Source organism: Pan troglodytes, chromosome 12 (genome assembly GCF_028858775.2).
Source record: "Pan troglodytes isolate AG18354 chromosome 12, NHGRI_mPanTro3-v2.0_pri, whole genome shotgun sequence".
Taxonomy (NCBI): Eukaryota; Metazoa; Chordata; class Mammalia; order Primates; family Hominidae; genus Pan; species Pan troglodytes.
The window spans coordinates 43,800,509-43,922,639 of record NC_072410.2 but is presented as its reverse complement, the minus strand read 5'-3'; the positions used below and the strand labels follow the sequence as shown (position 1 = coordinate 43,922,639).

Genomic DNA, 122,131 nt, shown 5'->3' with positions numbered 1-122,131 from the left:
GGACAGGCTGGTCTCTAACTCCTGACCTCATGATCCACCCGTCTTAGCCTCCCAAAGTGCTGGAATTACAAGCGTGAGCCACCATGCCCGGCCCTCAATCATTTAAATGTAGGAAGAATAAAGGAAGGGAGGAAAGAAAAAGGAAGAAAAAGGGAAGAAAAGAAGGGAGAAAAAAAGGAGAGAAAAGTAGGGAAGGAGGAAGATAAGAAAGTAAGCAAAGAAGGGAAGGAGGGAGGGAGGGAAGGGAAGGCACATAAGACATTTTTATACAATCTTTACAAATCTGCGTTAGGAGACCCGTAAGAAGCAAGTAGCCTAACTATTGACGGTAGCCCACTGAACCCTCAAAGCAAAGCTGTCTGGGAAGGGGCTGCTCAGTGTTACTGTTACAATTCCTGCAGCAAAGGAGAGGCTCTGGCTGATAATTCTTGGGCACGATCAGCAAGATCACACCCGGCTGCGGTGGACATTACTGTTAGGTTGTTTTCCTTCCTGATTTCAAATCAGTGAAATTCTGACTTCAAGCTGTTAGGTTGAAGTCAGTGAAATCCTGACTTCAACTGTTAGGTTGTTTTCCTTCCTGATTTCAAGCCAGGACAGTGTAATAACACCTGCTCACTCAGTGTCTCTTTATTATCTTTGTCTTCTCCACAGCCACAGTGACAGCATCACTACTCAGGAACAGGTCTCCAGTGGTCTCCTCAGTTTAACAGGGCCAGGTGCAAATAATTCGTACCAATTACCCTGATTTGGTTGTTACACCATGTATATATGTATCAAAATATGACACGTATGCCCAAAATTTGTACAACTAATATATAACAATTTTTAAAATTTTCATTTTTAAAAATAAAAATAATTCATACCAGTGACACCATTTCTCACACTAAACTCCTTTTCTCTGAAGAATGAGGAAGGATAAAGAGCATGGTAGTTCTGATGGGAATGTGGAGTGGCCAGATTTAGCAAACACCCCCCAACCTTCAACCTCCCTGACTCCAAATTCTATACTCCAGCCTGTGTCATAGCTCATTTACAGTCTGTATGCTTTTAAGTGACTTGAGACCAAAGTAATGTTTTCTTTTCCAAATCTAAAGGGTTTATTCATAAATGAAGAAGCTGTGGTTGAAAATTGGTAATTATTTAAAACATACAGGTTACAAAACCTGTATGCACTCCCTAATAGGCTTGATAACTTATTTTAATTGGTGAACTTCAACATTTAATCTTTTATAAGCTAAAAAGTTTTGTATGTTTATTATACACTATGTAAGCTTGCTGATTTTCTTTCCATTTGCTTAACTTTTGTCAATTAGCACTCATTTACGACTAACTTTACAACATATGTTATACTCAAAGTTAAGAAATTCATTTTTCAAATTATTTAATAATTTAAAATATTTTCTAATTGAGATTTGCATATGCCTAGTGGTTCTGATTTTCTCTAAAATCATTATATTTTCATGTGGAGAGGAACTATGTTGGAAATTTAATTTGTATTGCATATTGACTATTGAATAACATGCTTATCAAATGCTTACTGACTAATATTTTTGAAAACAAGAGAAGTGATTTTGTCACTTTTTTCCTTTCTTGTTGTATATAAAAAAGAATAAGATCTGTTAAAACTATTCAAAACTTGTCATTTGCTCAAAGCACCCATGTACACATAGTCTACAGGTGAAATGGATGCCAATAGAATATAAGTTAGGATATATAGTCTGTGTAAGTCTAATATATACTTCCTCCGGATACACATTGCATGTTGGTTCTGCCAGAATACTGTCTAATTCATAATCCTACACAAATATACACCCACAAAACACAACTGCATTATGTTTGGCTTGAACATTTTCCAATGTTTTGCGGTGTGTGTGTGTGTTTCTAAATTTTCCTAAACTCTTTATTGATGAACTATGCTACAGTCTCATTTCCCCCATCTCACATAATATATGCAAGAGAAGTGCCAAATCATGGCACCTGGAGTTTTATTGATTGCCTGTATTCACAATTGGCTCAATCAACCGGATGTTGAGGGTGAAAAATGACGAAAGGAGTGATAAACAATCAAACAGCCAGAAACCATCATTAGCCTAATCTCTTCCTTTTGACTAAAGATCTTACTTTAGTTAACGAGGATACAGATTAATGATACACAAACAGCTCATCCTTTGTCATTTTTTCAACTAAGCTTGAAGGGAAAAAAGCCAACCTAACTGTAAACACTTTTGGAAATACAGAAGTATTTGGCCAATTATTCTAAGCATCTTTTAAAAACCTCAGTTGTCTGGAGCCCAGATGAAATAGGAGCAGGAACAAAATTACATATCACAGAGCATACTAAGCCACCTTAGTTTTAATGAGGACCTGAAATATATGGGCATCTCTGATCAACAGGAGCTGTGATGTAAGAAACAGAAAACTGATATCTGCTTTGATATTAGACTTCCTAGTCTGTTATGCGTTCTCTAGGGATCTCAAAGTCTATAAAGCAGCAATACTTCGCATTTTTGTATGGTTATGAACTTGCTTAAAAGCCCCACTATGAAAACCCTGCTAGTAAACTATTTATTGTCCTAATCCACCAAATTTCTCTCCTGGTCAGTAACTTTTTTTAAAATTAAAATTTTTTTAGTAGTTGTAGCACTTGCTTCTACTTTACTTTTTAAAATAATATTAAAAACCTTCATTTTATTCTGGTCATAGTAAAGCTGTTCTGAAAAATTTTTCTTTATGCAAATGAGAAGGGAACACACAAACACCTGCAAACACAGGCATACATGCATGTGCATGCCTACACACATGCACAGAGTCTCTCTGCAGAAACCCTAATGTAACAAGGGAAAAAGCTAAAGAAAAAACCACATTTTCTTTGGTCTGCCAATGTCTTCTTATCTCTACTAAATGAAGTGAGATGAGAACCCAAAGATCTTCCCAACCTGGTTTCATTTACTGGGACCCAACCAATAGCACCTTTTCTATGCATCCCGCCCTACAGGTACTAAATATATGTTCCATTTTTGCCCTTTTTGTCTTTCCTTGTTTACCAAGAGGCTGCTTCTACAGAACACATCACCCTGCCCTGTTTTCTAGATGGCAACAGCCAATGAGAGGTAGCAACACCAATTTGGAAGGCATGAAGTGAGAAAGATTAGGGTATTTATTCTGCGTACCACCACCTCACCCAGAACTACAGTTTTGGCAGTGCTATGTTTCTCTTGTTCTTCTACCCACAGTCTCAAGTGCCCTGACAGCTCTTTTCCAATGGCTACAGTGTTTGTGAGTTCTAGTAATGTTGTTCTCCTTTTAGCTCTTCAGGCCCTTGGGCTTCCACTGTTGCTAGTACCTGGCTACTTTGCTATTCAAGTTTGTTTCCCAAATCCAACCCATGCTTCTGTAAGTAGTCACTCCACTAAGCTCTTATTAGTAAATTCTTTGAATGTAGCCTGTTTCTTAGTAGGAATTGGACCACAGATTGCTTTTAGAAGTGTGCTGCCTCTGTCCTCTCACAACACTTTGTCCATTTCTCTTATGACACTTTTTACAGCCTACTTCAATAATTTTTCTACACATTTTTCCACCCAGTTAGGCCCTGATTTCCTTGATGGCTGAGATTTTGCTTTAAACATCAATGTGCCATTAGGAACTTACAAAATGCCTGATAAATAAATGTGTGTGAATGGATGGATAAATGCACATAGTTGCAACTGCATTCCTTGTCAGCTAAAAATTTAAGTGATGTCAAAAGCCTCCTTTATCTGAGACCGTTGCTTCATTTAAAATAACAGGCTCATCATTGTGTTATATAAGTGGTGTTAAGTCTGGAGGAAGGCAACTTGATTCCTGCATCTGCTAACATTAAAACAGAAATCCTTGCCCCAGATATCCAGGCCAATGCCCAGGAAGGGCTCACAAAAGAAAGTGATTAATGCCAGCATGTAATGATACTCCACATGCTGAGAGCTGGGTTTATCCAGAGCTATGTTCCAGTAAACTCCAAATTAATTAACATTTATCTTCTGCTTGTCATCTTCATGGTAAAGGAATTTAGAGGACATCTTCTGTATCATTCATGGCTTCCTGAGGATCAGAGGACTTCTTTACACTGAAATGAGGGATGTAGCCAAAGATTTGGAAGGCAGCATGGTAAGTTCTGCTATCGGGCATTTCAACAGATAGATGCATACGAGGTCAGGTCCATTCAAGTGCCACCAAGTGAGACAATTTGTTCAAAAGATGCTCAGTTTACCCCAAGGTTCCACAACTCACAGCAGATGTTGTGAAAATCCTGCAACTCCTGACAAATCTCACATGCTAACAGTGATGTGCTAATGTACTTAATTGAGCACTGCTTCTTCTGTCCAGGCAGTAGAAGCTGTAGGACTGTGGTCTCTTTGAGCAGCCATGGCAAAGGACAGACAAGAGATATTTTCACAGAAGCAAGGCCTCCTTCTTTTTATTCAGTCCATTCTCCTTATTGAAATTCCCCTTCCATAGCCAGTCAGAATGGATAGCAAACTAACTGAGGAGTGTCAGGCTTATCCTGGATTGATCATCAGCAATATTAAAACAGGAGTTGATTTAACCATGTAATTTACACTGTTGATTAGCCACACATCACCATTGTCCTCTAATTAATTGTTCAAAGAAACTTTTGTTGTTGTTATTAATAGAGTAGCCACCTCTGTCGTATGGAGCTGGGTACCACAAGCTCACCTTTACCCTGAGGGATTAACTTTATTGGTCTAAAGCTGCAGTTCTGGGGACAATTTTGCCCTGGAGGACATTTGATAACGCTAACAGACATTTTGGGTTGTCACATAGCGAAGGAGACTTGGCGTTCAGTAGATAGCATCCAAGGATGGTGCTAAACCTCCTACCATGTACGAGAAAGCTCTGCATAAAGGAATTATCTGGCCACAGAAGTAAATACCACCAAGATTTGGCAACTCTAATCTAAGGATAGTGCCATCTTTCTTATCAGACATTAGTTCAGAAACGAGCACATGACAGATTCTGGCCATTGACTTAAAAGAAGACATTGGATGTCATTTTCAGAAACAGTTCTTCCTCACTTTTTTTTTTTTTTTTTTTTTTCCGAGACAGAGTCTCGCTCTGTCGCCCAGGCTGGAGTGCAGTGGCATGATCTCGGCTCACTGCAACCTTCGCCTCCCGGGTTCATGCCATTCTCCTGCCTCAGCCTCCCAAGTTCTTCTTCACTCTTAAACAACAACCATAAGAAGCAGACAACAGAGTGGAGTGACACCAAAGACCTGAGTCCTTTAAGATGTGCTTCAGTTCATGATCCACCCAATTGTAAAACCTGCCTGATCTCTCAGCATCGGCTTATGTGAACTAACACTCTGTTTTGTGTTTGGGTTTCAGTTATTTGCATCTGCAAACACCTAACTGACACATGTGTGATGGGTCGATAAGGTTTAAGTTGGCTCTGGGAAGATGAGTGAACACTGAGAAGCATGAATAGCTGAGAAGACCAGAGAAAGACATTAAGAAAGAAAGATATAAAAATTCCAATGTTCTTTGGGTTAGCTAGGAGAATAAGGCAATGTTATAAGGGAAGGGAGAAGCTGGAGGAGAAAAATGGAAAAGAATGGGCACCAATTATTCATTCTGGCAATGAGGGTCTCTAGAAAAAGCCCATTTTATTGATAAAGGGGGTAAGAAGTGGCTCCAGCACAACCTCAATATGAAATATATTTTGTAATTATTCAAAAAAGAGACTGCCTATTTCTGGGCTCCAACTTCAATTATGTTTGTAGGGTAAATTCCCAAAGAATCCTCAGAACAAGCAGCATAAATACTATAGGAGCCCTGACCTATGACCCGGCTTCAGGCCCCTCACCATGAGTTCTTCTCTTCTTTCTGTCTAAAGCTGGGGCCTGCTTCCCACTGACACTTTTCCTCCCAGCTTATTTCCAAAAGATGCTATTTCCTGTTGTCTCAATCACTTCCAAGATTGTTGCATTAGAGCCGTGGGCTTACGTGTCCTTGCCCAAATGCTTCAATCAAGTTTAGCTCAGGAAATTCTATCAATATTAGACATTATCACTATTTCAATGCTAGATGTTTCTTAAAAATGTGGGATTACTTTAGTCAATATGTTTTTTGTAGTAAGCAGATGTATCTAAGGGTGGATTTATTTTCTTATCTCCTATAGTGATATAATATTAAGCATGAATCTGATTTTTAAAACCGTGCACTAAGTTTCACAGCCCTGGAAAATAACACCAACTTTCCTCCTCTACGTACTAGATCTCTGCCATAGGACAATTGGAAACAGAGGAGTATGACTATATGACCATGTGGATGAAACAAATAAATATATAATACAACCTGAAAATGGCAGCACTAAAAGTGTTGGAACAGTAATTCACTCATGTGTTTTAAAGACAGTGTTATTAGTTATTAATAGTTACTATAAGAAGCAGCAAATTCTATTGTGAGAAGAGCACTACCCTGAGAAGGATCATCACAGGTCCTGGTCCAAGTTTTTCACTAATTGGAAAACAAATTTGGGGAGGTCAGGCAAGTTCCTGGGCCTTAAGTTACTTGAGCTTAAGGGTTTGGAGTGGTTATTCTCAATGGCTATATTAGTAATACTGTAATGTCTCCATTAAATTTGCAGTCATATCAATTGGGTGTGTAAATGTGTGTAATAAATATATTATAATTGTATATATATTCATATAGACATATAATATTTCTTACTTCTGAAATAAGAAATTTGGAGAAATGTACCACTAAGAAGGAGGAAACTGGCTTCTGAAAAAACAAGGTAAGAAATATGCATATATATGTATACATGTCTATGTGTGTGTATGTGTGTGTGTATAATATATATATATATATACATTTATAACAGAATTTGGGGGACAATGCCTTTTCTCCACATATGAATATTCCCCTTTTCAGTAGACAAATGCAATCTGTGTTCTTGGTGCCTTTAATCTATCCCATTACTCTTTTTATCCCAGAGAAATGTGGTGATTTCTCTGATTGGACTATTTGGTACAGTTAAATGGAAATGGCTGGGTTGGCTTTTTCCTCTTCCTCTTAGGAGTAAGCTGCCTATGGAAGATTATTTTCTAATCTGCTTTTCCATAGATCGGCTCTGCTGCTTCTATGAAGGGTGCTTCTATAGTCCAATGTTGTTTGTGCTTGGGTCATTAATTCTACTTAATTTTGACATTCAGTTAGAAGATGCAATTGATGCTGTTACTAAGTGATTTTTCTCAAAATTAACCTTTATCAGTAGTAATAATAAATGAGGAACTTCTCAGAGAGAAGGATGCAAAGCTCTTCCCTTGATGTCTCCTATTTACTTCTATAATGAAGTAAGAAACACCTCTCAAAATGCAAGGTATACAGTCTGAGTATACATTCCTAATATCAATAAAAATGCTTAGAATATAAACTGACAGTTGATTCCAAAGGCTTGATTATTGTAAAAACTGTGGCTAGAAAACTGGTAGTGTGAAAAATCTTATCATCTTTTTAATCCTCTGTAGCAATGGAAAAGTGGGCACATAGAAATTTGGGATTAAAGTAGTCACAATTTGGATGTTCCAGAGAGGTTAAATTAGTATCAGAAGAATAAATGTATATTTTTTATTTTTTTAAACATTTTATTTTATTAATTAATTAATTTATATTTACATTCTATTTGTTTATTTTTTAGAGACAGGGTCTTGCTCAATTGCCCAGGCCAGAGGATAGTGTCACAATCCTAGCTAACTATAACCTGGAACTCCTGAGCTCAAGAGATCTTTCTGCCTCACCTTCCCCACTAGCTAGCACTACAGACATGCCCCACCATACCCTGCTAATTTTTATATTTATACTTTTATTTTTGGTAGAGGTGGGTTCTTGCTATATTGCTCAGGCTGGTTTCCAACTCCTGGCCTCAAGTGATCCTCCTACCTCAGCCTCCCAAACTGCTGGGATTATAGATGTGAACTACTACCATGCCCAGTCAGAAAAAGACATTTCAAGCTGAACCTGCAAAACCAGGACTTAAATTAAAATAGCATACCTAAGTGAGACATGTTAAGAATCAGTTAGGAGTGAAAGCTGAAATAGAATAGGGGCTGTCTATTATTTAAGGCAGTTTCTCATTAGAAGAGTGGACATTAAAGAAAATATATTTTCTCAGAGACACCAGCAGCTATAATTTGTCCAAATGGTTGCTCTCTATTGTTACTCGTTAATAGAACTCTTATCGCTCCCAGACCCGGGGTTAATCTAACCAGTCATGGGGGATACATTCCCTTCTCCAGGAACTTTTTCCCCTAATCTCCATTATAGTTAGTTAAGAGTGACCATGTGACCCAGTTTGGACCAATGAGAAAAAAAGAGGGGTTTTTTCTAAATACCTCCTTTTTTTCTGCTTGAGATACTGATGTGAGAACACATTGCATGGAACTACAGCATACACCCTGGACAGCATGGTGGCATGCACAAGTACAAAAGCCTGAAAGCAGTAGTACAAAAAGATGTTAATGAACAGTCTGACTCTGGGTCTTTGGTTATACAGTGGAACTACCTATTTTAAAACTTCTAAAGTAAGCAAGAGAGATTGTTCTTTTTCATGGTTTGTTACCTGGACCTGATTGTATTCAACTTAATGCAGAATACTTTGGAAATCACATCAGAGAAATTCACTAAAACCCAAACCATTAGTCTAAGATGAATGCAGCAACAGAGATTGAAGGATACATGGACAGAAAGAGGGGAACCACAGACACAGGGCCTACCTGAGGGAGGAGGCTGGAAGGAGAGAGAGGTTTAAAAAAGAACCCCCAAAACTGTATGCTTACAGTTGTTAAACTATGCTTAGTAGCTGGGTGACAAAATAATCTGTACACCAAACCTCTGAGTCACTAGTTTACCTGTATAACAAACCTGCACATGTACCCCTCATCTAAACAAAAAGTTAAAATATTCAAAAAAAGAGATATAGGGTGAAGTCAGCTATGCCCAAACTACAGGGAGAGGAATCGGAAGTGTTTCCTTCATAAAACATTAGGACAGGAGGGACTGGAGCTCATCAAACAAAATAGGTAAGTTCCTTCACACCTGTGAAAGAGAGCAGAGAGAATGCTGTGCCAAAGACTCAAAATATGTGAATTGAGGAAAACACACATATTAATCTTCCCAAAATTAATATTTAATGAGGAAAAACAAGATATCTATACTAAATTTTCTTAAACCTTGCTCCATAACTTTAAAATTCACTTGGGAAGAATAAACATACTCTCTAAAATAATCAAGCAAAATTTTTTAAGACTAATAATTTGGCTTTGCTTTACAGATGTTAAAATAATGTATGAATTAACAACAATGAAAACATTGCAGTGCTGACATGGGAATAGACAGACATATAAAAGAGAATGAAAAGTATTCAGATGGAACCAAAGAAACCGAACAAAGTTTATAATTTAGTGAATAACATTAGACAATGTTAATTTTTTAAATTTTGTCAAATGAACTATGGTTGAATTAGATGTTAACACTAACAGAAACTGGATAAGGGATATAATAAGAACTCTCCATGCTACTTTTGTAACTTTTCTATGCATCTAAAATAACTCCAAAATAGAAAGTTTCTCTTAAGATTTTATGGTATGATAAAAATTATACTTCATGTCAGTTAGATCCCAACTCATAATTTACTACAGACAGATTATAAACTTTTTAATAAAAATGAAACAAAAAATGTTCCAGTAGTAAATATGGGTTAATGCCATAAAGGAAACATAAATAGAATTTCTGTAAACCTTAAAATACATGTATGCTTTTTAAGAAAATACTATAAAAAGAAAGACAAAGTATAAACTGTGAAACGTGATTTCAGTATATATGAGAATAATTAATGATAACTTTAGCAGACAAATTCTTCTCCCAAATTAAAGAAACGATGAAATCCACAAGGGGAAAAAAAGACTAAGAATATAAACAGTAAATGTTCTAGAGAAAAAATGTAAGTAGCTAATTTTGCATACAAAAATATGCCAGTTTCCAACATATCAGAGAAATGAATGTAGTTAAAATTTTTTTTAACTATAATATTAGCATGATTTAAAAGTATAATACTAGTTAATGTTTGGAAAAGGTATGGAGGAAAGACACTCTCATATACCAGTAGAAAGAATCTAAATTAGAATAGTGCCGCAATAAACATACGTGTGCATGTGTCTATATAGCAGCATGATTTATAGTCCTTTGGGTATATACCCAGTAATGGGATGGCTGGGTCAAATGGTATTTCTAGTTCTAGATCCCTGAGGAATCGCCACACTGACTTCCACAATGGTTGAACTAGTTTACAGTCCCACCAACAGTGTAAAATTGTTCCTATTTCTCCACCTCCTCTCCAGCACCTGTTGTTTCCTGACTTTTTAATGATTGCCATTCTAACTGGTGTGAGATGGTACCAACCCAAATGTCCATCAATGATAGACTGGATTAAGAAAATGTGGCACATATACACCATGGAATACTATGCAGCCATAAAAAATGATGAGTTCATGTCCTTTGTAGGGACATGGATGAAATTGGAAATCATCATTCTCAGTAAACTATCGCAAGGACAAAAAACCAAACACTGCATGTTCTCACTCATAGATGGGAATTGAACAATGAGAACACATGGACACAGGAAGGGGAACATCACACTCTGGGGACTGTTGTGGGGTGGGGGGAGGGGGGAGGGATAGCATTAGGAGATATATACCTAATGCTAAATGACGAGTTAATGGGTGCAGCACACCAGCATGGCACATGTATACATATGTAACTAACCTGCACATTGTGCACATGTACCCTAAAACTTAAAGTATAATAATAATAAAAAAGAATCTAAATTAGAATATAATATGGCACAAAATATCCTAAATAGTACATTTAATTCACTTCTATGAATCAATTTCATTTTTGGAAAAGCTCTCATCAAAAGGAAATAATTTAAAAAGTAGGTAAAGACATATATATATATGTGTGCATGTGTGTGTGTAAACACACACATAAATGCATACATATATACACAAACATACATATATGTATATATATGCACAAACATATATCTGTATAGTTTGATAAGAGTAATGAAGGTAATTGGTTTTATCACATTGTTTACTCTGACAAATAATTATAAACAATATAAATGACTCAGAATTAAAGGTGGTTTTTAAAAATTTTGCTGTATCTATGAAACACCATAAATAATGATAATAAAGTAATAAATAACATCTATATGGTAGGTACTATTATTAACTTCATTACATAATTGAGGAAACTGAAGCTTAAAGACAGTAAGTTGCCCAGTGACCGAAAACTTGTAAATGACGGAGCTGGACTAGAACTCAGATGGTCTTTTAGATAGTCAGCTATAGAACCATGCAGTTCTAAAGTGACTCAGTTGAAAATAAGATACCAAGGGCTTACATTTTCTTTCATTTCTTTCATTTTTTTCCCTAAGAGTTCATGGAACGGAAAAGTTCCATGTAACAAGAAAGCAGAGATGAGAATAAGTGTATTTTGAGGGGTACAGCTTTGATCAGATTACAAAGACCCATGAGCCCCAAAAGGTTAAGAGCCACTGGTCTAAATGGGTAACCTCATTGTTTACCAGGCTGATCTCAATGGACCACCAGCTGATACCCTTGTCTCTGGCCCTTCTCCTTTTCTATTCACCCCACTGTTGCCATCTGAAGCAAATATCCTCAAATAGTCCCAGATTCCCCTCGGGCTCTCCAGGACCACATCAGAACGGTTATTTCTCCGTGGCCAGGGCTAACTGTTGTCACACAAAATATACGATGACAAAGAAAGAAAATCTTCTCTTTGAATTTGGGAAGGAACTTAGTTGCAGTTTCGTTCTCATTTGCCATCAAGAAGTCTCATTTAGATGTTTTGTTTATACTAAAAATATTTCAAACTGACTCAGAGAGTATGAAATTTTAAAAATAAAAATCACACTATCACATATAAAGTCCATTCTCCTACAACGCATCATAAAACCTAATGCCTTTTCTGGGTTTAATACACGATGAAAGGGTACCAAATCAGAGGTTCACAAAGGTAAAGGTCTTGCTGTAGAATGTAAATATGACAAACATGACCCAGTACAAGTAATTGATTCAAACATTCTCATTTCTATAAAAGCGGAGCTTTTGTGTACTTTCTTTAGGTTAAAACCACACTCCCTCATTTAGCTGGCATTAAACTTAAAATGAACTATAAAATAAACTATGTTCCATTCCATGAAAGCTTATTGATTAACAGGGAAATTAAATATGTTAGATATGTTAGGTGGCTTGGGGAGAGAGTTAGGAAGAGAGGGCGATGCTATTGCAACAATTATGCAAATGTATTTTTATAAAATAATATTGTTAAGGTCATTTTGTTAAGACCCTGAATATTGTTAATTCAAAATACGTATTACATTTTAATCAAACTACCTACTTCCCACTCTGTCCTGAGAAATTTACATTCTGACTACATTTTGAGGGCAGTTAGGATCCAACTAAGCTCTCAAATATAATAACTATCAGGAAATTGTCCTGAATTATTCATGTTAATTATGCTGAACCAAACATTGTAGATAGGAAAATGTACTTCCCACTGAAATATGTTTGCCTTAGAGAGATTTATAAATTGATCACAGTCTCCTTTTTTTATGATAAGACCTAAGGGCCCTAGGATGGTCAGGAACGCATGTAATTAATGGAATTCCAACCAACATCATGCTTTTTCAGCACAATCAGCATCATCTAAATCAATTCCGCATTTTCCCCTCAGTTTCATAAATAATCATAACTAAATCCCCAGTCCAAAGCAATTATCAATCATTGTAGTGCATATCTATTTAAATTATATAGGAAAAAAATGCTCCTTAGTTGCATTTTATATTTGTACCTACTTCTTATTCCATATAATAAAGTTATAGCACATTAAACATATATTATTCACTCTTTTTAAATTTGCTCATTCACAAATTTATCTATTTATTCGTTTGTTCAGGAAGCAGTTATTGAGCAACTACTTTGTGTCAGATACTGTGCTGACTTTTCTCCTTACTTCTGATTACCCTTTGTGGCTTGCTTTTTGTTGTCCTTTGCTTAAGGATTCCAGAGACTGAGAATTGTGCTAATGATTATCCTTATTTAATAAGTCACTATCATTATTTTATCAGTGTTTCTCATTTATCCTGCACCTGCAGGTCCATTTCTAACATCACCAGTTTTCTTACAGACCCATACTCTGTATTGAATACTCATACTTTAGTAATTGGGATTGTGCTATATGTCTCCTTTTGTTGCCTACTTTTCATATTTATAATGTTTAACAAGATTTATTTAAAGTTACTTCAGGAAAAACTCTGTCATATTCAAGGACAGGCACATTCTTCTTTTCATTTGGTGGACAAGACGGATTTCAACTTTGCTAGAACAAACAAATCCTTAATGAACACTCTTGTGAATATCTCCATGCGTCAGTGTATGAGTTTCTTAAGGTTACACATGTAGGATAGATTTGACAGCACTGGACTTCATTGTCTAGGAAATGCCACATTCCTTATAAATTGAACACACTCATTAACATCCCACTAGCATAACAAGAGAACTTCCATTACTCTACTACCTCTCAATAGTTGACAATACATTTTTTTCCCAATCTGAGTTTGAAGTGGTATTTCAGGGTTGATGTAATTTTGATTTCTCTGATTTATCAATAAGGTAGACATCTCTTTAATTGATTTTAGCTCTCCTGGTATTTCCTTTATGGTGAATTAATTACCGACATTGATTACAATTTCAATCCTATCAGATCTTTTGTATTTTTATTGGTGATTTCCTTAAGTTTATTTTCCACAATGCAAATATCTACACAGTCCATCATCCAACTTGTTTAATTCTTTTCAGAGAATTAAAGACTAGGGAGAGAATCCCCTGGAATGTGGAGATGAGGCAGACACACTGATCCGTTTCTCAGACTTCCTGGTTTTAACCCCACTTTTATCATCATTTCCAAAGGTGTCTGGTCCTTCCAAATTATGACACTTTGGGAGGTCTATTCCACCCATAGATATTCTATTGCTTGATAGCTTTCCATACTTCAAGCTTAGGATTTAATTTTGCCATGTCTGCTAAGTCATTACCAATATGCATTTGTTTTTGTTTTCTAGCTTCTGAACATTTCATTGTTGAGTTGTCTTCTCTCTCTTTGCACTTCAGAATGATGTCTTTTTAAAAATCCTTTGTCATAGTGAATATCAGAGGGGAGAGGAGTTAAATGTATGTTTGCAATCTGCCATCTCTAACTAGAACTCCCATTCTGTTATAGCAGTTTTAAATGATGTGTGTCCTCTGCCTGAAAGTTTTCTGATTTATTACCTATTAAGAGGTTTACTTCTTCCATGGTATTATACAGAAAGTAGCTCTATAACAAAAGCTTTCATTTAAAAATATAAGGAGCCATGTTCTAATCTTTGCCCCACCAAGTTCTAACTTTTCACTGTGTAGCAGAGACTTTTCTAAGGATGTCAATGAATGCAAATAAGGTGATAAAGAAAATTCTTTTACATAACTCTATAATAATAAAATATGCCCAAATAACAAAAATACAAACAAAATAGGATACTGCACACACCCTGAGAAATTCGGTAAGTTATTCACTTCCGTCCATATCACGGGGATATGTACAATGAAAATAGGTTTAGTTATATAATTGCAAGACCCTTTATTGTATCAGGTACATGGTAGACTAAAAAATATTTTTTGTTTATTGAACATATTAGTATAAAAACATATGCAGAAATTAAAACATGTAAAAATTATATGCAATTATTTAAAGAAGAGCCAGCTCGATCTACTTTGTCCCAAATGAGTCTGAACTTTTATAATATTAGTGAGTCTGACAAAACCTCTGACTTTTCTTTACAGGAAGTTCCAAAACTCAAAAAAAAAAAATCTCTCCCCAAAACAATTTTAACGTTCAAAAACAGAAGTGTCCTGATTCTCAGGTTTCCTGATGTTCCCTCTTTACATTCTCTCATCCCAAGGACTTAGATTCAAATAAGTGTTACACTAAATAATTTAAATATTAGGAGCCAACACTCCTTCAAGACATTTCAAAGAGATAGTAAAGAAATAAGTCTGGCAGACTAACACACATCCAGTTCCAAAAGCCCAACTGTTTTCCCCTTCTTGCTAATCCATCAACATTTGATCAAATAAGAATGATACTTCAGCAGGGAAAATGTCAGCTAATTCATGTCCCATTTTGCTCTACAGATTCCCAACAACTCACTAGAATCCCATTATGACCATATCCTTGAGATTGTCTGACATAAAAGCAAATTACTACCACTGTAGGAAGGAACCTGAACATAAGTACTGCCAGATTTATAGTTCTGCTGCAAACCCTGTCATTTTGATTTAGTTGGAATTTCTGTCACTAAAACAGATTGATATTTTGAGAAATCTTAACCCAATGAACACAAGGAATACCAATTAAAATGTCCAATTCTTATTTCTAATCTCAAAACATATAGTTTCCACATGTTATCCGATGAATGTTTTAGACAAATCAGTTCACTTATATTTCCACCTCCAAAGTGTAATTATTTTCTTTGATATTCTGAGAATTTAGGCCACTAAAATTGACCTAAGGTCCCAGAGGAGTTCTTTATAATTATTTAGTGCACAATATTTAGACAAACTTGTGCAACTGATCCCTCTGTGAAAACAAATTTAAAAACGGGTTTAGTATTTTTTAAAAAAGAAAGAAAACTCCAATATTTGAGTTCAAAATAAGGCTAAAGGGGCAGGGGCATTACTGAGATATTTGGATATGGAGGATGTGATCTCTTGTATTTGAGGATGTGTAAGTATTTTTCTCTACTGAGGCTCCCATTGCCAATCTCTACCTCCAAAATGAAAAACGGCTAATTTGATAAAAATCCTCTGAGCTGGTAAGCCAGACAAGAAAGTTGAGATCTTTCTCAGGTGGCAGATGCATTATAAAGGTGACCTTTTAGAGGAAGTCACTGAATTTATTACTTAGATTTGGGAAGTAGCCATGATGAGAAGATTTTACTTAGGATTATTAGTCCTATGTAGATGAGAAAGTGTCATGGAATGAATACCAGGCCTAGGAATTCTGTTCTAATCTTTGCCCCACCAAGTTCTAACATTTCACTATGTAGCAGAGACTCTTCTAAGAATGATAACAGAAACAAATAACAAGATTAAGAAAATTCTCTTACATAACTATATAATGATAATATATGTATAAATAATGAGTTAGGATAGATGGACTCTCTTGGGACCCTAGAAATCACACTATGGCAGGTGCTGTCTACTTCTCTTCATCATAGAGCCAGTTCTGATGCCCAACACCACAGGCTAAAGCAACTCAGTACAACACGGGGGCTCTACCACGAGGCCCCATTCTTATTGATCCATCCCTGAAGGTGATGAACAGAGGTGGGCCCACCAGGTATAAAGATGGTTTTCTAAACAAAACCTGATTACTGGAGAGCAAGTTGAAGGCCAGATAACTTCAGGTTCATTGGTTACTATTCATCATTATTATTATTCACATGGAAAATGGTGGCATGATTCTACACAACTGAGCAGAAGACCAGAATAATGTTCTCAAAGGACCAGCCTGAAGCCTGGGGCGGGAGGTCTAAAGTAAGAGAATAATGAGTTGCCAGGAAGCCAGACTTTACCCATTTTTCATCACAGAGGGGAAGAGCTTCTACAAGAGCATGCCAGTACCCTTAAGTACCAGCTTTTTTTCTCTTACATTGAAACCAAAAGATTAGACAAAATAATTGTCTGAGTACATTATTAATGAATAAATTCACTTATTTCATTGCCATAACAAACATGTATTAAACTAACACAAGTCTTCAAGCACTGAGCTGGATACTAGGCATACAAATAAGACTAAAATAATGTCCTGTCCTGAAATATCACCATTTTGTTAGGGATATTGATACATTATATAAAGCAATACTTTTCCTTATAATGTATAAAAATTAAAACATAATATTAATAGAAATTTTGAGTTTATTGATATAATAAATATATATAAATATAAAAATTAGGGGAAATCCCCAAATGAATAATAGGAAATCAAAGATTACAAGACGTTTAATGCATCTGGTGGTGCTAGCTGGATTATATATTAATCCCACATGGAACACATTAAGGCAATGCTACCTGCAAATCTGGTGCATTGTGGAGCCTGTTTGTTGTTTCTTTCTTAATTTTTAATGGAATGAAAGCTTACATATCCACTTTAGTCTATCTAAATATATTGTGTGTATAGTAATAATAGCAATGCGTTTCAATACATTGTATTATACTCCACCGGTTCCATTCCATTATTTTCTATTCCATTGTCTTCTATTTCATTTTGTTAAATTCTGCTCATGGCACAATAAGTCAATGTAATGACCCAATGACCTGTCACAACCTCCACTGCACTAGAACTTATTACCTGTATCTTCTATTTGATAACATATCATTCTCCTGTCGCAGGGTCTTTTATACAATTTTAAGAATCTCTGCAAAATGTGATTTATTTCACAGGAAAGGCACAAGAAGATTGGAGAGGATCAGATTTTGAGAGATGCTCGGATCCCTCATTAAGAGTTCCTTCTAAAATTGTCCTAGCACTAAAATTCCCTAAGTGTCATGAACAGAGGTTATATTGCAGAGACTGGGAGGGGAGTAAAAACCTAAAAGCATCATCTAGGTTTTATCAACTATCAAACACAAACACACTATTGCAAATAATATCATGTCATTATGACAATTTATCTAACCATAAATCAGCTCTGAACAGGTGCTCTGAATTCTTATTATATAACAGGTTTATCACTGAACACCTGTGCATGTACACGGTAACACAGCTATGTCCTCAGATGTCTCATTGGAATTTGGCTTCTTCTCCACATAGTAGGCTATCCTAGGCCTCCTTGCAACTCCAAAGCACTACAATACAATGTTGTCTTAATTGTTATAATTTATTCGTTTCTTAACATTCTGTGTTCCCATTGATGCTGTCCTAACTACACAGTAACTTCTTCAAGGGAAGAAATATATCTGTAATGCCTCTCCTGCTATACCTGCATTCACAGAGTAGTTGCTCAAAAAATATTTGATGGCTCATTGAGTACCATCTGAATCATGCACTCCTACCATAACCAATTTAGGTGATATAATACAATGTAAGATGATTCAATTTCTCTTCTCCATAACCATATAATTAATGTCTCCTTTTGGATGTTTCAAAGTTATCCCAAATTTACTATTCTCAAAATAAACTCATTATCCTCCTCTCTTGTCTTATTCCTAGCTCTATTCCTAATCTCAGAAAAGGGCTCTATTATCCACCCAACTGTATAAACCAAACAATCTGAAACTTATTCTTGTCACCTCTCTTCCTCTCATCTTTCTTACCTAATTCATCACCAAGTACCCTGACTTAACCTCCAGAATATTTCTCAAAGTTATTCACTTTTCATCAACTCTACCAATACCACTCTGGTCCCAGCTAGTGATAATTCTTACCTGGACTGCTTTATTAAACACTCAGCTTGTTCACTTGGCTACACTTCAGTTCCTCTCTAATCTGTTCCTTATTCCATAACCAATGTTCTTGGGATAAAAGTAATGACTCCTTAACATCTGCCATGTGTGGTTCTTCAACATGGCCACAAACTCTCTGGCTATCCTTCCATCAAGAGCTGGACTCTATATTCCCTCCCCTTGAACCTAGCTGAGCTTGTGACTGCTTCACCCAATAAAGCACAGTAGACATGACACTACATAGCTTCCAAGACTGGACTACATAAGGTCATGCAACCTTCTTGTTTGTAGAACATTTGCTTCTGGAATGCTAAGCTTCTATGTGAGAAGCTGGACAACCCTAAGACTGACATGCTGGAGAGGCCACAGGTAGACATTTTGTTTGACAGTATCAGCTGAGTTATTTTTCAGCCATATACACTTGGTTGCTAGATAAGGAAATGAAACCATTTTGTAAGTTGATCCTCTTGGCCCAGTTGTTTCCTCCTCTATTCATTTGAGTAATTCCAGCTGAAGCTCCAGATCTAGTGTAGCAGGGGAGGGCCATCCTCACTGTGCTATTTCTGAATTACTGATATACAAGTATTGATATCCATAAGCACAAAATAAAATAGTTATTGACTTGTGCCACTAAGTTATAGAATGGTTTGTTATGCTGCAATATATAGCAGAAACAACCTGAAAGTTCCTATAAGGTATAGACCATATCAAACTTTCCTGCTTCATCTAGGACCATGACTCTTCGTTCTCTCTCTGTAGACACAATGACCACTTCTTTGGTTCTTAAACTTAGAATGCCCCCTTGCATAATAAGGTCATTGAACATGCTGCTATTTCTGCTTTTTTCTTTACCATTCACCTAGATAAACTTTCACAACACTCAAATCATGTCAAAATCATATTCTTGTAAAAACTTTCCCTGACCTATATTGCAAGTCATATCCGAAAAGTATAGTCTTCATAAGCTTTGAACCTCCTTCTTTTAACACCTGTCAAAATTATAGTTTTATATTTGTGCATATGATTTCTGAATTAATGTCCATTTCCCCCATTCAACCAAGCTTAACTTCGAGAATGGAGAGACCATGTTTACGTATGTTAAGGGTTGGATATTCAGCTGGGCACAGTGGCTTACTCCTGTAATCCCAGCCCTTTAGGAAGCTGACGTGGGCAGATCACAGGAGGCCAGGAGCTCAAGACCAGCCTGGACAATATAACGAAACCCCATCTCTACCAGAAATACAAAAATTAGCCAGGTGTGGTGGTGCACGCCTGTAATCCCAGCTACTTGGGAGGCTGAGGCGGGAGAATCACAAACCTGGGAGGTGGAGGTTGCAGTGAGCCGAGATTGCACCACTGCATTCCAGCCTGGGCGACAGAGGAGACTGTTTCAAAAAAAAAAAAAAAAAGATTGGATATTTATTGTTCAATATAATATGCCATGCAATGATTACAGATCTAGATCCATATTAGGTATTCAGTAAATAGTTCATGAATGGGAATATTATTTATGGAAAAAATAGTTTTCCTGTGTAAAACATGTAACTATATTAATCAGTTGTAACAGATAGTTGGAATTACAAAGTATTTTCCCTCTGGAAAGATTTCTGATCCATAGTTGGACTATTTCTGATTTGTACAGCCCTAAATAAGAGTTTTTAGATGACGGATAGCCAGAATTATTATTGAGTAGACTGCATTCGGAAACATACACACATACACTAACTTAAATTCTATTTATTCCAATGGATTTCAGAGAAAATGAAATCAAATATTCATGACACATCAAGTATTAAGTAATTTTCTGAGGAAATTATATATTTACCAGTTCTAGGAGGAAAATTTGGAAAGGAAAAAAGAACGGGATCAAGCATATATAAAACTGCAGGGGAGAAGAGCAGCTCTTACCTTAATTTTTACATGTTTGAGTTATTGCCCCTATTTATCAGATTTACTTTTCCAATCTCTTTAGAAAGCAAACATACTAAGGTTGGAGAATAAAGGAAAATTAATGATTGCTCTTTTAAAATTTTAGTTATTTTCATCTTTTGAAAACAATTAGCTGTTTCAGATATTCAAGGAATCAAAAATAAAAATATTTATTGGCTTCTTACTTGATGGCATCTCAAGCAGTCCTTTTAGCAGAGTCCCCCAAAGGGATTTCCTTTATTTTACAGGTGACTAAGCAGTCTCAGAATAGTGAGATAGCCTGCACATTGCAGGCCAAGCAAACAGTGCAGCTAAAAAATTTTCCAATAGCCAGTTTCATTCTGCTCTACTATACTGGCTCCAAATCAAGGGTCAAGCAAAGAAGAACAAAGGAAGAGTATTTTCGTACAATTAGGAGAAAGAGATATAGGACTTGTGCTCCAGAACTAATGTACCATTCTCTTCTTGTCTCTCTGTAACAAACTAAGTAATTTTGGGAGAAAATGAAGTTTATCATAGTATTCACATATAAAATGAACAAGATTATTGAAAGCTGGTATTTCCATGTCACCAAGTACTTCCTCAGATAAATCTAAACGGATCACCATTCTGTGAACACAACTATGTTACAGAATGAGTCTCCTTAAATTTGAGTGCTGTTTAATGAAAAATGGCACCACCCAACACATGGACATCAAATTAGAAATCATTTACAAGTTAATTGTAACTGAAATGTAGTTACAAAGAGTAAAAACAAAAACAACTCCTATAAATAAGTTACAGTTAATTAAAGAAAATCCCCGTTTAAGCTGGCTGGTAAGTAATAATGCAGAATTTCTCAAAGTCGAATTGAAATACATAGAAAACAGACAAAGAAGAAGATGCCAGTTTAGATAAAAAATACAAATAACAGTGGACTTGTTATCAGAATCCAAGAAGAATATCATTAACCTGAAGGCCAAAGGAATTAGTTGGATAACTCAGTGCCTGGCTACCTCATCAGAGAGAAAGCAAAATCAGCAATTAGAATGTACGTAGTAAGAATTTTGGTGATTCCTTCTATGTGTAAATTCTGATTCAAATACCCCAGGTATCCCACTATTCCACACTGTGTTGCTGTTCATTGTTGAGGCAAAAATCATGTCTTTTAAGTCATCCATATATCTTTCTATGAACAAGTGTACAGAAAACAAGGAAGACTGAGAGTGGTAGAGTCCTCACAACACAAGTTCTGCAGGCAATAGAGAAAAAAGAATACCCTGGCAGCACTGCAGGAGTGAAACTAAGTTTTTGTGGGTTATGTGCTTTTGTTATTGTACTTTAACAGCTAAGAGTTCCAGACGACAAGGGAGTGAGGAACAGAGATTTCATCTTGGGTCAGTAAGACTATATTAAACAAAGGTGAAACAGACTCTGCTATTTCCTGGAAACTGGAAACTGGTGGAGAGATGGGCGTACATCTAGCTGTTTTCTGGCTGAAATTCTGAGAAGAGGGTTAGAAAAACACCCAAATGCACAGAAAGAGAAGGCAAGGGCAAGCCACACAATTTCTTTTGGCCACTATAGGGTCTGGATAGCTGTTTTTCTCTCCCTGCTGGAGGCTGAATAAACAGGAAAAGTCAGCATGCAGGAAGATTACATTACAAAAGAAAGGCAAAACAATCCTGAAGATTTACAGAAGGAGTAGTTGTAAATGCGATTACAGATAATTTTAGAGAACCGTTTAATACTGTCGATAGGATGTAAGGACATACAGCCTCAATGATATAGGAACAAAAAAGTAAAAAAGAAAAAAAGGATTAAAACAAAAACAGAAAAAAAAGAAAACTGGTAAAGATTTTTACATATTTGTTGACCATTTAGATTCCTCTTACTGTAAATTATCACACCAAAATACCTTTCAACTTTTTCTATACAGAGGTTTTAATTTTTTTATTATTAATAATATTCATTTATTTCTTCCTTGTCTTTATTTTAATTTAACATTAATATAAAGTATGAACAGCATTAAATGGCAATATATTATAAGCCTATTAATAAACAAAACCACTGTTAATATTTTGAATCTATCCTTCAGAGGCAGCATAGAGATAAGGTTTAGAAGCCAGTACTGGTGAGGCAGATTTTAATTGTTCAATCTTTGGCAAGTTACTGAACTGTGAGACATTTGTTTTGTTACTTGAATAAAAAGTACAGCAATAGAATCCAATTCAAAAAGTATCACATGGGATAAGTATTAAATGAGATAATGCATTTAAACATTCTCTGGAAGACAGTAAATTTGAATAACAGTGACTATTACATCAATCCAATGTTTCCTACATAAATATGTATACTTTTTATCAAGTTACTCTTGTTTTGTTTTGTTTTGCTTTGTTTTGTTTTGTTTTGTTTTGTTTTTGTGAGTCTGAGTCTCTCGCTGTCGCCCGGGCTGGAGTACAATGGTGCAATCTCAGCTCACCGCATCCTCTGCCTCCCTGTTCAAGCGATTCTCCTGTCTCAGCCTCCCGAGTAGCTGGGATTACAGGTGCCAGCCACCACACCCGGCTAATTTTTGTATCTTTAGTGGAGACGGGGTTTCACTATGTTGGCCAGGCTGGTCTCGTGCCTCTGACCTCATGATCCGCCCGACTTGGCCACCCAAAGTGCTGGTAGTAAAAGCGTGAGCCACCACGCCTGGCCTATCAAGTTACTCTTACTTAAATATTCTTCTGTTTAAAAATTAGCACTTTGTTGTTATTTTTATAAAATTAAATATTTTTCAGAAATATCACTTATGATAGTTGTTTCATATCTATTTATTTTTATTTATCTTTTTTTTTTTTTTTTTTTCGAGATGTGGTCTCGCTCTGTCGCCCAGGGTGGAGTGCAGTGGAGCCATCTTGTCTCACTGCAAGCTCCACCTCCCAGGTTCACGCCATTCTCCTGCCTCAGCCTCCTGAGTAGCTGGGACTGCAGGCGCCCGCCACCACGACCGGCTAATTTTTTGTATTTTGAGTAGAGACGGGGTTTCACCGTGTTAGCCAGGATGGTCCCGATCTCCTGACCTCGTGATCCGCCCACCTCGGCCTACCAAAGTGTTGGGATTACAGGCGTGAGCCACCGCACCCGGCCGGTTGTTTCCTATCTAATTGAGTAGACGTTCATGATCACTTTTCCAATTCATTCAAGCAGTATTTATTGAGCGATTACTATGATTCAGGCAGAGAATATAGCAAAGATCTGGGAACTAACTAAACAAAATAACCTGTCCTCATAGAGCTTACATAAAAAATGTCCTCATAAAAACCTAAAAATATAGTCTAGTTACAAGTCAAGTACTGATAAGTGCTATGGAGAACAATAATCTAGGGTAACATTAAAATATGTAGTGCCCGAAAATGTGGAATTGACATTTTATAGAAAAGAACTCACTGAGAAGATGATGCCTAAGGCAGAATCTAAAGGAAGTGATGCAATGAGCCATGCGGATATCTTAGAGGAAACAATTTCAGGCAAATTTAGATTCCTGAGCTGGAAATATTCTCAGTAATTTGTCCAAAAACACTGGAAAGGTACAAGTAACTGGATGAGTGATGGAAAATGAGTTACAGAGGTAGAAGTAAAGCTCTTGATGTTGTATTTCACTTAGAGTAAGGTAAAAGCCATTGGAGGGAATTAAGTACAAGGGTAACATGATTTGACATGTTTCAGAAGAACACTCCAACTGCTAGGTTGAAAATAGATTTGGAGAAGATAAAAGTATAAAAAGAGCCAAGTTAGGAGACTGCTGCAGTAATCCAGGTAAGAGATGATGATAATTTAGACAAAGGGAGTAGGTAATCAAAAATAGATTTTGTATTTATTTGGAAGAAAGACACAACAGAATGTACTGAAGTCTTGCATATGGGATGTGAAAAGAGTCAAGAATGAAGAAAAATGAGGCAAGACCAGGTTTTGGGGCTGTATGAATTATAGTACAGTCTACAGTGCTAGAATAAAGACCCCACAGATACAGTGATTCAACTAAGTCAGAGGCTTATTTTTATCTCATGAAACTTCCCAGGAAAATGCCATCCAGGGATGGCAAGGTGGTTTTGCTCCAGGAGTCATTTGGGGACCTAAATTTCTACCAATCCTATTGCTACAGTTTTCCAGAGAGTTGTCCTGTTGCTCATGAGGAGAACTGGCTCACTTCCATATCTCAATCCCAGTCCACAGCAGGGAGAAAAACAAATCTCAGAACAAATAGCTTCATCTTTAAGGAGATAATCTGGAGGCTGTACAAATCACTTCCCTTGACATCCTAGTGATCCTAGTTTTGTCTTATATCAACAGTTGGCTGAATGAAATGATAATGGTATAAACACCTCTAACTCTGTGGCTATGTGTTTGGTGAAAACTATGGAGTTTCTGTTAAGAAAAAAAAAAAAGCAAGGTAGATGGCTAGACATGGTGGCTTATGTCTGTAATCCCAACACTTCAAGAGGCTTATACGGGGGGCTCTCTTGAGGCCAGGAGTTTGAGACCAGCCTAGACAACATAGCAAGACCCCTCTCTACAAAATTAGAAAAAATAGCCCAGCAGGGTGGTGCACACCTGTAGTTCTAGCTACTCAAGAGGCTGAGTAGGGAGGATGGCTTCAGCCCAGAAGTCCAAAGCTACAGTGAACTGTGATTGCATCTCTGCATTCCAGCCTGGGTAAGAGAAAGATCTTGTCTCTGAAAAATAAAATAAAAGGAACACAGAGAGAATAAATACCAGTAGACAAATGGCGGTGTCTGACCTGGAAGTGAAATCCGAATTTTATTTTGGACGCATTACATTTGAGATGGCTATTTGCTGTCTGATAGGGACTTGTATGGGCAACTGAAAGAGCACTACGCTGAAGATGTAAAATTGGGAGTTATAAGTGTAGAGATGATATTTAAAGTCAGAACACTGAAATCACTTAAAAATGAGTGTTGAGAAGAGAGAAGAGATCTGAAGTCTGAGTTCCAATATTAACATGTCAGAGAAAGATTTTAAAAATGGAGAAAATAAGTAATCAATGAGAAAGGAAGGGAATAAAGAGAGAGAGATCCTCAACAGAAAGGCCTTCACTTTTGGTCCATTTGTGTACAAATCCTTCATGGCTTAATTGTGGTAGCTTTATGGTAAGTCTTCCTAGTTGGTAGAGTAAGTACTCTTACCACGCTTGCATTGTTCAAAACTGCCTTAGCTAATCTTGGTTTTTGCATGTTTACAGACAAAAAAATAATTTCTTCACAGAATTTGAGACATAGCTGATCATCAGTTGTAAGTAGTGGAATTAAGTACATTCTTTCTACCACGCCACAAGTGTCACTGCACCCTGAGCCATTTAATCTTTTTTACAGTGTCTCTAAACAAGATCATTGTTTCTGTAGCACTGCACTACTCCTGCAAGAGGGCACTGGTTTCTTCTTCAAGTGGAAAACATTGCTTTAAATGCCAGCCAGGATAATTATTTCTTTAGTGAATCAAAGATACCAATGATCAGGTCAACCAAAGGTGTCGTATTTCTTCATAACTACTTTAATAACCTTACATCTGCTAAATAAAAAGGAAGGTCAGCCAAAGTATTTAAATATAGTACTGTTGCCCGTAGTAAGAAACTGGAGCTGAACAGAGATTATTAATAATAAGCTACTAAGACATAATTAATTGCTTAACAGCCCCTATTAATTATCAGACCATAAGCATAGCTGGAATTACAACTTGAGTTTGAAATTTAATGGACAACTTTGTACATCTTATTTCAAAATTTCTGAATTACTAGCTTGAACCTTTCTTGATTGGAATACTGGCAAAATCAAAGGTCAGATAAATCAGTTTCTAAGATGTAGTATGGGAACAATTTCAAGGGAATAAGGAAACTTTTTAAAACTTTTTATGTTGAGATCATTATTTTTCTCATGCAGTTGTAAGGAACACTACAGAAAGATCCTGTGAACACCTTTCTCAGTTTCCCTCAATGGTAACGTCTTGCAAAACTCTAGTAAAAAGTCAAACCAGGATATTTACATTAATACAGTCAAGGTTTTATTATTTCTAGGACCCTGGTAGTGTCTTTTTACAGGCACACCCACTTAATTCCCCCACCCAGGTCAGATACCCTGGTAGCTACTAATATCTTCTCCATCTCTAAACTTTCCTCATTACAAGAATGTTATATACATGAAATTATACAGTATATAACTGTGTATATTATATATAGAATCATATAAATCCAATCGCATAGAATCCAAAGCCTTTTGGATCGGCTTTTTTTCAATCAGCATAATTACCTCTAGATTTATTCAAGCTATTGAATGTACTGATAGTTAATTACTTTTTATTGCTAACAAGCTATTTTCCAGAATGGCTGTACCATTTTATAATTTCACTAGCACTGTATTAGTGACTCAATTTCTCTACATCCACACCACATTCGAGGTTAGCACTAATTGTTTTTTATTTTAGCCATTTTGATAGGTGTGTAATGACATATCATTGTGGTTTTAATTCGCATTTTTCTAATAGTTAATGATGCTAAACATCTTTTCATGTGCTTATTTGCCATCTGTTTGTCCTTTTTAGTTAAATGTCTGTTCTTATCTTTTGTCCATTTTCTAATTGAATTGTTTTTGTTTTTCTGTTGAGTTTTGAAATTCTTTTTACATATTTTAGACATAAGTTTTTTGTTGAATATGTGGTTTGCAAATACTTTTATCCAATCTGTAGCTTATCACTTCATCCTCTTCATAGGGTCTTTCACAGAGCAAACATTTTTAATTTTAATGCAATCTGTAATGTCTTTTTAACTGAGGAACATGACAAGATTCTAGTTTTTGAAGATTTCCTGCCGTGTTGTGTTTATCAGGTTCTAGGAGGTTCAAGATTATTCTTCTGTTGGTGCCATTTTCCGTAAACCAAGTCTCCAAGCTGAAAGGCACAGAGTGGTTCCTGCAGTTAATCCTTCAGAAAAAGTCTGCCCCTGTTGATTATAAACTTGAGTAAATTAGATTAATCCATTATAGGGTTTTGGCCATATCAACCTAAAAAGTAGCCAAATCATAGATAAGAGCTATGAATCTAGATGTATATGATATCTGGTGATCAGCTGTTCCATTTTTGTACTATCATGATCTAGGTAATGCATTTGGAATCTGGGGAGCACACCAGAAGGTCATTTACATATTACAAAAGGGTGGCAATCTCAGGAAATTAAATATCTCTAAGGCGATGGAAGAAATGCAAGACAGCACTTCTCTAAAGCTTTGGCCAATTACTGTCCATATATTTTGTTATCTTCCCACTATGTATGTAAATTGATAGTGTGAATCTAGGTACAAGATGGTACAGTATGCTAAAGAATACTGACCACGACTGGATACTTAATTTGTGGCCCCAGTACAAATGAAAATTTGGGGCTCCTGGTTCACAAATTATTAAGAAATTCAAGATGGTGGCAGCAGCTGGAAACAAAGCACAGGGCCCTTCTAAGTGTGTAGACTTGGGCAACTGCACAGATCGCTTGCAAACGAAGTTGGCCCTAATGCTAAGAATAGATTCTATTATAAAATAAACATCTGTCTCAGGGATTGATAATAGAGTGATATTAGGGTTGGCAGCCTAATTAGGGTTGGAAGTAAAGAAGTCCACTTCTATCAATCAATAGCTCTTGTTTTGTATAGAGTGATGGCCTCCCCCATTTGCCTATTTGACAGGCAGAAGGAAGCATTGCAAGAGATAGCATGGGGGATGACAAGTCTTCTATGTGGGTGTAAAAATATGATGGGCCACCATTTATTTCAGTGAGTATGGAGCTAACTCTCATAAAGACACAACCAGTTCAATTGAGACTTTTAAGGGTTAGTATATGTGTCCCACATCTGAGTTGTCTTTGTCCCAGAGATTATGTGGGGCAGACTCAAGGTCTACCATAATAATAGGGGAAGTATTAGAAAGTGGGTAATCAATCTGTGCCATCAAATGGCTGGGGATTCTTCTTCTGGGATTTCCAGCAAGAAACCATCTTGTTCACAATTAATCAAGGCACTTAATATACGTAGTAAATATCTTCCCACAAGATTAATGGGGTCAAAAAGGCATTCTAACTAATGAGTCATCTAAGGAAACAAAACGAATGTGTCAAAGGCAGAGTTTAAAGAGTGATTGAAATTGCATTCACTGAGTTAGTAAAATTACTACAAAGAAAAGGCAACCAAATGGTGGCAGGATTATTATTCAAATTATGATTCTTTTGTGCACTAGGAAAGGAGTCTTCTGTACAGATATTTTCCCTCTGGAAGACAGTGGTAAATGTGGGCATAGAGAAAACACTACTTATTTGCACGATCCTCATTTAGGAAAAGGACCTCATCCTACTTCTTGTTTCTGCAGCATTGAGCCAATACCAGGCAATTAATTTTCCAATGCCTTTTGCCTTACAATGTTGTCAAGTGCCTTTATCTATTTTTCACTTAGCTATGGGATCACTTTTATTTCATGAGTTTTCTAATTATTTAATTAGAAGGACCATTAGTTATGCCTGAGTTTTTCCTTTCTTTGATCAATTCTAGGCTCCGACGTTCTGCTAACTCCTAGAATTCACCTAAAGAAGCAAGTGGCCACAGGGTGCTGTGGCTCATGCCTGTAATCCCAGCACTTTGGGAGGCCAAGGCGGGAGTTCAAGACCAGCCCGGCCAACATGGTGAAACCCTGTCTCTACAAAAATACAAAAATTAGCTGGTCAGGATGGTGGTGTCTGTAATCCCAACTTCTCGAGAGGCTGAGATGGGAGAATTGCTTGAACCCGGGAGGCTGAGGTTACAGTGAGGTGAGATCGCACCTTTGCACTCCAGCCTGGGTGACTGAGCGAGACTCCATCTCCAAAAAAAAAAAAAAAAAAAAAAAAAAGCAAATGGCCAGTCAGAGTTCTAAGCAAATGGCCAGCCGGAGTTCTGTTTTATTATGCTACTTATTAAAATTTATTGAATGTCTGTACAGAAATTAGGGAGGACAGTAGGAATGTCTTTACCCTCTAGTAAGTCTGAATAGTCCTTACAAGTTTGGGACAGACTAGATGGTCCCTAAAATCAAGAACAGATTCTGGTTTTCTTTGTTTATAATGTTAGATTTTAGGCCAATTAATATTCCAGTTAGAACCTTGGGGATCCCTGCAAGGAGGTCCTGTATTATTTCAGTTCTGCTTTTCATATCTTTTTTTCAGTTGATGCTAGATCAAGTTGGACTAAATCTTCTTGGATGTGTCTATTTGGCTTTGTCTACCCAAATTTTAGCTTCATGAGTTGACTTCATTTGCTTCCACCTTGTGTCATGAAGGCCAGTGCAGTCATAGCAGCATCAGCAACAGCCATCAAGGAAATGTCCATCCTCAAGGTACAAAGGGAGCAAGTTCCACTGGGCATATGGCAGTTTCATCTCAGCAGATAAACAGGAGATAGGACATCTGGAGCAGCCCTTGTAAATAACGCAAAGCTGGATTCTTTTAAATGTTGATTTGCAAATCTTAAGTTACGATAGATAATTAAAATAAAAAAGTTAAAAGTTAAATTTTATATTGAACTTGATGATTCTGAGTTCAGCTATCATGGCATAAAATCTGTGTTTCACAAACATCGCTTTCTAGATACATTTTAAAAAGTAAGGTGATAATAGTCATAGTCATGATGATTATAATTTGTAGAATAAAGTAAATATTTCAGAGCTTTTCTGAAAAACACTACAAAATGTGTTTGCCAAATATAAGTTCATTAAATCAATAACGACAATATTGTTAATCAATATTAACAAATATATAACATAAAGCCATCATGCAAATAATAGCTTGTTTGCTTGAAAAAAACTGGACAAGTATTTTATCAAAAAAGAAGTAAAGCTTTACTAATAAATTGAAGAAAACTAACCAGGTGTTCAGCTATAGAAAGACATGTTATGTTATAAATATCAATTATCTTGACATTGTTCTACAGATTCAGCGCAATTTTAGTTTTTTAGAGGCATTTTTTCATGGAATTTACAAATCATGTAAATAAACATAGAAATTCAAAGGATCAAGAAAAATTATGATACCCCTGAAGAAGAATAATAGATGGTACTTACTCTGTCAGATATGACAACATATTACACTGCTATAATATGCTATAATAATCAAGACAGTGGCAGATATAAGTAGACCAATGTAACTGAATGTTAAGCCAAAGCACCACTTGATAAGTGAGATCTGTTATCTGCAGATCACTTCATGCTCCTAGGACAAATGATTATTCATAAAAATCAGTTTCATTTCCATATTTGCTTTAACTATTTAAAGCAAAACTAAAAACTTTTAATCTGGACATATAGGAGCTTTCATATGAGAATTTCAGGACTGGCATAATGATACAATGTAATTCTTCTATCCAATATAATAACGATAGATATTCTGACTCCAATATGGAATATCCTGTATTTGGCTTTTAATGTTTATCCCAAAATTTTACAAATGGTATAGAAGAGCAACATAGGCTTTTCCAGGTAAGTTAGAGTAAGCACATTCCAATCCTATCTCTTATATGAAATGCAACTATATTAAACCTGGAGAGAATTCAGGCAACAGCTATTTGAGGATTCTAAAAAGTGAATAGGATCAGACAGAGGAAAAAAGACCAGAATTCAAATTACCACCAAATCTGTGGTGAGTTTACCATTGTTTTTTGCTCTGGCATCCCTCAGCCTTGACATATACCAGCCTTAGATTAATGGTCAGCCAATATTCTTGTATACAAACATTTTAGAAAGGTCTGTGGGTCAGGGCTAGAATTATTTTTTTCTGTGTGTGGGTGTTTTGTTTTTTGTTTGTTTGGTTTGGTGTGTTTTTGTTTGTTTGTTTTTTGAGATACAGTCTCACTCTGTTGCTCAGGCTGGAGTGCAGTGGTGCAATCTCAGCTCACTGCAGCCTCGACCTCCCAGGCTTAAAGCAATCCTACCACTCAGCCTCCCGAGTGGCTGGGACAACAGATGTACGCCACCACACCCAGCTAATTTTTGTGTTTTTTGTAGAGACAGAGTTTTGCCATGTTCCCCAAGATGGTCTGGAACTCCTGGGCTCAATGGAGACTCCTGCCTCAGCTTCCTGAGTAGTTGGGACTATAGGCACATGACACTACACCTGGCTAATTTTTTCATTTTTCATAGAGATGGGGTTCACCATGTCGCCCAGGCTGATCTTGAACTCCTGAACTCAACGATTCTCCTGCCTCAGCCTCCCAAAGTGCTGGGATTAAAGGCATGATCTACCACTCTCAGCCTAAAATTCTTAGTTACATATTTCTCCATCAGGAAACATCTTTCATCTGTATAGTAAAAATAGGACTTGGTGGAATTCTCAAAATCAAAACATACTTGAGATCAAGGTATTAGGAATTTATAAAATCTTTGATTCCCCTGTTGTGAAGATCAGAAGCTTATTAAATTTGATGTTTTTTATACGAGTATTTAAAAATACTTATATAAGAACTTTGTGTATTTTCTAGTTACTATTCAAGTTATATAACATGACTTTCAATAAAAATTATTTTTATTACCATGTGGTCCTAAGTAATTTCTTTTTCCTCTCACGTTATCTTCTTTGATAAATTGAGAAGACTGCTTTAAATATTTCTCCCAAAAATAATGTCCCCTTCACGGTTTTTGCTGCTCTTGTCCTTTAATTATGCTGTACACAACACCATGGTATGTGTGTGCATGAAACTGAACATTTGATATTTAAGAATTGTTTTTCAACCTAGAGTTTGAACATCATTTATAAGTGTTCCATATGTGTTTGGGAAAAATGCATATTCTCAAATTGTTTGGTAAAGATTTCTAAATATCTATTAAATTACTCCTAATTGTGCTGTGCAGATCTTCCGTGTGTGTGTGTGTGTGTGTGCGTGTGTGTGTGTGTGTTCTTCTGCCCAATCTCTCAATTATTGAGAAAGGAGTGTGGCTGATTGGTAGTTTTATAAATTTTTACATTATATGTTTTGAGGTTACTTTTTAAATCCCCTCATATGAAACTGTAAATTTCCTGGTGAATTAAATATTTTTCTTTTTTCTTTCTTTCTTTTTTTTTTTGAGACAGAGTCTCGCTCTGTTGCCCAGGCTGGAGTGCAGTGGTGCGATCTCGGCTCACTGCAAGCTCTGCCTCCCGGGTTCATGCCATTCTCCTGCCTCAGCCTCCCAAATAGCTGGGACTAAGGGTGCCCGCCACCACGCCCGGCTAATTTTTTGTATTTTTAGTAGAGACGAGGTTTCACTGTGTTGTTAGCCAGGATGGTCTCGATCTCCTGACCTCGTGAGCCTCCCACCTCGGCCTCCCAAAGTGCTGGGATTACAGGCGTGAGCCACCGCGCCCGGCCAAATAGTTTTCATTTTACAGTAACCCTCTTTCTTCTATGCATCATTTTATTCTAAAATCTAAATTGTCCGATATTAAAATAGCTACTCTAACTTCTGTTTGGCTTATATGAAATTTGTAACTTTTCCATTATTTTACTTCTGTCTGTGTCTGTTTTCCTTATAGAGACTATAGAGTTAGATTTTTAAAAACCTAACCTTACAGCCTTTACATTTGTATGTATTATCATTGCTGATGTGTTTGTTTTATCGATTGAGCTTTTGACTTTTCTATTAATGTCTCTCCTACTTTTTAAATACTTCATTTTTATTTCTATATAAATAAACTTCCGTTGGATTAATTGGGTCCCTATTTTCTTACTCTAAGTTTTACTTCTACAGGTTTGAAAGCTACATATATCAATATTTAGTCCTTTAGTGGATATTTTGGCATACTTAAATTTATAAAGTTTCAATTAAATGAATATTTTATGTCTTTCTCTCAGAAAATAAAAGATTATCATATTTTAACTCTACTCAACCGTTCTCAGGATATATTCTACAGATACCAATAGACATTTTCTTATGTTTACCAGTTTCTTTATATACTCTTGCATCTCAAAGCTTCCTGTTAGTTAGGAATTGCATTTGGCTCCTAGAATTAGGTTGGTGCAAAAGTAATTGCAGTTTTTGCCATTACTTTTAAATTATTGCCATTACTAAATTATGCCATTATATTTTAAATTTTAAAAGTAAATTTGCAATTACTTTTCCAGTGCCATAAAAATGTATATAATCATGTCACAGAAGACTGGCGATAAGCAGTTCAGAGACGTGCTATGACTCCACAAACTCATTAGGACTTGTAAAAGAAAAATCAGCAAGACAAGATGAACAGATGAAAAGCGATTTTATTCTGATACTATTGCCAGCCACAGGAGAGAAAGCACAGACCAAGTCTGGATTCTTACTCCACTGAAACAAAGAGCAGGGGAGCTTTTGAGGAGCCAGGGTGGGCGTTGTCATAGGCCATATATGTTTGTTGATTAGCTTTTCTCAGAGGAAAAGTAGACTTTCTTCTATCTTCATGACAAGGCTTGCAGCCAGGAAGAAGCCTGTCTAGAACTTGGTCAATTTGAGGGAAACATTAAGGACATCTTTTTCAAGATCCAGAATTTTCTCACTTTTTGCCAACCTATCTTTCGTGTGTTGTTTCCATTTTCAAAGTCACAAGAGAGCTGTAGTACTCAACCCACGGTGTTTGTGTTCCAGCTTGGAAAGAAAAGGGCAAAAAAGAAAATGGCAGCCCTTATGACTGATCAGCCATCTTAAAAAGAATTACCAAAAGCCGTACCCAGCAACTTCTCTTGACATGACCTAGTCCACTTTAACCTTCAAAAGAGACTGAAAAATGTGTGCTTTTAGCTGTGAATGAAATCAGACCAGAGTAACATAAGTAAGAATTCTGTATTAAGGAGGAAAATGAAATAGAAATTGGTGGTCCAGATAGTCTCCATGACAGCCCTATTTAACTATTCACATCTCTGCATACACTTCTTCCACTCATGAAATAGACTTATTTCCATTTCAAAAGGTAAGAAGCAGTTTCTGCATCTGTATCCAGCTCAAAGTTCACATAATGTACAGCCCTTTCAGTCATGTCTACAGGCAGCTTCTGTGGTCCAACTAACTATAAATTGAGGATATTTTGGGGATCCTCCACCCTGGGACACTTAATACAAGAGGAAAAAAGTATAAGAGGAAAATAAGTAGCTGTAGTAAAAACTTCCATATGGTAAAGAGAAAAATGGGAACCATACAACCATCAGTGTGCCAGAGCAATTAACCCAACCTGATTGGAAGGAATAGTGAGAACTCCTTTTCTTGGCAATGGAGTACATTCTATGATTAACCCATCTGACAATCTCTGGTTCTGTTTTCCATTTCCCTCCATGGCCTCTGGCCCTTCCATCTGAGAGGTACATCTGTCCGTTTTCTCTCATGCTCTCAACAAGGTGGGCATTGGCAAAGTTGCCCTTCCTGGGGGCTGCAAAGCTTTACAGATTAATTCCTATTAGTGGAGGTCTGGAGGCCTGGGATTGTTTGGGTAATTAGGCCGTGAGAAGATATTATATGCCTGGCTTGGAGAATCTTCAGAAATATTATTTTCTCAAAACTTGGTAAGTTCTCAGTGTAATTACTTCTGGTCGGGCCCATCTTCAAGTAAATACAGCCCACGGTCTTGACTAAACATGGTTTTTAAGTCTGAGCATTCATGTTTAACTCAGTGGCCTTATACTTGGCCCATTTCCTAAACTCCAAAATTAATGGTGACTACTTCAAGATCATTGAAAATAAAAGGCTGCATGAGGAAGCAATACCATTAATCTGACCATTGACTCTACGCTGTGTGAGATTATTCTACCAGAAATTTTCCCACTTGATCCATTAGACTCTGAAGTATTTATATGTTAAAATTATTCCTGTTATATTGCCAATGTCCTTGAGAAGTGTTATGGAGCCCCAGGGTCTTCATCTATGAAATGCAAATAATCCCCCAAATACTGCTGCATTTGCATACTTTGAAGCAACACACAAACAAAACAAATTATTTATTAGAAGATGCTGGAAAGTCAAGAGAGCAGTGATGAAAGAAAGAAAAAAAAACACAGAAAATAATAACTTTCTTTTAGAAATTTCTCTTGTATTTGTACTTCTCTAGGTAAGTGAAAAAGCACAACACTGAATTTAGGTGTTTTTTCCAAAAATTTATACTAATATAATGATGATGACAATGACAATAATGATGTCAATGGTGAATAAGTCTTATAGCTGGGCACCATGCTAAGATCTTCACATGAAATATATCAATTCATTTTTAGGACAATCTGCTGCATCATGTTTTGGAAGCTTGCTACCAGAGTCTCTGATGTGGTCTAGGAATAAAATATTTAAATTATTTTATGTTTGAACAGTTCCTATGCATTTACATGGAAATGAGATCTATAGTAAAGAAACAAAAGGCATGCATATATAGTTGACACATACTGAAATGGGTACGACCTCTTTTTATTTTTGTTATTTTAATTTTGGGTGTTTATGCAGCACTTTGAGACCTCATGATTCTCCAAGGACTTTTTATTAAAATCCATCTACTGTTGATCCTTTTATAATGGACAACTCTGCCTGTTCCAGCTGTCACTGTAGCAACAAGATGTGTATTAACCATGACTTTCAAGCCAGAAAGTTTCGCATTTGTTTTGACAGCCTACAGTGAATTCTCTACCAAAAGCAATTTCTTGCGAGACTATTACAAGCAAGTCCTTGCAAAGTGGAAAGTCTGGGGAACTCTGGATGTGAGGACTTGCCTTCTCTGTATGGAAAGGTATTGCATTGTTGACCAAGGCTGTTGCCTACCAAATGAACTACTTTATAAATCCAGTTGGTTTTCAAGATAATGAGCTTAGCTTTCAAAATACCTTTTTCAGGTTGAGACAGTAAAAATGTAGAAAAGATGAACAGAATTCTGTCCCTTGTAAAATGTAACCTGTGTCAATGATTTTCTTGTCACAGAATTTTTTGCAATACGAAATAAAATAGAGGCTGGTAGAAAAGAGGTATACATTACCCTCCTTATGTGGAGAAACATACTGTGATGTTGCCAAAGGTAGAAAGCACACAAAAGAAAAAATGTCAATAATTGGCTACGTAAAAAGTAAAAGAGTGAACTCCTTTGTGAGTATGTGTATGTGTGTGTGAGAAAGAGAAAATGCTAACAATAAACAGATAAAACTACATCTAACATTTGACATAAATAAAATGTTTTATGTTAATAGCAGGTAATTTTTTCAGCATTTATAGTGTGCTAAACATTGGACTAAATACTTTACACAAGCTATTTTATTGAGTCTTCCTTCACAACAGTCCAATGATATAGTGTTATGGTTGCATTTGTGTCTCCCCAAAATGTATATGTTGAAGTGCTAACCCTCAGTATATCAAAATCTGACCTTATTTGAAAATAAAGTCAATAAATATGTAATTAAACAGGAGTTAATATTAGTTAAGTTGAGGTCACACCTGAGTAGAGTGGGCCCCTAATCCAATATGACTGTGTCCTTGTAAAAAAGAAATTTGGAATCAGGGCTAGATAAACAGGGAGGACATCCTGTGAAGCTTAGAGATATCCTGCCAGGAGCCAAGGAATGCCAAAGATTGGTGGAAAACCAGCAGAAGCTAGGATAGAGGAATGGAGCAGATTCTCCCTCATAGCCCATACAAGGAACCAACCTGATTGACATCTTGATTTTGGACTTCTAGCCCCTGGAACCGTGAGACAATACATTTCTATTGTTTAAGCCACCCAGCTTGTAGTACTTTGTTATGGCAGCACTAGCAAAGCAATACAGTAGAAATCATCATTACTTCCACTTACAAAGATGAGGAAACACATGATCAAGACATTTAAATAATTGTTTTATTGTCATGCAATTATTATTAAGTGGATATTTGAACTAGGCCTTTCTAATGACAAACCAGGTGTTTTCTACAATTTTAGAATATGGAAGAGAATATTCCAGGCAGAAGGAACAGCCAGTGAAAAACATATGGAGCCAAGAAATGCACATCATTGGGTGGAAATGGAGGATAATTTCATTATAGGTAAAGATTAAAGTCCAGGATTAGGGAGGTAAATGGAGAGGGGAAAGAGCAATAGATCTACTTGACATAACTCTTCTAAATAGTATTGAAAATTGGATTATGCACTATTTTTTTGCATGGCTGGCAATGATTTCTTCCTCCTCTTCTTCTTCTTTTGTTTGTTTGTTGTGTTTTTGTTTTATAAAGGGTTTTGCCGTGTTGCTCAGGCTGGTCTTGAGATCCTGAGCTCAGATGATCCTCCCACCTTGGCCTCCCAAATGTTAGGATTATAGGCATGATCTACCATGCCCAGCCCTAATTTTCTTTACATTACTTCATGTTCTCAGGAAAATTTCCCAAGTAATTTTCTTTGTGACACATTAACAAACGGATCTGAGTGATGTTATGGACCTTGTTCACAATGTTCCATGGCCAGGGACCTCTCGTTTACCCAGTAGGGAATCTCACTATTCCATAGTGCAAATATCAAATGATGAGTGAGTATAACTATCTATTCCCAATCCCTCATCTTTGTACTCTTCATGGACACTCTCACCTCAATTTTGTCTGCTCTAATTATTACACCACTGACTTCTAGGCATGGACATTACTCTGGCATTCAGCCTTCAGTATCTGTTTTTGTTAGCCTCATTTACTAAATTTAAAAAGATGTATTTTTAATTTTTATAGTCAGTATAAAAGACATAACATTCTACTGTTTTGTGTAGAATGTTTCCAGCTTGTCTCAAATATAAATTCGTATAATTTTATATTCTTTGAAGTCAACTACCCAAGATTTTTTTCTTTCTGAACACTACCCTAAATACAGCACAATATTTCATTTCTGATATAAGCATCTCTTTGTATGTTTACCCATTTTTTCATAAACTAAAATAAATTGTAACATTTGTTTTGTGTGTATATCACATCTCTAAAAGAGTGGAGTGACAACAAGAAAAACCAGAAAGGCCTCCTTCTACATAAATAAAGGCAAATATCATGTTATAGCTAAATTATTTATGGAAGAAAATATTAAAATGTCACTAAAATGCCAAGAAAAGATCTGGGAGATAATCATTGATTTTTGGAATCTACTTAATTGCCAAAACATTTTAAATGTATAAGTGACCATTACAACACAACTTAGAATAGTAGAATCTATGCTTCAATATACTTCAAATTATTCAGAAGGTTATTTATTTAATGTAGAGATCAAGTTACTGAAAGCAATGTTTATTCACTCAATTCAGCAAATAAAGATTAGGTCTACTAGGCAGAGGGGTATAGGAAGAAAAATAAGATACTTTCTACAGAGATTTTACAATCTACTCGGGGATAAATCAACAAAAAAGCTTATTACAGATTGACATTGTGATAAGCACTATGACCACAATAAAAAGAGTGATAAAATAGTGAGTAAATGGAAGGTATCTCTTTAATTGCATGGTCAGGAACTTAAGGAATGAAACTGGCTCAGCCATCCGAAGAGTTGGAAAAAAAAAGAATTTGTAATAGTTTTCTATCTCTGCCTAACGAATTAGCATAAAATTAGTGGCTTAAACAACAACATCCATTAATTAACCTCAGTTCAGTTGGTCAGACAAGAGGCAGCCTCCACAGTGTTCTCTGCTTAAGTACCACAAATTCTTAATTAAGGTGCCGGCTGACTGGGCTTTTATTTACAGATGGTTGAAGAATCTGCTTCCAAGCTCATATTCAGATTGTTGGCAGAATCCAATTCCTTACAACAATATGTTTAAGGTCCCAGGTTTCTTGCGGGAGCAGACCTTGCCTATTCTCAACTTCAGGGATACCCCACTATCTTCAACCCATCAATAGTGCACTGAATCTTACTCATTTGTCAAACATCTTTGACTACTCCTTCCGCCTTTCTTATCTACTGCTATTAGAGAAAGTTCTCTGTTTTTACACACTCATCTGATTAGATCGCAAGTCCCAAGATAAGCTCTCTTTTTTTAAAGTCAACCATACCATATAGCATAAAACAATCACGGGAGTGATATTTCATCACTTTCTTAAGTTCTGTGAATTTGGAGGCTTGAAAGCTTTGCAGGAATTTTTAGAATTATGCCTACTACAGAATTCTAAACACTAATGGGCACACATAAAAACCTAGTTTGATTTGCAGTTATCTTTGCAGATAGACGGTTTTAAATGCAAAGCCCATGAATGGGTTAAGAGTTACCATTTATAAGATCGTAATTGTTCTCACAGTGCTGAGGATATCTGTAAACAGAGTTATGCTGTGTTGCAAAATTTTGGTCTGATTAGGCACCCTGCCTTGGACTATAAACAAGGGTCAGATATTTCATTTGGTTTCATTGTATTCCAACTTGATCAGCATAGCAGGACTCTAGTCCATTGTCACAACTACTAAGCTTCTCTCCAAGAAAAGCAAAAGGGAATTTGGTTCTGTAGATATTACAGCAGACGAAGGAATCATCTTCTCTTCAGGTACAATAAAATAAAATAAAATTGACTGGTTTATTTATGAAACCACATGTAATTACAGCATATGTATTAATGAAGAAACTTTTGCTAATTATAGAAGAGACAATATAGAGCTCCTGGGTGAACAAGAAGTTGGATCTTCTTTGTACATAATATGAAAAGCCAAACATTATTTTTTCAGTATGTTGTCCATTTTTCCACTTTCTTATCTGTAGAATAAAGTGATATCTACATATTAAGACTCTAAAACCTAACCCAGAAGACATGGGCTAATATATGTGCGTATGCATTACATCATGCCTACCACATAGTTTTTACTCCAAATGCTAAGTCCTGTTTTTTCCTCCCTGTATGAACCCAAGGCCTTCTTAACTATAGCAAAATAAAAATGAACTGCTGTCCCTTGTCCCTTTTTATCAAGCATTGTATAAATCTGCATGATTTTAATGTCAAAATGTATTTAAAAATATAGCTTGACATTTACAGGTTGTGTTATATTTTTCTGTGCAGTGCTCTCCAATTAAAGCATTCTAGGTAGGAGTCTGTAATTGACTGCCTGGTTCTTTAAATACGTTCAACACCAAGAAAAGAAGTACTGTGGGGAAAACTCATCATGAAACCAGTTCTCTCAATGCTGAGTGGCAGCTAGAGTGGCAGTTCATGTACCGTAGGGTAGAAAATGAGAAAAGCTGGCTTGTACATTGGTTTTCTGGAACCAATGCTCAGATACTGAGCATGAAATGATTAAAATGTGGCCATAACAAACAAGAAATGCTTAATTGTATTCTACCTGAGGTGTCATCATTGGGTGTAGTTTCTACCCTGAATTCAAGCTAGAAGTGACTCTTCTCACAAGCATGGAGATAAGTGACTTTTCTACCACTGCAGTTAAGCAGAGAACCTTAATAGCTGGCCAGGAAAACCAAAACCTCAGAGCGGCAGTTCCGACTTCAGTCTCTTCCTCAGCATGTCGCAAAAAGGAAAACCATTCCAGAATGTGGCTTTTAACAATCCTATGTATTATGAAACAGATACTATATAAATTAAAAGCTAATGTTAATATAAAAATTAAAATATTTTATGCATATTACATTTCTTTCTGTGTAATGATATATTTTATCAAATATTTTTATTTACTCATTGTAAATCTCTCCCCGTTTTTCACTTAAATGAAGACAGCCTATCTCACAATCTGTATAACTTATAAATTATCTGGCAAGAGAATTGAGACAGGAAGAATAAAATATTGGGATTTATGGATCTACTATTGTGATATTATAAAGCAAAATTGCAAGTATTCCCAGATCTCCCTAACAAGGATCACTCTAACTACCCCTGGATTCAGAAGAAATCAATAGTGAAGCAAAATTTGTTCCTTGGTCCATAACACATCCTTGTTCATAAGAAAATTCTATCTTAGGTCCATTATAAAAATGATTTAATGATTTAGTCCAAAATAATGCATATTTTTGGAAGCCACAATAGAAGGAAAGTCAAAAGTGATGAGGAAAATAAAACAATTAACAAAGTGAAGAGACAATACACAGGATGGGTGAAAATATTTGCAAACCGAACATCTGATAAGGAGTTAATACACAAAATATATAAGGAATTCAAACAACTAAACAGCAAGAAAACAAAAAACCCAATTAAAAATGAGCAAAGAAGCTGAACAGACATTTTTCAAATGAAGACATACAAATGGCACACAGATCTATTAAAAAATGGCTCAAAACCTCTAATCATTAGAGAAATGCAAACTAAAACCACAGTGAGATGTCACCTTACACCTGTTAGAATGGCTACTATAAAAAAGATGAACAATAACATGTATTGAGGGAGGATGTGGAGAAAATAGAACCCTTGTGTACTGCTGGTGGGAATGTAAATTTCCCCCAATTTACATTGTATTCCCATATTTATTACAGCATTATTCACAATAGCAAAGATATGGAATCAACCTAAGGGTCCATAAATGGATGAATGAATAAAGAAAATGTAGTATATGTACAAAATGGAATATTATTCAGCCTCAAAAAGGAGAGAAATTATGTCATTTGTGGTGACATGGCTGAGCCTGGAGGACATTATGCTAAATGAGATAAGCCAGGCACAGAAAGAGAAATAGTGCACAACCTCACTTAGATGTGGAATCTAATAAATTTGAACTCATAGAAGTAGTGAGTAGAATGGTGGTTACAAGGGCCTTGTTGTGGGAGGAGAGACTGAGGAGTTGTTGGTCAAAGGGTATAAAATTTCAGTTAGAAAAGAGGAATATGTTTTTGAGAACAATTGCACAGCAAAATGACCATAGTCAATAATTCCAAAGTAGCTAAGAGTACAAATTTCACAGGTTGCACTACAAAAAATGATTTTAAAAAAGTGAGAGTATGGATACGTTCATTAGCTTCATTTAATTATTTTGTATTGTCTACACGTGTATATAAAACATCATATTGTACCTCATAAACTTATAAAATTGTAATTTGTCTATTAAAATAATATTAATATAGAATGATGAGGAAATTATTAAAATACAAAGTAGAACTAATTCCAGAGATGATTAATTCTCTAACATTAGTCACAATATCCCTGATACCCAGAAATAAATCAGTGCAAGAAAGCATGAAACAAAAATAGCCAGAGAAACATGAGTCTCAGCAGAAATGAAAAAATTGAGACCCCGATCTCACCACAGTAAAGACCATTCTCCAGTTATATTTGGCTTTGTTGGCTTTGGGTCTTGACTGAAGAACAATTGATATTTCCAAAAGGTTAAAATGTAGCCATTGTCTCTGCAGGGGCCTATCACTTGCTCCTTGATACATCACCCTCCACACACACCTTCCCAGTCTTATATTGTACTCTTTTCCCTCTCACACAATCTCCTTCACTCTTGCCTATTGAGTTGTAACCCTAGTGGCTTTGCCGGCTTCCTTTTTCTCCATAGCATTGTTTACAATGTACAATAGTATGTATTTCAATTGCGGTTTGTTGACTTTTTTTTTTTTTTTTTTTTTTTTTTTGAGATGGAATCTCACTCTTGTCACCCAGGCTGGAGTGCAGTGGCAAGACCTCGGCCTACTGCAACCTCTGCCTCCCGGGTTCAAGCAATTCTCCTGCCTCAGCCTCCTGAGTAGCTGGGATTACAGGTGCCCGCCACCATGCCCGGCTAATTTTTGTACTTTTAGTAGAGACAGGGTTTCGCCTTGTTGGCCAGGCTGGTCTCGAACTCCTGACCTCAGGTGATCTACCCACCTCGGCCTCCCAAAGTGCTGGGATTACAGGCGTGAGCCACCACGCCCCGCCGTTTTGTTGACTCTTTATCTCATCCAACTAGAACATTAACTCCGTGGGAGCTGGGGATTTTATCCTAGTCCGCAGCACTAAGCACAGCGAAAACAGGGGGCCCTTCGTAATCATTTATCACATGAATGAATTAATATTAAAAAGACAGCAACGTAATCATTCTAAATTCATTATTCTTTCTCCATCTTCTTCCATAAAGATACACAGTAAACAACAACCCCAGAAATTGTTCTAGATAGAAAGATAAGCCACATCAACTTTCAACAAACCGTTGAATCAAGATTGTGGTTTCTCAGCAAGCAAACTGCATAGAAGTCACTCATTCCATGATATTTAACCAGCATTATTTCTCTCTGAGTGTCTTTCCAGGTCAATCCTTATCCCACATACCTATTTTAACTGATTTTAAATAAAAATTACGTATGTTTTTCTGAAAAAAGTTCTACAGTTCTGTTCTATTACCTTTGTATTATCTTTCATAATAACATTGTCCTTGTCTTTATTTTCAATTAAGAAATATAAAAATTATCATACATAATTTTTAAATGTATAAATTTCTGCTTGTAAATAACCCTTCATGGGACCATCATGGAGTTTGGATGTGCCTGTGTATATAACCAGGAGATAAAAAGAATGAAATTTATTTTTCTTTTCAGAGCTATTAAGCCTATTGTTCTTTTGTTCTTGTTCTCTGTTGCATCTTGCAATCTATCAGCCTACTTGGCTATGAACCATTTATATGTCCCACAGAATGCATGCTTTGGAGTTGATTATCGTGAGAAGGAAGAAGTATACAGGGTTTTATGTGTAGATTCAAAAGTGTCCAGTGTTTTATTATTTAGTTCTTACAGGTTACAAAAACTAGGAAATCCCAGGTTAAACCTGGAAGGGAAGGTAGAGAATAGGACAACATTGAACATCATTTACTTACAGCTTCACAATTACTCTAGCTCTGAAATCCTGAAATGTAATGCATGCAACAATAATTTAGTATCGTTTGATAATTACTTATCTTAGTTTTAATATCCAGATTTATTTAGTGTTTGTTTTTCCTACGAGAAAGACTCACATGGAGCGCCTAAAGTTAGGCAGTTTCCCACCATACCTACACAGAGACGCTTATGCCCCCTTGTGGTAGTTGGTTACATTACACGCAAACTCAACATTATTAATTCAGCGACCAGAGTAGCTATTGATTTCATCAATGGAATGAACTATTGCAGTATAATCCAAAATTACTGCTTAGGTTCTCTTTTTTCAGAAATCCTTATGGGCTGAGCAGACAGCATTTCATTATATACCGTCCATTTCAAGAAAGTCCTCAGTAACTTTTGGATGTGAAAGTATACTTTCAAGGATTGGAGTAAATGACTATCATGCACTTGTGAAGAGGGAAGAGAGAGAAAGAGAGACCATCATGAAGGAGCTAAATTACCAAGGCAGCATTCTGCAAAAAGTTATTCCTAGTTGGGGCCGGCGCGGTGGCTCATGCCTGTAATCCCAGCACTTCGGGAGGCCGAGGCGGGTGGATCACGAGGTCAGGAGACAGAGACCATCTTGGCTAACACGGTGAAACCCCATCTCTACTAAGAATACAAAAAATTAGCCAGGCGTGGTGGCACGCGCCTGTAGTCCCAGCCACTCGGGAGGCTGAGGTTGCAGTGAGTCAAGATCATGCCATTGCACTGCAGCTTGGGCAAAAAGAGCGAAATTCCGTCTCAAAAAAAAAAAAAAAAAAAAAGTTATTCCTAGCTGGTTTACTTGCAAAAAGAACCATAATCAGGGTTCCATAGTTAGTTGAGGGTCCATTTGGTCTTTTTAACTAGAACATTATGGGTGTTGTTGTTTACCTCATGATACTATCAACAATGAGAAAGAGAGAGAAGAATTAATTCAGAAGGATTGAGCCCACACTTTGCTGTGATTTACATACGCAATAAATATCTATTGAGGGCCTGCTATTTGCTTAGGTGAAGACATGAGTTTCTAGTAGTCACATAGAATAAGACATGACTCTCTGGCCTAGAAGTGTGAACTGCCAAACAGCAATGGGTGTTAAATCTGGAGTTTGGAGGAATCTTTCTTTCTGAAAAGAAATGGCTTAACATGTGAACTTTTTCTGCATGTAAATGGAAATATTAGTGAAAAGAGTACTTGGAGCACCTTTTGTTAAAACCAGTAACCTCGAAAGCAGAGAGATAGTCATCTTCCTCGTTTTTCAAAGTAGCCCTTCAGTATTTGCACAAATTTACATCCTGTTTTCTTCTAAGCTAGTGTTGTGCAACTGAGGGTCCCTTACCGGGTTGTAGGGTGAATGAACAATGCACCACATATGCATACAGCGAATCTTCTGGTTATAATAGTTTATAGGTTATAATTCAGCATTAGATGTTTTCATACAATAAGTAATGAAAAATCTAGACCAGACTTTGGACCACCCTTAAGTAAAAAAGAAGATTATTGACATTGTCCCTTCCATGGTTGAATTGTTGGAAAACAGTTCACTTTTACTATTGCACCAAATTAGATAAAATTAATCAAAATTGCTTGCTTGCACCACAGTTATACCAGAGTTGCTTAACTAATAACAAATAAATTCACATATAATACAGCAATAAAATAAGCACTAATTAAAGTTTTAGAGAGACCTAGGAAAATAGGTTTAAAATTGTAATATGGCTAGCAGCCCCCAGAACCATCATGATTTTGTGATGATATCTCACAAAAGCACCATCAAAAATACATAATAACAAGAAAACACAAAATATCACCAACAATACCAAGATATGGCATGGCAGAATTTTGGAGTAACTGTAGAAAATATATGACAGGTGGAATTGACATGTAAAAAAACCTATGCAATCTAGCTCTGGCTAAACTCTATGAAACATGAATCTCTTTAAAATGGCAGGCCTTGGCCAGGCGCGGTGGCTCATGCCTGTAATCCCAGCACCTTGGGAGGCCAAGGCGGGTGGATCACAAGGTCAGGAGTTCAAGAACAGCCTGACCAAGGTGGTGAAACCCTGTCTCTACTAAAAATACAAAAAAAAAAAAAAATTAGCCAGGCATGGTGGCAGGCATCTGTAATCCCAGCTACTCGGGAGGCTGAGGCAGGAGAATCGCTTGAACCCAGGGGCAGAGGTTGCAGTGAGCCGAGATCGCGCCCCTGAACCTCAACCTGGGTGACAGAGCAAGACTCCCTCTCAAAAAAAAAAAAAGAAAAAGAAAAAGAAAAAAATGTCAGGCCTTTTATTCAGGCCTGAATTCACTGTGGGCCCTTATATTCTTCATTATTGCTATGCATGTCTCCACATGGTAAATACCTCCTTATTTGAACTAACTTGATGGAATTTCTGTATTTTATAACCCAGATACTAACTAAAGCACATTTTTATTCTCTTTTTCTTTTCCTGTCTTAAATAGCTCTCACTTAATGTTATAAAAATTCTGGTTTTCTAACTTTAAGCATGTTATCTGTGCACAGTTACACACACATTCACATCAGCAAAGCTGCCGGCATGGTTCTAAAGGCCTGTCCTACTGGCTCATCCAGGAGTTAAATATTCAGAGACAAGACATTGTATAAATCCTACAGGTAGAAGTTGCATGGGAGAACTGAATGCACTAGAATGCCTTATCTCCATCTTTTTCACTTGTCAGACAGCTCTTCATTCTTCAAATCACCTTGCATATTGTATTTTCTGGGAAGATTGCTTTGACAGCCTCCTTCCTACCCCAACAAATGTGTCACACACTGATCACCTGCCGTGAGTTTGCGCCATGAGAACAGCAATGGCAGCAACAAGAGCAATAGCGAACAATTTTGAGTGCTTAACATGTGCCAAGCAATGCACTAAGTGCTTAAACACATTGCCTCACTCAGGCTTCACCAAAACCTCAAGAAATCACAGTATTTTAGAGGTGAAAAAAACTATTATTTTACAGGTAAGAAAACTTGAGTTTCAAGCACTGTGGTTAGTACTTTATATTTATTCCTTCATTTTATCATCACAGCGATAGTTTGGAGCTATTGTGAGCCCCACTCTAAAGATGAGAAAATAAATGCTCATAGCAGTTAATTGTCTAATCCCTTACTTTTATCTCCACTGTATCTATTATGCCATTTATTTAAACAGAAATGATCTGCTTATGTGTCCACTTCCCCTGTGAATCAGTAAGTTCAAGGGAAGGACTCTGCCCTACTCATCTTTGAATATCAAATTATGTGCTCAGTAAATATCCACTTGCCAATGCAGACTCCTCCCTGATGTGAGTCCTACGATTCTTAAATTTTAAATACGTTTTAGTAAACGAGTAAACACACATGTACTTTTTCTGAAAAAGGCTCTAGAGTTTTTATTTTACCACCACCACATTGCTGTCTCCCCTGGAAATGACCCCCAAGGGATCATTCTTCTAGTGGACCCAGCCAAAGCCATGGTTGGCTATTGTTGATGACCCTGTCAGGCTTAAGGACAGAAATTCTGCTCTTCTGGAGCCTAAAGTATCAGTCCTTGTTGCTCTTGAGCCTACTAAAAGACTCTACAAACTATGGCCACAAATGCTAGTTGTCCCCAACAATCCATGCACAATTCCGCACTACTGCAGTGAAAGCTGTAGCAAATAGTAAAAGGCTTGTGTTACTGACCATTTCAAACCTACCTCTACAGGACTAGGGAACACTTACCCTGAGTGCTGGACCTCCTCAGGTCTTTGCAAGCTTTACCCTTAGCCTCCTCTTCCAAGGACTCAGAATGAAAAGAAAATAAATGCAAAGGTAAGCCTCATCGGTGTCCTCAGGTAAGTTCCTTCAGAACATGAGCAGTAGGGGCACCCTTTCCCTCCAGGACAAAAAGATGCAACATTGCCCAATGATCTCCAAAAGGGAACTACAAAAATATCCACAGTCTTAAATTCTTTCATTTTATCCCTGGTCACCTTGATAATAATATAACATTAGTGAAAATGAAGGTAAAATGGCTATGTATTACCTAAAAGCGTATCATGAAAGTTAACATGAAGAACATGTCAACAGACTCCTAACGACATCGTCGTAATGAAGAAAAGCCCTTTTCTTGCAAAGCACCAATGTGGCTGATAAACCGCAGAGGCTCTGCTGTGTGGCGGAGTGATTAAATTTTGCCACCGATGCCAGACAGCATTACTCCTACTGCTTTCATGGCAGAAAACACGTCATCAAACTGTCGGAACGTCACTGAATTTTCCCTAAGTGCTTTTCCTCTCATCTCGATTGAACATCTAAATCTTTTCTCTACACGATAAACAAAAATGAATGGATGAAATATGGCTTTAAATCTCTCTCCACAACAGTGAGCTTTATAATCTTATGAATGAAGCTTGTGCTCTCAGGATCTATAGGAACTGATTTATAAATTAATGAGTAATGCATTGATCTTTGCTTATTACTTCTTTGACAAATCTCTTTAGTAAGTTATCTGCATACTCATCCTGGAAAGGCACCCTTCCGTGTCTGAAGTCTGGCTCTTTTCATAGTGCAGCAGTCAACATCATTGTGAAATGGATTATGATAGACTTTTCTGTCCTTGGAATAAAGAATCCTAAAATCTCTTCATACATTTGTCTCATTATTTCTAGCCTATCAGTAGATGATTTCACTGGCATCAGAAAATAAAGTTTTAAATCGATTGCATTCATCTATTAAAATATATTTTATAATAGATTTTGGATTTGAAGAATTGAGATGTGTTTAACTAACCACATCATTTCATTTCTGAAGCAAATTGTGTAGTGACTTATTAAACAGATTTAAAACTAAAGATACTATTACTTGACAATTATGCAAATGGAAAATCCAGAGGAATAGATGTTCAGATTTAGGTTGGATATGTTCCTTGAAGAAACACTTTATGGCACTACTAGAAAATTCTAGAAAATTCTTCTGGAAATGAACCTTTTCTTTTTTCTTCTCTGGGGGAGTTAAGGGTTTTCTTCTTTGTTTTTCTTTTCTTTATTATTATTATTATTTGGCTTTGTGTTAAGATGCTTTGATCTGATGTTGGAAATGAACGCTAGATACTTTTGTTGACTTCCACCAAATAAGATTGGGGAAATAAAGCAGTTCTTGGGAAAGTCCTTTATAATAATGGTAGGATGTTACTTTTTAAGCTGTCAATAGTATAAAGACTTATTTTCTTTTAGTAAGTAACTTACCTAGTTGGAAAGAGGTCAATTAAAAGATTTCTTACATTTTTTCCTGTAAGGCCTAAATTGTCATTGTTAACCAAGGAAACAGGGTCAGGCTTGAAAAATCAAGGAATTCATTATACCTGCTGAACTGAAGTCAAAATTACTAGTTGTTCAACATTAACTTTTCCTAAACTCAAATCTATTTTTATAAACTAAATAATGTTCATATTAGAATTTAACTGATTTTCATTTTTATAACTGGTAGACTAGACTTTCCTTAAACTTTTAGAAATAAAATGAAGGCTTAACCGCATTTGTGAGGATAAAATACATTTTCTTTAACTGTCCTAGAGCAAAGTAAATTAGTCACCATGTGTTTTTTGTAACAATGCAAATTGTAATTTATCAAAGAAAAATACATACATTGCTTGGTCTGGCAGAAAACTTCCCTTGAAAGAACCTTTCCAATAAATAAAACTTCCCAAATTAAATAATAATAATAATGTTTTGATTTTTTTTCCGAGGGAATCTTGTTTTGTTTTGTTTCTAGTGCTTTTTTTATTTTCCCTTTTTCCCCAGTTCTTTACCGTTTGCTATAGATGGCTTATTTTGCATTGATGCAGACTAGGCTGCAAGTTTTGTTTCATTCAGTAAACTAAAAATTATTAATTAAAAAAATAAGATTTGAAAGAAGCTCCCTAGTGGATACAGGTTGCTCACTGTTGTTGTTTGCTGTGTTGCTTTTTAATTCAAAGATGCCAGCAGGGTCAGCCTTACCACCAGTCCCAGTCTGGTTCATGGGGCTGCAAACCATTTTAGGCAGATGAATAAGGGAGGCATCATGCTGAAGTCAGCACACAATACAGATACTCAGCAACACCTATAGGAAAAAGTGGCAGCTTGAACATTTATTTATATTTGTTTCTTCTTCTCCTTTCCTTATCTCCATTTCTCATCTTCCAGATACAACTGAAATTATCTACGAAGTGAAATGGTGAAGGAAAAATATAGGAATGAATTTTTTTTAAAAAGAAACCAATCACAAAATTTAAAACAGGATGTAAACATTCTTGTTAAAAATTAGAGTCAGCTCAGGGTGACGTAAAATTGTAATGAAAGAAACCAAGAACCTTGGAATTTTTGCCTTACCTCTATGGACGTGCATTTACAAACTATTACCTTCCATCAAAATAAGAAACGCTGGGATGTGATTTGGAGGGTTTGCCAGGGTGGGGAAGGAGGGAAGAGGAACAGGAAGAGAGCTACTTAGTCATGATTTATTAATAATTACATAATTTATTAGAGGTAAGAACTGGAATTTAGAGCAAAAATTCTACTCAATAATATGTATGCACTTGTTCCTTTCTTCTTGTGCACTTGTATCCATGAAGAAACTTACCAGGGAAAAGATAATCATGGCCTAAGATATGAACAAGGAGATTGCCACCATTGCTTAGAGCTGACATGCCTAGGGGCAACATGAGCCTTTGCTTTTCTAGGCACAGGAAAAGACAAATGAACTTGCTATATCCATTCATTCAGCCCACAATGTCTTGTTGGGACTCACTGTGAATTAGGGACTGTTTTAAGCATTGAAGACACCTGGAGAACCAAAAGGAGACATGATCTCTGCCCAAGTGTGCTACTCGCCTCCTACCTTCTACTCTGTGGACAGCTCCAATCACTACAAAATTAACCACTTTTTAAAATTTAACCCTATATTTAAATTAACACAACCACATATTTAAAATTTAAGAATCACAGGACTCACATCAGGGAGGAGTCTGCATTGGCAAGTGGATAATTTGTAGTGGTCAATTATCATTATTCCTCACCCTTAGACAGGGTGCCAAGGTTGGAATAAAAAATAAGAGCAGAAATGCAATGCACTTCCTCAGCACCCATTAGAGCCCCACATTTCCAATGCAGTAAGGAGAAAACAAGAAAAAGAGTGATGACAGAAAATAACATGCTGCAAGGAACCAAAAAGACCATTAATGACAACAAATGCAAACAGGCTACATTCTTTTCTAAATTTGCAAATTCATCTAAAATGTGCAATTAAACTATATGGCATCTACAGAACGTATTATGAAGTAAGAGATAAAGATGGGAAGAGAAGTATTAAATAAAAGCTAAGGTAAAAATATTAATTTCAAATAGAGTTGAGTTCAAACAATTTTGCCTTACCTCAAAGAACGTGCATTTACATAACATTATTGCATAATTACTAGAGGACTATGAGAGGCATTTGCTCACATACTAGTTGGTAATGACGCTAGTGAGAGGAGAGTTACTGGGATAAGCATGTTGGAGTTGGAGAATCAGGAATTCACTTTTGAACATTACTTTTGAGATGTCTGCTATGATCTAAATGTTTGTGTCCCCCCAGAATTCATATTTTGCAACTTAGTCCCCATTAAGGGCTGGGGGCTCTTAGGAAGTGATTAGATCATGAGGGCAAAGCCCTCATGAGCGGGACTAATTCTCTTATAAAAGAGGCCTAAGAGAGCTTAATCATTCCTTCCACCACATGAAAAGGCAGCAAGAAGGCACTATCTACAAAGCAAAGAATAGGTCCTCACCAGATATCAATTCTGCTAATGCTTTGATTTTGAACTTCCCAGCCTTTAGAACTGTGGGCAATGAATTCTTGTAATTTATAAATTACCAGTCTTAGGTATTTGTTGTATTTGTTATAACAGCCAGAACAGACTAATATAATGCCTAATGAGTTGACAACTGAAATATATGACTTAAATATAAGGAAAAGCTGTGGAGTGAAGATGAAAATATCTATACCATCAGCATATATTTCATATTTACAGACATGAAAACTATCACCAAGGAGAGAAATGATACAAGTATTCCAGAATGGAGACTGAGATGTCTGTTCCAACATTTAGAATTTAAGTAAAGGTAGAAACAGCAAAATAAATTGAGAAAGATGTCCAGGGAGGTTAAAGGAAAGCTGAGAGGGAAGAGTATTTTAAGGGGGAGAGATGGTCAACTCTGTAGAATGGATTGTGGGAAATCAAATGGATTCATGTTAGAAAAGTACTCACTTGCCATGTGGAAACTGATGATAATTCTGACAAGAGATATTGCATATGAAAGTAATTTTTGAAGCTACAATTATTCAATACCTACTTAATAAGTTGCTCAGATTGTTCAAGTAATTAATCTAAGTAAAAACATGTCCAGGCCTGCAATCACTCAAACATTCTATGCTGGACATTCTATGCTCAAGATATTCTATGCTGGACAGGAGTCAAACTCACTTTGGAATAATGCAGTCAGTTTCAGAAGTTTTAAATGTGCAAAAGTCCACAGCCTACAAAAGCTAATTTAAATCCAGATGCCTTATGTAAATAATTTATTTTAAACAATTTCATTTTATACATTTGCTGAACTTTCATTTAAATTTTGATTTTTAAAAGTGTGAAATCATAGAAATCACCTTAACCGAATAATATGTTATTAGCTTTGCTATATTGTAAGAAAAAAAGTATAATGTTATCCTATCTTTTTAGAATTATGTCAATTCCAAGGACCTGTCCATTATTAAAGCTCATGCAGCCCAAATTAACTAAGGCTCACATATATCAGCTGTCCATTCTTTTCTTAGCATATAATCAAGTATTTGCTGGCAGGTATTAAATTCTACCCCTCAAGGACTCAGAGAGCTCCATAAATGTGTGCAAATTCCCTATATGTATATTTTAAATGCAAATTTCTGTGACAATTTTATGAACAGCTGTAGAGTTCAAAAAAAGTGCATTTCCTAATTCATACTATCTATATGCAAACTCACGAAAAATATCAGATGTGATATGCTGTAGCTTGTTTTAGTAGAATATAACCATTTATATTTATGGCACACAGCACCCCTCTTTCACAAGCACTTCCTAAACTCAAAGAGAAAAGTTTGTTAGCCTGCCATTACAAAAGAACCATCTTCAGGATGAAATAGTGGCTTCCTCTCAAACATGAAGCAATAAGCTGCTTCAAATTGAAAGAACAAAATTATGGCTGATCAACTGCAAGAATTTTGAAAAGACTGAAATAAGCTTAAATTTCACTTGGAAACCAATGGCAGTGTAATTGAATGAGTATCAAACTGGAAATCAGAGCTATGTATATGTTCCAGCTCTGAAAGTAGGAATCTAAGTGGCCATGAGCAAAGCCCTCAATTTTTTAAGGTCTTTCTAAAAAAAAACCATGAAGGGAGGAACCTAATCAGTCTCTAAGATCCTGTCCAGTTCTGCATTCCACAGTAGCAGGCAAAACTCTTCTGGCAATTAAGCTGGCCTTAGCTACAAGGATGGACACATCTTGATCACAAGGGTAAAAACAAATAAAGGATAGTGATGGAGAGGGAACACTGTCTCTTCCATCTTTCACATCAGTGGAGTATAACAGAAAATTAGAAAGCAAAAAAAATACTTTATTATAAAGAAAAATTTAGTGATCACACACATCCTAGATCTTCTTTATTTATATAAGCTATATTATATAACAAATACATGTCTATCAAAAAGTACTTATTGAGAGAGTACTGTGCTGGGTGCTGAAGGTCATGGTAGGCTTTTACTGAAATAGCACAGGCTACCAAGCAGAGTCTTATCAGGGCAGCCAGCCATTGTGAAACCTGAATGATGCTACCAAACAGACCATGCTTCAGACACTTACCTTTGTTCATGATTAGCCTGCTGGACCTCTGGGAAAGAGACCAAAGCTAGACAAGTTTACACCAAAGAAAAAGGCATAAATGAGACTGTTAATGTAATGCTGATGTGCAGATATCCCCAATCTTTCTTGTTTCATGGTGCCCTTTAGTGCTTCACTAATTGCTTCCTGTAAATCTTAGGTCAAAAGAAATACCTAGCAGTTTTAGGTATTAAGCAGTTAGAAATGTTAACCTTAATAAGAGAGACAGGGTCTCTAAAAGAAAAGAATATTTATTCAAGAATAGGTCATTGCAATGAGAACACATGTGCCATAATAAACTATGTGCATATTCAGGGAGATAAAGGAAGACAAAAAAATAGAAGAATTAAATAATTATTTTGAGATAAATATCCTTGGCTATAAGGGTCAATAACAAGAGTAATGCCAGTTTGAAGCTGTAAAGACCGTTGCTGGACAGATGTCCTCACAAAAGTGTTTTTTTTTTTTTTTTTTTTTTTTTTTGAGACAGGTTCTCATTTTGTTGCCCAGGCTGGTCTCAAACTCCTGGGCTCAAGTGATTTTCCCACCTCAGCTTCCCAAAGTCTACGGTATGAAAAACCATGCCCGGCTTCCTTGCAGATGTATGTTTTTTTGTGTAAAATTGCAGTTGTCTTTGTGCAAATGTTGTGGTTTCGGTAGAGTTTTTTGTGATAGTTCCTGTTATTAGGTGCTTATGCATGAGAACCCTCTCTTCATGATCTTTTCTTACTCTATTTGTCGGGGTTGTTGTTGTTGTTAACACAAGTGACTCCATTTTTGATTCTGACAACTTTCACATTTCCCCCTTTTGATAAAAATCTTTCCCTGAAAGCATCACTGACCAATGACCCTGTAGTAAAGTTTTCATTTCTTTAGTACCAGGATGGACCTGTTTCAGGTTGCTCATCTAGTCTCATGTTGGAGGGAATAATTGGAGGCTATGAGTCAATTTCAAACACTTTTATCCACATTTGACCCGCAATGAAAGTTTGAAGGAAGAAATGCACTGGCCATCAGTCCACTTGTCAGCTGGATAGTTGGATGAAGAAAAAAAAAAGCTTCATTACCTGAGCAAGTTAGGACCAAACAGAATTATTAAAAATTGTCCTCTGATCCATGAGAGCAGTGAACAGAACACCCTGATTAATTTTATTCTCTAAATTTTGGGGATGGGGTGGGTAGGTGGGTAATTTGTTCTTGTGGAACAGAATGCTCATATTTTCTTCTTGTAGTATCATTTCTCCAAGCAAGTTAGTATCTGAGAAGCCAATATTAGTCATCACATGATTGCTTTGAAAAGTGAGGCTAGACCTAAGAAATTCATATAATCTAGGCCATGGAAATTCTCTTTGACTCATTGTAAATTTTACCTCCATGGAAAGTTAGCAAAGACATAGTTCATGTACAATCCTTCCCCTTAAACCCTGGAAGTATCACTAATCAATCAGGGCATGCTTTCTCAGTGAGCCTGGAAGGAGCCTGACAATCATCTCCAACACCCTCTGCCTATTGAACACTGCTCCTTAACAGATTGTATTTAGAAACGAAATCTGTTTTCCAACTTAGGTCTACAATGATTGTATTGGAGATTCAGCTTCTCTCCCTCAATACAATTTGACTTATAAACTGCTATTCGTTCCTTCCCAAAACCTTTTTTTTAATATTTTTGCTCTTTCTACTGTAACTACAATCTCTATTTATATGAAATAATTCACTGATTATCATTAAATCAAGGTGGTATGCTAGTGGTTCATAGTGGGTGCTAGAAACTTTTACCCGTTAAGTGTTGAGTAAATAACAACTCTGAAAAAGTTCTCTTAATTTTACATTCTGGAATGACAACACATTTTTTCCCTATGCACCGACTACATCTTAATGATCAGGAACTCTTTAGACTGCGGTTAACTCCAGCCCCAGGGATTGATCCTCCCCTCCTCAATTCTCAAACTCAATAGCCTCAGAAAAACGAAATCACTCTCAAAACTCACATGAGATTATTGCAATCTGACTACCATTGTTCATAACGAAGAATATAATAACCACATGGAACATTAGGCTATCAGTCCATCTTCTTCCCATTGGAGAGCCTCCTTTAGGAATTTAAGAAAAGACAGCATGACCACTTAGAAAGGATTTGGAACAAGAGTAATTGATGTAACTAACAAGCATAATCTAGCCCAAATCAACCAGATGCTATTCTTGGCTAGCATCTATTTTCTCTTGCCAGGCAATGCTATAATATAAATCTCTTCAAGTTGCCATCTCAGATCTTTTGGTGTCTGCATAAAATCCTAATCTCTTCAAAAGAAAATCTTCTATAGATAGCAACCTCAAAAACGTCTTGACCTCAGAGGCAACTCTCTATCACAAGCATTAAGACAATCCAAATAGGGCAGCCTGAAAACAAAAATATTTTTAAATAAAACTGAGATAATATATGTTCTGTTCCTCAAAAACACAACATCTCCATGAATTCTTTGCAAATGCTACTTCTATTAAACATATGAAGCTAGAACTACAAAGTTTTGTTGTTGCTGCTGTAGCTGTTTACATGACACATATGGTTGTAAAACTCCAAAACACATTTTCATTGTGAATTAGTATATGCATAAAACCAAGTAGAAATTTTTTTGGTTTTGTAAAAATTAAATTATAGCAGTCTTTCTCATTCTAAATGAATGATAGTTAGCTAGTTATTATTCTTCATTTTTAAAAGTTATTACCCAAGAAAACGATCTACGTATAAATTGTGTTATACCTAAGAAAAAAGAAAAGTATTTAATCATTTGAAATCCCATCCCCATAGTCACAATATTATGGTTTATAATACAGGTTGGCAAACATTTTCTGTTTGCCAAAGGGCCAGATAGTAAATATTTTACTGTTTTGCAGGCATGTAATCTCTGTCTCAACAACTTAACTTTGCTACTGTAGCATGAAAGCAACTGAAGATAATACATAAACAAATGAATATGACTGTGTTCCAATATTTGCAAAATCAGGTAGTGGGATGGATTTGGACTAAAAGAAGTAGTTTACCAACCCCTGGTATATGCTTTTACAAAATTATTCTCTATGTCAATACACATAATGTGCAAACACCCACATATCCACATATATGTATGTATATGTAGATATGTATATGTTTAAATATATATTTGATAATCATATGTATGCATGTGTACTCATTTATGTGTGTGTGTGTTTGCACATATGTATTCACAGACAATTTAGATAAATCTATTTTTCATAGGGTCTTATAAGATCAGGTTTGCCTTTGAAAGTATACTAAATTATTTACAAGTCAGAGTATCATATTTAAAGCTGCAAAATATTCACTGAATACATCACAATTTTTTAATTCAATGGCTTTTAATATTCAATTTGTTGTTTTATTTTATAAATGATACCGTAGTGACTATTCTCATTTAGCCTCTTCTGAGCATCTTATTTCTCCGGAGAGATTCCTCACAAGTGGCATTATCTGGTGAGAAAACGTTATATGAGTGGGCTAATTTCCCTATCCCCTAATCAACATAAGTGTTAGTCTGTAGATTGTTTTCCAAATTGATATTTAAAAAGTAAGATGGCATTTTTATTTCTCATTGCTTTTATTAAATATTATTAACCTGTATACATATTGTCCTCCTTTTGCTGAGCACGTACATTTGGGGTGGGCAGAGGGCTCATCTTTTTAAAATTGATTTGTAAAATTACCAGCTTTCTCCAATGCAAGAAATAGAAATTCTATTCAATTTGGTTCAGAGAGGTTTTCTGTAGATGGTAGAAAAAGAGAAGTTGTTATTACAATGATACATTCAGTGCATTATCCTATTTCTTCACTGGCCACATATCAGAGCTTACGAGACTTCAAGAAGCCTCTCTCTCACAGTGTAAGAATCACTTTTTGTGTATGTCTTTCCATGTTTTTTCTCTGAAGATTAATTTTCTTGGCAAGTTTTTGTTCCTCCACCTACAATGATAATAATAACAACATTATAGTAGGAATACTTATATCATGGTTAAAAGTGTTGCTAGGCGGCCGGGCGTGGTGACTCACACCTGTAATCCCAGCACTTTGGGAGGCCGAGGCGGGCGGATCACGAGGTCAGGAGATCGAGATCATCCTGGCTAACACGGTGAAACCTCGTCTCTACTAAAAATACAAAAAAAATTAGCTGGGCGTGGCGGCGCCTGTAGTCCCAGCTACTCGGGAGTCTGAGGCAGGAGAATGGCGTGAACCTGGGAGGTGGAGCTTGCAGTGAGCCGAGATTGCGTCACTGCACTCCAGCCTGGGCGACAGAGGGAGACTCCGCTTAAAAAAAAAAAAAAAGCGTTGCTAGGCACATTTACATTCTTTTCATAAAGCAATTTATTTAATCCTCACAACTGTCCTATGAGGTAGGAACTATCAGGATCCCCAAAGATGAGGAAAATGAGGAATTAAGTATTTTATTTAAGGTTATACCAGTCATAAGCGGTAGAGATGAGATTCAAAACTAGGCAGTCTGGCTCCAGAATATTGCACTACAAACCAAATCTTCATCTCTTGTATGGTTAGGGTTGCCAAGATAGAAATTTTGGCTTCAATTCTGAATGGTCCTATAGCTTGTGAGTCCTTGAAGTTTTTTGCTTGGCTTAATCTCTAATTCTCAATTCCAAATTTCCACAAAAAGAGAATATGATTTTGGCTCAGCTTGATTCAGAAGCTGACACAAACTCAGTCGTCTGTGGTCAAGGGGATGAAATCATATGTTTCTTAGAGCTATAAATGACAGGTTGTGAGCAGTATTTTCTAATCCTGCAGTATTCCTTACTTTTTTTCACATAATGGCACACAAAGAAATTATAATATGATCTACGAGGGTAAAATATGAAACTGTTTGCAGTTGGCTACTTCAGACCCTGCTCAGTGTCCTAGGAAATCAATATCACAGTCTACTGGCAAACTCATCATTGACACATCAGAGCTGCAGAGTACACTGATTAGGAAAGTCTGCTCCAAGGATGTGGGGAGGATTAGGGAAAAAATTATTGCAACTATTAGTGTAAAATATGAATTCTCTATTAAATATGTAGCAAATATGTTTTCCAGGATTGTTATATGTTTTAAATTTACTTTGTATATTTATTCTTCATGTGGAAATTTTTATTTTAATGTTGCAAAACCTATTAGTCTTTCCCCACATAGATTAGAAGCTAAAGATCTTTCATTAGTTATCTAAATATTTTCTAATATGTTTAAGTTTTGATTATATATTTAATCTATTTCAATTTAAAATATATTTTGTAGTGATATATAAAGTAGTAATTTAATTGTATTTACCCCCAAAAATACCAGGCTGACAGTCCTGTCACCATTTCTTTAATCACAAATTTTAAATGTTATCTATTTTATATGGCAAAGTTGACAGAAATATAAATTTAATTATCTGTATTTTCATTTTCAATCCTGATTCGTTGATTCACCTACTTATTATGGCACCAAAAGCATACCTTTACATTTATTGTGGTTTTATAATATATTTTGATCTCTTAAAGTCAGTCTCTATCCATTAGTCTTCTTTTCTTCTAATATTTTCTGACAATTCTCATCCCTTTGTAGTTATAAGAAGTCACATAGTAATTTGGGGTAATTTCCTAAAATTACTCTACTTTATAATAAAATATAAGTTCATTTAACAAGGACAAACATCTTTAATATAGTGAGGATTGCCATAGAAAGATAAGATTTGTCTCTCCATTTACTCAATTCTTATTTTATATACTTCAATAAAGTGTGGTGATTTGGATAGTATATTATGGTTGGATTCATCTTTTACATTTATTTATTACTTTTTTTTGTTTTGATGGATTATCTGGCTATAGGCACAGATGATATTGCTCTGGTTTTATTATTGTCAAGGCTGGGAATAAGTGCTATGCTATCTCCTATAAAAGAATTTTGGCAAGTTCTTTCTGAATATTTGTGAATTATTTTGAATAGAATATGACATTTTTTCCATGAAATTATATGGGCTTGGAACTTTGGGGACTAGAAGATTAGTTACTTGGCAACTTTCTTAATTACTTTCATAATTACTGGCTGCTTCAGGATTTTTATCGAAAAAAATTTCTATAGTGCTTAGAAAATCATCCATGTCATCCAGATTTTGAAAAATATTAGCTTAATTATAAAGTACATGTCTAAATAGTTATTAAATTCATCAGCATTTGTTATTATAATTCCTTTTTAGTTATAATTTTGTAATTTTTTGTGTATTTTCACACACCCACCCACCCTTCATTATTTATTTATTTTATTTTACTTTTTTTTTTTTAGTCAGGCTATTTGGTGATGTATGAGCTTCAGTATGTGCTTCTTTTTTCTGCTAAAAATTTGCTATGGGATTTTGGGTTTTGTTTTTGAATAATATTTTTTATTTATAAAACTTGTTTCTCTTTTTTCTTTGTCTTATTTTAAATAGGTTTTATTTTGTCTTTGAATATAATGCCTTGATTCAATATTTTAACATTTATTTTTATTGCCTTTTAGTAGGAAAACTTTTATGCTTATTCTTCTACATACTATTTGGCCAAAGTCTTAGTTATAATAAGTATTGTGAACATTATCAACCTTCTGTAAATCACTGAGACGATTTCAGATTAGATTCAATAATTATTTAGATGTGTTTTTATCTAGTTGAAGTTTTTAGTTTTACTTTTACATTTTGATAGAATTCTTCTTAGAATGTATTAGGAATTTCTCTGTGAATTGATCCTTAGTAAATTTTTATAAATATCCCATAGCAGGTGATAAGCAGAATTTATTTTCTGTTGTACAATACAAAGTGCTCCTTCCCATTGATGAGGGACTTAGTGGGTTGAAATGTTTCCTAGCCTTTCCACAGCATACACTATCAAGTTGGGCACATATCAAAACAGCAACAATAGCAAAAAAGACTCAAAAAATTTAAATTAAAATAAAAAACCCAGCAAAGTGCTATATTCCCATACATGTTAGCAGTTTGGTTCTCAGCTTGAAAAACTAGGTAAGAGCAGAGTCATTTTGTACACTCAATTAATTTGTTTCAAAACGAAGTCTGTCAGTTTGTAAAATCCTTTATTTAAGTCAAACTAATTAGGTGACTTTTGTCACCTTAAAAAGAGAACCATAATGAGAAACAGCCACCATTACACTTTCTTGACTTGGAAGCCAGCTGAGGCATTTGAATCTCTCTTGCCATTTTAGAAACCCCAATGAAACTGGTCACCGTGAGCTGAAAATGAACTGATGCCATTATGCTTATTTCATATTAAGCCTGATCAACTTAATTGGCCCACGGGCAAATTTTTCTTTAGAATTTCTTTTTTTCCCTAGCAAACAGTATTCATTTTAAATTAACTCAAGTTCTCAGTATCTCTTTATTGGATGAATAGAACTACTTCTTAACTGATTTCCCTGGTTCCAGCCACACTTTCCCACAGTTCCCCTCAACAAAACAACTACAATGAGCCTTTTGACCAGAAGATAAACACTTTTTAAAGATACAAGCCTTTCAGTTTTGAAATTATTTATTACATCTGCCTAAAATGTTTTTTCCTCCTATGTTCATATGCCTAATTTCTTTATACCTCTGATGCCTTTGCTCAAATCTACCCTTTGCAATGAGACCCACTCTGACCTTTTAATACTACACCCTGCTCCCTGATGCTAGCATTTCCAATATTTTCTGCTTTATGTCATCACTTTTCTACAGCATATATTTCCTTCTAATGTATTATATGTATTCATGATTTATTGACTCACCCTCCTTGCTTAAATGTAAGCAGCAGGTCAGGGATGTTTATCACTTTTGTTCAGTGAGGAATCCCAAGCACTAGACCAGTTTCCTCCACATAGTATGCACTCAACAAATATTAGTTGAGTAATTAAACAATGGTAAGATTTTCAACTCATCTGGAAAAACACATTCTTAAAATTCAACAATAGGAAAAATAATCAAAACTCACTATCATAACTTAAAAGTCCAAACACGAACATTTAAGCATGTAAAAAAATCAGTGTTAAACAAACTTTAGTCTTATGAGACATGATGAAACACATTATACATTTATGTGCTGTCTCATGAGGGTGATGGCATGAGTCTCAGGCATGCTCCTCAGCCCTATCTGGGATTGAGCTGAGCACAGAGAAGTCCTAATACAGAAGTGCACTTAGTTGTACAGTTTTACACAAGTAGGCATTCATCAGCCTGGATTTAAAACAAACAAATATAAACACAGCAGAGCTACACATTTCCTAATCAAGGGAACATTTTAATCTATTCAAGTTTAGACATGGAGATTGCAGGTAAGCTTTTCTTCTGAGGTCTTCACAAAACCAAATTCACTCTGGTACACTGATACACAGATTATGTAACTCCAATGTGTTAAAATATGGCAAATGATGTATTTGAGAGTGTTATTCTAAAATTACAGACTGTCAAAAATATTAAAAAGAAGTGTGACTTAAATAATTACAAGCAGTTTTTTAATTGCCTGAAATAATAACAGACTTATATAATGATCTTTGCTGTCACGACAATAAGATGGGACTTTTAAGAACACCTTCCATCTCCATATCCTCAAAAGCTGGTTGTAAATTCAAGCAGTCATGCTTAACACTGTAACTGGTGCATTTGTACTTGTGGCATATTGGCCAAAAGTATAGACACCAACAATGTCCTTCCCTTACCCTTCAGATCTTTCTTTTGCTTTGACAAACATCCAATGGCCAGTATCTACATCTAGCTGCCTGGAGTCTTTTTTTCTAGATCCTAGGAAGGCCCTTTGCCTACAGGGGCAGATCACACCCAATGGTTCAGGAAGCTAAGTGTCCTAGCTCCCTCATTCTTGGAGTAATTCTGACTCATATGGTGTACATTTCCCAGAGTTTCCCTCATGGGATTAAGCTTTCTACTGGCTTAAAATAACATACCATTTATCTTCTGCCAGTACCGTTCAGGCATCACTTGCCCATTCCCCTTCAGATGTTTCCTGAACCTCTCTCTCTCTTTAAAAAAAAAAAAAAAGAAGTATTTTCACTCAAATCCTCCAGTTAACTAGCTAGTTAAAGTGCAGCTGGCATAAAACACCACTAGTAGTTGACTATGACATTGAATATTTTATGATTATTTTTCTGTGCAAATTTGACACATTATAATGACATTGTACATATTTTATTCATGTCAATGTGTTCGATATCTTCATTTTGCCCCTCTAGATAGAGTCCCACCCTTTTACACCTTGTTCTATCCTGCTCCTGGGACATGTTTGCGTGGAGTGCATTGATCGATAGGCTCCCTTAACCTCTGGCTTCTAAGCTGTCAGTCATGGGAGGAACCTGCAAAATATGACGAGTGAAAGGAGAATGGAGTCAGGGTAATTATTCCATTGGTGTCTTTCCTCTCTTCCACGTCACTATAGATTGGCTGTATTTCTCTTGCACATGCCACCTTCTTGTCAGGCTGTTCTATCCATGTACCTTATATAATATTCCCAGTTCTGGTGACCACTCCCTCCCATTCTTCAGACCTAGGAGGTGTAATGGCCCCTACTGTTACTAAGCCAGGATACAACACTATCTACTGTTTGTAGAGATGGAGAAATCAAAATTATAATAAATAATCCCTTAATTAAATGCTCCATTGTTTACTCAGTTGGAATATGCCTTCACTTCATGACAGGACTCTGACTTTTACAGTAAATAATAAATGCACATGATAAAAAAATCAACAAACTCAAACTAAACAGATGGTACAGAATTCTTATGTTCTTTCCAATTATCATTCCCTAGAGGTAAACATCTTCAACTGTTTCTCTCCAAATAATATATTGTTTTCCGTATGTGTTTTTGGTTAACCAATATCTAATAGTAACTATGGACTCCTTACTTTGAAATACAAAAGTTTAGCTCATCTACATTTCTAATACCTCTCTTCCCCATGCTCCAACAGTCTTGGCAAGTGATATTAGAATGTTCAGATCACCTTCTATCTTTAGGATAGGTAATAAAATGCAACTTCTTTTTCTTAATCCATCAACTTCTACAAAATGTGTCTTCAGTTCCTGCCACAGAAAATTAAAAAAAAAAATCAGTGGCCCCACATTCCCTTGCCTTTCTTTATTTTCCTCTCCACTTCCCGATTGTTTGTTAGCTCTAGCATGGATTGAATACTACCAGGTTAAATAATTGACTTTTTTTTTTTTTTTTCCAGAATTCAGACCTCCAATTACTCAAACAACTTTTGGGTTTTCCTGAAATTTCAATGCCTTGTTTACATTTTTCCACTTTAAAAAAAAGATACTATGCCTACACCATAGCACTAAGTTCATTCAGCTTTCAAATACGTAATTTGTTAAAGTGAACACAATTTCACTTTGTGTTTTGTTGTGAATTGCTGTCTAAGCCTACTGCACACCCTGTATTCTAAGCTTTCTTTTCATTTCTCTCCTCTTATAATTATACATTATTTTTTCTTTTTGATTATATGTTTAGATTATATTTTAATATTCCTAGGACATATTCTTAGTTATTTTTCTTGGTCAATAAGTGCATTTAAGGTAAATTTTATGATATCTTGCATGCAGAAAATTCTTAATTTTGTCCTTGTGGTTGTTACTCAGTTTAAATACAGAATGCTAGTTAAAATAATTTACTTTAAAAACCTTGAAGACAATACATTCAGTCTACTGTTTTGATTGAAGTTTTGCTAGAGTGAATATATTGCATTTTCTTTTTGTTCTGGCAGACTTTTTATTTCATTAATGCTTTAGTGTTCTTTTGATTTCTCTTTGATAATCACATACTTTTAATTTCTAAGAATTTTTCTTATTCTCCTATTGCTCCTTTTCATTTATCATTCTACGTTTCTTTAAAAATGCAATATGTGTGTTCACTTCAGCTGCACATATACTAAAATTGGAATGATACAGAGAAGATCAGCATGACCCCTGCACAAGATGGCATGTAAATTCTTGATGCATTCCATTTTCTTAAAAAAATGCAATATCTTCTTGTGTAGCTGTGAAGAGACTAAGTAGATTATTTTTTTAAAAAAACATATCTTTTGTGCTCACTTTGGTAGCATATATACTAAAATTGGAAGAATATAGAGAAGATTAGCATGGCCCCTGCACAAGGATGACATGCAAATTTGTGAAGCATTCCATATTTAAAATAATAATAATAAAACATATCTTTTAATGTGTGATTTATTCATTTTTTCAAGGTCTGTATTCTACTTCCTTGTCTTGGGCCTTTTCTGTTTTGCTGTTTCTGTTCCTTGCATACCTATTGCTCATTAGATATAAGTTCATAATTGTGAAGGAAGGATTAGATTGATTAAATTCTAGCAGGATTCCTCTTTTCCTACTAAAGTGCTTTCCCAACAGTCTTGTCATGAAAATGAGACTATTGACCTAAATTTAAATGTCTACTTGGGCATGTTATATGGATGGTCCCATGTACACTGGTTGGGCATGCCACGTGGAAGGTCCTATGTACACTCGTTGGGTATGTCATATAGTAGGATTCTCTGTATGCTGCCCAGGTATATCACATGGAAGAACCTATATTCTCTGATTGGCAATGTCATATGGAAGTTTCTATGTATGCTGATCAGGCATATCATATTGAAGTTTCCAAGTACAATGGTTGGGTATATCATATGTAGATTTTGTTTATCAATATGGGGAAGAAGTAGGTAAGCTGTGTTCTATAAAGCCAAAATTGAGGAGAGGTTTATTCTGTTGGATTGAAGCCAAAACCAGAAGTCCTAATCCTTCAGAGACATATCATTAAATTTCTTCAAAACAACAGCGGGACTTTCAGCTTCTGGTCTTATATATAAGAAACCTGAAAGTTATCATTTCATCCTAATAACAAATAAAAAGCTGAACAAACTAAAACTGAATACATTGTCTTAGATCCATCAGAGACATGAGGTCATAAGACAAATCCCTGTCCCCCAAATTAGAGAGACCAACAGGAAAATAGAGACAATCAAAACTTACTAAACCAGAAACCCTAGTGGAGACTTAAAAATGATACCCCAAAACATGCCTCTTTGGACTTCAAAGCACTTGGGGAATAGCAAATAAAGGAAGGGCTTTCTCTGAAGTTACCCACCCTGCCTAAAGACTGAATCTTTCAGGAAATATCCAATTGTTGTGATACCCTTCCTTAAATAGTTCATTAATCAGAGGAAATCAATGTATATTCCAGGAAGGAAGACTGATGTGGACACCACACTCAGAACCCAGATGAACTTTGTCTCAGGCTACTGTTTGTTCTTTAGGCCCATTCATTTCCCCTAAAAACAATTGATTCTTCTTCTAAAAATTGCCTATATCCCCCACTTTCCTCTGTCTTATGAAGATGATATATAAGCTTCAACCATCCGGTCCTTTGTTGAGTCTGATATTTTATGGGACTGCTGTTCACTGGCACATAGTAAATTTCTATGCCTTTTCTCCTATTAATCTGTCTATTGACAGTTTATTTCAGCCAACTAAATTATCAAAATTTCAGGGGAAAATTTGAGCTTCCCTATACTCATGAGCTGAAAATCTGTGGAAACCAGTGCCAGGCAGGAAGTCCTGAACTGTAGTTGACACACAGTTGGAGGCTCAGTATAGACAAGTCTGAGATATAAGAACTCCAGGGGTGCTCAGTCATTTTGGAGTCCCAGTCATTTGGGAGCTCCAGTGATTTTTTGAGTTTTACCTCCTGGAGTTCTACCAGGTTCCTACAGAATAGAGAACCCAGAAATAAAGCCAAATATGTATAGTTAACTGATCTTTGACAAAGCATACAAAAACATAAGTTGGGGAATGGGCATTCTATTTAATAAATGGTGCTGGGAAAACAGGCAAGCCTCACATAGGAGAATGAAATCGGATCCCTATCTCTCACCTTATACAAAAATCAACTCAAGATGGATCAAAGACTTTAATATACGACCCAAAACCAGGAAAATTCTACAAGACAAAGTTGAAAAAACTCCTCTAGACATTGGCCTATGTAAATATTTCATGACTTAGACCCCAAAAGCAAATGCAATGAAAACAAAACTAAATAAATGGGACCTAACTCAACTATAAAGCTTCTGCCCAGCAAAAGGAATAATCAGCAGAGTAAACAGACATCCCACAGAATGGGAGAAACTATTTGCAAACTACGCATCCAACAAAGGAGTAATATCCAAAATCTACAAGGAACTCAGACAAATCAGCAAGAAAAAAATAAATAATCCCATGAAAAAGTAGGCAAAGAACATGAACAGACATCTCTCAAAAGAAGCTATACAAATGGTCAACAATCATAAGAAAAAAGGATCAACATCATTAATCATCAGGAAAATGCAAATTAAAAGTACAGTGAGATGGCACTTTACTCCTTCAAGTATGGCCATTACTAAAAAGTCAAAAAACAATAGATGTTGGTATGGATGAGGGGAAAAAGCGCATACGTGGCTAGCAGGAATATAAATTAGTACAACCTCTACGGAAAACAGTATGAAGATTCTTTGAAGATCTAAATGTAGATTCACCATTTGATCCAGCAATCCCACTACTGGGTATCTACTCTCCCAAAAGGAAATCATTATATTAAAAAGAAATTTGCACATGTATGCTTATAGCAGCACAATTCACATTTGCAAAGATGTGGAACCAATCTAAGTGCCCATTGTCTAATGAATGGATAAACAAAACGTTATATATATACACCATGAAATACCACTCAGCATAAAAGGAACCAAATAATGTATTTTGCAGTATGTGGATGCAGCTGGAGGCCATTGTTCTATGTAAAGTAACGCAGGAGTAGAAAACCAAAAATTCTATTTTCTCACTTATAAGTGGGAGCTAAGCTATAAGTATGCAAAGGCATACACAGTGATATAATGAACTTTAGAGACTTGGAAGGGGGAGGGCGAAAGGAAGAGTACAGATAAAAAAATACATATTATATACAATGAACACTATGGCTGATGGGTGCACTGAAATCTCAGAATTTCCCACTATGTAATTCATCCATATAACAAGAAACCCCTTTTACCTCAAAGCTATTGAAATAAAAATTAAAGATATGTATGTGTATATATACATATATATTTATACACACACACAATAAAAAGATAAAGAGTCAGAAGATAAACAAAAGAACACCCAACTATATATTGTCTAAAATAAATCCATTTTAAATATAAAACACACATAGATTAAATGTTAATGGATGAAGAAAATTATACCAAGCTAAAAACATGAATTGAAAGAAAATAGGAGTAGCAATATTAATTTTAGTTACAGCAGACTTCAGAGCATGGACATTTATCAGGGATAAAAAAGAGCACTACATAATTATAAAGGGGTTAATTCTCCAAGAATATATAATAATTCTTAACATGTATGTGCCTAACAACAGAGTATTAAAATATGTGAAAGAAAACTAATAGATCTGTGAAGATAAATATATAAATACACTATCATAGTTGGAGACTTCAATACACTCCTATTAGAAAAGAACAGATCCAACAGACTCAAAATTAATAAAGACAGTGAAATTCAACAACACCATTCATCAACTGGACATGATGGACATCTACAGACAACTTTATGCAACAATAGGAGAATGCACATTATTCATAGGTTCACATGGGATATTCACCAACATAGACCGCATTCTGGGTCATAAAAACCATCAGAAAATTTAAAAGAATAGAAATCATACAATGTCTACTCTCAGACCGCAGTGGAATTAAACTAGAAATCAATAACAGAAAGATAGCTGGAAAATCCCTAATTCTTTGGAGATTAACCAACACTTCTAAATAACACATGGGTTCTCATTCTTATTAGATTAAGGGTTCACTTGTTACCCAGTTCTGATAATGAGACTTAAAGTTGAGACTCAGAGATAGCTCAGAATAAAGGGCTCTAACATTGCTTCTTTCTTATTTACATTAAATTGGTTAAAACGCTGCATGTGATTACAACTTTTTAGTTCTCTTTATGTGTGTAGCACAACTCTTAGCATATAATGAGATTTTGTTATTGCAATCCCTACAACTTCACAATATTACATTGATGTCTTTCTTTTCTGAAATATTAATAAAGGTATCCAATTTTATTTTTCCTATTGAATATGTTTATATATAATTAGACCACAGAAGAAAAAATACTGGCATATGTTCTCATTATTTTTTAATAAATATATATTTAAATATTTTTATCATTTCAATACACTCAAAATGTTGGCATTTCAAATAGATGTCAGCTTTCAAGTAACATACACTTATAATTACATTATTTTAAATAATGGTGATTTTTTTTTTCTAATTGGCTAATGTTTTAATTCAACAAACCTGTAGAAAACATTGTCCTTCAAAGAGCTTCATTCCTAACTAGAAAATATTTTGCCCTAAGGAATCAGAAAACAGCACAGAAAAAATGTCATAATCTTTCTCAGTAGCTGATATTCAGACAAAAAATGTCCTACATGTTTATATCATTTAGTTTACATCCAAGATTTTGACACTACAATGAAAATTACAATATTGAGAAAGTCAAAAGCATCTACATTTGAATAAAATCAAAGAGAAGGGAGGAAAGAAAAAAATAAGCAAACACACTCAGATCCTTAGCTCAGGTTTTTAAACAGCTTCATAGCATCAGTCCCTTCCACTCTAAACAGCAGCAGCAGTGGCAGCAATACAGACATTCAACTATGAAATGAGCATGATTTCCAGGTGGCCTTCTTCAATAAGAATAGCATTAAATGACTATTTAAATTTGCCAGGAAGTGAAACATTTCTCAAATAAGAAGCCTATACAATTGAAATTCTGTGCAGCACAGCTAAGGGAAGATTTGAAGCTGATACCTACCTACTACTACCACCATCAAGCGTTCCAACATTTTTTGAATGAGCAAACTAATGATAATGAAACTAATTTTACCACATCACCCTGGGAGAGGAAGATTTTCGATAAACTTTTGCTATAACAGCTAGGATATTCTGAAAGTATTTACCATTAAGAGATAAGCACAATGAGAAAGGTAGCTTTTAATACACAGCAGAGAATGTGCAAATAAAACCACTGATATAACAGAATCCCAGTATAATAGCGTTTGCAACAGTCAACTTTATAGTTAAGGTTACAACTCAATTTCATATCCCTGCTTTACTTGCTCATAAAAACTTGGTGGAAAGTTCTTCAACATTAAAACTTTTCATACTTGGTCTCCAAGTAAATATGAATGATAAACATGAAGGTTTTCCAATTTTAATAAAAGATTTTTTCTTTCCCTTTCTCCAAGGACAGTTCCTTCACACAAGTACTCCGACAAATAGCATGAACAAGGGGGAATTTAAAATGCATGAATTTCCTAATTAAACTTCAAACATTTATTATGGACCCTTTTCTCTTAAACAACACCTGAAGTTCAGGGAATTTAAAAACCTTCTGACAAAGCACTAGTCCTCTGGGAGGAAAAATACTGTCTAGGCTTCGAAAACCCATTCAATAACCTGAAACTTATTTAGATCTTAACTAGAGAAAATCTGAATGTGGTTATAGAAATTTTGGTGGCCTCAGATTATAGTAATATTCTATTAAAATTACATACAATTACATTTTTGCTAATAGATCTGCCCTGGAATTTTCCCCATTATATTGTGAATATGTTTTTAATTTACTGTATATTATAATTTTATTACAATTTTTAAAATTCTATTGATATATAATAGTTGTACAAAACACATGTGATATTTTAATACCTGTATATAATGTGTAATGATCAAAGCAGGGTAATAGGACTATCCATCACCTCCAACATTTATCTTTCCTTTGTATTGGGAACATTGCGATTCTTCTCTTCTAGCTATTTTGAAATATACAAAAAATTATTGTTAACTATGAATTCCCTCCTATACTATGGAATACTAGAACTTATTCCTTTCTATCAAACTGTGTTTTTATACCCTTTATCCAACTTTTCTTCCTCTCTCCTTCCCTTCCCATCTCATATTATCATTTGTAATTGATACATAATAATTGTATATATTTATGGGGCGCAGGGTGATATTTTGATGCATAAACACAATGTGATGTTTTAACACATTAAAAAACCTTCTTAGCTGGGGAGAGACTGCCTCTCCCTGGATTAAGCCAATTCTAAGAGATAGTAAAGGACCCAGCAGGAGTATGCCTTTGATAAACAAAATAACCACCAGAGCCATACCTTCCCTACCTGGCCCATCACCCCAAGAGGTAACAGTCCTCTGCCTTAATCATCCCAGGGCCAAGTAGCAGACAAGTAGGGGCCACCCCTATAGCCCAAAGCCTGCCAGTTATTCAAACAAGCCAATCCTAAATTATTCAACCTGCCCCACCTTGCCTTTCCTGCTGACCCCAACAAATGCAATGGCTGAAACCATCCTCTCACTCCTGTCTTCTGCCCTTTGACCACCCTGGAGTCTTTTCTGTGTGGCCCTGTGTGGCACGTTGTGCCTCCTTGTCTTCTAGGACCTGTGAGTATAATAAACTTCATTTTTTCCTGAACCTCTCCATTGTCTCCTCTTGTGGCCACACCTCACTGACCATCACATAAAAGAATACAAAACACCCTTCTTCCCAGATGTCACCTAATACTTTATTGGCAAGGATGCATCACTAAGTCTGACCAATAAATCAGACATGTAATATTTGACAATAAGATTTGTTTCCATTCCTTTTCATCTCACAACCTCCTTCAAAATCTTTCTGATATCTCAGGCAAATATCTAGCTCTGTTCCCATCAATAATATCTCTTTTAGAAATCGTGGACACCCCTCAAGACCTTCCTCTTCCTTGAAGGATTGCTTAACCTATCCAGTGGCACTAACCAAGAACCACAGCACACCTACCCAGAGGTGGTAGGAAATGTATGGAAATAGTACCTTGGGGAATAAGGTAGGGAAAGCATTGCTTGGCTTTTGTGGGTAGGAGCTAAAGATGCTTATCAATTATCTGGCAACATTCTGCAATGATACAAAATGAATTCTATGGTTCAAAATGTCAGCAGCACCTTGTTGAGAAATAATAGTGTACGTGATCTCTCACTTCAAGAAATTGGTCATCTAGGAAATCATTCATATTAGGCCTGCCCAGTCCTAGATGTCCTAGCAAACTAGAGCTATAGAAACATATTATGTAATTCACATCAGAAAATGGATACAATTGTTCCAATTCTTGAATAGATCTTGAGAAAATAACCTCTCCCTCGAGTGTGGAACCCAGAAATGGTCATTTGAGATTTAAATATTCTGTTTCTAAAGGACTTTGAACATTCATAGATAAAATGAAGTCAGAAATACAAATCCCCACACTCCAGGTCTTTATTATCTAGACTGACAGAGCATAAAAGTGGTGGTGGTTGGGGGTGATATGGGGAAGGTGGTATAGGCACTGCAGCAATCTAGAAAAAGATGACTCAATACTATTCAAACATCAAAACCACAGGAAAGGTAAAGAGAATGTCCTTTAAGACTACAGACTTTCATATCTGACATTCCCAGGTCCAAGTCTTCTGTTTTATTGCTTAATATGAATGACATTAGGTAATTGCTTCTAGAGGTTGGGACTTCTAATAGATAAAGTACAAGTAAAAATGTGGAAAGAAAGAACTAAAGACCAGTTTAGAATCTATCATCCTGAGTAAAGCAGCAGCATTAGGAAACAATAATAGGTAATATTTATTGAATGTTTATTCTTCATGAGGTGCTAATACATGTATTCACTTCATCCTTACAACTCTAAGAGGTTTTATGACCCATTTTGGCCACAAAGATTATGAAGGTTAGACAGGTGACATCACTTGAACAAGATCACAGTAGCTTGTACATGGAAGAGTTAGGGCTTGAACCTAGGGCTTCTTTACTTGAAATCAAAAACTCTTAGACACTACTCTAACCTTCCTTCTCAGATAGCATCATGAAAGGTGAAGTATTATGGTGGTAAAGACACAAAAGCAACCCCAGGACATCAAGACAGCCTCCTTGGACTTCCACTTTGCTAGGGAGAATAAGTAGCATTTGAAAGCAATGATGCTGCCAAGATTTGCTAAAAGCTATGCCAGGCAGAAAGCCAGTGGAAAGGTGGCAATCTTATCACTGGCACAGCACAGAGAAGGAGCTTGAACAAAGTCTCTGTGACAGGCATGGAAATGTGCCACTCAGCTCTTCCAAGTGGAAGCATAACTGACAGGAGGCCCCAGCAGCTGCCTTTCTGACTTCACTATTGTATTCACACCCATGAGCTCTTCCCAGCTAATGCCTAAGAGCTTCAGGAACACCAGTGCAGAGGAGACATGGGACTCCTCTGGCAAGCCACCTTGGCTTGTGGAATTCCAGTTGGCCTGGCTGACACTTACTTAGAACCGTGCTGCAGTCTGAGACTTTTCCTGCCCAAGCCTCCTTCCTTCTGTCTCTCCTTCAATGGGATCAGACCTGCATTAAGAATGTGGCTTGAAGGTTCTCTCCACCCTCTTCAGCACCTTCCCATTTCTTCTTCACAGATGTTTTCTCTAATACATTTATTTCATGTGTAACCCCATATTGGGGTCTGCTTCTTCTTGGAGGATACAAACTAACAGTCACAGATTATTCATGACCCCTCTTTAGATGGCTTCTTCAATCTCAAAAAGCAACAGAAAAGATGTGATTTCCTTTGTCGTGATGATCAATGGCTATGTCTCCCCGAAAACTTACTAACCTCAGGCAGCTGGGGTTACTAAAGTAAATGGAAAATTATGAAAAGGAAAGAAAATGGAGATAAGTAAGGTAAGAATCGCAGCATAAATCAAAGGACAATAAAATAATTAAATTAATATTTTTATCAGCACAAAGCATAACTGATTCCACAAAAGAGACTTGATGATATGGAAGATCCGTTGAAGAGCTCTCTCTAAGAAAGAGAGTCAAAATCCATGAAAGAGCATATCGCAAACTGAAGGACAGAGACCCAAGAGCCAACATGTTTAGTGATATGTGATCCAGAAGAAAAAGCCGGAACTAATAAATAACAAAGATAAAATAGAGCAAAATATTCCTGAGCTGAGGAAAGAACTAGTTGTACAGAAGAAAATGTTTCCCAAGCTACAGGATAAATTGATAAAAGAGTAGCCCAATTGCTCTAATTTTTCAGTCTAGTCTTTATCTTCCAAGCAACAGAATATTTTTACATTTCTGGAGACTTTTCTCTGCTTGATCCTCCTTACATCCTTAAAGTGGGGTTCAGACAGTTTTTGTCAAATATTATATGAGTTATAGGAAAACCAGCATCACAGCTCTGTGGATTCATTCTTTACCCACGTTAAGAGGGGCAAACTGATGTTAGTTACCAAAGTGCTCTCTCCTGCCCATCAACTATCTCAAATGCTGTTCTTTCAACCTGCTGACAGTCTGTTTTACCCATTAGACCTGTTGTGAACTGAACAGAAACACTGCAGTCAGACAACATATGAGCATGAGTTATTATGAGGGTTCTCCCTAGGATTTATATTTGTTCTCTACTGATTACCTCTGACCGACAACCCCCACAGTTAGGACTGAAATATGCTTGGAACATTTGCATCAGTTCAGGTTTCGGTCACAAGAGTAGGCGAGGAGATAAAGGGGAGGGAGGCACTAGAGGGACTAGTAAGGCACTACTGTCTTGAGAGAGCTCTCTATTTGCTCCTTTTTTTCCCCTTTTTTCTTGTTTATGCAACCTAAAGGTACCTACATCACTTCTCTACCAGGCACAATTGATATTTTGTTGTTGTTGTTGTTTTGTTTATGATACAGAACCTTGCTCTGTTGCCCAGGCTGGAGTGCAGTGGCATGGTCTCGGCTCACTGCAACCTCTGCCTCCCAGGCTCGAGCAATTCTCCTGCCTCAGCCTCCCGACTAGCTGGGATTACAGGCACCCGCCACTGCGCCCGGCTAATTTTTGTATTTTTATTAGAGACAGGGTTTCACCATGTTAGCCAGGCTGGTCTCAAACTCCTGACCTCAGGTGATCTGCCCGCTTCGGCCTCCCAAAGTGCTGGGATTACAGGCGTGAGCCACTGCACAACTGATATTTTAAAGAGCTCGCTATATAAAGATTTCACTTCATGTAGCATGCCTTACCTTTGAGGGATACAATGGAGTGATTGCTTTGCTCAGCCACTGTTTGTGTGCAATTTAATGAGGTTTTCCTTTCTTCCTTTAAACATATAGAGATGGGGTCTTGCTATACTGCCCAGGCTTGTCTTGAACTCCTGGCCTCAAGTGCTCCTCCTACCTCACCCTCAATATATGAGTGTATCAAGCAAGTGTCTTACTTGCAAACTAATAGAAGCTAGCTGATTAAGCATAAATGAAGTTGAGAAGTTTAAGTTGACGTAACTATGGGAAGGGCTAGAGAACCAAGTTTAAGAATAGTCTTCCGTTCGTCAACTCTCGCCTCCCTAAAAGGCCACTAGAAAAACCTGTGGATCATGGAAAGCTAAACCAATTAAATCTACATAAGCAAAGGATAAGACAACCTTGAAAAATACTTATTTCAGAAGGGGGAAATCAGGGCAGATAGTTGTAGGGTATTTCAAACCCAGGCTGAATGATTTTCATGCCATTGTTTCAGGAGTGGAATTTCTTGGAATTGGGTATGGCTTATGAAATAATAGCTTTGGATTGGTAGTCACAGTGAGGTGAGAAGGTTCTTGAAGAAGGAAACTATGATATATCCATACAATGGAAAATTATTCAGTCTTAAAAAGGTAAGAAATCCTGCTCTGCTGAGGTTATTGGTGCACCAAAATCTCAGAAATCACCACTAAAGAACTCATTCATGTAACCAAACACCACCTGTTCCCCAAAAACCTATTGAAATAAAAAAAAAAGAAATTAAGAAATCATATCAGGGCTAGGTAATTAAGATTAAAAATTGTGCAACTACAAAATATGCATTGTGATATAGAATAAATAAGCCAAAAAAATTTTTTTAAAAAGAAATCCTGGCTGGGCGTGGTGGCTCATGTCTGTAATCCCAGCACCTTGGGAGACCGTGGAGGGTAGATCACGTGAGGTCAGGAGTTCGAGACCAGCCTGGCCAAAATGGTGAAACCCTGTCTCTACTAAAAATACAAAAAAAAAAAAAAAAAAAAAAAAATCAAGCAAGCATGGTGGCGGGTACCTGTAATCCCAGCTACTTGGGAGGCTGAGACAGGAGAATCACTTGAACCCGGGAGGCGGAGGTTGCAGCGAACCGAGATCGCACCATTGCACTCCAGCCTGGGCAACAAGAGTGAAACTGCCTCAAAAAAGAAAAAAAATAAATAAAAAAGAAATCCTGCCATCTGCAACAAGATGGATGGAAACGGGAGACATTATACTAAGTGAAATAAGCCAGTCACAGAAGGACAAATACTATATTATATTACTTACATGTAGAATTAAAACAGTCAAACATATAGAAGCAGAGAGAAGAATGGTGGTTACTAGGGGTTAGGGGAGAGGGAGAAATGGGGGAGATGATGGTTAAAGGGCATAAAGCTTCTGTTTTGTAAGATAAATATCATGAAGATAGATCCTATTGTCTGTGTGTATGTGCATTTTTAACAGACAATAATAATAACAATAGTTGTTATAATTATTATTATGATAGAGGAGGCAGAAGGAAACTTTGGGAAGTGGTGGGTATGTTTAAGGCCTTGATGGTAGTGATGGTTTCACAGGTGTATACTTCTCTCCAAACTCATTGATTTGTGAACATTCATTAAGTAAAATTTTTCATGTCTCAATCAAATCTCAATAAACGGAGGCCGAGGTGGACAGATCACGAGGTCAGGAGATCAAGACCATCCTGGTTAACGTGGTGAAACTCTGTCTCTACTAAAATTACAAAAAAATTAGCTGGGTGCAGTGGCATGCACCTGTAGTCCCAGCTACTCGGGAGTCTGAGGCAGGAGAATCTGCTTGAACCCAGGAGGCAGAAGTTGCAGTGAGCCGAGATCGTGCCACTGCACTCCAGGCTGAGTGACAGAGCAAGACACCCTCTCAAAAAAAAAAAAAAAAAAAAAAAGAGAGAGAGAAGGATATTGAAAAGAGAGTACATTGATAAGAATTGTGGCTGAAAAATAATGCGTCTAGCAGAAAAATTATGCATCCAGGATATAGGGGAAAATGGTCTTGGGGGGATAAATTGTTTCCATCACATGAAGTGACTCAAAACTGTATTCCTGGATGGTGTGAGCCCTTAGTGATTCTGATATTTGAGTAATTTTTCATTACTTTTGACCAATGAACACAACTAAGCTAGAAGGTTTCCTCAGAAGTGCCCCTGGGGTCAAGACACACTATTTCCTGCCTTCACTATGTGTCATCAATGTGTTTTGTCCATTGACAATCAGGCGCATTCAAACATGCCAGTCAGTTTTCTAAACTCTTTTTCACCCTGTGAATTATGTAGAATAAGAAACTCAAAGAATTCAGGTGGTAACCTCCATCTCCCAATTAATTTTTTTAATAATGAAAACCTTCCTGTCTCAGGGACCACATAGCTAAGTCAGCAGAGCTGAGTAGCTGGAATTAGAAATCAAAATTTTATAACTGAGTTACTTAATGCGATAGTGAAGGAAACATGTCCACTTTCATTTTGTGTTACAATGGACTGCCTCTTTTGTACTCTTGATTTCTATATAAAAATATTAAATAAACACATATTAAAATATTAAATAAACAAACAAAATAATCACACGCTTAGCCTCTAGTCTCACCTGATAAATCCTCCCACAAAGTGGAGTGAATGGGTCCGTAATCTGTTTCTTTTCCCCTTCCCCCCTCTCCTCAAGCCAGTGAGCAAAGGCAACCCAGCTAAATGTTTTTCTAGAGGCTGTCTTAACTCCTAGGCCAGTAGGTATGGAGTTAAAAGGCCTGTTATGTTTGGATGTTTGGCTTTCACTATAATATGTGTCCTCCAAGCTGTATTTATCAGTCATAGGAATGACATGTTCCACTTGATCTGCAAATAGCATCTCCACTCTTCCACTTACCCATTTGGTGGGTTCTACCATAGACTGTACCCACTTAGTCAAAGCCACCCTCATCTTTTGTCTTGATTATCATGAAGTCCTCCCCTGGCCATGTACCCCACAACCTCTACTTGCCTCCAGGAATCTCTTCTTCACATTCAGCCAGAGAGAACCTTTAAAAACAAGTCAGATCATAAATTCCTCTGTTCAAAAGTTCCTAGTGACTTCAGAGCGCTGTATCATCAAGGTCTGATCCCCACCTATATCTCTTTCATATCTTACCTACTTTCTTTGCTCTGTGCATCAGCCATGCTAGCTTCTTTGCTCTTTCTGGAACATCCTAAACACTCCATTAAGTCTCCTTCATTTGCTGTTCCTTTTGCCTGGAGTTTCTTTCCTACACATAACCACATGGCTATCTGTCCTGTTTCCTTCAAGTCATTCCTTGCATGTCACCTTAACAGTGAGACTTACTCAGACAGAGCTGTATTAGCTAACACCTTCCTCATCTCATCTAAGCATTTTTCAACTTTTGAAACAGTCAATTTCCATGTGTTAAAATTCTGGTTTCTCCCATTAAAATTAAAACTTGCTAAGAACAAGAGTGGATTTGTTCACTCTTATATTCCTAGGACGGGAAAAATGCCTGGCATATTGTAAATGCTCAATGAACATCGTTTGAAGAAATGAAAACCAAACTATGTCAGACTGGAAAACTGTCGAGGGTGACTGACAGGAACATTGAGGAATTTCTGCAAGATAGAGCCTGCATGGTGACCAGCACACAAGAATTGCCTGCAGATCACATGTCATTGTAAATAAAGGGAAAGCCCTGATTCCCCCGGACTGTTCCTCTGAATAACCCACTACAGAATGTCAGGTGCTTGCAATTTAACTGGCTTTCTGTCAAGGAAGCACTTGCCACATTCTCTCTCAATTGGCACGGGACTCAGGCAGGGAGGAGGGTAGCTGTTTACTGACTCCTTTGAATCTCAACACCCCTATAAGACAGACTCCAACTTTACAAAGGGTTGTCTTCTATCTGGCACTGTAACTGAGTCTTCTGTATGCCTTTCTACCCATATGTTAGGGTCATTTTGATTAGCTACAGTAAATAAATAATGAGATACAGATAAACTAAGACCAATGAATCTAATGAAGATAAGTTCATTGCCCCACTTTTTTCACTGCCTGAAGAATGCCTTGGCCAGAAGTAATAATAGGGTGATATCATGGCAATAAGTAAAGCATGCAAATAGGTCTATCATGGCAGTGTTTTAGGTAAATAGATTTTGTATGTAGAACAAAGGGCAGCTTGTCTGCCGCATGACACTTTGAGATGTAGTGTTAAATCTGTGATTCAGTGTTTGAAAACTGAAGTTTGACAATTGGGCCATAATCCATTCGGTTGGGTCATGAATACACTCAACGGTTACTTTATTATGTATGAAACCACTGAGCAAGCGCTGGGATAGCTGAGGAAAGAGGCTAAGTGACATTTGGGGAACAAATAATCTCATCCACATAACTGAGCACTTTCTATGCAGTGGGAATATTTCCATGTATTCACACATATCCTCACACTCTGGGCCTATTCTGAAAGATTGAACCACACCACTCTTCCCTAAATGTCCTTGTAACCAATTATGTCATCCTGCTTTATTCAAAACCTTGACCATCCAAGGAAATTATTTACCATTGTTGATTAATCAGCATATCTTTGAACTTCGAGCTACCTCTTTATTCCAGGCAGGGTGGAAAACTAGATGTGCTACTTGGCCAGAATGACTTCTGTTTCCCATTGTCTTTCTGCTATTAATGTGCCTCTCGCACTCATATTCTGAATGAGGCTATACTGTTGCAGTATTCTATTTCTGTGCATCACTGGGATGTGAGGGGTTGTCTATAATGTGGGCTCATTTTCTGCTTCTTGATAACTGATCCTGGGTATTGAGCAAAAGTAAGTCCATCTGGCCTCATTATAAATCCTAGGGTGCCATTTTTTTCCCCAAATAATTCTTTATCTTTCATATAAGAAATATAGAAAGGCTTTGAATTCAGCAACTCACAGCTACCCATGGATTTGAATTTTGAGTCTGTGTTTCAGCTATCTCAGCCCTGTGGCTAGAATTGATACAAGGTTCTTATCACTTAGACACAGAAATTCCATGATTTTCTATCTTTGCCTTGAATGTAAGACTTTGTGCTTGTCGTCATTTTTAATTTAGGTTGTCCAGAACAGTCAGAAGAAACCAGCTCACACTAGAATCCTTTAATTTCCCATGTCGTTCAGGTCAGAATGTGTAGTGTTTAAGAGCATACACTCTGGAGCTAGACTGCCGGGGTTTGAATCTTATCTCTGTCACCAACTAGGTGTAGGCAAGCTGTTAAATATCTGTGCCTCAGTTGCCTCGTTTTAAAGAAGAGAATCGTAATGAAGATCAATTAAATAAATTTCTATGAAGTGCTTAAAGTTGGGTAAGACTCTGTAAGCACTACATAATGTTTAATCTTATCATTTTTTCTATGGATTGGCCACTAGCCATGTCATCATTAGTAAAGTTGTTCAATCATTGTCTAGCTATAATTTATTTGGTTGTTTTGCCTTGTGTATCACACACTAACAAAGTTTCATCTCTTGATACTCATTGCATTTTCAGAGCCATCATCCTGAAGCGAGAGAGATAATCTCTTGAATAAACAATTCAAGAATTAATTTTATGAATAGTCAATAGTTTTCTTACAAGAAAAGAAACTGACTTGAGTGGATTAATCACAAAAGATGCCTTTTTAAATTCGTTTACTTTGTAAGATAGTGGGTAGCTCACAGAACTGTTGAAATGACTGCCAAACTAATCTTGCCAAAATATAATGCTATCCTCAGTGTTTCTGGCACACTCAGTAGTTTTCCTGTCTAGTACTGATTTTTTTTTCATTTATTCAAAATGTATTAATTGAGCATTTACAAAGTGCCAGGCACTTCTGTTTCAGGACTACAACAGTGATCAAATCTGTCTCTGTTCTTAAGGAGCTTAGAGTTTAATAGGAAGAGGCAGATCATAAACACTTAGGAATAGACTAAAACTTGAAGGATGGTTCGATGTAATGAAGAAGGAAGATGCTGTCATATATTTTGGTCAGAGAAGGCCTCTCTCTGTGTGACTTGAAAGAAGCCAGGAAAATAGTCACGAGTTTATCTGTGAGAAAGGAACTCCCGGCAGAAGGAAGAGCAAATGGAAAGAGCCTTAGGGAAGATCATGTTTAGTCTAGTCCAAAAACAGCAATAAGGTCAGTGTGGCTGGGAGAGAGAGGGCAAGAAAGAGCATGGTAGGTTGTGGCATCAGAGATGTAGAGGGGGTTCAGAACTCTAGATTGTGTTCTGAAGGCCCTGGGAGATTTTTAAGAGAAATATAAGATCTAACTTGTTTTTAAAGAATCACTCTGGCTTCTTGTGAAGAATGGACTCAAAGAGATGGTTAGTGGCAGTGGCAAGAGAAGGTTATTATGATAGTCAAGCCAACTAGATTAGTACAGTCTGAGGTAGAGCCCATTGAATGAGTCAGTGGAAGAATGGAGATCCTACTTGCTAAAATGTGAATGAGTAGAGGAAAAGAAAGTTCAAGGAAAAGGTAAGTTTGCAAAATGCAAGTGTTTTGGAGGGGGTCATATTAAATTGGATATGTCATTTATATAACTGTTGAAATATCAAGTAGAAAGGTAATAGGTGTTTGGAAATAAGGGGAGAAGCTCCTTTTTTATTATGTATGTATGTGTGTTTGTGTGTGTACACATATACATATATATAACATATTTGTCTCATTTCAATAGGAATTTGAGATAAAGCATAGTTAAATTATTTTAAAATGATTCCATCTTGAAATTGAAACTCAAATTTTATCAGGTACCAAGAAACAAAGTTAAGCAGAAATCATGGAAGGTCATTTTCATGTAGAAATTTTGTAAAGATTTGCTTTCTCGTATTTGATCTCTGGAAATAGCTTGGCTATTTTTTTCTAATTTTCTTGATGAAAGCCATGATTTTGTGTCTGTATATATATACACATACACACAGATATGCAGACCTTTTTTTTCCTCCAGATTCATCTTATTTCAGTAGTTACTTTCAAATAAATAGGACTTGTGTTTGTGTTTGCATCTCACTATGCATATACCTCCTCCTAGGAGAACAATTTTAATTTTACAAAGAATGTGTCTTAGCAGAGGGTTAGATGACATCTCCCTGCCAAAGTTAGTGGTATAATTAAAATGTGTATGAGGCATATAGATGGCAATTGACTCCCTGCAGTTCACTCTAATATAGATTCCCTAAATCACAGGCCTTGGTTATGACTTCAGCAGTATGTTGCCTTCTCCCTAACTACTTTCTTTACAATTGCCTGCACCATGCAGGGGATGTATTTTGCCTTACCAGCTGCAGAAAAGTGAGACACAGCACAAAGCCTGAGTATAATTTTGCCCATTTTCTTTAATTGAGGATATACAATAACATGAAAGCTTCAAATTCACGGAAGAGAAAAATGGTTTCCCATTTCCTATGAAGTAAGCTTTAGAGAGTAAAATGACAGTTTCTTCCAAACAAGCTAAGTGTACTCATTTAGCAAAGACAAGTTGCTTTGGATATCACAGTTTAAGAGAACATTGCCCATACTGAGGTGTGTCTTTTAGAGCTGTACATACTTAGTAGAAGACAGAATTGAGTATTGGTAATTGAACATGAGAATCGTGAAGACAGAATCACACAGGCAGAACATGAAGCTTAGGTCTGCAGAGCAAAAGAAAAATTTGAGTAAGTAATCAAGAAAAAAAAAGTATCACTATTTACCACAGTTGTATAAATGCATAATTGAAGGCTGACAATATCTACTCCCAAATATAATATAAACCCAGAGTAACCTTACTCGTAATAGCCAAAATACTGAAAACAACTTAACTATACATCCTCAAAAGAAGAGAGAAATCATGGTTTCTTCACACAATAAAATTATAAGTAGCTGTTAAGAGTCATGAATTAGCGCTGTCTACAACAATATAAATGAATCTTGCAAACATAATAGTAAAATTGAGAGAAGTTATGGGTCATGTAGGAAGAAAACAAACCCAAATTGTTTTTTCTATTCCCTCGCTCAACAACAATCAATAGAGAAAATGTCTGTGACCAAATGTGTGGAGATTTCTTCCCACCAATAAGTAGGCAATCAGTTCTGCAGTGGACACTAGCTAGGTAGGTGTCCTCCAATTTAATCCAGACACTACCTGGAGACAGCATCAGAACCCACAGGTTGAGGGCTCAGTCCCACAAGACTGCCCCCTACATCTTATGCCAATAGTAGGCCTAGGTTGTTTTACCTGTGCTTCTGACCAACCGGTTATAGATTGAGGTTCCAACAACCCTCTCCCTGTGTTTGACTAATTTACTAGAGCATCTTACAGAACCCAGGGAATCACTTATTTACATTTACCAGTTTATTATAAAGGACAATACAAAGGATAGAGATGAAGAGATGCATACGGCAAAGCATGGCAAAAGGGGCGAAGAGCTTCCATGTGTGCCAGAAACTTCCAGCTATTCAGAAGCTGTCTGAACCCAGTCTTTTTGTGTTTTTATGGAAACTTCCTTCTGTAGGCATGATGGATTAAGCCATTGGCCATTGGTGATCAACTTAACCTTCAGCTCCTCTCCCCTCCCCAGAGGATGGGGATGGGAATGAAAGTTCCAACCCTCTAACCCTCTAATTCTGCCTTTCTAGTGACCAGACACCATCATGAAGCTACCTAGGAAGTAGTAGCCATCAGTTAGCATCAGTTAACTCATTAGGATACAAAAAGACATCACTTTAGAGATTCCAAGGATTGGGACGAAGACCAAATAAATACATTTCACAATATCACAAGGTAAACCTTCAGGGTTGATGCCAGTGTCTATTTCTTGACCTGGTTGATGGGTATAAGGGTGTTTGCTTCAACATAATTCAAAAAGCTGTATGTTTTTGTTTTATTTACTATTATTTATGTGTGTTACACTCCAGTAAGGAAAAGTTTTAAAAGTTGAATGCAGAAATCTACCTGAAAGGATGAGTTAGTAAAGTTCTAGCTATCAGAAATTTTACAGGAGCCCTATTTAACTTTGATTGCTACTAAACACAAGCTACAGCGAAAGAAAAAAATTATATTCTCCTTAAGCTACATTAATACAAAATCACAGAGGGGGCAAAAACTAGTTTGTGACTGCTGTTAATTTTGCCTACTAGGGGAATGGAAATTCCTCTCTAGGAAAGATATCTTCTAATTGAGAAAAAAAAATTGCTATTTTAAATGTAGAAAGAAGCCAGCAGTGGGCAGAGTATGGAAGGAGACATCAAGAGTGAGCTGAGTTGCTCTGCCTAGAAAAATACCAAGAATGAAATTGGGAGAGATTAAAAACTGGCAGGTGGGATAGGAAGGTGGGCTTGAGAGATGCATCTGGGTACCTATCTTTTCTGTAAAGTTTAATGTGCACACCTTGAGCTGTGTTTCCATTTAGCTCTGCATAAAAATCACAGAAAAGGCAACAGCCACAAGAGGTATGAATGCTCAATACTGAAAAAAGTTTAAAAAGCACAAACGGGAAATGCAAGGAGTGCAAGAAGTAACTAAAAGTAATGTTAGTCTTTTCAAAACAACAACGGATAAACCCTAGCAACAGGAAGACAGACGTGAGTAGTCCTTCATATGTGAGATGGGGTTCAGGCCATTTAATTTAAATTTTATAAGACAGGGTTGTTCCAGAAAGCTGAAATATTTAGGTAAATCTGGGTGACATAAACGTTTGCATAGTATCTCTGTTAACGTTAGTTAACACTTTTCACATTTCATCCTCACCAAAATCCTTTTCGGTATTATTATTAACTCTATGTTACATATAAAGGTGCTGAGAATCAGGGCAGTTCATGCTACTGGTATGTGATGGAGCCAGAGAGATCAAAATAATTCTATTTTCTTTCCACTGAATCCCAGCAGGTCAAGAAAACCAATAGTTTTCTAAAACAAATTCCATGTGAACTAAGTTACCTGTCATCTGTGAATATTTTATCCTGTAATTGGATCCAGGTATGATACAAATTTTGTTTCATCCTTTTTAAAAAAAGTGTTTTGGAGAACATATTATATTTGATGTTTGGAAAGCCCAGAAAATAATAAAGGAAAAATTCATTCATTATTCTCATTATTCAGAGATAGTTTATAAAGTACAGAAAGAGATAGACTAGACTATCTATCACTCTAGGTCCCAGATTCCATAGCAGAGCTCTAAGAGAGCAAGAAACAAAAATATTAATATTACTACTGGAACTATAAATTAGTGAGAAAATTAGTCCTTTAAATGCTCAGTTGTTTAAGCAATTAAATCCCTTTGGGGGTGGTCACAAATTTAGTGAACTCTCACCTTAGAAATGAGTGATTCAAACCATTTTTAGGAACATAGAAACTGCTGCAGGCTTTGGAACATCACAGACTTTGGTTGGAAAACTGGTTAGAATACCTAGTCTGTCATGTACTTTGTAACATTTTTAAAAATTTTAACTTTTATTTTAAGTTCAAGTGTACATGTGCAGGTTTGTTATGTAGATAACTTGTTGTATAGATTATTTTGTCACCCAGTTATTAAGGGTGGGGTTTGTTGTACAGATTATTTTGTCACTCAGGTATTAAGTCTAACCCGTTAGTTATTTTTCCTGATCCTCTCCCTCCTCCCAACCTCCACCCTCCAATAGGCCCCAGTGTGTGTTGTTCCCCTCTATGTGTTCATGTGTTCTCATTGTTCAGCTCACACTTATAATTGAAAAATGTAGTATTTTGTTTTCTGCTCCTGCATTAGTTTGCTAAGGATAATGGTCTCCAGCTCTATTCATGTCCTGAAAAGGGATATGATCTTGCTCTTTTTATGGCTGCATGGTATTCCATGGTATATATGTACCACATTTGCTTCATCCAGTCTATCATTGATGGGCATTTAGGTTGATTAAATGTCTTTGCTATAGTGACTAGTGTTGCAATGAACACGCACAAACTATATACGTGCAAACTATAGCTTGCAGGACAAATCTGGCCTACCACCTGCTTTTGTAAATTAAGTTTGATTAGAACACAACGAAGTCCATTTGCTTACATCTTGTCTATGGCTGCTTTCACACTACAACAGCAGAGTTCAGTAGCTGTGATAGAGACCATATGGCCCACAAGGCTGAAAATAATTATCAGCTGGCTTCTTACAGAACAAGTTCTTTTTTTTTTTTTTTTTTTAGAGGAAGTTGTGCTCTTGTTGCCAGGCGCAATCTCGGCTCACTACAGCCTCTGCCTCCCAGGTTCAGGTGATTCTCCTGCCTCAGCCTCCTGAGTAGCTGGGATTACAGGTGCCCTCCACCACACCTGGCTAATTTTTGTATTTTTAGTAGAGACAGGGTTTCATCATTTTGGCCAGGCTGGTCTTGAACTCCTGACCTCAGGTGATCCACCTGACTCGGCCTCCCAAAGTGCTGGGATTACAGGCATGAGTCATCACTCCCGGCCAGAAAAAAGTTCATTTATAGGGTATAAGGAAAGGACCTTGGCAGATGGACTCTATAAATATTAGCTTTTGATATTAGAATATTGTATATAGAAGGGGCATTGCCAAATCAAGGATCAATTTCCGTTGCCTTGGCTTTTTAAAAGGGTTATTAAAGTTAGAAATAATCATAATCATTCCATCTTGCTATACTTCTTGCAAATTTTAGCCACTAGCATAAGAGAAGTCAGACGTTAGTTTGAAAAATCACGCAAAGTTATTATTATTACTGCAAAAACCCAAATGTACTGAGCATATAGAGTAATAACATAGGATTTCCTTTCTATAAAAATCATGACCTTTGTGATTATGCAATATGATCCTTATTGGCAAAAGATGCATCATGAAAATAAAGACTACCATTTTTTGTTACATAAAGACATTGTAAAATATAAAAGTTTGCAGGCATTATTTTTTCATTACTGTTTAATTGCAACAGTGACAGTAACACTAAGCATTCATTAAATGCTTACTGTTTGCCTGATTCAGAGTTATATAGGCAGTCTATGATTTAATAGGTTCTAAGAGTTGGAATATGATCTGATATTTATTTTCTTCAGGTATCTTTATATTTTCTAAAAGTTTACAATCGTCTTCTGTGTTTTATAATTAAGAATAAACTGAAGCACTTTTTTACAAGTGGAAAGAAAAGCAAATCTAGCTACTGAAACTCACCAAACTTATACCTGCCTCAGCTTTCATCATTAAAATTTGGGGGAGAATGCTAAAGGCAGCCAAAGACAAAAATAAACGAGAAAGCAGACCAATAGTGGAGTTACAGGTTAAAAAAAAAAAAAGGCAAGAAATAGGAATAAAAACAGCGGCCTAAGGAAACTGAAAATAATAAGCTAAATAATAATGATAATGACAATGATAATAAGCAGACCCAATGTGAGAAAAAGAAAAGATTTGAAGTCATACACTATTTCGAGGGCAATAACCAAGCAAAAAAGGAAAGGAAATACAATTCATACAAATCACAGAGTTTGAAGAAAGCCATGAAAACATATTTGGCTTCATCAGTAAGTGCAGCAAGAAGCTAAATGAAGGTAGAATAAAAGACTGTCAGAAATCAGTTTAGTAAGAACATGATTGATACAAGCAATCTGAAGTTGGAAGGGAAATATATTATTTTCCATGTTTGTATTCTAAAGAGAACTGCCGTATGGCTAGATGAATGGAATACAAGATGTGTAATATATAATTGAGAATAACTTTTATATTCCACACATCTGAGAGAGGAATGAAAGGAAGGTGGACAAATTCCATAAGCTATCATCAAACACCTTACCATTCAAAAGAAATCTCAAGTGGTTTCTTCGAAGTTGATGAGAAGAAAAAATAGGTTTCCACTGGCCACGAACTAAAGAAAAAATCCCCACCAATTATACACTGACGAACCAAAAATATGAAGGCAGATCTAATGTGGGGGACTGTCCTAGTGTCAGGGCTGAAAATCCTACTAAACCCTTCAGACTAGGGCAAACCCTTAGTAGTCAGGTCCTATTGCCAATACTCATACCCAGTCTTAGCAAAGAGACCCACTAAGCAAATCACCTGCTCATTAACAGGGACTATCATACCCACAAGGCTCACTACCTTAATGCCCAAACATACAGATAACCCTGTCTTCTCCTAGTCAAAGGTGGCACAGATAAGGACACAGTAGTCATGAGCTTTTGCCCACAGTAAACTGGATGATTACTGAAAGAAAGGGAGGCTGACAAGGAGAGCCTGTGATTAAGGTAGAAAAGGTTTTCAACCAGGGCCCTTTCAAGCAGCACTGAGAACATTTCAGCTTCTTCCTTCCAGCCTTGGAGAGGAAAGTACACACACACACACACACACACACACACACACACACACACAATCTTTTTTTTTCTTTTGACTAAAGACAGATGATGACATGGTTGACCAGTATTCACACACACTCAAAGAAGTTAAATGCTTTTTAGCTGACAGTCATCTCAAATCCTTCTAGAAAACAACACAAAATACTTTATGTGATTTGCTGGTCACTTCACTGTTTAGCCCTTGTAAAATCATGAACCAAAGTTGTGTCATACTTTCATCTTTCTTTACCTAAAAAGTAAAGTTCTCAAGTTGATCCACTCCTACCTACGATCAGGCAGAACCAGTAATAACTGAACAAGTATTTATTACCTTAACAGGAGTATGCTGTATACTACTTTCATTATTTCATTAATACATGCAAACATACACACACAAGAAAATAAATGTATTATAATTAATTGCACTTTACAGGGAAAGAGACTGTGACTTAGGTTAAATAACTTGATCTCCTTTCATAGCTAATAGAATTAGAAACAGAATTTGTGTCAGGTCAGCCTGGTTCCTGAAGCATGTCTCCTTAATTACTCTGCCCTACTGTCAAAAAAAAAAAAGGAAAATATGTTTGCTTGAAAAACAGGAATTCTCAGATTCCTGACTGAGTTTCAAGAAGAAAAAAGTGAAGAAAGAATTTCTCTCTAAGATGCCTTAGACTTCATTATACAGTATTATGTTAATGGTACTTAGTAATTTATTTTCTAAAGGCTAAAGTGAGAGGAATTTGAATGCTTTTACTTTGTGAGAGGTGAAACTCATTACCTATCACAGAATATAAAAACTGTTATTGTTCCAAAAAAATTTAGAGACATTCAGGAAAGTAATGAATTCTAATTCAACAGGTTATGCCAGGTAAAACTAAGACGGTCCATTCTTACATGCGTAATGATTGACTATATAATCTATGTTGTATAAAGGTTTGTTTAATTTTTCAATGAAGCACTTTTGACTCACAGTCTTCAGCATTTTATGTATGACAGTAGGGAGTTTTTTTTTTTTTTTTTAAAGAATATTTTTGTTTGCTTCAGAAAAACTCAAAACCTTGTTAGGAATAAAATATACTTGAGAAAAAATCTGAAGAGCAATTTTAAATCAACAATATGTGCAAATTAAGACAATCAGAATGCATAATATAGTCATTATACTAGTTGAAAAAAATCTCTTTTTAAAAATAACCACAGCATCATAGGCAGTATAATATGAAATACTACAAATACAATATTCTACTGGTACCAAATTAATGACCTGCCACAAAATGAATGGGGAAAAAAACTAACCAGTTCATGTTTTTGTTCAAGCACAATGAATCCTAGAACTGAACAAATATTAATTAGCAATTTAAGTCATAAAAAGCAAATCAGTTTTATTTGTCATGTTTGTAAAGCTTAATCTCTGACTTCACCATGTCCTGTAATGCATTCATCTTATCTAACCTCCAACTCTTTTGATAACCACATTATATTTCTGCAACACTCATGTTAACATAGTTGCATCAATGGCTAAATTATTTCCCCTAGAAAGCATGACTCTCTAATGCTCACACTAATGCTCATTCTAACATTTTCCTTACTAGAACTTTTGAGAGGTGTAATGAGAATCTCAGTAGATTCAATTGTGTGCTGGATGTGCAATTATTTGGATCTTTAGCATATATGCAATAAGTAAATAAGCACTGAAGGATCTTGCTGTGAAGGAATAAAAGGAAAATAAATGATGGAACCACAATTGAGGAAACAGATTATTTCTCACCAGGTGTTGTGGGAATATGGCAACACACTGTAATTTTTTTTTTTTTTTACTGCTTACTCTTCGAAACAATTGGAAAATGCCCCAGGAATGACATTAAGACAAATAATTTATGCCACACAAATCATTAAACTATAAGCAACTTCATTAAGTAGCTTCCCATTGGTAGCCTGAAATAAAACAGCTGGCATGACTGTTGGATATTGAAGAAAATATAAAATTTCTTTTGCAATTAAAAAAACCCCCTTCTCCCAGATTTATAATGAGTTACTTTATTTAAAGTGACCTGAGGAAAAAAAAACAGCCAAATTGATGCTGACAATTGGGGTCTGAGAAAAATCCAATGAGATGTTCGCTCTAAAAAGTCCCTGGATGTTTTATGGTAACAATGATAGTTTGCATTTACTGAATGCTTACTATGTGCCAAATACTATTCTTAATGTTTTACTTCTATTAACTCATTTAATGTTCATAGCAACCCTGTAAGTATTATTAGGACTGGCTACATCATTCAAGAGGCCCAGTGCAAAATGGGAATGCACAGTCCTTTGTTCAAAAAGGATGAATCTTTTTTTCAGCATTTCTCCTAAGCTATTATGTTGTTTTTATTTGCAATTTAATGCTTTGCTCCTTTGTACCTGGAAAGCCAACTCTGAGTCTTGTCTTCATTTTAAAGATGAGGTAACTGGGGACAAGGAATCTAAAACATTCATCTGGACAAAGTCCACGGAGGGCACATGATGCAATCCGAGCCAATGACACATCAGGAGGCATCGCTGGGAATCCTGGGGCGAAGACAGACTTTTCTCATTTGACTTTAACATGGGAGGATATGATATGAGTTCTGGAGCTGCTGCCACCATTACCCTTTTGTATGAGGCTGATCCTAAAATCAGTAAAGCAGAAGACAGAACCAAACTGAATCTCTGATATGGTTTTAAATTATTGGTCAAGATATATTTCATTTGGTTTTCTCAATTACATTAGCCCCAACATACCATCTGTGATTGATTCCAGCTTGAGTTGGGTTTTAGGTTTATTACAGACAGAAAAATGCCCCCCCATTCCACCCCACCCCACAAAGATGTCCAGGTGCTAACCGCCAGAACCTGAGACTATGTTACCTTGCATGGCAAAAGGGATTTTGCAGATGTGATTAAACAGGATCTTGAGATCAGAAGGTTATTCTAGATTATCCAAATGGACCCAAAATAATGACAATCGTCCTTATAAGAGGGAGGTACAAAGGTCAGGATCAGAGAAGAAGATGTAATGACAGAAATAGAGGTCAGAGGGATTTGGGTATTATGACGCAAAGAACAGGGAGAGCCTCTAGAAGCTGGAAAAGGCAAGGAAATGTATTTTCTCCTATATGCTCTAGAAGGAACCCTCTTGATTTAATTCAGATCTTTGACCAGAACTATAAGATATAAACTTGTGTTCTTTCATGTAACTTAATGTGTGGTAGTTTGTTACAGCAGCAATAGGAAACTAATATACCATTTATTTCAGAAAGAGTCCTAACCAACACATATTTATACCAGGATACCAGGTAGAAGATCATCATTTATTTAAATATAAAAGAAAAGAAGAGCTTTCTGTTGGCAACACAGACATAAATTTGTTTTCCATATCCTATGTCCTTCTATCAAAATAAGCTGGTAAGAAAGTGGTTATCTTAATAGCCATTTCACTATTAGTATTTTATTATAATTTTGCCCAATACTCAAGGTTTTTTTGTTTGTTTGTTTGTTTGTTTGTTCTCAAGAATTTATGGCCTGTACTACTCTCAGAACAAGCTGTGATATCTGTGATTAAGTCACTATGGGAGCTTCTAAAGTTTCAGAAACAGACTCATTAGAACAGGCATTCTCAACCTTTGTTCAGCTCGCTACACCCCGGAGGGATAGTACACACACATCAGAAACAGTAAATTTCAAGTATGTGAGCCTGCTCCCATTGTGAATCTCATCATTAGCAATAACTGCCTTATTGTAGTCTTCGCATCAACAGGAGAGCAGAGAGCTGTAGCGTTCCATCTTTGCTAACTTGGCTGCAGAAGAAAAGTGCAGCATATTTATGTGTTGGAAACTTATCTTAAGTGTTAGCCATATTCCCTGCTGGGAATATCTGGAGGATTATTCCTGGAATCTCTGCTAAGAATATATTTGTATGAAGGATGCATAAGATTGCTAATAAAAATGTCATCTTCAGGGAAGAGCTCCCTATGAGTTGTGAGAGGAGAGAAGCAATTCTGATTATAGCATGGAATGTGTCACTCAGATTTGTGCTCTAGCCCATCTCCATGGGCTAGAATCTGGTTCTGGAGATGAAGAAGCTACAACTCCAAAAAGATTGAAATGGCAAGAAGTATCTTTAGAGGAAATAAACATGAGAAAGTACTAAGATAAACTGGGGCACTGGGACTGGCAATGAGGATTCAGTCTTCAGCAGAGAGCCTTGTGAAACTGTTTTCCTACACTGATGGCTGAAGTACCTTAGCTCCAGCAAGGATGGGATCCAGCTTCCAGGGGGACAAATAACAGACACCTCCAGAGGGGTGGTGGCCCTACTGGAATGCCCAGGGCACACAGCTCCGACAATGGCAGGATCCAAGATAAGACAGAGCAGGCAAAGAAGACAAGGCCATTCTTGAAGAGGACTGGGGGAAATGGATGATTTCAGCAATATCTGATGGAAAAAAAGAGCCAGGAAAATACAGCTTCCTACAGTTTATGTGTCTCAATGTTTACTTCCAAGGACAATTTAGGTTAAATAAAACACAATGGTTGATGTGTTTATTTTTATTTTATTCTAATTTACCTTTTCCATATTCATACAAGTAGCCCAAGCCTCCTGCCTCTTCAATAACCCCCTTCCCCCATCACACACACACACACACACACACACACACACTCTTATTTGAGTCCTTGGTTTGGCTTTTGGCCATTCATACTAGTTTATGATTTCAAGGAGAACTGGCATAAATTGTGAGGGGCAAGGAAGAGAACTTCTCTATCTGCTCCAAGGGTGGAAATGGATAAAGATTGTTAACAATGAGGCAGGAGAATTTGTCCAAATTTGATCAGAGACACTTTACACATTTCAAGGCAGAGGGAGAAAGTGGCAATGAGTAGTTGTGTGTTGTTAAAGGTTGGTTGACAGTAGGGAGCAAAAAAGGATGGGGAAAGACATATAATATATTTTTCCATGTGTAAAATAAATTTATTATTTTAGTAATAATGAGGTAACACCCTTGCTTGGTCACAGTCTAGTAGTACAACATGAGGCCCCTAAGACCATGTCTGTAGGAAACAAAGAGGTATCTTATCAGGCAGTGAAAAAGAAGAGAAAGCCAAGAGTAAATGTTGCCTGAGGACCCAAAATGGTGTCCATTCCTCTCTGATTTATTAGTAAACTTTTATTTTCCTACATCTTGAGTGCTTAAAAATAGTTTTCCAACTGAAAAAAAGAAAGAGAGAGAGAAAGAGATAAAAGAAAAAGGAAGGAAAAGGAAAGTAGGAAGGAGAAAGGGAAAGAGGGAAGGAGGGAGGGGGATTAAGATGGCCTTAACATTCCCCTCAACTCGACTAAACTTTAGATAGGCCTCTTCCTGTCTATAGGTCCCAGATCTCCTTTTCTTGCAGGATTTACTTCAGAAAACTTGCAGTTGTGAATAATTTCTCTGCGCCTTTGAGATGTAAATCTTTTACAACCCAGGAATGACTTTCACAAGAACCTGGGAGCCATCCCTTTGATATATAACTATTAAGAATGATACGGCCCTTATCCTTTAGTCTCTGTTGTAAGGTAAGAGCCTAACTTTGATAAGAGACAACTAGCAAACACAGATAGTCTAATCACACTAACCAACCTCCTCACTAACTGTCCTGTAGCACTTTTCCATTAGATTGCCCAGCATTTAAACATCCTTCTGCCTTTTCTTTGAGCAGAGTTGAGTTGAATTTTTCTCTTCTATTTATTAGCCTTGACCCCTATTGCAATAGTTTTAAAGTCTTCCTTGCCTTGACTGTTCCAGTGCAGATTTTCTTTTATTAAAGGAAGAATCCTAATTCATAATTTAAAGGTCTGGGTTACATATTCCATAACTTTGGCTTTGTCCTTAGCTCTCTGCATTCAGTCTGCTCTCATCTAATTGAAATGTTGTCTGGGTTTAGTCCTACCTGTTTCTCTTAAATGCTAAGTGAGCTGCATCTTTAGAGTGAGTGTAAGATATAGAATTAGAAATAGGCAACATTTCAACCAAGCGGAGCCCTCAGGCTCTCCTTTGTTTTACCTTTTCTCTGGGTATCTGCCTTGTCATCAGCCCCCTTTCATTCATTTCTTTAGCAAGTATTTATTGATCATATGTTTTATGCCATTCACTATAATAAACATCAGATATCCTCCACCAAAACCTAAATAGGTTGACATTAAGGTACACACTTTTGGGGATCAGGATATTACATAATCTCTTAAGGGTATATGTGTTTCTATAAAAATAACACATTCTTAACCAACAGAAATGACAAACTAACTGAGTTATTAAATCAGTCAAGGGATAGTGAATATTTGAGAGGCAGTTTGCATAAAATACCTGTCTAAAAAACATTGTGTATGCAGTCATGTGTTTGACCCTTTCATCAAAGGGAGACACTATTACCCATTATTAAAGATGTCTACATTAGTGACAAAAGGTCTGGAGGCATTTTCCTATAATGCCCTACTGTCTTGAATTTATTCCTCTTATTTTCTATGGCAAGGAAATGAGAGTGGTTATCAGCTTGGCATTTTGTTGATTAAATCAAGTTTCCACAGCACTGTAAGTCAAAAATATTTCCCCCCAAAGAATACCTTTAATAGCCTATCATTCATGTGTAAGGAAAGAAATAAAGAAAAGAAAAAATAAAGCTACATTTTGTAAGAGGAAGATAAAATTCCATTGTGTTCAAGTATTTCAAGCATAAAACCTTCTGAAATCCACTGTCATCTAATCGCCCTGCTCTATGGGAGTAAACTGTTCCCTGTTTGAAAAACAATTAACTCTTTCAGACCTCAAAGGAGAGAACAGTGTTGTTTATCACTCAGCTTGTAGATGAGGCTTGAGGTGTTTAGGACTTTAATACATCCAATTATCCCTCTTTGGAGTTATTTTCTATCTTTAGGAGGGCATTTTGATGTTTTATGATAGCATTTTATCCAAGGAAGAGAAGAAAATATATTGTAAATATTTGGGTGTTTCACACTGATAGTATCTCTGTGGTTTCAGCAAATGGCTTTGAGATGCTTTGCCACATAATGGCTGTACTCAATACAAATACTAAACCCACAGTACCAAGGGCAATGGAGCAGGAACTTACTCCTTTTATAATGAACCCTAACTATTGTTGAAACTCTTTTAAAGACTAAATAAAATAATATTTTAAGCTTTGTAAATGTCTCATTTCTATGAGTTATTGTAGCAATAATAAATAAGGTGAGAAAGCAGTTTAGTGTAATAATTAAGAGTATGGGATTTAGAGTCCTAGGTACCTGAGATCACATTCAAGCTTCTTCATTTCATCCTTCTGTGACCTTGAATAGGTTACTCTCTAAAGCAGTTTTACTATTCATAAAAGAGGGCTATTAAAACCTTCCTCATTCCTCAGAGTATTATTGAGGGAACAGGGGGAATGCCCAACACGATGTCTGGCACATTGTAGGCATTACATGATTGGCAGCTCTTATTACTGTGCTGATATAGTAAAGTGGTTGTGAAGTTGTCATTCTTTCATAAGAGAAACACAGAATTGAAAAATAAGGCAAACTATCATCTTATTAATAACATACTAGACTTCTTAGGAAAGCTATTTTGAGATTTGCTTCTATTAAATGAAGTAGAATGGGCTCAAGAGTTCAAGTTCCTTCTGATACCAGCCTTATCCTTGAAGAAATTAGAGAATCAGACAGTCTAATCTGATAATACTGAAAACACATGACTGATCTTGAAAGAATATACTTACGTCAAGATGATGTGAAGCCTCAGGATTTAAAATCCTTGGCAAAAAAAACCCAGCCAGAATAAACATAGGACTAAAAAGAGACAAAAAATGTTTTACATCTATAGTATTCAATTTATAAAATAATTTCTCTACTATGGCAACATGAGTATAATGAGATGCTGGAGGACAGATTGAGAATATAATGCATGACTCAACAGAATAGCATAGCTGGATTTTGTGGGCACCAGATAAGGTCACTGTGAAAGCCAGAATTGCTAATGTCTCAAAAGTTTATTCTATCATATCTCCAGCACAATAGAAGTCTCAAGCCACTCTTTTATCAAAATGTGTGTTACTCAAACTCATCTCAGAAGAAGCCTTAAGAAAGAATCTAGGATGGCAGTTAAGAGCACAGGCTTCTATACCAAACTTGCTCAGGTCCAGTCTTCACTCTGCCTCTTATCAGCCATATGACTTTGGACAGGTTTCCTATCCTCTCTGATTTTATTTACTCTATTTTAAAACAAGGAATATAAAAAAAGAAACATCAAAGTCAAGTGGCTTTTTTGAATTGAATGAGTTAATGTAAGGAGAGTTCTTAGAATAGTACCTGGCACATAGTTAATGCTCATTTAAGTTAGTTATTTTTACCATTTGTTTTTTCTTTTTTATCTTGGCCCCTGGTCTTCACATCTACACAGCTACCATGGTTACAAAGCAATCACAATTACCTGGTCATACGCCCTCCATTTCCTTTTTTACCTATAGCAATGAATAACTCAGACCTTCCTCCAAACCTTCAGTGATTTTCAGATAAGAAATTTTTGACATCATCTGTGGCCACATTCGTAGTTGGCTATATCTTGTCTATGTCCAAACTAGTCTTTAAATTCCCAGTGTTGGAGTCAACCAATGAACAAAACCAATTTTATACCATGAGCTTAAACCATCCATCCCTATCTCTCATCTGGAATTATCTAGTCTTCTCTATGAGCCCATTTGATCAAACTGTCATCAGTTTCTGCCCAATATAATCTCGACATATTCACTCATTTGATAAGCATTTACTGATCCAGGAAACCTACTAGGTGCTAAGGAACCAGAGCAGTGTGAGCCTTCTGGTGCTGGCTAAGGAAGTAGGCAGCTGTCATGAGATGCATATACATATGGATATTTCCGTTGTATAACCTATCCTCAGAACTCTCCAGAGTTACATCTCTATGAAAGTAAAACTGCCTGGTTCACAACTCCTGGTTCTCAGGAGGCCATGCTTTCTTTGCACAGCATGACTTTGGATCCTTGGTCACAGGCGATTGCCCAAAGACTGGATCTGGCCCAAGAATAGTTAATCCATAATCTACTTGTTTTTTCTGAAATTATGATCTATTCCATGTAATAAAAAAGATAATTTGGGCCAATAAGTCTTCCCTGTAAATATAAGCCAATAATACTTGAGCCTATTAGTAATAGGAGGTAAAGTGAAGGATGCTGTGAAGGAGAGTTTGGGGCCATGGCAAGCTGTGTTAATTTACACATTAATCACCATCAGTGTTTGATTGCTGGAAGGACTCAAAGGGTTTATTACAGGCAAAGGATATAGTTCAACAGCCGGGGAAGAATATGCATTGACAGAGGTCCAAGGAGCTAAGGCACAGGCCCCTTTGTTCTCCCTTGTCTGATTTGTGTTGCACAGGACTCGCTCCAAACCATCACTGGGGTGTGTGCGAAGCACCTCGGTGCCAGAAAGCCCAAATTTAGCTCATGATGAAGGTCTCAAAGAATAAGCTGTCTGACCAGCCATAACCACTGAAGTCTCCCTGACCTAAGTCATAAATCCAATTATTATGATTAAACAATGCTGACAGGCTGGCATATCCCACTCATGGATGCATAGTCACAGAACATCATACGCTTTTAGTTAAAATATTTCATACTGTTGGCCAAGGGTCTGTAGCTCCAGAAGTAAGCAAGAGATCAATCAGACCAGCTGAGGTTAACTCTTTCACAAGTTTAAACTACTTGAGTAGAAACTATGCGTAAGCATAGAAAGCTGCTAATGGAAAGAGATCCACAGAGGAGATAGAAGCTAAAAGTGAACTAGAATGAGCAGAAGGTGGGGAATGGGGGAGATGCAAGGTTTTAGGGCTTTTTCCATCTTTAATGACTTTTCAGATCCCATTCCATTTTCTCTTTATTCAAGCAAGCTAAGTAAATACTTGTTCTTTATAAAACAAAGAATAAAAAACAATACTCCAGGTTGACCTTTCTAAATATGGCAATTACATTTCTCTGATCTGAATTCCTGAGAGAAATGTTAAAGTTTAAGGGAGGCCTAATGAGCCATATCCCTTTGACTACAGATTCTGAAGAAATTCAGAAATTCATGAGAGCAAGAAGATAGACCTTAAAATATCAGTTTTTTACAAGGAAATGGATGAAGTAGAATAAGGGTAGGATGCACACTTTCTCCAAGCAACAGTTCCAAAAGGAAAATCCAGAAATATTTGAGTTAAGCATGTCCTTTGTCAGTCTCAGCAAACAAGTAAATCAATCCTCCTTCCTGGGAAATTATGAGTTACAAATAAAGAACAAACTCAAAGGGTCATTGTAACTGAAGTTCTCTCACATGAGAACAGAAGATTGAGTTGAAAGGAATATAATTGACATGATAGAAAAAAATCGTGACTCATTAAAATATCACAGAAACTTTACTTTTGATTGAGGTTCTCTTTGTTCCACTCTTCCCTGTGAGCTGGCCCCTGGAGTTTCCTCAAATTCATTCACATATAATAACCTCCCTTAATAGAAGGGCAAAGAGCACCCCACACCACCTAGAGTAATTCACCTTACATGGCAAAACACTAAGTGAAATTTTGAATAATGAGGGTGGCACCAATCCTTCAGGCATCCAAGGCTCCTTGAGTTTGAGATAGAGACACGGATTTGCTCATGAAAATCAGCCTACCACTTTCCACTTTTGTAGCATATAAAAATCTAGCTGCAAACTCAACTTATTGAATGTTCAAGAATTAATCAGCTTCCCTTCACATTAGTCTGCAATTTATCTCTGTGCCTCCAAGATTCTTTCTGACACTACAATTAGGGAAGCTGAAATACTGAAATAAAAGCATCTACTATAGTCTCTTCTCTCCAGTTAGAAACACAAATTATTAGGAGAAATGTAGGAGACTGCCTGCAGAGATGTGTCTTCCAGTGCCTTGTAACGGACTTTTTTCATTAAATATCATGACGGGTACTAATTGGCTCTTCTGGTATGCTCAGCCCTGCACCACACCAGAATTATTCTGGTGATAGCCATGTTAAGAAGCAAAAAATAAAGTTGTGAGCTCAAGAGTGAATACAAATGTTAAATAATATCCACAACAGAAAATTTATGTAATGAAAAAAACTAATCATTTAAGAATTCTGATCAAATTGTAAATTCCCAGCTTATCAAGTATCTGGAATCAAGACAGGAGGTATAGAAATAAGGGAGTGACTTTGGGAGGCCGAGGTGGGTGGCTTACAAGGTCAGGAGTTCAAGACCAGCCTGGCCAAAATGGTGAAACCCCATCTGTACTAAAAATACAAAAAATTAGCCAGGTGCGGTGGCAGGCACTTGTAATCCCAGCTACTCAGGAGGCTGAGGCAGGAGAATCACTTGAACTTGGAGGGCGGAGATTGCAGTGAGGTGAGATCATGCCACTGCACTCCAGCCTGGGTGACAGAGTGAGACTCTGTCTCAAAAAAATAAAAACATAAAAAAATTAAAAAAATAAGGGAGTGGCTAGGGGCGGTGGCTCACACCTGTAATCCCAGCACTTTGGGAGGCTGAGGCAGGCGAATCACGAGGTCAGGAATTCCAGACCAGCCTGACCAACATGGTGAAATCCCGTCTCTACTAAAAATACAAAAGAAAAAAAAATTAGCTGGGCCTGGTGGCATGCACTTGTAATCCCAGCTACTCGGGAGGTTGAAGTTTCAGTGAGCCGGGAGGTGGAAGTTTCAGTGAGCCGAGATCACGCCACTGCACTCCAGTGTGGGCGACAGAGCAAGACTCTGTCTCAAAATAAAATAAATAAATAAGTAAATAAATAAATAAATAAATAAGGGAGAGCTAAGGCCCTCAATATAGGTAGATGGAATTCAAAAGATACTATTGCATTCTTATATTTCATATTTTTAGAAAGATTGCATTAATATTTTTTATTTATATATAACCACAGTGTTAATTTAAAATGAGATATACAACTTTCTAAGACTTATACAAGTAAACAAAATATACGCTTGACCCTTGAACAACATTGGTTTGAACTGCATGGGTTCATTTAATGCGAGTTTTCTTAAGATAACTAGGATAAAGGCCTTTATGATGATCCACTTCCACTTAATGAATTGTAAATATATTTTCTCTCTTTATGATTTTCTTAATAATATTTTCTTTTCTCTAGCTTATCTTATTGTAAGAATATAGTATATAATACATATAACATATAAAATATGTGTTAATCAACTGTTTATGACATTGATAAGGCTTCCAGTCAATAGTAGCCTATTAGTAGTTACATGCTGAGGAAGTCAAAAGTTATCTGTGAATTTTTTACTAAGCAACAGGTCAGCATCCTAACTTCCACATTGTTCAAAGGTCAAATTAAATTAAATAACAAATCTGATCTTATTGACTCCATCTCTCCACAGTAGTGGCTGGAGTTTGGGTGACCTCCAGGAATGGAAGACCCCTCTCAGTTCTCATGCAGAAGCCAGCCTGGGCTGGGTGTAGTGGCTCATGCCTGTAATCCTAGCACTTTGGGGGGCTGAAGCTGGAACATCACTTGAGCTCATGAGTTGGAGAACAGCCTGGGCAACATAGCAAGGCCCCGTAAAAGAAAAAGAATTAAGAAGCCAGCCTGGTGAGGAAGCCCTCTCATGAAAGGGCACAGTAAGGCACTTCCAGTTCTAAAGTTCTCATATCCCATTGATATGTACTTTCAACCCACCTTCCTTACCTATGGTGATCATTTCTTCATTTTCAGTCCTGGTTTAGAAATACTTAATTGTTCTAGACTCTCTGCCATTTACCATAGTTCAATTCTTCTGAAAGCTATAATCAAGGGTGGTCAGTGGTTTATTAGCCTTGTGGGAATCCCCCTACTCCCCGCCCTTTAACCCAGCTGTAAAGTATCTCATTAGCCCAAAGCTCATCTGATACCTATACTCATCTATTTTACCCTGTGATAGGCCAATCCACTAATTTTACATTTTCTTATCTTTTCCCTAAGAAACTGAAAATTTTAACACATCACACTAAAAGAATATCCTGTTTTGTTGTGTCATTAATTCTACTAAATTACGATATCCCTGATGTTTTCTTTCCATACATTTTTGTTCCCATTCTTTTTGATATGCCAAGCTTGTTGATGTAACACATGACATAATAATTGCTACGGCAAGAGAAATCACCTACCAACATTTCCAGTACTTTCTCAAGTCTTATCTAACCCAAATCCCAACATTATCCCAACAAGTCACTCCACATATTTTGATCCAAGTTATGGCTACCTGACCACGTCTGTCTGTACTGTTCATTTATCTTGTAAGCAGGTCTAGGTGTGCAGAGGTAGAATCATGTTCAAACAAAACTAGATACAAGCAGCTTACAAAACTAAATAAACAATGTACAGTACTGAGTTTTGAGATAAAAATGGGTAGAATATACATAGATAAGCATAGAAAACAGACTAAAATACACATTTAAACATTATCTGTGTTGCTATTGTGGGGGCAAGATTATCAATCTTTAAAAAATTATTGCTCTTTGAATTTTAGCAGTTCAATATTTTATATGTATTATTTTACAATATAAATAATTCATATGTAGATATAATCTATAAATAGATACAATACTTAAATAAATACAATATGTAAATAAATACATATTTCTCAATAAGTTCTAAAATAGGTTAATAGAAAATCATGATATAAAATTTATTTCATTCATTACCCCAGAAATAGAGTGATTACATTCTATAATATGAAAAAGACATATAGACCTTTATCACTTACAACACAGTCACTCCTATAATTTCTTTTTGAACATTCATTTTTTCTATCCATCAACCCAGAAGAATAAGTGCACTCAGATTTGTGTTTCTTCTTTGCCAAAATGTGAGGTATATGAAATCCTACCTTTATTAATATTATGAAACATGCCAAAATATACACTTTCAAATTAGTATTATGTTTCAGTCTTCTCAGCCAAGAAATAGATAGTACCCTAACTGAACAATTTTAACAAAAAGGCCTTTTGAGATGTGGTGATGCTATTAACAGGTGCACCACAACAAAATCCTGAGTTATTGGCTATCTTCAAGTCTAAAGCAAGGCATTCCATATTGTGATTTATAATTTTAAGTGGACTCAGCAATCATCCCTCCCAGGAGAGTTGAAATCAAATCCATCACAGACAATTAAGGTAAACAATCAATGCTACCAAGAAAAATACAATTCCCAAAAGTAGATCGAAACTGCTTATGGACAAATGCTCAGATGAAACATTTTTACTCCTTCTCACTATGTGGAGAGACCAATCTAAATTACCATTGTCACAAAATATTTTATCATCAAAATGCAAAGGATAAGCAATCTGAAATAAGCAATGCAAGAGAAGTCTAGTGTTGCATTTTAATAAAAGCATTAAAAGTAACATCTGGGGTGCACATATCAGCTTTTTTGATGTCAAAGATAAATTACTATCCAACAAGGACAATAGCTCTAACTTCCACCATTAATGGAGAAAGAAAATAAAGAAAAACAACATTGATTAAGGGCATTATTTATAAATGTGGAGGTAATGTTCAAGTTGAGATTTCACAGCATTTCTTATGGGCTCAGAGCAAATTGTACAAGATTAAGAGAAATGTTAATATCCAAATAGAAATACTTTCCAGACTCAGTCCCCTCCTGCTACCATCCCAGTCTTCTTACTGAACTCTAAGCCCACTACTGCTCCCATGCTTGGTCCATATTCCTCTCACTCACCCTGCTCCTCCTATTCAAACCTTAGTCATCTTCCAAAACACAGGTTAAGAGTTACCTCTTTCCTAAAACTGTTCTCTTCCACAGCAATATTTGCCTTTTATAACCCCTTCTGTACCCACTCTCTATTGTTTATAATCCCTTATATACTTTCTGTGCAGATGGAGAGATCTTTTACTGGTTTCTATGTATTGACTATGTAACCACAATTAAATGGTAAGCTGCTTGAAGGCAAGCCCTCTGTTTATTCACTGAGTCCCTGAATGTTTCCTTCAACATCGTTGTTATAATATTGATGAGAAAAAATTGATTCCGGGCCAGGGCCACGGTCTGTGTGCAGTTAGCACATTCTCCCCTTGTCTTCGGGTACTCTAATTTCCTCCCACATCCCAGAGATGTTCCCATTAGGTGAATTGGTTTGTCTATATAGTCCCATTCTCAGTGAGTGTGAGTGTATGAGTGCACCCTATGATGGAATGGTGTCCTGGCCAGGGCTGGTTCTGTTCTTGTGCCCTGATCTGCTGGGATAGGCCCTGGCCACCTCCACCCTGAAATGGAATAAGTGGGTTTAAAAATGAATACAAATGATTGACAAGTAAACATTTGTCAAGTATACTATAATCCTACAAATGCACTACAATAAACAATGTAGTCCAAGAGTGCTCAGCAAGCCACCATATTTGTTATTGGTTGTTTTCTAGCTTCTTGGTGGGAGGAAGGGATCTTTAAAATTTTTGTTTTGTAAACACCGATTCCTTGATTTAATTTATCACCACCATGACTGCTCTCATTCACCAATTCACCAAAACTGGGTAAATCCTTACCTTACTTGTTTTGATTCATCTTTTCTTAAATATATGTATAGCTCAATTTTTAACATTGGAAATGTGTTGGGTCTTTATTTAGAAGTTTGGTGATGTTTTTGTGACCAGAAATATGCCATTGGAGTATGTTTTTTTTACACCAATTAGCCCATGGTAAAATTGGTTTTGTTTTACATTGTTTCACTTAAAGTTGTTAATTCTGAGACTAAAATCATTGTGCAGGAAGTTTGAACTCAGAATCAGAGCATGCAGGGAAGGCAGAGAGAGAAATCAGGTTATGGTAAAGGCATAACAAGAATTCAGCTGACCCTATAAGGAGCTCTGAAATTCAGCTGCAGCATAAAAGCTGTTCCCCATTGCAGTTGGGAGCCAGGCCTTTATATTCCCTTACCCACATCACAGGTCACAGGATGCTGGCTACCCCAGAAAGGGACGTGATCTTGGGGGAGATAGCCAACTCTGGCCAAGGCTGACCAGGTGAGACTGAGAGCTGAGGACAGTCTCCCAGAAGTTAAACAAACAGGCTGTTACGTCCTGGGTGGGGAGTCCATGCAGCACATCACATCACTTGTCTAACCTTCCTTTTATATGATACATTGTTGTGAATGTCACCTAGTTTGTTTGTTTGCTTACATTTAAACTTTCATTTCTGCATTCCATTCTCCTTTTGGCTTTGAGGTGACTTCTGAGAGGAAAAGTAATAGGGCCTTCTGGAGAGTGAACTACTATAGTTCTACTACATTGGTGCAATTGCATGCAATTGTTGAGGACCATTTGAGGATCCCACAGAAAGGGTCTAGCTCTGCATTTTCTTGTAAAGATTCCACCCAAAAGAACTTTTTTTTTTTTTTTTTTTTTTTTTTTTTTTTTTTTGGGAGATGGAGTATTTGCTCTGTTTCCCAGGCTGGAATGCAATGGCGCCATCTCAGCTCACTGCAACCTCTGTCTCCCAGGTTCAAGTGATTCTCCTGCCTCAGCCTCCTGAGTAGCTGGGATTACAGGCATCCGCCACCACGCCCAGCCAATTTTTGTATTTTTAGTAGAGATGAGGTTTCTACTAAACGAGGTTTGGCCAGGCTGGTCTTGAACGCCTGACCTCAGGTGATCCACCTGCCTCGGCCTCCGAAAGTGCTGAGATTACAGGGGTGAACCACCACACTAAGCCCCAAAAGAACTTTTCCTCAGAAACCATAAGAAAATTGAAGATGTACTTTCAAATACCAAAGCTGATGGATGGCAGTGGGGCAGATCGGTAATTGATCAGCCAAAAAGACCTGATACTTATGCCAGAGAATTGTAGACTGAAGACCCCAATTATCTTACTGTGAAATTTCATCTAGCTTTAATAATCATGTAAACATTAGAAGTTATTACCACCAACCCCTACACAGGCCAAATTTATCCAAAAAACACCTCTCCCATATGAACTATCAAATCTGTGTCCATAATGACACAACATGCATACTGAAGGCACTTAAAACAATGACTTCAGGTCCACTCATAGGTGCCATGGGCTCCATTAGTTGCACTGAAATACTAATTTTCTAAAAGATACCACAGAGACTTTTAGAAGTCTATTGACCTTCAAAAAATGAGTCTTCCCACTGTATCCTCTTGCAGATCAGATGTAATGTAATGTATTTCAGCTCGTTTCAAGAATAACGGCAGGTCTACTCTTAAGAAGTAGTGTAAGTAAAGAGACATTTAAAAAATTAAAGCAACATTAAAAGTGGAGGCTAAATATTGGAGAGCATATCTTGGAAAAATAAAATTTGTTGCATCTTAGCAAAATCAGTGAATCAGTCAATACCCCTGCTCAAGTAAATAAAGGATTTATGGCAGATCTAATAATACAGACAAGAAGCTCAGACAATAAGCAAATGGACCAGGAAGTGCAGGAAGTTGAAGCTTCAGGACACCTCATTGCCACTCGACCCTAGGTCACTTTAAAGACCCTGTATGTACTTTCAAAGTTCTGTATTATTTTTCATAAAGAGGACCCCCAAAGTTGTATAAACCTGTTGCACAAAACCTGAATACTCCACCTGCTAAAAGCCTATAGAAATACAAAAAGCTAGTATTATGTGAAAAAGTAAGAGGTATTTGTGTCTCATGGTGATTTCCATCCCCCACATACAATAGTCACTCTTTGGATATCCTGAAATAAAATGTCACAAAATATGCATCTATGATATGAAACACCTAACTCAACGCTGAGAATTGTCATCATAGCAACCAATTTAGATACTCAGGTTAAAAAGTGAATACATGTGAAGGTAAGTAGTATTTTTTAAACAATTTTTTTTGTTTAAACAGGTATTGAATTGAACACATACTATGGGCTATGCACAGTATTAGGCCTTCGGGAAATAAATTTCAAATGAACAGCAGAGTTCAAATGAGCAGAAGCACTTTGTTTGAAATATGAATAGGCAATGTGCAAAAATTACAGCTTTAACCAATAAGCCTATAGTCTTTATGAATTTGGAGGAAATAAAAATAAAAAGACTTCTAAAGAAACATCTATGTGTCATAGGATTTTTTATTTATGTCATCATAGAAGTTTAATGCTCTGTAATGCATTTTCTATATCTTCCATCTATTTGGCCTCACACACACATAGGTCATACTTTTTATTGAGGGTTAATGACTTTGGGGTCACGATTCTGCAAGATGGACGTGCCAACAGCATTGGAGAGCAAGTAGAGCAGTAACAAGTAAATCATTCATTCATTCAACAAGTGTATGTTAAGTACAGCGTCTGCCATGTGCCATGCACTGTGCTATGTGCCAGACACGCACTAGTGGGCAGAGAATGAATAACAATTTTCATACATCTGATTACAGATTATAAAATGAGATAAACAGGATGTCTTGAGGATATATGGGAAAACTATGGAATCCAGAGATAACTGAGAAGAAGTTCAGAAAAGACTTCCCAGAGTAAATGATATCTCACTTGAATCCCCAAAATAGCAAAAGTGTTCCACGGGTTGAAAAACAATCAAAATATTTAGAACATAGAATGGATTGAGAGAAGATAGAATGGGGTAGGAGAAAGCCAGATCACCAAAACTCTGCCTTTTCATTTTAAGGGATTTGCAATTTACCTAAGGACAATAAAAAGAAAGATACTATATTTGGAAGCAGCCCTGAATCAACATTCTATCTCCAATAAAAATTAAATGATGTGAACTAAAGCGTAATATTTAACTTGTCAGAGCCTCAGTTTTTTCATCAGTAATGGATGAATAATAACTTATTAAATGATGTTGTGTGAAGCAAATACGATAATAGATGAGAAAGTAGTATGGAAAAAAATGTATAGACATGTTCTACAACTATAAGATGCCATTATTGCATGAATGATTGTGAATTGCATTTAGGAAATGACATCAAAATTGAAGACAAAGTGCAATGATATCCAAAGGCCACTCAACCAAGAGGATCTATGCTTTCTTCAATGCAGTTGATGTATGGCAGAGGATGAAGTGTGACAGCACAGCCAGTGCAGTCAGCACATTCCACTGCATCACAGCACGTGGCGTGGCAATGCAACCAGGTCTCTTTCCAACTCCACAAAGATCCAAGGATATTCAGAAGGACTTTGCTGAATTCACACATTTTGCAACGCAGTCATGCATGTTGGGGAGGTTCTATGTGTAATCTTATGAAGGTTACTTTTCTAAATTAAAACGACAACACTGAGGGACATATTAGGATTCAATCATCATAAACATACTAGCAGATTGAGAGCTTCTCTCTGTCTCTCTAATCAAATTTAACACTATAGTGATCCTGTAAGTTTGAAGTAAATATTAACTCCATTTGAGAAACTGAAGTTAAGACAAGTAGCTTGTTTAATATTATATCACCAATAAGTGTTTGAAATGATATTTGAACCCATTATTGTCTGACTCCTCTATCATGTAAAAACTTACATAGTAAGATACAGCACCATGAAAAATATAGAGACTTGTACTTCTGGGTTAAAATAGTGTCTCCAATGCAATGCAATCATCCCCAGATAAACACTCTCCTGTCAATTAGAACAAGGGGAAAGGCAAAAAGTACTATCAAAAAATACTGCTAAAAATTAAGATATATACATAGAATAGCACTAGACTCTAGGAGGATTTCCTTTCAATGTAAGATTATTTGAATTTTGATTTAGAAAGACTCAAGAAATTGAATGTAAATCAACCGAACTTCAACCAGGCCTTACTGCCATAAGCCTCTTTTGAAGTCATAAAAATGCATCCCTATGTACCCCAAAGCTGTATTTCATTTTGAAAGATAATTAGATTGATAAGATATTTGTGTAACCATAAAGCATTTGGATTTTAGCCAGACATTGGACAAGGCCTGTTATTTTAGACTTGTGGATAAGTTGAAGAAACATGAGTGAGTACCTTTAAAGTATAAATAATTCAACCATACACTCAGTGGGAAATGCTTAATGGATTGATAGCCACCTGTACAACTAGTAGCTGCTTTGTATTAATATCTCAAAAGGGAAAATGTTTACCAAATTATAAAATGGCAGCAAATGAGAAATAAGATCTCACTGGTTTGATTGCAGAATCAGCGCCTGCAAGTACTGAATAATATGAAATGTTAATAGGGACAAATAAAACTCCTCTGGGAACCAAAAACTAAGTGCAACAGTATTGGAGTGAAAATTACTGATGGTTAATTATCCATATCAAGAGTTCACTTCAGCGAACACGGTGGAAAGGAAGGCAACAGGTCTCTGCAGACCATGGGGTGGAGATGTCAAAGTAGGCAATGACAAGTCAGTTACTTAAATAAAATCACAGTGTCTATAACCTCGAAGCAAGATTCTCACTGTCCCATGCAATAGTGTGCCCTGTTCAGTTCTCCACCTCTAAAGACACCACTGGCAAATTAGAAGAGAACATGTTGATCAAGAGCTGAAAACCAAGCACATAATTAAAATGCCAAGAAATTCAAGTCAAAAGGCAAGATCTTTAAATCTAAAAACACCAGAGACTCTCTTGCTTCTTTTAATAGTAAATCTGTCGTTTCATTATGGGTAAATGGTGGCTTGGCAATGTTTGTGTGGTGGCAGAAATTGAGAGGACTTGGAGAGAATGCATTGTAATAATGAGTGAACACCTCTATAAAATCCCTGAAATTCCTCCTCTGAATGAGGCTTGGGACATCACATTGCTTGCTCTCATGAGGTTCACAGGCTCTGAGGGCTCAATAAAACCTTCTAAGTTGTACAAATATCTTTGCCTTTTTTATATTACCCTGAGCCCCCAAGGAATCGTGCAATAAGAGAAAACTCCTTATCTTGGTAACAAAAGACATTCATAAACATTTGATGAATAAGTTAATAAAAGATAATTAATTCTGCAAGGGTAGAGAGGCAGAGCATTCTTACCAGACTACCCTAAAATTAAATGGAGATGTTAAGATTCTAGCTGAATACTTGTTGAGTATTTTAAAAAGGAAATTAATGTTAATAGATTAAGTAGGGTAAGGTAACTATCTTGAGATTCTTGATTATAAATATTTCTAATGACTTTGAAAGGAGTTCTGAGGAACAAAATACACACACACACTCTCTCTCTCTCTCATACACACACAAATACACACACACACACAGTGTGAGCCAATTAGTATAACTAGAGGGAGTCCTCAGAACAGCCCAGTGCCAGCAGCATAGAACCTTCTCCCTAAACAAAATCTCATCCCAGGTCTCCAAACTCCCCCTCACGATTTCCTTGCTCTTTCCTTACTACCAAATTTGAACCTAGTTTTGTCCCATTTTAAGACATTAAATGGGTGCAAGACATTTCCCTTTGAAAATGTGTTAAAGGACGAGATGCTTTAGGGAACATCTTCCATTTAAAGAGATACGTGTGAGGTCCACGCTGGAGCACTGAATTGGGGGAAGGCAGTGCACTCTTCCATAGCACTGCCCTACTTCCTTGCAGAGTTCTGCCATTCCTCCATTTAAAATATACCCTTTGGCAAGAAAATGCAATATTATTATGGACAAATCACTTTGATTTGCAGTCTTTGACTTTTCCTCAGTCAAGTACACAAAAGCTAATGCCCTGCTTTCCTTGTGAAGAAAGAAAGGGGAGGGGAACTTTGCCTGTCAAAGCATTTCATACAGTAGCTGATTAGAGTAGAATGTGTTTTGTAAAGAAATGGGGTCCTTTTCTTCATCCTCTCAGCAAAGCTTTATGTCCACACTACCTCTTGGAGCCTGCCTATGGATAATTTAGTAGCTTCAAATTGTATACTGCATCAAAAACTCCCATTAATCTTATATTCTTATGGCTACCACTATTTTATTTTTCTTTGTGTCATAAATCTCTCAACTTATACTTGGCAGCAGAAAGGAAACCAAAACTGACATTTGATACTGAATGCATTGGCTAAACCTTTCCCCAGGGTTACCACATCAGAAGAAGGACTACACTCAAAAAAATTCAAAGCCACTTCCATATAAAAGCTTCCCAACCTTAAGGTCTTTCTCTCAACCTGGTTCTAGAGGGATTTATGCTTGCAAGTTTTACCTCCCTGAGTAAAAATAACTGCAAAGTAAGCAGTATCTAAATAGCATATACAGAATTGAAAGAGAAACAAACAGAAATTAGGAGAACTAAGAAATAAGACACTCGGGAAAAAAAGCTAATGCTCATATGTTATTCAAAGGGAAAACATAGTTGATGTGCCTCGGAAAAACCTCTTTAGGAATATAAAAGAAATGCTGTGAACAGGATGCCACATCAACAGGAGATACATACTGTTAATAAACGTTCCTGATGGTTATTAAAGTAAATATCATCTTTTGTTCAATTTTAAGAGGAAAATGTATTTCATTTTAAATAAGTTTTTTAAAATTCAATTTAGTGATACACAGAACTTACATTTAATTAATATAAAATGTTGTTGTAATAGGATATTTGGCTTATTATCAATAATGTCCCAAACATCATTTATTACTTAAAGGTAGATTTACTAAGCAATTAGCCAAGAGAGCGTTCTAATTAAAAATTAAATCCATGTTCAAATAAGCATAATCAAATATTCACTATAATTCTCTAAAACACATTAATAGCTACAAGAGTATGTGGTTTTATCATATATTTAAAAAAAAACTCATCATCTCTACAGCGAAACTACTCTGAAAATACACTCAGAAATCACCTTTCTTGGGAGGCTGAGTAATACTTTGAATCAACGTGGTTGCATGGTGTGCTTTTAATTTCTTCTTAATGGAAGGTAGAAATTAAACAGTCATAAATAGGGGAGTACAAACCTGGAATGTGTAGAAGACTCTGGAGCCAGACTACCTGGTTCAAGACCTTATTCGCTGCCTGACCTTAGATAAGTTACTTACCATTTTTCACAACTCAGTTTTCTTATGGGTAAAATGGGACTCATAACAGCAACACTTCACAAGGTTATTGTAAAACTTAAGCTAATATATGTGAAGCCCTTAAAAAGATACCTGGCACATCACATTCTTTGCAGCAATGTGGATGCAGCTGGAGGCCACTGTCCTAAGCTAATTAATGCAGAAACAGAAAACCAAACACCACATGTTCTCATTTATAAGAGGGAGCTAAACATTGAGTACACATGGACATAAACATGGGAACAATAAACACTGGTGACTACTGGAAGGCGGAAAGAGGAAGGGAGGCCAGGATTGAAGAACTACCTATTGGGTACTATTCTCGCTACCTGGGCGATGGGACCATTTGTACAACAAACCTCAGCATCATGTAATATACCCACGTAACAAACCTGCACAAGTCCCCTTGAATCAAAAATAAAAGTTGAAATTATTTTTTAAAAAGATACCTGGCACATAGTCAGTGCTCAACAGATCTAAGCTGTTATTGAGATAGGAAGATGGCCTACAGCAGAAAACTGAGTAGGGTTAGCATGAAGCTCCTGAGAATGCTGTTTAATCCTGTGTGACTGGCCATGCTTATTTAACCTCTCTGAGCCCCCACCTTCTCATCTTCAAATAAAGGTAACTCCAGTTTATACCCTACAGATTGTTAAGAGGATTGAATGGAGGTAATGAGGCTGAGTTCATTGTTAGGATTCAGCTGGGGAAGCTCACACTAAACAACGTGACATACTTCAAATGTAGAGGGACAGACACACTTCAGATGTGGCACAGGGCCTTGGTACTATCTGCTCTACATGTGAGAAAGACTTTTTGCCCCTATGCTTATTGGAAATATTCAAGGCAATTTTATTCATCTTTATTTTTTCTTTTACATGAAGTTAAAAGCAAAAGATAGTGCTCCCAAAGACCTGCCAGTAATATCAGCTGTTTTGTCTAATACTGCAGCTTTCAGCAAATCATGCTCAGACACCAAAGTAAAGGGGGCATGGTCTGTTCATCTCATTTTCTTAGCTGGATGAATTTAGAGCTATTAGACTATAGTCAAATGTAAATGAATTACCTGTGCTTCATGGAAAAGAAGTGGAAGAGGTTTTGCATCTCTGCTTACTTACCCCTTCACAATGCACTCTCTAAAATGGTGACACCACTTGGAACTGCAATCACCTTCTACCGACTATCGAAGATGGCAATGAGTGAAACGGCATTTTATTCAAGTTCTAAAGGTCAGTGTGTCTCAATCCAGGCTGACCCAGAAAAATGCTAGGAGAAGGAGTTCCAACGTGGGCACACCGTGAGGCTTTGGTTTGTCTGATCTGACTGCTAATGTACATGATTTTGAGTCATCTCTGTTACTTGGGCACTTTCTCTGCAGAGGAAACACAGCAAAGCCTTTCCTCACAGACTTAAATATCAGTCAGAAAAACGGTTTCAACGGGTACCAACTTGGACAAGATTCCAAACAGAGTTGATGCGATCTGACGGTGGGACTGGGTGGAGACCCTCAATTTCTGCAACCTTCTTCAGGGCTTCCTGGACTTTGTCTCCCTGTGATTTTAGGTGGATAACACAGGTGAAGAAAATGGGATCATTTTGTCTAGAAGATTTAGGTATTAGCTAGTCATGGCAGAGAACAAGGTGGCATGGATATGAATGAAGAGTCAGAGATTTGGCAAATTCTACCACTCTCATTTGCAAATGTAAAGGCAGTGCCTCACTCTGCTGTTGAGGCCTGAATCAGTGACCTTTCTCTTTGCTAAAGATTATCATTCTTTAAGGAGGCTGTTCCTACTCATGCCTGCACTCCGATCTAAGTTAGATATCCTATTTATATACTCCTTGTGGTAGGCAGAATTACATAACGGCTCCCAAATTTCCCCCTAAAGTACATGCTGTGTATAATCCCTGGGACCTTTGAATATGATAAGGTAGTCTGTTCTGTGATGGGATTATATGACACAATCCACTTTAAGAAAAGCAGATTATCTTGAGTAAACCTGAGGTACTCACATGAGCCCTTAAGAAGGACTAGACTCTTCCTGAAGAAAGAGATTTGAAGGATGTGGGGCATTTAAAATGAGAGATCATCCACTGCTGGCTTTGGAGGTGGAGAGGCCCCATATGGCATGGAATATGGGCTGAGAGCCACCCCCTCATTGACAGCCAGCAAAGAAATGAGGACCTTATTCCTCCAGCTGCAAGACACTGGGTGCTGCTATAACCAACCACATGAGCTTGGAAAAGTACCCCAAACTCCAGATGAGAATGCAGCTTAGCAATGACTTGATTTAGCCATGTTATGAGACCCTGAGCAAAGAACCTAGTCATGCCACACCCGGATTTGTGACCTACAAAACTGTGAGCTATTAAGTGGATGTTGCTTTAAGCTGATGCATTTGTGGTCACTAGTTATACAGCAATACAAAATTAATACATGTCCATAGGACCTTGTACTTACCTTCCAAAATACTTATCCATGTCATTCATCCTTAGGGGGTGTGTGTGTGTATGTGCGTGTGGGTGCGTGTGTGTTCTGCACTTGACAGTAAGCTGTATGAAGGCAGGGAATATATCTTTCACTCACTCTTCTGTCCTCAGCACCTAGCCTAGTGCCTACAATAAAATGCTCAATACCTGTAATCCCCGCAGTTTGGGTGGCTGAGGCAGGCAGATCACCTGAGGGTAGGAGTTCGAGACTAGCCTGACCAACATGGAGAAACCCCATCTCTACTAAAAATACAAAATTAGCAGGGCATGGTGGCACATGCCTGTAATCCCTGCTACTCGGGAGGCTGAGGCAGGAGAATTGCTTGAACCCAGGAGCTGAAGGATGCAGTGAGCTGAGATCGTGCCGTTGCACTCTAGCCTGGGCAACAAGAGCGAAACTCTGTCTCAAACAAAACAAAACAAAACCTCAATGAACATTTGTTTGTGAATAGTGCATATATTAATGAATCCTTTTAAATCACATTATTTTTCATTAGATAAACTGATGTATTTCTATCATGAAGTCAGAGTGATACAGTTTTCATTTACATTAAATTGTATTGCTTTCATTTACATCCTATTTTCTTGATCTAAAGTGCTTCTTTCATTAACGTTTTTTGTTTGGTTTTTGAGACGGAGTCTTTCTCTGTCACCAGGCTGGAGTGCAGTGGCATGATCTCAGCTCACTGCAACCTCCACCTCCCGGGTTCAAGTGATTCCTCTGCCTCAGCCTCCCAAGTAGCTGGGATTACAGGCACGCGCCACCACGCCCAGCTAATTTTTTGTATTTTAGTAGAGACAGGGTTTCACCATGTTGGTCAAGATGGTGTCGATCTCCTGACCTCATCATCCAGCTGCCTTGGCCTCCCAAAGGGCTGGGATTACAGGTGTGAGCCACCATGCCTGGCCCATTAATATTAAATAGACTGAGGCTGCTCAGAGTCAGAAGGCATACCCATCAACTATGGGACATGCTCTATGGGGTACATTCTGCCCACTCTTTGTTTTCTCTCCAGGCCCAAGCCCTACACTCAAGTTGTGAGCAGCATACTGAGTGTCAGAATGCAAAATAAGTGTACACAGGCGGTCCAGGCCATTTGAATCAAAATGATGTATGACACTTTTCTTGGAGAAGGCTTCTTTTTTCATTACCTCCTACGTCTCGCTCTTTTCTCCTAATGTTTCTTTCTCATCTGCCCTGTGATTGTCAACTCACCCTGCCAAGCTATATCTTGCTGAATACCTTAACTTCTGCCATTACCCAAGCCTGTCCCAGACTATCTTTACATTTAGGATTCTCGTCTGTCTATAGTGACTTTTGACATCTTCACTGCATAAAAATGTCATCTTATTTACCAAGACCTATATTAAATGCCAACTATACTTTAAAACTCTCCTTGGTCTTCCTTCTCCATTCTTTCCTATGTAGTACCCTAATTTCTGTGATGCCCATTCTATGAGAGGGCTGCTCCCACACATATGAAGTCCTGTCTGAAACATGAGCCTTCAGGTTCAGGAATACGCCTAGAGTGCCAGTACCATTTAAGTGTTGATATATTCACCTACCGTTATACCTTTGTTTAAAGTTGAAAACAATTTAAGGCAAGACCATCAAAGAGTATGTGAAGAGTTAAATAAGAAACCTTGAAAGCAACAAGCCCTATTCTCTGGTTTAAGGGGGAGTTTGTGGTTGGTGACACTGAAACTTCCATTAACCCACTTTCAATGGAGGCAAATGAATGGACATCAGAGTCTTGTCTGGTTTCATTCATGACACTTGAGCTGCTCCTCAGAACTTTCAAAAAAAGTTTATCAGCCCAGAAATACATTTTTAAAAGTAAAAGCAAAAACATGTGAAAAATTCCTCTCATAACAGTAAAACAACATTGTGATATTTCTTTGTTATATACCTGGTGGGGATGAGGCAGTGAAATACAGAGATCAGAGAGAAAATGACCTGATATGAACTGACGTTAATATATTTGGGGATACAGTGTCAAACCAATGTTTAATTTTGTTTTCCTAAATAGGCCAAAGCAAGTTTACTAAATAACCAAAAATATCTAAATTTTACTAAGCACTTGCTATGTGTGAAATTCTCTGAAGGTTGTATTTAATTTAATCTCTTTATGGCAATTCTGAGGTAGGCAAACATTGTCATTCCCATTTTACAGTTGAGTTCAGTACTAGTCCAATGCCACATGGCTAGTCAATGTCAGAGCTGGCACACAAATCCAAGTTTGATCCCAAAGGCTGTTATCTTACCCACTATGTTACAGGGTCATGAGAAGTGGAAAAGGCATGATTCCAAACTGATACAATGGGGCTTCCACACTGATCCCACACTGATACAATGGGGCTGCTCTGGGTGTCCACAACACCCACTAAAAGATAAAAGGCTTCAGAACTGGGCTGTAGCACCATGTTATGGAGTCATATGCTTGCTAATCTATGCTCTTTACCCACAAAAGAGAACTGGGCTAGACTCTCTGTGCTAAAAGTTATCAGAAAATAAATATTCTACCTTCCTTCCTTTGCCCTAATACACGGTTTCTCATCTTTGGCCTTATTTGCATTTTATTGTGGAAAACTGTCCTGTCCTATACACTGTACATTGTTTAGCAGCATCTGTTGGCTCCACCCACTAAATGACAGTAGCACCTTCCAACCAGTTGTGACCACCAAAATGTCTCCTAGAAGGCCAAACATTTCTAGTGGAATGAGAGGGAATAGCAGGGGGAAAAACACCCTCAGTTTAGAACCATTGTCCTAGTAGGATAAGTACTGAAATAGAAATTTTAAAACTCTGTGCTCAAGTCCTGCTGCAAGTCATAATTTTTCCTTGGTCTCCTTATCTGAAGAATACTGGTATATGCATTATCTAGAGCCTAGGGCTGTGGTAAGAGAAAAAAAATACAAAAATTAAGATGAGATAATGCCTATTAAAGTGGCAGCAGCAGCAGTAGGAATAGTAATATTTTAGCTCCCTTTATGAGTGATACAGACTTCAGAAAGAGTTGTAAAATGGAAAAAGCACTGAACTGGATATTGAAAAAGCTGGGTCCTATTCCTGATTTTGACTCCAGCTACCTGTGTTTCCTGGGGAAAACACAGTATTATTATTACCACTATTATTATTATTATTATTATTATTAATTTACCTTACAACTTTCATTCCTCACATAGTAGTGCCCTATTTGTTTTGGAGAATTCTCTCTCCCTCACTGGCTGTAGTCACAGTGGGAAGGTAAACCCAGGTGCCTAGAAGCCCAACGGGCAGGTTCCTCCTCTCACCACCTCTGCACAACCATGAGGACAGCATGTGATCCACGCTCAGCCTACTTGCTCTTGCCCAGAGCTTTGACTCCTGATCAGGGAGACATGGATAAAAGTATCAGATGAATCCCATTGCATTCTCCCTAAAGACCATTCTTATGATTTTACCTCCTAGCCTTCCAAAATTGCCTTTTTCCATGCCTGGTTCTCCTCTCAGTTCTGTGAACTTCTAATATTCTTCTGTCTCTGTGGGTACCAATTGTCCCCAGTTATTATTTGTTCTCTTCTTCTGAAGTAATAGGGCCCCAATTTTAGTTTGCCTTGTTGCCAAACAGAATAAAATCTGTATTTCTCATATATTTTTAGGCATCTAGGTTGGGCTGTGCAATTAAGTTTGAGTCGTTTGGATGTAAGCACAAGTGATATGCATAAATTCCAAAACGTGTCCTCACGACGAAGGCATGCCTTCTTTTTTCCTCTCTTTTCCTGTTTCTTGGAAGGTAGACATAATGGCTGGAGCTCCAACAAGCATCTTGGACCATGAGGTAATCTTGGGAATGGAAATTTTGCATGACAGAGCAAAAGATAGAGGATCTTGTTTCCCCGAGAGCATTATGCCAGACCTGGATTGATTATTTCTAAAATTCTTGAGTTTGATAGGAAAAATAACTTTCTGTCTTGATTATTATGACAGCTATTTCTGTCTCTTGCACTGAACATAAGGAATTCACCCTTTGCTTCAGTTATCTCTGGTTACTGTCTATTGCTTGCGCCTCTTTCAGGTGAAGGTGATAGAAAATCCAATTCAAACTGGCTTAAACAATAAGAAAAAATTACTGGCTTACAGAACTGCAAAGTCCTCAGGTAACCCAGGCTTCAGGCAAAATTCAATCAACATTTCAAACAATGTCACTAGAGATCAAGTTTCTTTTCCATCCTGCCTTCCATAATTTCAACTTCACTTTCAATTTTCATATGTTGATTTCCTTGCAGCTCCAGCAACTTTTTCTGAGCTGATTAGAATGGTTGACACAGTTCAAAAACTCACATTTCTTTTTCACACCTCTTCACAGGAAGAGAAGAGTCTCCTGCAGTCGTCCCTAAAGAAAAAAAGAATCTCTCTCTCTCAAAACTAAAACCCAAACAAAAGAGTCCTCAGGAAATATACCTTTACATTTTATTGGCAATATCTAGCTTATCATTGTCTTGTCCGTGAGCCAATCACTGATGCTGATTGGCTTCTATCAATTAGGCCCCACTCCAGAGACTGGAAAGTGGGTCATTTCTATACAAGCCACATAGCTTAAAATAGTTAAAATGGTTCCCCAAAGCAAAAGGTAGATGTACTGGTACGTCAAACAGAAATAGAAACATTTATTCAGCCTACGTGTAAAAGTTATGATAATTATGTCCAATAATTGTGGTGAAGAGGTTTTGAAAATCTTAAATTGTTACATAAATATGGAATACTATTAGTAATATTATAATGCATTGTTTTCTCTCTTTTGTTCTTCTCCAACTGAACTTTCTTGGAGTTTGTGGCACTACATTAAGAGTAATAGGAGCCTATAATTTTATAGACTGCCTCAGTTTTTCAAAGCTAACATTTATGATATTATAATTTATTCTTTCAGCTACAACTGAAAATATTCTCCCCATTTCCTCTGATTGTAGTTTCATAGCTACAGCTCCCTCTAATGTCTTGGAGGTAGCTCACTAAGCCAAAGATTTTGAAATAAAAATATTACCAGAGAATAGGAGTGAAAAGTCATAAGAGTCTCTAATATTTTCTCCCTTTGTAGTCAAGGCTATCCTTTCAAGATGCACTTCTAACCACATCACTTATGGAATTAAAATCCTTCAGTGGCTGCCTTACACTCGAGGGTTAACTGCTAGCAATGGTTAACCCCATGTAACTCCTAGCATGGCTTATACGGCCCAGCATAAGGCGGCCCTGGCTACGCCTCCACATCAGTCTCCCACCTCTGTCCCTTGCAGGCTTCTCTGAGGTCACATTGAACTACTCTAGGCTCCTGTGCCACAGTCTCTCTGTGGGCCAAAGTTATGGCTTGCTGCTCCCTTTGCCTGTAACATCCTTGCCAATCCTAGAGGCCCTGCCAGCACCACCAAGTGTCCCATCTAATGCATTATTTCTCATTCTTCCAGACTCAGCTTAGATGTCATTTTCTTTTTTTATTTTATTTTAATTATTATTATACTTTAAGTTTTAGGGTACATGTGCACAATGTGCTGGTTAGTTACATATGTATACATGTGCCATGCTGGCGTGCTGCACTTAAGGCAGCTTTCTTTCTGGAGCAGTGAGGCCTAATCTCGTCTCCCATTATCTGGCTCACTAGTACAGTAGGCATCTATTTTCATAATCCTGACACTCATTCATTTAATGACTCTGTTTCCTAATATTTCCCCAAAAGTCTCAGGTCTGGGAGAATGTCTTTTTCTCAGCACTGTATCTTCAAAGCTTAGTACAGTGTCTAAAATATAATAGTACTAAATTAATATGTATTGAATCTATTAATTAATGAATCACTGAAGGCCCAGAGCATTTTTTCATTTCTATAATTGAAAAATTTATAGAGTTCTACATAAGAAATTATATCTCAAACGGCCACCTACTAATGGTTAGAAAAATGAATAGCCATTTGGATAAAGGTTTCAGAGTAGAGAGGACTTTTTGAGTTTTAAGTTATATTTGTGACATCTTCAGTTTGATGTGCCATGTTTACATCTGTGATTCCCCTCACTTTTTAGAATTTGAAAATATACTATTTTCTTTGATCTCATATTTAAAATGATTTTTCTAATACAAAGGATTTAGGATTTATTCTTCTTTTGATAACATTTATCAGCGTTTTCTGAGATAACTGATAACTCCCTGGGCTCAAAAGCTTAGAGCTGAGATTCACTCAGTGAAATTTTAAGATTATCTATAATCCACCAAACCAAACCCAGCCCTAGGAGGTATGGATTGACGCCTTGGCTGTTCTGTCGCAAACCTCTCTGGCAAAGCACAGCAAGGAGACAAGTGTGGGAGGGCAGGAACAAGCAGCTCAGGACAGATCATAAACGACATCTAGGGTGGGAATAGGTCTTGAAGTTGTCATTAATTCCAGTTCAAAATAAGACACTTTTTCTTTGTCAACATTTTGCCTCTAAAATCTGGCATAAGAGGTTTCTAACCCTAGGACAAGGAATTCAACCATGATGGATAGGTGTTCCTGAAAAGCCATAAAGGGACAATTTGAATCATAAGGTTGACTCTGAGGCTGAACATTCAGGAATCTCTTGTGACCCTTTAAATCTACTTTATAAGAGGAACATTTTAAGTTGATTTAGTGAGATGGTTAAAACTTAATTTGTTATCAAATAATTACCTAATGGACCTTTTTTGAGATATAAGGTTGAGCCACAGCTCTAGCTGCAATGCAATTAATTTTAAATTTTATAAGCCATAAAAGGTAATCACAGCCCTACAAATCAGCTAAGGTGCGAAGATAATATTTAGATGCTGCACTGACTCCAAGACACCTAAAGCAGGTTAATTGGGTGGCAATTAGTAAGAAGAGTGTTAATTGCCATACTAGTCTTATATTATGCAAATGAAATTACATTTCAATTAACAGTCAAGAAACCAAACAACTCAAAATGTATGGGCAATAATAGCAATCAGCATGTTTCACAGAAGCCAAAGAAATACTCTCCTTAATGGGGAATTTTGATCTTGCCCTCAATTCAATAAGTTGTGATCACTTTCTCATTTCTGTGCATAAATTTAGTAGGGCAATCTGATAGTTTAGAGTTGGTGTCTGACATACGAAAGGTAATTTATAATAGTATATGCTGGGATTACATATGAAAGAAGAAATTCGTCGTTCATTTAGTTCAGTTTTCTCTGAATGTTGGGACTGAAAAAGCATAAAGGAATTGGCTAAATTCAAGCAGGAAATTAGACACAAATCTGGATCAGGATCCTGATATAAGAGGACACTTTCTACTATATGAATGTCAATAGTAAAATATTACCTGCCTTCAATAGAATAGTATGTTCTAAGAGATGGGATTTGCAGCCATACAGATCTAGATCTTTCACTTACTGTGTGACCTTGGGCAAGTTACTTAACTTCTCTAAGCTTAAATTTCCTGACCTATGAAATGATAAATGTGCCCACCACATTGTTCTATCTGGGATGTTTATTGAAATAAGCTATCCAGAGTTTGGCTTGATGGCAAGCAGACAATTAAGCACCCCAAAATTAGTAGCTATTGTTATTAGCACTAGTTTCATAAGAAAATACATTTGTATAGTTTGAGGAGTTCAGGAAAGTAAATCTATCCCCTCCCATGAAGTCACATTACTTAAAATTATCAAATTGATAATTCTTTATTTTTTATTGTTGGCTAAATGCAAATGCTACTGGAAGCAGCAACACTTTAACTTATTTTCAGCTAACACCTTAGCAGGAATTAAGGTTCTAACAGTAACTGCAGTCAGAAAGACCAGTGACTTCAGACTTTTGAGATGGAATGCATGAGTGACTCAGAAGTAAAGCAAAAGGAGGTACAGAGATGTCGGAAAGGGAAATAGAAGGACACAAAGTAAATGTCACTGTCTTTATCATTTTGCCAGGG

General features: G+C 36.7%; 1 long non-coding RNA gene and 2 other non-coding genes across 4 annotated transcripts; 2 read left to right on the top strand and 1 right to left on the bottom strand.

Annotated features, from left to right (window-relative positions):
- Positions 1-61,302: 61,302 nt before the first annotated feature.
- LOC107971704 (uncharacterized) lies at positions 61,303-113,166 on the bottom strand. Of its 2 annotated transcripts, XR_008546289.2 has the most exons (4): positions 112,834-113,154; positions 71,021-71,124; positions 64,173-64,307; positions 61,303-63,582 (listed from the first exon to the last, which is right to left on the bottom strand). It is a non-coding gene; the product is annotated as an uncharacterized LOC107971704 (long non-coding RNA). The 2 variants fall into 2 exon arrangements; XR_001714596.3 differs by lacking the exon at positions 71,021-71,124 and having other exon boundaries at positions 62,500-63,582; positions 112,834-113,166.
- Positions 65,133-65,236, top strand: LOC112208327 (U6 spliceosomal RNA). Its single transcript, XR_002942729.1, has one exon. It is a non-coding gene; the product is annotated as a U6 spliceosomal RNA (small nuclear RNA).
- LOC112208316 (U6 spliceosomal RNA) lies at positions 65,311-65,417 on the top strand. Its single transcript, XR_002942718.1, has one exon. It is a non-coding gene; the product is annotated as a U6 spliceosomal RNA (small nuclear RNA).
- Positions 113,167-122,131: the final 8,965 nt, after the last annotated feature.